This window comes from Astatotilapia calliptera, chromosome 15 (genome assembly GCF_964374335.1).
Source record: "Astatotilapia calliptera chromosome 15, fAstCal68.1, whole genome shotgun sequence".
Taxonomy (NCBI): Eukaryota; Metazoa; Chordata; class Actinopteri; order Cichliformes; family Cichlidae; genus Astatotilapia; species Astatotilapia calliptera.
The window spans coordinates 35,909,536-36,053,714 of NC_137436.1; the positions used below are offsets into that span (position 1 = coordinate 35,909,536).

Genomic DNA, 144,179 nt, shown 5'->3' on the forward strand with positions numbered 1-144,179 from the left:
ATATGTGAAGGCAAAAAGTTGACATAAATCTCTCTTTAAAATCGAATTGAAGACACTGTAGTACCTGTAACTGCTCCAAAGGTGCATGGGCAGTGTTAGTGTAAAGCTGTGCTCCAGGTGTCACGTTGATATTTGCCTTCACCTAATTCACAAAATGCTCCTGATGTAACGACAGTTGATGCATATTGAGCAAGGGTGTCAAATATGAGGCTCTGGGGACAGAATCAGGACTCCAATCCGGCCCAATGGATATCTTTGGAAAATATGAAGGAGGGTATACATTTTGGAAAAACTGTATTTTCATTTATAGTCTTTTATAATACGTACAATAAAAGTGATAGATGACATAAAAATTCCTGGTACTGCTAATTTCAAATTTCTTTTGTCCCTCAAAACCTTTAATTACAGGACAGTTTGGGAAATTCTACACATCTATTTACACATCTATTTGTTTTTTAATTATTATTATTTATTTATTTTTTTTTTACAATTTAAGCCCAAAGAGTCATGCTGACAGATTTATTTCATTAAATAGAGCAGCATTTCTTTATCATGAAGTAAAACTAAGACATGCTGTTGAAATCACAGAGATTAAACTTGCAGCTAAACTTATTTAGGGGGATGTTTACTGGTCTGGCCAGGCCATAAGTGCTATATGTGGCCCCCAATTTATAATGTGTTTCACATCCCTGACATAGAGAAATAAGCAATTAAAATGAACGAGCATTTCCTTAGACATTTTTTATAAACGTGCTGCTCTAAGCTATTCTTTTGTTTCAGCCCAACCTCCTCCCACCATCCATGCAGCCCCGAGTCACAGCGCCTCCCACATTAAATGAATTATTGTATGCTTCTATAGAATGACAGACAGATTACTTTCAAAATGCCAAATAAAAACAATTCAAGCATTGTTTTACCACTTAATCAGAGTGTCACAAAGCAGGGCGACACAAAACAGATGTGTTCACAAACGAGAAAGAGAAAAACAGTGCAGTTGTTTGCTCACGGTCTTACCTTTTGTAAATGATTTCTTGATATCAGTCACTCCCAGATATTTCCCCTGACAGACTGGATCCTTCAATTGATTTTGGGTTTATTGCTGAACAGTTAGCAGCCCAGCGGAAACATGAAACAGGTTTCTGTTAAATCAGTTCTCATATTGTTGACAAAATGTCTTTAAATGTGGATACATACTGTGGAAGTAGCCACGCCACCATCAGGTGCTGTACACCATCATTAGCCATAGTGCTAATAGTATTTGCTGTGATTAAGCTCCTCTTAGCACAGTTGCACTCATCTTGCTATTGTCGCTTCCTTTTTTTCTCCTTATCTGTGTCTTCCGTTACTTGAAAACCAGATTGCTGCCGTTCTGTCATCTTTCTGGCAGCTGGTAAACCCGCTATAAATAAAGCTCAAAAGTTCTCCACTGCTTTAACAGCTGTTTAGATTTTATTCCAATTTGATATACATTTACTGATACAAAAAGTCTGGCTCCCTCATCTTTTTAAATATAGCGTGCACTTTCAACCACTTAAGTTAAGATTCCCCCCACATGCAACATATATAAATGATCTTAAGTAATGTGAGCTCGGCTTAAGGTTAGAAATAATAGATCAAAGCAAGAAATTCGACTGCATCGATTTTGATTCGTGTGTTACTTGTGATGGTAATATCTGATGAGACGGATGCTGTGCTGTTGCATCAGAGGGGTAGTGATGAAAATAGATGGCAAACAGCGGAATGAGCAAAGAGGGATTCTAGCATGACTAAATCATAAAAAACACGAGGGCACAGACAGTTTCCAGAGCTGCTGCCGGAATGATCAGACTTCGAAAATAATCTCACTTATTAATGCATCTCTGAACAATCGCTCTACCTTGACATATGCAAACCTTCGGGGGCAGAGAGTTCTATAGCTCTCCACTGGGTGTTGCTCGTCAGTCTGAGTTTGAGAGCACTGAGACCCCCTCTTAGATGTATGGGGATTTCGTGTAGCTGTACCTACAGCATCTCCATTATGGACTTCTTTCCTGTAAAGCACGGGCAGTCTGCTGACAGCTACCTGCACATCAGGAACATTGTTCTACAAATGTTACACATGCAGGGAGTTCCTGTTTTTAATAAAGCTGAAATAGTACTTTCACACTTTGCACAAGGTGAGGAAACAAATCACAGGAATAATTAGTTTTCTCTGAATTTGGAAGGGAGAGCAGTGAACCAACAGAGCAGCTGACACTGACAGCAATTTAGTCCTAAGCATAAAAATATTTAAATAAATCAGCTAAAGCATTTATACTGCGCCGATGATGGCGATGTGGTGTGTACACTATTGAGGCAGGACGCATGTTTCTTAAAGCAGAGTACTACAAAGCTCCTTTTTCCCTGCTTGAACTTCAATAGAAGCTGTTTGCTCTCATCCATTGTTCCTCCTCTCCGCTTCTTGCTCCCTTGGCAGGAACAGGCATTTAGCCTCTGTGCCTCCTGTTTGCTGAGCCAGTGACAGTTTGCACCGCAGCACTGCTGTGGGAATAACTCCCTGCCTTCACCTTAACACCCTAGGGACCTTCCACTGCAGGGCACAGTCAGTTAAATCAAAGTGCAACAGGAAGATGCTGTACATACAGCGGATATACTGTGTTTTCAGTGGTTCGTGCAGACACATGTTACAAATGGACTGATGAATGGAATTTTTTCGTTCAGTGTAAGCCTTTGGCAGGAGAAAGCATTTAGCCACTTTTCCACTAGTACCTACTAGGCTTGGCTCGGTTTGACTCCAGCCGTTTTTCCATTTCGACTGAGTACCATCTCAGTGTGCGTGGAGTCGTCATAGCAACGTGTCCGAAAGTCCATGACGTCATTTGTATTCGACACAAATACAACACAACAATGGAGGACATCAAGGTGATGGTATACCTGCTGCTTGGTTTATGCATTTTTGTCAGACTCTGGGAGTATGGTGTTGGCTTTTGCACTGTCATTTCCCTTGTTGCTAGGTTGTAGGTGCTTGTGGAAAAGGACTATTTGTTGTAAAAAACCTGGAAAAAATAGCTGAGGGTCTCAGACTTGGAGACGTTGTGCTAACAGAAGTCTGCTAATATTATGCAATCCGAAGCAGTGTTGGCCTGTTGTGAGACTGCTAAACAGGCCAGCTTTGAAAAGAACGACTGTAGTGGAAAGTGTGTAGCCCAACTTGTTTTAGTAAAAAACAAAAGGGAAACCACTTGAGATGTAATTTACTTGTCAAGGAACTGGAACTGAGATACTGAAAGCAGAAGTGCACACACTCATTAAGGTTCATAAAGGTTGTTTTCTAACAGTGCTGATGACATTAGTGTGAGCACTTCAGGCTTAAGAGTCATGTGCTTGGCTGCCTTGAAGCTCAGCCACAAAAAAACTTTGTGTGTGTACGCGCGTTTGTGCGTGAGTGTCTGAGTAATTCTTTATGACCATGTCTGAGTAGGTGCTCAGATAAGTCAGGGGTATTTAACCAGTCAAGCTGCTGAAGGCAGAAGATGTAAAGATATGTTAAGAGGGAAGGTCTCCTCTCTCTTACAGGCAGGCAGGCAGGCAGGCACACACACACACACATTGAGTGTGCTTCCTCACTGTGTGCAATACTGTGCAGTGAGAAAGAGCAAAGAGGGAACACATAAGTGTATCTGGCAACAACACCCCTAAACATCTTGTTTATGCTGACCTCCTACAATTCATAATCTCGATAAAGAGATATAGGTGTACTCACATGATGATGACGACATCGCTGATTGTATGATTACAGGCACAGGACCGTTGGCCCGCACCACTAGAACGACCAATGGCAGGCTTCATCACAGGAAACAGAAACTACTCCAACAAACAAACAAATCTAAATACAATTTTTGGGAAAGTAGGTAGTTTACAGACCAGATTAAAGTGTGAGTGATATATTTATGTAGAAGTTAATAACAGGTGTAAAGGGAGGGGCAGGGCCGGCTGCATAGGAAAAGGATGGAAGAGAAGTTTTGTGGAAAGATCAGGACGAATGAAGTTCAATGAAAAAGCAGGAGTGAACAGAACAAAGAGAAGAACAAAGAAGGATGAAGAGGGGCAGTGACGATACTTTGATATTCGAGAACAATGCCTTGCTGTGTGCAAGTGTAAAATAAGCATGGGTGGGAACAATGTGGCTCTTTGATAGTCTACCTTTTACCAGTCTTTTATCCGACTTGGATAATTGCCTCAAGCATGAGAAACACAAATATACAACATTGTTAAGCATGCCAATATCATACACATCTGGAAGTACTAAAGAATACCATGGACGTGCAATTTAAACACACGCCACAGTGAGCTTTCCACATGGTAGTGCCCTCTAGTGGCTGTGCAGGATAGAGCTGTGGGTGGATGGATGGGTAGGCTAAAAAAAGGACTTCTGCAGCAAAGGCCACGGTTCAAAGTGATTTACCAACAGCCTTTGCATAGCCCTAAATATTTTTAGTGTCACCATGGTGACAGTGGGTCATCTATTTTAATCAAAACTAAAAAATTAGATGATTCCCTCTAAGCAAGCACTTAGATGCCATGGAAAAGACAAAGACCCCTTTTATGGTATAAGCCCTCTGACATAAGCAGGCTCAGGGCCGCCATTTGCGGTGACTTGTCTGATCATTTTTTTTCTTTACTAAGACTTGCAGGCACTCTTATTGATAGGTTTGTAGCTTGAACCTATTCGCTGGAACGTTGAAGACAATATAATTACACAGCAAGCAAGACACGAAGTAGGCAAAGTTCTTCATGTTCCTTGTGCACGGGAGAGAACCGGACAAATGCCGTTCCTTCGCTTGACCCCAGTTGCTCTCATCCGTTCTCCCGTAACACTGCTCTTTTATTGAGGTTACATGAATATGCATAGGTTCATTAACATATGACGTCTACATACACACAAAGAGTACCTTGCCTTTGTGTGTGTGTGTGTGTGTGTGTTCTTGAAGCTGCCTTTCCTACACATTTCTCTGCTATTATTTGATCATTTCTTAACTAATGTGCTATGAGTCCACTGGTCTTTGCATCACACTAAGTGAATTGGACAAGATGATAAACAGACTCACATGCTTAAGATGTCGTCTAATCTTCATGAGCTCTCTTGTGTTTGGAAGTGTTAGTAGGGTTAATGCATGTTCTGCTTGTGTGTGTGATTTTGTATATGTTTCTATTTTTGCAGTGTTTCAGACTCCTTCACAATTTTCCAACTTAAGCAGTCAGTTTTCTTTTCCCCAGGTTTGCTAACCCAAATTTTGATTTCCCACATTAAACACCAGCACTCCTCTGTGTTCTATTTACTCACTCTGTTGTCCTCTCCCACTTCAACAGTCCAATAGCCGGCAGTTCTCCTTCAGCTTTGTCCTGTGTTCCACTGTCTCTTCTTGCCATTTTCTCCAAAGGTGGCAAATGTCAAACTCCAACAGTCCCCTCAGTTCTTCTCAAAAGTTTTCTTCACATGCATAGTGAAGTTGCAGCTTGTTGTAAACACAGTGCCATTCATCCGATCAGTCAGGATGATGGGTTTGCTCTTCTTCTCCGATGCTGTTTGTCCACACTGCTGCTGCTTGCTGGGTCTCTTTGCTCAGGACTTTGCTGCTGTCTCTTTATCTGCCATGTTATTGCTCTTTGGAGCTGCATTCCTTGTCTTCAGGGAGGAGTGAGAGCTTGCTTGTGAGATTGAGAGACACATGGCACTGTAAATAAGTTAACCAGAAACTTGGCCTGAATGTTTCCAATGATGTTAAACTATAACTTTCTTCCGACATGTGGAAAATTGATTCAGGTCTGCTTTTCACCTGAAAGTGACAAACTAAGACATGTTCATTATTATCATCACTGCTTAATCAACACACATCTCTCTCTCTCTGTTTTTGTGAACAGTCCTTTCTTAAAAGCAGAAAATGAAATTGTAGTTGTTTTTGGCTGATCAACACAAAACCTTTTTCCTATTATTATTTTTTATCTACAATATAAATTCTCTTTTTCACTCTCCTTTTTTTTTCTCTTTACAATAGCTGGTGACCTGCAGAATCACCGCTCTCACAATCAGAGGCAATTACTTTTACACAGCGCACAAAAACACTGTGTCGTCAGACACATTCACACTCACTTTTTCATCTGCATAAATAAATCATATGGCTGATGATATGTGCCATGGTGATCCATAGGCATGATCACAAGTTTATTTAATTATTTTCAACCCAACAAAACAAATAAACAAAAACATGATGCTGATGCTATGAACACTCCACACACATGAGTCAAGATGCAGGAAAACTTCTCACACACTCCAGTTATCATAGTTATCATAGTTCTGTTTCCCTCTCTTTGAGGAGTTCTCAGACAGCTCTCGATCTGATAATGTGTAGCTTGCTCATCAGCTCAGAAGAGTGGTTGCATGCTTTGCCCACAGTGGCAAAGTCTTGCACTTTCATATTCAATTCAGCTTCTCCATCATGTACTTTTAGATGTTTCATACAGGGTTCAGCATATTAGTTGTTTTCACAGGTGTGCTCTATATCTCAACAATGGCTCATAATAAGACGAGTCTTTCACACAGGTCAAGTGCCTCTATGCACTTCATTAGTTTAAATATTTATCTATATCACTTCACCTCATATGTCATTGTACTAAATTTGAGCAACCCTAAGCAACCCAGTTGTGGGACACTAACCCAGTCGCGCGACAAAACCCAATGAAGGGACGCTTGGGACACAAACCCAGGGCGATTTCAAAACCGGACACTCACCGGACGCTTGGGCCCTTGGGCGATTTTACCAAAACCTCTTTTTCGGGACACTAACCCAGTTCTGCGGTTATAGAGTCGCTCTCTCAACTTACTCGGAGTTGCTTAGCGTGTAATATAGCCTCGAATCCCGCTGATCTTCATTCATCGAGGAGAAAAGACAGACAGTTAATCCACAGGAACTTCCTGGCTGACGTCAGTCTTTCAGTGTGTCTCTTCTCCCCTCGGTGAATGTCGATTCCAGGGCTCCGGCTCTCGAAGGACCAATTAATGATAGGTTTGTAGCTTGAACCTATTCGTTGGAACGTTGAGGACAATATAATTACACAGCAAGCAAGACCCGAAGTAGGCAAAGTTCTTCATGTTCCTCGTGCACGGGAGAGAACCGGACAAACGCCGTTCCTTCGCTTGACCCCAGTTGCTCTCGTCCGTTCTCCCGTAACACTGCTCTTTTATTGAGGTTACATGAATATGCATAGGTTCATTAACATATGACGTCTACATACACACAAAGAGTACCTTGCCTTTGTGTGTGTGTGTGTGTGTGTGTGTGTGTGTGTGTGTGTGTGTGTGTGTGTGATTTGTGTGAGGTCAAGATGTGACCCTGTGAAGACTCCCCAAAGCTAGTGCCAGGAGTCTAGTGGGTCCATCTGAACAAAAGGCTCTTATACTTAAAGAGATATACGTGTGTTTGCTATACCATATATCAACAAAGAGAAGATAGGACCTCTCTTATGCTCCTAGGATGTGGGTGTGCATTCCACTCTAGAATGCACACCAAGCCTTTGCAGCCTGCTAAAGATCACAGTCCTATCACTACACAATTGATTATACACCTCTAAGCATATATGGTTAAATATTTCTAAGCATAAATGACAATCAACAATACAAAACCTAACACTTACAATCTGCTACAACCAAACCTGTGAATCTTTTTCTGTCCACTAAAGACAGACATCTGTTAATTTTTTGCTATATTTAGAAGTAATCGGCTGATTTATAAATTTTCTTTATGACTTTATACTCCAAGACATCTGGTCTGGTTTGATTTAATTTAAGCATCATGCTTTTCAGATAAGGTAGGAACTTGTATTCTTTTTTTCTTCAGGGCCAAAAACAACCGTGATTTCAGTTGCAGGAACCTTTGGTACATTCACCCATTAACTTCTTCAGTGCAATTTTTGACTGAATGTAGGGCAACGCAGTCTTGAGGTGACAGCTCATACGCCAAAGCTCTTTAAAATGTTTGTTGACAACAAGCATATTCACATGAATGGGAGCACAGCTACAATGCAAAAATGAAGGTTGATCAATAGCATTGATACGAATGCTGGTATTGGTGTGTCAATTTCAATAGCAGTCTGATAGGATCCATTATTTAGCAGACAAGTCTGTACAAACCCAAGTACAAACACCACTCTGTCATGCAATCACACCTCGCTCCACCCTATTCTCCCTGTTCTGCTGTGTTTATGCTGCATTCCAGTAAGAAGTCGAAATTTCCAGGTTCCCAGTTGGACTTTTAATCTGGAATGCACCCTCAACTTGGTGTCTATGTGAGATGTTTAAACAACAGAAGTTGACTGAAAGTGCTTTAAAGACAGACACATTTACATCACATTCGAAAACACCGTTTCAAAATACATGGAAAGCTGAAAGATGTTTTTATTGTGATGTCAAGGCTGTGTGAAGGTAGGCAGGAATGGTGGACCCCAAAGCTGGACTCGCAGAGGCAGAGTGAACTCAAAACATGCGGCTTTATTGTGGGGTAGCAGACAGAACAGAAAACTAGCTTAACTGGGAAAGAAAAACAAACAGGCAGTCAAGTTGGCAAACAGAACACACAGTGAAGTATGAGCGACGACGCAACAACAAGCAGGGGCAGACGCAGACACTATATGCAAGAGGTGATCAGGACTGAGAGGAAACAGCTGGGAGACACGGCTGACGCTGATTACAGAGACGAGACTGGGAGAGCACAAAGCTGAACACATTGACATAAGGCACAGACCTACAAAGTAAAACAGGAAGTACACGACAGACACAGACTCATGAGCAGACAAAATAAAAACAGGAGCACCAATAGTCCAAAAAGTCAAAAAGTACAGGAGTTTGGACAAGAAAGTCCAGAAAGAAACCAGAACAGAGTGCAAAGCAAAAGATGGTGGAGTCCAGGAAAAACAATACACAAAATCAAAATCCCAGCGGGAGTCAGAACAAAACAGAAAGGCCGGGTCAAACATGCATCCAGAAACATGGAATCCAAAACAGTTCAGCGGGCTGACCCAGAGGCTGATGGTACCACTGTCCAACACAAAATAGTTCAGAAGGCCGACCGTGCGGGAGGCTACGGTGGCGCGGATAAGGCAAATCCGGAGGGTGGCCACACAGAAGGCAGTGGCGGCGTGAAAACAGTTCGTGGGGGCCGTGGCGGCGTGAAAACAGTTCATGGGGGCGACCGTTGAACCAGCGGCAGCAACGGGGCAGATCAGGAGGCCGACAGCAGAGCCAGCGGCGGCGTAGGTGACGCAGATCCGGAGGCCGACCGCGCGGAAGGCAGTGGTGGTGACGGCGTTCAGGAGGCCGTTCAGGAGGCCGTTCAGGAGGCCGCCCACAAAGGCGATGATGTCCAGCCAGCGGCCCGGAAAGTGGCCAGCAATGTCGAGGTAGTGAACATAGATGAGCCGGCCGGGCTAGATGTGGACGTGCCATCCGAACAGGTTGTGGACCAGACAGCAGCGTGGCAGCCACAGGACCAGATGAGGCAAGACCAGATGAGGCAAGACCAGCAGGTGGTGACAATGCAGGCGGTTGTGTAGGACCCATGGGTTGTGGCACTGCAAGCGATGGTGTGGAAGCTGCATGCGGTGGAGCAGGTAGTGGCACTGCAGGCGACGGTGTGGAAGCTGCGTGCGGTTGAGCGGGCGGTGGCATTGCAGGCAATGATGTGGAAGCTGTGGGCGATGGAGCAGGCGGTGGCACTGCAAGCGACGGTGGGGAAGCCGCAGGTGAAGACACAGGAGGTGGCTGAGTGGACTCAGGGCCGTCAGCGGACACAAGGTGCTGAAGCAATCCTCTGACCCTTCAGCAATGATGGGCGGCTAAAGTGGCTCCTCGGGCTCCTCAGCGATGACGGATGGCTGAAGTGGCTCCGCGGGCCCCTCAGCAATGATGGATGGCTGAAGCTGCTCCTCGGGCCCCTCAGCAATGACGGACGGCTGAAGCGGCTCCTCGGGCCCCTCAGTGGAGAGAGGAAACAACTGAAGTGGACCCTCCAGCGGAGACGGGCTGCTGAGCGGGCCCCTGGGACCCTCCAGCGGAGACGGATCAGAACCAGCAGGCGGGGAAACCTCTGGCAGAGACGAATCAGAAACAGCAGGCGTAGAAACCTCTGGAAGAGACAGAACAGACTCAGCAGGTTTGGAAACCTCTGGCAGAGACAGAACAGAACCAGCAGGCACGGAATCCTCTGGCAGTGGCAACGCTGGCTGGAACTGTGTAGGGCTCTGCTCGGGCAGCGACAACAGAGTGCAGTCCTCAGCTGGCTCTTCAGCCTCCAGGGGTCCAGAGTCAGCTGAGAGCTGAATCTTAGGCTCTGGGGAGGCAATGAAGGGAGTGGCTGACTCAAAAAGTGCCAGTTTTTTAGGGAACAAAACAGACTTAAAGAGTGTGTCCTTCTGCTTAACATGAGCAGGTGAAGAGGGTGGCTCAATTGATGGCTAACCAGATGACTGAGTTGGTGACCGAACAAGTGTCTGAGCTGCAGACTGCACTAAAGGCTGGGATACGGGATGAATGAGTGACTGAATAGCAGTCTGAGCGGCCGAGTGTAGTGATGGTTGTAGTGGAAATGAAGCACGTGGTAGAGTAAACGACTGAACTGATGAGTGGGCTAATGACTGAGCAGGAGCCTGGGCTAAGAGCGACTGAGCAGGTGACTGAGCTGACAGCAACACAGAAGGCTGAACTGGAAACTGAACCAATGGCCGGGCATCTGACTGAGCTGAAGGCTGTGTGAGTGATTGAGTAGGAGCCTGAGTGGCTGACTGAAGTGACGAGCAAAAAATACTAGCTCCCAAGCTTGAAGCACCACCTGGGCTTCGTGCAGCTCGTCCATTAAACCCATAAATCCCCTGAGTTGGCGAAAATGTGGATTCTTGTCGAGGATCAGCTGCACGCTGATCAGCACTCTCTCTGTTTCTCTCTCTCTTCTCGTCGAGGATTGCTTCAATAGCGTTTATTCCTATCGCCATTGCCTTGGTATCTTCTGTGTGGGCAATCTGTCTAACCAAGCTCATAATGTGGGTGAGATCGCTCTTCCAGGAGGAGCCCGCTGGGTCCAGGTTCTGGTCGCATCTTTCTGTCATGGCTGTGTGAAGGTAGGCAGGAATGCTGGACCCAAAGGCTTGACTCGAGGAGGCAGAGTGAAGTCAAAACATGCGGCTTTATTGTGGGGTAGCACAGCGGTCCCCAACCCCCGGGCCTCGGACCGGTACCGGTCCATGAGTCATTTGGTACCGGGCTGCGAGAGTTGAGGCTCAGGTGTGAAATGTATGGTTTTCAGGTTTTTATCGGTTTTCAGCGTTATTTTGTTATCGTTTTTATCGTTAACTCGGTTTTCCTGGGTCTTTTCACGTGTGTTATGATTAAATCTTCTTTTTTTCGGTACTGGTACTAGTTTTATTTCGTTGTATTTATCCGCGACACCTTAAAGGCCGGTCGTGAAAATATTGTCGGGCATAAACTGGTCCGTGGCGCAAAAAAGGTTGGGGACCGCTGGGGTAGCAGACAGAACAGAAAACTAGCTGTTTTTATTGTGATGTCAAGGCTGTGTGAAGGTAGGCAGGAATGGTGGACCCCAAAGCTGGACTCGCAGAGGCAGAGTGAACTCAAAACATGCGGCTTTATTGTGGGGTAGCAGACAGAACAGAAAACTAGCTTAACTGGGAAAGAAAAACAAACAGGCAGTCAAGTTGGCAAACAGAACACACAGTGAAGTATGAGCGACGACGCAACAACAAGCAGGGGCAGACGCAGACACTATATGCAAGAGGTGATCAGGACTGAGAGGAAACAGCTGGGAGACACGGCTGACACTGATTACACAGAGGAGACAGGGAGAGCACAAAGCTGAACGCACTGACATAAGGCACAGTAGTGATGTGTCAGTCGCGAACAAAACGGCTCTTAGAGCCGACTCTTTGAAGTGAACGACGCAAGCCGGCTCCTCATTGGGAGCCGTGGGGTTTTTTTGTCACGGCCAGGCGGATCAGCTGCACGCTGATCAGCACTCTCTCTGTTTCTCTCTCTCTTCTCTCTCACCGGGGCAGAACTCACTGTGGGTTCACGCCCTCGGCCCACGCCCTCGGGAGATGAGACACCTGGGTCTCATTAAGGGGAGCAGCATTTAAGCCAGGAGGTGACTGCTATTCGTCGCTGGATCGTTGTCTACCACGCAGCTTCCTGGATTTTCCCCCGTGTGATTCCCGTGTGGCAGTGTCGGAGTGTGAGCCTGTGATCGTGTGAGTGGATAATCTGAAGAACGCGTGCTTTCCCCTGGACTTCCCTGGAGACCCCTTTCCCCCCCCACTCAGCTGTATATAGCCCCCCCCCCCCACGCACATTCTTGTATATACACCTGGTGAATTGTAAATAAACCCTTCTTGTGAGCATCAGAACCGGAGTCCTGCGCTTGAATCCTCCTCCAGACATATCACAGAACCGATTTCCCTGACTCTTTCTGGCAATCATGTTGAAGCCGTACGTCTTTAAAGCCCCACTCACACCATTAGTCTTAGGCTATCCCTGGCTATGTCAACATAACCGTGTGATTGATTGGAGGAAAGAAAGTATTTCGGGGTGGGGGGAGGAGTGTCACATGTCCTATTTAAAAGCCGCCACCCCCGCCATGAGCCTACTAACCAATAAAACTATTTCAGAACCGCCTGATCTGTCCTCCATGCCATCTGTTTATCACGACCTGGCGCAAGTGTTTTGTAAAGATAAGGCACGCTCCCTCCCCCCTCACCGGCCGTACGATTGTGGGATTGACCTCCTCCCAGGCGCGCCACTCCCGACCAGTAGGTTGTACAGCCTGTCTCGACCGGAGCGGGAAAGCATGGAAAAATACATCAATGAGTCACTTGTCGCTGGTCTCATTCGCCCCTCGTCCTCACCTGTTGCCGCTGGTTTCTTTTTTGTCACCAAGAAAGATAAGAGTTTACGGCCCTGTATTGACTATCGCGGCCTCACCGCCTCTGGTGAAGATTAGGAAGGGAGACGGGTGGAAGACAGCTTTCAATACTCACCTGGGCCATTTCGAATATCTTGTAATGCCTTTCGGTATCACCAATGCTCCAGCTGTGTTGCAGGCTCTCGATTTCATCGACCATTTCATTTTCGTCTACTTGGATGACATCCTCATCTTCTCCCGCTCCGTCGCTAACCACCAACGCCATGTCAGGCAAGTCCTTCAGCGTCTCCTCGAAAATCGTCTCTTTGTTAAAGGGGAAAAGTGTGAGTTTCATGTCTCAACTGTTTCCTTCCTGGGCCACGTAATCGATCAGGGTAACCTCAAAACTGATCCCGCAAAAGTTCAAGCCGTTGTCGACTGGCCGACCCCTTCCAACCGTAGACAGCTTCAAAGCTTTCTGGGGTTCGCAAACTTTTATTGTCGCTTTGTTCGCGACTACAGTAAACTTGCCCTACCTCTGACCCGTCTTACTTCTCCCAAGGTTCCCTTCTGCTGGGATGAGCTGGCTCAACGAGCATTTGCCCATCTGAAGGACCGCTTTGCCTCGGCGCCCATTCTCGTCCAACCCGATCTCAACCTGCAGTTCATTGTGGAGGTGGACGCCTCGGACGCTGGAGTGGGGGCGGTGCTTTCCCAGCAGCAAGGAGGTAAGCTGCATCCCTGTGCCTACTTTTCACGCAGTCTCATCTCCGCAGAGAGCAACTATGATGTGGGAGATCGAGACCTACTAGCCATCAAGCTAGCCCTGGAGGAGTGGCGCCATTGGCTAGAGGGCGCTGCCCAGCCATTTGTGGTCTGGACCGATCACAAGAACCTGGAGTACATTCGATCGGCAAAACGCCTCAACGCCAGGCAAGCCAGGTGGGCCCCGTTTTTTACTAGATTCGAGTTCACGATCACTTACAGACCTGGTTCCCGTAATGTCAAGCCAGACTCCCTCTCACGCCAATTCGCCGCCTCCGAAGACGCAACTCGGGACTCTCCCATTCTACCGCCCACCTGTGTAATTGGGGCCTTGACCTGGGAGATCGAGTCGGCTATTCGAGAGGCTCAGCGGACAGAACCAGACCCCGGAACGGGACCTCCAGGGTTGCTCTTCGTCCCCTCCTCAGTAAGGTCACGAGTGTTACATTGGGCTCATACTGCCAGATTCACCTGCCACCCAGGGGTCCACCGCACTATTACCTTCCTTCAACGTTTTGCCTGGTGGCCTTCCCTTGCCAAAGACCTCCGCGAGTATATTTCTGCATGCTCGACCTGCGCTCAAAACAAGAGCGTCCATCAACCACCCTCTGGCCTCCTCCAACCTCTGCCGACTCCGAGTCGCCCTTGGTCGCATATTGCTGTTGACTTCATCACTAGTCTGCCCGTCTCGTCAGGTAACTCTGTCATTCTCACCATTGTGGACCGTTTCTCCAAAGCTGCTCATTTTGTCGCCCTCCCTAAGCTCCCCACTGCTCTAGAGACCACCCGGCTACTAACTAACCACGTTTTTCGCTTCCATGGAATCCCCACGGACATTGTGTCAGACAGAGGACCGCAGTTCACGTCACGTGTCTGGAAGGAGTTCTGCAGTGCCCTCGGAGCTCAGGTCAGTCTCTCCTCTGGTTTCCACTCACAGACCAATGGCCAAATGGAGCGTGCCAACCAGGAGCTCGAAGCAGCTCTCCGGTGCCTGGTATCCACTAACCAGTCAACTTGGAGCGAGCAACTGTCATGGATTGAGTACGCTCATAGCAGCCTTACCTCTACTGCCACCGGTGTGTCCCCTTTCGAGGCGTCCTTGGGCTATCAACCTCTCCACTCTTCCCAGCCGTCGAAGGTGAGCACTTTGTTCCCTCTGTCCAACAGCATCTTCGGAGGTGTCGGCGCGCCTGGAGAGCGACTCGGGCCTCCCTTCTCCGCACAGTGGAACGCAATAAGCGCCTGGCGGATCGCCACCGGACCCCTGCTCCCACCTACACACCTGGACAAAAGGTTTGGCTGTCTACCAGATTCGTCCCACTCAGGTCTGAATCCAAGAAACTGTCTCCCACTTTCATTGGTCCCTTTGAAGTCGACTCTGTGATTAACCCTGTCTCTGTCCGTCTTAAACTGCCCCGGAATATGAAAATCCATAACACCTTCCACGTGTCGCAAGTCAAGCCGTGCCTCTCTAGTCCTCCGCTTTTCACAGCGCTTAATAAATAAAGTTTACTTACTTACTTACTAGTTTACTTCATAACTTCCCTTCAACTCATTCATGTTAACTAAAAGGTAAACCTGTTTCTCCATCACAGCTCTGATGATCCAGTAAGGACATCTCCTGGTTTCATCTTCATGTTTCCCTCTCACCACATAACCAAACCGATATCATGACCAGCAGGTTTACAGCTGTGGCTCCAGCAAACATCAGCTGATACTAGAAATTAATATTAAATAAATTCTAACAACAGCTGATCAAGCTTAAACGTGCTGCTGTTGTTTACCGCAACATCCGCTGGTTTCTTCTTTCTGGCGCAAAGTGGGCGATAAATAAACAAGAGAGAAAAGCCGATCAGCTGATCATTGATCAGTTTCATGATTGAAGTAGAAACAGGAGAGGGAGGGTGAGAGGATGAGAGAAGAAGATGCAGCTGTGCAGCAAAGACAGAATAACTCCAGCTTTGTGTCTTTTTCATTGTAGCTGAAGTCCGGGACAAACTGTTCCTTTTCACCTCAATACGAAACACGTAATATTTTCTCTGAATACGAGACGATTCCGTTTTTTACGGGACGGTTGGCAACTCTAATAATTAACCTTATGAACAAAATAAAGTTCAACATCAGTAACATAGCACCCACCCAGCTGTATACACTGTGAACCCGGATAAGTTCAATACACTTAAATCGTTTGAGGAAACCGATTCCCTTCAAATGATTTGAGTAATCAACCCAAAACAAAAAATTAACTGATTTAGTCAAGTAAACTTAAAAGTAAAATTGTCACAATTTACTATATTGAGTCATCGCTACCTAAAGTGTTTAAGTATTCAATATTTCAAAAATAATTTGTTTAAGTACAGTTAACTTAATACTAATAGAAAAAACTAAATTGTTTAAGTGGTGCTAATATTACAAAACTCACTTTTTTGCGTAGTGTTTAATTAAAAGCGTATTTTAATTAAATGTATTATTATTACTAAAACTTAATATGTCAAGGCAAACACACTCAAAACCAAAGACCACTAAAGTGTTTTTTGTTTTTTTACTTTATTTATAACAAAACAAGACTTTTGTTTTCCTTTGAACAGTATTCCAATTTTTACACATGGCGCTTCTAAGAAGACATTTCTTTCAGAAACAAACACAATATTTCAGTTGTTCCTAGCCACTTTTGACAAGAATTTATTTGTGGTCTCTGAGGTAGTTTTTTTTGAATAGTAAGTTTTTTGTTTGCACAATTGGACTTCCAATAAAACATTTTCTTTAAAACAAATCTTTTAAACAGATAAAACTATGTATCACAAGTAAAGAACTTTGGTGCGACACTCTGGGTAACAAGTTGTAACAGTAAAAATTATTTTCACAAATATTTCAACTTGGAAAAATAAAAACTATGGAATAAGGAATGGCCCCAGCGAGACAATGAAATTAAAGGAATAGTTCACTGATTTTACATAATAAGATATGTAAAATCAGCTTTGATGAGTTGATGTGTACCAGTCTTGTCTTTGTGCGTGCCCTCAGTCATGCAAATGGAGCAAAGCCTCTCCCATATAAAATAAATAAATGGTAAATGGCCTGTATTTGTATAGCGCTTTTCTAGTCCCTAAGGACCCCAAAGCGCTTTACACAACCTGTCATCCACCCATTCACACACACATTCACACACTGGTGATGGCAAGCTACATTGTAGCCACAGCCGCCCTGGGACGCACTGACAGAGGCGAGGCTGCCGGACACTGGCGCCACCGGACCCTCTGACCACCACCAGTAGGCAACGGGTGAAGTGTCTTGCCCAAAGACACAACGACCGAGACTGTCCAAGCCGGGGCTCGAACCGGCAACCTTCCGATTACAAGGCGAACTCCCAACTCTTGAGCCACGATATATTCCAACTACCTCCACTTTTTGCTCCTTTTAGAAGCTACCGAGCTCCTCCACGTCTTCCCTATTTATGTAAAATTACATGAAAAGTGACACTCTCCAAGTTTAGTTTAACTAAATTTAACGTGTGGATTTTCTAAGCCGATAATAAGGGACTCTATATTACAAGGTGTAATAACACTGTAGGAGCACTTCTTCATCCCCCCAGTAACTCAGTCTATGCTCCAGAGTGCACTAGGGTTACTGCGCGCTTGTAATATAGTGCCCCTTTTTATCGGCTTAAAAAATCTATACGTTAAATTTAGTGAAACTAAACTTAGATAGTGTAACTTTTCATGTAATTTTACATAAATAGGGAAAACGTGGAGGAGCTCGGTAGCTTCTAAAAGGAGCAAAAAGTGGAGGTAGTTGGAATATATGGGAGAGCCTTTCTCTCGCACAAAGACAAGACAGGTATGCATCAACTCTTCAAAGCTAAGGTAAGAACATATCTCAGTATGTAAAATCAGTGAACTACTCCTTTAAGCCCTGGTTTTGCCATCCACTAAAAACAAAAAAAGACAATTACAAACACAATAATGACTTCCTGAACTTGGGAAAAAGCTGCTCAATGAAGAGTGAACATTCAATGTATCTATGCACACATTGAAAGCTCATTTTTTAGCCTTTGGAGTTTTGGAGGAGGATCGTTTCGTCCCAGATTCAGCATAATCTGCTGGATAAACAGGAATGTATTCTTCATGCACTTTGGGTACTCCAAGTGGAGTGCATAAGTCAGTCCAAACAGGAGACACATTGCCAAAGGAAGACTGCAGATGGAATCCATTACCACATTGCCCTCTAGAAGGATCCCCAGCTGGGAGGGGTTCAGTTCTTGCTCTGGACTTCCGTTTTCACCATTGAAGATGATTCCTATTGGGATTTCAAGGTCACCATCAGCAGCATTCTACAGAGGGGGGGAAAAACTGTGAGTTAACCTGTTGGTGGAGAGTAACACAAGTATAAAAGGTCAAAGTATTGTATTTCTATAAATGCTGTTTATTATTATTATTGTCACATCCAAACCTCAGTAAAGTGTTAAGTCCAGAGAGAGGAAAAAACACGAGTTTTTCTGAAACACGAGTCCCGTTTGCAGAGTTCAGTACGATGTACCGCACGGAGCAGCGAGGGCCGAGGACGAGACGCTGCTCAGCTCTGTATGGTGCTGCAGCGGCGCACATGTTAATAAAGTAAACTTTACGAGAGGCCGTACAGGTGCAGAGGAGCGGTGTTCAGCCCCTCGAGCCTCAGCGAGGGGCTGAGCGTCAGAGCGCGGCTGTGCAGAGAATAATGACAGGTTTATTTGTCCGTGTGAACGGCTGGAGGTGCCCGGCCGTGCTCTGGTCCTCCTCCTCTGACCGGGGCCGGAGTCCGGACCCGGGCTAACCCTGAACACGGTTTGGATGTGCTCACATCACACAATGGATGGGTTTGGATGGACGAGGAAGATGCTAGAACCATTACGCATGAGCAGGGGTTAAGGCTGTGAGGGTTACAGCCTTAAAACATTTATAATAAATACTTTTCACTACTTTGCGGATTTCACTTATTGCGGGTTGTTTTTGGGACGTAACCCCCGCGGTAAACGAGGGTTCACTGTAGATTGAATTAGCGTGCACATTTGCGTAATGTAACATGCAACTATTTTTGCTTAAAGTTGAAATACAAAGATTTAACTCACCAGTTTGCGTGGAGGTTTGAGGAAAAGTACTCCCTATCGACTTTAGACTGAAACAAACATGTCCAATCCCAGGCAAAACCACCAAAAACGACTTGTCTTAATTTTGCCTGACAAACAAGTCCAGACGTCTCTTCGGTTCCAGTGCTGGGAAAAATATGGGAGGGGCAACAAAAACTTAAAAATAGTGAAAGTGCTTTCAACTAAACATGATCAGTAAACATCAAATTTACTTTTATTATTTGAGTGTTGAGTTTAAAACTTATTCTCTTATAAAAAATTGAACTTAAACTATTTATTAGAATAAACTTAAAATAGAAAGGACCATGTTAAATGTATTCGTTTTAGTGCATCACATGCAAAACAATATAGGTTAAGTGCAAAAAGCTTCCACCAATGAGTTCTGTCTGACACAGTTAAATGATTTTAGTTTTACAAAGAAAATTAATTACTGTCAGCGATCATAGCTAAACCATTTGAATGCAAATAACTTTTGGGATTACAGTGTAGAAACTCCGTCATGCTAGCTAGCACGCAGTACGAAAAAGTCAGCACAACGAAAATAAACTCCACCTAAACTTGGTTCATATCTGACCCAGATGGACTGCAGGTTATAACTTCTTACCTGAAGTTCAGTTCACCTGACACTCTCGGACCAGCGGCCGCTTCGGGTCTCTCCTCTTGCCTCCCTTTTCCTTCATCCACCTGCTGGCTTCCACCACTTGCTAATGTTATTGAATCTGTGGAAGCTCCGCGATAGCCACCACACGAAGTAACGAATAACGGGCATATCTAAATCCCAGTAACGAGTAACGCGTTCCCGGTTTTGGCATAATAACTAGTTACCGTGCTCGTTACCACAATAATAACGTAGTTACTGTAACGCGTTACTTAATAACGCGTTAGTCCCAACACTGAACAATACACATACGCTTTCAATTGTGTAATTTAAGTGATCTAGGTAGCTCTGTTTTGGAAGTTCAGTTAACGCTAGAAATGTGCTTTGGAATTTGTACGTGCTTTTTGGAGTTTGTACGTGCTTTGTCTCTAGGGGCCACCGTATATATTTATATATAAACACATATAAATAAAACCACGTTTTTTTAACATTAGTAATTCCTTTTGTGCATAATTTTATATTGTTGTTAATAATAAATTAATTAAAGCAACAAAACAACCTGAAGAGCCAGTTGGGAGCCGAAAGAGCCGGCTCTTTTTAGTGAGCCGAGCCAAAAGAGCCGGGTTCTCTAAAAAGAGCCGGAAATCCCATCACTAAGGCACAGACCTACAAAGTAAAACAGGAAGTACACACAGAGATCCAGACGAGACACAGAACTTATCAGATACAGACTCATGAGCAGACATAATAACATCATGGACATGGACAGAGGGAACACAGAGAAGTGGGACCAGGGCAGGCACAAAACAGAAACCTAACAAATGGCAAATCTTAACGGAATATATAATCAGAATAAACAACAACATAAAATATTATAAAGAAATACAAAACACTGAGTCGTCACACTCAGGACCACGACATGTGGTCACTAATTTTTGTGTACAATACAAATCACAGTGATTTAGTTGTCATTAAAATGTCTTCATTTAAAACCAATGATTAATCATAGATCACGACACACTTCTTTCCCACACATAAGTGAACAGTAATAAGGGAACAGCAATGGTATTGTTATTGGTATCTTAATACTGGCCCTGCATTTACTCGGTGTTGGATTGATACGAAAAATTCCAGCATTGCACACCATTTTCAAAATGTTAGTGGAAAACATGCTGTACGACCTGAGCCATAGGTTCCTCTGATAAAAAAGGAATTCTCTATACATATTGAATCAATTGGATTTGATGGTCCAGGTCCCACTCTTATATCTAAAATTCCAAACTAAAATCTATACTGGACAACGCTTCCATGTAATCATATTTGAGTTATCTTAATGCAAGTCTATGAAAATGAAAATAGAAGATGGGAAGTGACAGCTCCCATAACTGCATGTCCCAATATTTCAGGGCACATCTTTTATTTCTAATTGAATTTAAAAAATCATGTTGGACACTGACCATCCGTTTTCACTGGTGTTGTTTAAATTAAATTGTGGCACTGATCTGCATGGAAAACACGACATTGTATGCTCCACAAACTACAACTCAACCTGAGTGTGTGTGTGCGTCAGTGTATACCCATACGTGCTGTTTGAACACGGATGGACAAGTCCCTCTGCCTGTGTGTCAGACTGAACAGACCACCATGTGCTCTCTGTTATAAAAGCAGGAGCTGTCACAAGGATCATGCAGTATTAAGTACACTCACTCCTCTCACTTCTCTAGTTTCCTTTTACACTTTTCTTCTTCGCTCCTTCATTTTATCTATCACCTCTTGTTGTTTCCTCACCCTAATACTGTATGCCGTTCTGTGTTTGTCTCTCCAGTCACTTTCTTCTCCGTCCTTTTAGCATGGGTCAAAAAGTATCATCAAATACTCACTTACTTGTTGGATAGTTAAAGTAGCTAGTTATTTTTAACTACTCTTTGCTACTCAGTTTCCTTCAGTGATATGAAAGTTGTCCCAATATGCTGTCTTATTAGGACTAGCTACACACTGACAAAATAGCTTTGCACAGATTTTTCTCAGCTTGTGCAACAGTGACACTACAGTACCAGCAGATATCAATTAGATGTGATGCTGGACAATATACAAATACACATAGAAACAGATACCTGCATATACATGCAGACATACATATGGTCAAGTAAAGTAAATAACATCCCATTAAATAACCGCTCAACCATCAGGTCCGAAATGGAGTAGGAATAATTACAGTGGGGCAAAAAAGTATTTAGTCAGCCACCGATTGTGCAAGTTCCCCCACTTAAAATGATGACAGAGGTCAGTAATTTGCACCAGAGGTACACTTCAACTGTGAGAGACAGAATGTGAAAAAAAAATCCATGAATTCACATGGTAGGATTTGTAAAGAATTTATTCGTAAATTAGGGTGGAAAATAAGTATTTGGTCACCTCAAACATGGAAAATCTCTGGCTCTCACAGACCTGTAACGTCTTCTGTAAGAAGCTTTTCTGTCCCCCACTCGTTACCTGTATGAATGGCACCTGTTTGAACTCATCATCTGTATAAAAGACACCTGTCCACAGCCTCAAACAGTCAGACTCCAAACTCCGCCATGGCCAAGACCAAAGAGCTTTCGAAGGACACCAGGAAAAGTATTGTAGACCTGCACCAGACTGGGAAGAGTGAATCTACAATAGGCAAGCAGCTTGGTGTGAAAAAATCAACTGTGGGAGCAATCATCAGAAAATGGAAGACATACAAGACCACTGATAATCTCCCTCGATCTGGGGCTCCACACAAGATCTCATCCCGTGGGGTCAAAATGATCATGAGAACGGTGAGCAAAGATCCCAGAACCACACGGGGGGACCTGGTGAATGACCTGCAGAGAGCTGGGACCAAAGTAACAAAGGTCACCATCAGTAACACACTACAACGGCAGGGAATCAAATCCCGCAGTGCCAGACGTGTTCCGCTGCTGAAGCCAGTGCATGTCCAGGCCCGTCTGAAGTTTGCCAGAGAGCACATGGATGATACAGCAGAGGATTGGGAGAATGTCATGTGGTCAGATGAAACCAAAGTAGAACTTTTTGGTATAAACTCAACTCGTCATGTTTGGAGGACGAAGAATACTGAGTTGCATCCCAAGAACACCATACCTACTGTGAAGCATGGGGTATGGGGGTGGAAACATCATGCTATGTTTCCACCCCCCCTTGGCTGTTTTTCTGCCAAGGGGACAGGACGACTGATCCGTGTTAAGGACAGAATGAATGGGGCCATGTATCGTGAGATTTTGAGCCAAAACCTCCTTCCATCAGTGAGAACTTTGAAGATGAAACGAGGCTGGGTCTTCCAACATGACAATGATCCAAAACACACCGCCCTGGCAACAAAGGAGTGGCTCCATAAGAAGCATTTGAAAGTCCTGGAGTGGCCTAGCCAGTCTCCAGACCTCAACCCCATAGAAAATCTGTGGCGGGAGTTGAAAGTCCGTGTTGCTCGGCGACAGCCCCAAAACATCACTGCTCTCGAGAAGATCTGCATGGAGGAATGGGCCAAAATACCAGCTACTGTGTGTGCAAACCTGGTAAAGACCTATAGTAAACGTTTGACCTCTGTTATTGCCAACAAAGGTTATGTTACAAAGTATTGAGTTGTATTTTTGTTATTGACCAAATACTTATTTTCCACCCTGATTTACGAATAAATTCTTTACAAATCCTACCATGTGGATTCATGGATTTTTTTTTCACATTCTGTCTCTCACAGTTGAAGTGTACCTCTGGTGCAAATTACTGACCTCTGTCATCATTTTAGGTGGGGGAACTTGCACAATCGGTGGCTGACCCTACCACATGCTCATGGGTGTTGTAAAGAGATTTATAGACTATAAATTTGGGTTCACAGCGGTTCAGCCTGTTTAAAATCTGGAGGTCATCAAAATCTGGTGGCCTGATGACTGAGCTCCAGGACTCTCGTCTGCTGAGATCTTCAAATCTGAAAAACACAGTCCCATCCATCCATTTTCTTCCGCTTATCCGGGGCCGGGCTGCGGGGGCAGCAGCCTAAGCAGAGAAGCCCAGACCTCCCTCTCCCCAGCCACCTCCTCCAGCTTATCCAGGGGAACACCAAGGCGTTCCCAGGCCAGCCGAGAGATATAATTTCTCCAGCGTGTCCCGAGTCTGCCCCGGGGCCTCTTCCCGGTGGGACATGCCCGGAAAACCTCACCCAGGAGGCACCCATGGGGCATCCTTGTCAGATGCCCGAACCACCTCAACTGGCTCCTTTCGATGTGGAGGTGCCCCTCCCGAATGGCCAAACTTCTCACCCTATCTCTAAGGGAGAGGCCAGCCACCCTTCGGAGAAAACCCATATCCACTGCTTGTATTCGCAATCTCGTTCTTTTGGACACTACCCGCAGCTTGTGATGGAACAAGACCCTGAGATACTTAAACTCCTCCTGTCACGGTTCTGGGTCATTCTGATCCAGCATTTTCAGTTTCTTATGTTTTTGGTATTCTTCTGTATTATTATTCATGATCTGATTTTTGAGTTATCCTGTGTTGATTATTATTATTCTATGTTCCAGCTTATTCTGGTTTAGGGTTTAGTTCTTAGGTTTTGTTCTTATGCCCTCATGTTTAGTTTAGGTTTACTTCTGTGCTTAGTCTTTTCTGCCCGTGTGTTCCTTCTGTTTAAGTCCGCGCTTCTTAGTCTTTGAGAATAGTTTCCTGTTTTATTTTGAAGGGTTACGTCTTATGTCAGTGTGTCTAACTTCACTCCCCCTGTCTCGTTTGACCTATCTCTCCCAGCTGTGCTTCCCTCCTGTTTTCCATTCCCTGATTACTCCCCTGTGTATATAAACCCTGTGTTTGCCTTTGCTCTCTGTCGCGTTGTACCCTCAGATTGTGCCTGTGTGTTTTGGTTCTCAGTATTCATTGTTCACTTCCTGTTTTGTTTTCGTGCCAGCAATAAAGCTGAGGTTTTTGAGTTGCATTCTGTTTCCAAGTCCTGCATTTGGATCCTCATCTCCGCCTGCCCGCATACAGAGCCCTGACACCTCCACTTGGGGCAGGGTCTCGTCCCTGACCCGGAGTGGACACTCCACCCTTTTCCGGCTGAGGATCATGGCCTCAGATTTGGAGGTGCTGTTTCTCATTCCCACCGCTTCACACTCGGCTGCCAACCGTTCCAAGGCGAGCTGGAGGCCATCACCTGATGAAGCCCACAGGACCACATCATCTGCGAAAAGCAGAGATGATATCCTGAGACCACCAAAGTGAAAGCCTTCCGCCACTTGGCTATGCCTAGAAATTCTATCCATAAAAATTATGAACAGAATCGCTGACAAAGGGCAGCCCTGGTGGACCCCATCACCCACCAGGAACGAGATAAGGACTGAATGGCCTGTAGCAATGGGCCAGACACCCCATACTCCCGGAACACCCCCCAAGGGACCCCCCGAGGAACACGGTCGAATGCCTTCTCCAAGTCCACAAAACAGACTAGTAGACTGGTTGGGCAAACTCCCACGCGCCCTCGAGTATCCTCGAGAGGATAAAGAGCTGCTCCAGTGTTCCACGACCAGGGCGAAAACTGCATTGTTCCTCCTGTATCCGAGGTTCGACTAACGGACGAACTCTCCTCTCCAGCACCCTGGCATAGACTTTCCCAGGGGGGCTAAGGAGTGCGATTCCCCTGTAGTTGGAATACACCCTCCAGTCCCCTTTCTTAAAGATGGAGACCACCACCCCTGTCTGCCAGTCCATGGGTACTGCCCCTGATCCCCACCCAACATTGCAGAGATGTGTCAACCAAGACAGCCCTACAACATCCAGAGCCTTCAGGAACTTGGGGCGGACCTCGTCCACACCAGGGCCTCTGCCACCAAGAAGTTATTTAACTGCCTCAGTTACCACGCCCCCAGAGATTGGGAGAGTCATCTCCTTTGTCCCCAGACTCTGCTTCTGCCACGGAAGACGTGCCAGTGGGATTGAGGTCCTCGAAGTATTCCTTCCACCGCCTGACAATTTTCTCAGTCGAAGTTAGCAGCACTCCACCCGCACTATACACAGTGCAGGTAGAACACCGCTTTCCCCACCTGAGTCGCCTGACGGTTTGCCAGAATCTCTTAGAGGCAGTCCGAAAGTCTTTTTCCATGGCCTCTCTGAACTCCTCCCACACCCGAGTTTTTGCTTCTGCCACCGCCGCATTCCACTTGGCCTGTAGGTACCTATCACCTCACCTCAGGTGTCCACCATTTGGTTCGGGGTTACCACCACGACAGGCACCAACTACCTTGCGGCCGCAGCTCCGTGCAGTGGCTTCGGCAATGGAGGTGCTGAACATGGTCCAGTTGGACTCAATGTCCCCAGTCTCCCTCGGAATGCTGTTGAAGCGCTGCGGAGGTGTGCGTTGAAGATCTCGTGAACCGGGGCCTCTGCTAGACGTTCCCAGCACACCTTCACTGTACGTTTGGGTGCGCCAGGTCTGTCCAGTGTCCTCCCTCACCACCTAATCCAACTCACCACCAGGTAGTGATCAGTTGACAGCTCAGCCCCTCTCTTTACCCGAGTGTTCAAAACATATGGCCTCAGGTTTGGTGATACGATTACAAAATCGATCATCGACGTGTGGCCTAGAGTGTCCTGGTGCCACGTGCACTTATGGACACTCTTATGTTCGAACATGGTGTTTATTATGGCCAATCTGTGGTTTGCACAGAAGTCCAATAACAAAACACCGCTCGGGTTCAGATCCGTGAGGCCGTTCCTCCCAATCACGCCCTTCCCAGACCGGGAAGGGCGTGAGACCCACCCAGTGAGACCCACTGTTGTTGCCCACGTGAGCAATGAAGTCTCCCAGTAGGACAACAAAGTCCCCAGGAGGAGCACCCTCCAGTGCCCCACTCAGGGACTCCAAAAAGGCTGGGTACTCTGAACTGCCGCTTGGCGCATAAGCACAGACAACAGTCAGGACCCGTTCCCTGACCCGAAGGCGAAGGGAACAAACCCTCTCGTTCACTGGGAGAAACCCCAACATACCAGCAGCAAGCTGAGGGGATACTAAGATACTCGCCACATCCCGACACCTCTCACCAGGGGCAACTCCAGACTGAGACAGAGTCCAGCCCCTTTCCAGGAGACTGGTTCTGGAGCTCAGGCCATGCGTTGAGGTGAGCCCGACTATATCTAGCCGGTACCTGTCATCCTCGCGCACTAGCTTAGGCTCTTTCCCCACCAGAGAGGTGACATTCCATGTCCTAATTGCCAGTCTTGGTTCACGGGGATCGGTCTGCCAGGGCCTTCGCTCATGGCCGCTGCCCGACTCACATTGCACCCGACCCCTGCGGTGCCTCCTGCAGGTGGTGGGCCTGCAGGAAGATGGGCTCATGTCCCTTTTTCGGGCTGTGCCCGGCTGGGCCCCATGGACTAAGGCCCAGCCACCAGAAGCTTGCCCTTGGGCACCTTCCCCCAGGCCTGGCTCCAGGGCAGGGCCCCGGTAACCCTATCCCGGGCAGAGTGAACTGTTCCCTCGATGGTCTTTTCTGGTCCTTCACCCAGGACTAATTTGCCATGGGAAACCCTACCAGGGGCAAAAGCCCCCAGACAACATAGCCCCTGGGATCCCTGGGGCACACAAAACCCTCCACCACGATAAGGTAGCAATTCGCAGAGGAGTGAAAAACACAGTGAGCTCTGCAAGCCTACCAGTGCTTAAGATCCAACATGAAACAAGGCAGCTATGGCATTAAATAAAGACTTTGCTCAAGGCTAGCTGCTTTCTGCTTCTTTTACCCACTACTCCAACCTAACAGGCCCCACAGCAGTCTCTCCCTGAACACAGTGATTAAATGAATGCCGGCCCTCCCATATAATTCCTAGTAAAAAAGAAAACAAGCTGACCACCAAAATTCCCAAACTTTAGGGGGTATTAGTGTGATTACTGACAGTGATGCAGTAAGTGAATTGTTACAGCTTCTGCTTGTAATTACCGGAAAAGTAATCACATTACATTAACATGCTATTTTTTACCACTCAGTACTATTGTTTCTCAATTTCCCCAATTCTCTCTCTCACACAGCTTCTGCCTCTCTATTGTCTATCTTCTACATTTGTTCTCTCTCATTCTCCTCCCACTCTCCACTCCTGTCTCAGTCCCTTTCTCAGCTCATCGTCACGATCTGTCTCTCGTTTTCACTCTCACCCCTTCACTCCATCTGCCGTCCCCCTCTCCTTCCCTCCCTCTCTCTTCTCTCTCTCGGTCTTCACCTCTTTTTAACTCTTCCTCTCCACTCTCTTCTCACAGACAGTCCTCATTAACAGCAGCAGCAGCCTCTTTTTGCTCCCTGTTTGCAGCCAATGGGCCATTAGTCTGTTGTGTGCAGGGCAATAAATCGCATCAGGCAGGAACCGTAGTGCCTCGACTTCCTCTCGATGCTGGCCAGTCAGGACAATTTGCAATAGTTTGATGAGCAGTGTGGATTTGGGAAGCCCAGTCATGATGCTCAATCCAGTATGGATAAATGTAGTGGCCTATCCTCAGCAATGCAATAGCATTTTAAGAGGAACCCTGTCTGTGAACACCGCTCTCAGGTATGTAATGATGCAGAAACAGAGAAGATGCCTCGGTTATTAGAAAATTAGCTGCCGAAATGCACTGCAGTCTGACGTCAAATGGATCGCTCCAACTCATTCTGGCGCTGCACACCCATAAAACACCACGCAAACGGCACTCTGCCAGCCGTGGTGGTAAAAGCATAACAACCTTAATTCAGCAGTACCCAGTCTACACTCTGAGTATGTGTGACAAACTAAAACTTAATTTTAGCAGCGTGGGTGTTGACATGTGTTTTCCTCTTGGGGCCTGCCGTAGACTGCACAGCACAGAAACTGCATAACACTACCGTACAACCTGTATAGTGGAAGCTGAGTCGTGTGCATGCAAGTTTCCAAAAAAATACATTTCTGGCAAAGACCGCTGCCCACGAATACACTGTGTGCTTACAAGATATTTCATAAAAAAGCAAAAAAAAATTCAAACATGTTTCCCTTTCATTCGGGGCTGCCAGTGTGTGAAGTTATGTAGCTTTAATGATCCCTGTGGGGAAACCGCTGTTGCAGCAGCGAGTAGTAACAAGAAAGAACAGCAAAGAAGAGAACGGATGTTAACGGAGAACGGAGAAAACGGATGTTATGAACACAGCACTTTTGACATTTTCAACACTCACGCACATAAAGTTGAAGATATGTAAATGAAAATCCTTAAAACTGGGTTAGAGTATTCACAGGAAGCGCAGACAGCATTATACCAAAACAAAGATGATATAGGGACGCTGTCTTATTGGACACACGGACAATTATAAAATACTGAAAATATTAATAGTCGGCAATTTACGAGAGTATAAGGACGGAAAATCGCAGCATATGTTAAAGACTGAAACATGTAGCATGTTATTAAGTCATGTGCCAAAAGAAACCAACCTTATGTGATTCATTTATACTGCTGATGATGAATTTAATATTGAAAAAGACAGTTTACATGCAGACATGCACCGGTACACCTCAGGGGAGATAATTAGAAGTCTTCAGCTGCATGAGTTGGAGCATTATAAAAATTCAGCACCCTGAATGCACACAAAATACTGAAACATTATAGAAAAGGTGAAAGACTGACACACTAATTCATGTATTGATGCACTAGTTTGGTTTGAACCATTATACTGATTTATTTAATGTTTAGTGGCCAACCATCTCCAGTCCTAGTGTATTAGAATATCAGCATAATGAATGTACAATGATCCTGTTTGTTAATCTAGAAGCTGATAAAATGTCTGGAATACAAGGCAGATTTTTTTAAGGATGAGGATAAACATGCAAGTATTTTGCTTCCCTGATCATATTGCTTTATGGATTGGGTAAAACAGCAACTGAATGTAGAGACCTTGCTACAGCTCTTGCTTCATTTCCATTCAGACTGTGAATGTTGAATGATGGCATAATTATGACACCGCACTGCAAATTGTGGGCAATGATTAATTAATGGAGTGTGTACAGTATGTGTATATAAATGTGTATAAATACGATTACTGTGTCTGCATGTGGTAGAAATCCCACATGTTTGATTAGTATGCTGGGAAATTATGATGGGTTTTAGTGAATATAATGTCTACATTTGAATTTTATGTGTCAGTTAGGATATATTCTTAGGTATATGAACGTGATAGTGCTACAAAGCTGCATGCTGTAGGCTAAATTAGGCAAATCTCACCTTCAAGGTCAGCCTCTTTTGCACCTCTAGAGTCGCTGCTAGTTTTTAGATCTTTAATAGGAGGAGGTTAACACGTGAGGAGCGGATCGAATTTGTGTTGATATCTGGTGAACGCAGTAACTGGGTCATTGCAGCAGATTTCAATGCAAGACACCCTACGAGACCACCCATCTCCCATGCTACAGCTAGCAAACTGCTTGTTAAGTTTCATGAAACTGGTTCAGTGTTGGATTTGCCAAAATGTGGATGCAAGAAAACTGTCACTAATGAAGAAACATCAGTGGCTGTCCTAGCTTCATTCAGCAAGAGCCCACAGCGTAGCACTCGCCGCATGTCACTGGAGAGTGGCATTAGTTGAACATCCCTTCAGCGGATATTAGCTACTCACAAATGGCACACTTGCAAACTCCAGCTACTGCAGCATCTCAACAAGGATGACCCAGATAGGTGCACAGAATTTGCAGAATGGGCAAAACAAAAATTGGAACCCTCAGTTCACGCAGAAGATTTTGTTCAGTGATGAGGCAAACTTTTATGTGAATGGTGAAGTTAACAAACAAAACCACCGCTATTGGTCTGACACTAACCCACATTGGATCGATTGGTCGTCGTGCGCCAGTTGAATGGCCCCCAAGGTCTCCCGATCTGACCCCCTTAGACTTTTATCTTTGGGGTCATCTGAAGGCAATTGTCTATGGTGTGAAGATACGAGATGTGCAGCACCTGAAACTACCTGAAACACACCATTGTTTTTCTTGTGACATTACCAATAAGTCTGATGTGTCACATGGCCCTCTTCCTATTGAAAAACCAAAAGTTGTATCCAAGATGGCCAACTTCTAAATGGCCACCATGGTCACCACCCATCTTGAGGAGTTTGCTCCCTCATATATACTAATGTGCCACAAACAGGACTTTAATATCACCAACCATTCCCATGTTATTACGGTGTATCCATATAAATGGCCCACCCTGAAGTTTTTTGCACCAACAAGGTTATTCCCAGCTGAAAACTTGACATAGTGTGCATAATATCCTTTAACAAAACTGAGAAAACTGGACAAAATAAGCACAAGAAAAGATGTGACAGCCCCCCAAAAGTATCTACAACAGATGAACATTATCTGAAATTCATGATCTGACATTTGACCTGAGATTTGCAGATTGCACCCTTCAGTTGATCCATCTGTTTGCTGAAGCCTTACCAGAAATGGAAGGGTAGGAGGGTGGCAGTCAAAAAGCTTCTTAAGGAATGGAAACAAGGAAAAAGGCAAATTACACAAGAAGTGGGCTGAAAATAAGAAGTGGTAGCAAAAGGTCTTCATTTGAATATGTCATCAATATGCATGGAGGAAGTAAGAAAAAAGACAACACTGCGTGCCCACAGCCATCTGTAAGACACGGTGGGGGCTCTGTCATGGTTCATGCTGCATTTCAGCCTGTGGTGTTTGGGATCTTGTCAAAATCGATGGAAATATGAACACAGAAATGTACCATCACCCTATGGTCTCACTTGTCAGCATGACAATAATCCCAAACACACTGACAATGCATCAAAAGCAGACCTGGATAGATAAATAAAGTTGCGTATGGAAAGATATTCATATACGCTTCTGCAGGACAACTAATTTTTACTGAACAATTATTCTTATCATTGAGGAATAATAATAATAATAATTTTTCTTGGTAGCGGTCTGCAGTTTAATGTACTGTTGTCTAACTCTGTTCCTCACCCACGCTACACAAAGCTCAGATAATGAGAACTTGTAGCAGCTTAGAAGCTAAACGGTGAATCATTTCCCAACAAAATGGCATCTTACCTCCTTAATTGAATTTATTTCCCATTGATATGGGATGTCACACAAGGACATAACCTTGGCTGTGTAAAGTAATGGGAAATTGGCTAGGTTGAGAAGGACAGTTTTAACTGAACTGCATGACATAGAGGGCAGCTGAGTTCAGATGCTGGAAATCTGGCAGTTCTGTGTAATATACACAAACATCATATACCGTTCAGAACCACAAGAGACTAGATCTTCTACATTTGATCTTTAATATGTGGCGTCACTTGTTATTTTCTTCAGTATACACAGTCCTGGAAGCAATATTTCACTGTAAAAGGTGGGTAGACACAGGGAGTGAGATCTAAAGAATTTGAGATTCGGAGGTCTTGTATTTTGCTCCCTGTGCCTTGTAAAAGGTTATGTGCTACCCAGTAAGCCATTGTTACAAAAATCCAAGCTTTTGTGTAAAGCCATCATACTGTTTACAAGTAGGTGTATGTACAAAGAATGGAGCAGGGGGAACGGAAATGTCAGAGAAATGTCAAATGCCCGCTGGCTCTGTCCGCTGTATTTCTCCAGCTGAAATGCTCTCTCCAGGGAAGAGGGTCCTGGGCAGGGTGGCTGCAGTGGTCCAAGGTCAGGCTTGGTGGTTACTTTAAACAGAACCAGTACAAACATGGAACAAATTATTCAAAAAATAGATGAATAAGTAAATAAAAGACTGAATAAAGACATTAACTACACAACTAACTGTTATGTAGGATAAATAATGTAAAGATTGGTAGCAAAGGGGACAATAACTGATGAAAGACGAATGACTCACAGACTAAAACCTCTGAAGAGCGACACATGAATGCGTAGATACGTGCATGGATGCAAACTATGTTGTGTGGGGCCAGTGTTAGAAAAAATGGACAATTGAAGAATGAATAGCTGGGGATGGTAGACTGATGGAGGAATCAGTGGATGAAAGAATTGTTGGAAATGAACAGGAATGTGTGTGTGTGTGTGTGTGAGAGAGGCAATTATAACTAATGAGAAACTGATTCATATTTCACATTGTAGAAGTGACTAACTGATGGATAGCAGGATTATTTTAAATTCATGTAAAAACCTTAAAACTGAGAATGTGTCGTCAGGATGAGCCTGAATAAAATGATCATTAGTTCAGGAAAGGATGGACAAATGGAAGGACAGCTGGAGATGAACCAGTGAATACACAAAATGATGACATTTTTGTTCATACACTCATACTGTATGTGCACACTCTCGCACACACACACAAAATATCACACCCCTCTCGTTGCCCCCTCCCTTCTCACTGAGAAATTGCCTGTCTTCACTCTTTTGATTTGCTTGTTTGTGGGGTGCTAATTTATGGCTTAATCAATTATCCATTAAAGCCTCTTTCACATAAAGACTAGTGATGGTAGTTGCCAGTAATACCGTTGTGCTTAATATGCATTAGCGTGTCTATCAACCCCCACTTTCCCCTTTATCGTTAATGGGCCGAGGCACCATTCCAGCTTTTAAAATGTGTCATGCATCTGTGAATTTTTCTCCCCTTCTTTTTCCTTAATGCCTTTACTAAAACACAATAAACACTAAACGCTGTGTAGGAGATCTCCATTGTAGTGACATTTATTGCTGCAGTATCACAACCCCTTAAAATGCCACAAACAAATTCAGTGACTTCTACACAGGATTCTTTTCCATGTTGCTGGGTAACATGCTAGCTGGTGGTCTCTGCCTTTAGCTCAAAATGTCAAAACATTTGCAAGTGAATAAAACAACCACAAGGCCAGCTATGAGAAAGCTGTTCCGCCTCAAATATACCCTGTGGAGTATTCCAGTAAACAGTTATATAATGTTTACGTTCACTGTTTAGTACTGTGTAAAGCACCTTCAACACTTTTTAAAATTGCCTTCAAACTTGCAGCCGATTTCCTACACAAATGAACACATAAGCACAAAAATAAACACAACAAAGACCACTTTGTGATTTGACATCACTACCCGAGCTCCAAAAATCAGATCCAGTTCATGTTTAGGTGACTAAGTACAGCCCAAAGTACTGGTCTGAGCAGCTACTGCAGACTTTCATATCTAAATCTGCTTTGCTAAAAAACTGTTAAACTATTTATTTTGTTATTTATTGTATTATTAGCCATATAGCTGGGATAGGCTCCAGCCTAGTGGAGATATTCAACTGGATAAACACTGAAGACAATGGATGGGTGAAAGGAGTTTTCCACTAAATGTAATTATATGAATTAGAGTGAGAAAAACTCAGAAATACCTCAGAGATGACTAGGACTATTCGAAAAAAGTTTAAAGTATTTACTGGGCTCTCTTTATATTTATTCATGTGCACGAATAAAGGTATTTTTTGAATGTAGTGTTTGTAATTATGAGTATGTGTGTGTGTGTCTTTAAAAAACTACGCGTTGAAAAGGTGATGTTGCAGCAATAATGCACAGTGAGGTTTCTTGAAACACGATACTTTAAGAAGAAAGTGTTTTTTTAAGCAGCGCAAATTTTGTTAACGTTTCAGAAGAAAAAGACAGTATGTTTGCAAACTCTACACCCAGTTATTTTTTCTGTCTGATCTCTACTATGAATCACATTTTTTCACTACATTTTGTAATCAATGAAAATGAAAACAGAAAAACAAAGCAAAATAAACAAAACAAACAAAAATAATAAACATCCATTCACAAGAGTTATAAGCCTAGGCTGTCTGAAATCCACAGAGGTACAGAAATCTTAGTTACACAAATGTAAGATGCAAATGCATATGAAATGCAGAAATACAACAAGTAGCTGTTTTGTAAATTTTAAACCCAACAGAGAATACTTCTCAGTTACTGAAGTCCTGATTCTTGCAGTAAAGGCTTGGCTGGCTGTCTCAAGGGAGGAAAAAACATTTGTTGATGTCCACGTATTCTAGACGTATTCTAGATTCTAGACTTATTCTAGTATTCTAGGCAGTCGTTAACTGACTTTATCTAAGTATTAAAAACAATCCTTATACTTCAAACTATGTTAGTTCATCTAATCAAGCTTTAGCATGTGTAAAAGGACCACTTTCAATAAAAAGGTCTGTAATTGCTAAACAGTTTATGTAATATATTAGTTAAACTCCTTGAATTAAATCAGACAGTCACATCTTGATTATCTGATTGAAAATCTACTGTGGTGACACACAGAGGCAAAATTACAAAAAATATGTAAAGACCAGTGCTGGGTCCAGTGAGTAACTAAGAAACATACTGCTGCTAATTTCAAGAAAAGTAATGTGTGATACTTATTTGAGCAACAGCCCCAACACTGTTAAACACCCAGCTGTATATTTCCTGCTAAGATTTAGTCAACTGTAACAACACTGACTGCTACAGAACAAGGAAGATACACTGTTAAAGCAACCGGGACATGTTTCACAGCACATATTTAAAATATTTTATAATAGCCAGCGTAATAATTTGAGCTTAATTAAATCAACCAGCTCAATTTTACTTAGGGAAGACAAAAGAAAAAACCCAAATCTGTCTACAACAACTCAATATATATTAAAAGTGTAAAATTAATGTTGAAATTAACAGTAAAAGCATTCGTTTAGAACACTACTACTTCAACTGTCATTTGACATTTTGCTCATGTCAGATCTGCTGTGGTGGCACACACAGCCGAAGTGTAAAAACTGCTCTGAATGCTTGTAGCTTCCTGGTAAGATATAATAAAACTAGTCCTGAGGGCCAAAACTGACATCCGCTGTTGTATAACATGCTATCTAAATGCATTTTAAAGAATGCACCGATGTGCTGGGTATTGTGAGCTTTGATTTTCCCTGTGACAATGTGCTTAATGTGTTTTACATTCAGATTAATTAATTGCAAACTGAATGGAGCGTCAGTGAGGCGCTGACACATCAGCCTGTACTTATAAAAGAAGCATTTTGAAAGAGTAAATGAGTAAAATGTCTGAAAAAAGGACGTTTACAGGAATATATGAATATATGCTTCTCTGTGTGCACAGCAGCCATCAACAAGGTGAGTATTTCAGCACAAAGCTGCCATCAATATTTACACTGGTGGGAATGGACTAATGACTAAAATGCGCCCATTGTTAACTGCAGTGTACATAAAGAAGCATTAAATCATGCATTTTCAAGTGCAAATATCCTCTATAATATCCATGAGTCTGCACCTTTTTCATATTTATTAAGTTTAGAATTGAGAGTGCCAGGCTTTTGTGTAACATGTTAATGAGAAAATATTAGCTGTGACTCACAGCAAGTCTGTCAGTTAGCATACGACTGCATTAGCCGAAGAGCTGCTGGATTTTTAAACGCTGTTTTCTGTGGTTAAACACAGAGTTGCATCATTTTTGAAGGAAGAGCTTCAGTAACGCGAGTAAACTAGAGTATTTATTACAAATGCTTACTTAAGGGATGTTTTTTTTTAGACCCGACAGCTTTTTCTAAGACTTGAGATCTGATGGGGTTTTTTTTTCTGAGACCTGACGGCTTGAGGATGTTCTAAAATATACATCTAGCAGATTTTTAAAATATTTTTCCTATTTTCTTCAGCAAACAGTAAAATAAAACAGAATTTTTTTTTTTTGAATGGTGATGTCGGTTGGCATGCCAGCCTGGTGCTGGTTACACACCTTGGGCCAAAGTGACACAAAATTAAATATTTGAAATCACCATGAAATTTGGTTCAGGAACTCACAGATGTTAAGGATTATGCACAGACGTTTTTGAGTAAAAGGTAATGTCAATTACATTCCAATGAAGAAATAACCATGGAGGAAGAGAGGAGAATTTCGTCCAAATGACGAAAAAGCATAAAAACCTGTACTGTTTTTTCATAGAAATAAATGCAAAACTGACCCAAATATAACAAGATCCAATCAAAACAAATAACAGTGGGCGTAACATAACAAGAGAGCAACACATGTCACCAAGAGTTTCAGTTCAATCAGGTACTTGTCTGTTTCCACTCCTGGGAACCAAGTTCAGAACTAGGAACCAGAGTGAACTTATGAAGACTTCTATTGCATATTCAAACATTTAACAGCATGGACTCAGACATGATGAACTCACACAAGCACCCTCTAGAAATAATATTACTGGTAGGAGGTCAATAACCTTTTACCCCAAACCTCTCAGCCCCCATCCACTTGTCATATTTGTTACAGATGACCTAATATTCACAGGATTACCACTCACAACTTAAAAAATATCTGGCAGACAGAGGAGGTGTAAGGACAGTGGGCACAGTGTGTGAAAGGGCTGGCAGGAAGCAAAGCACAGAAAACATGACATGACAGCATTCCCAAAACTCCAAAGGAGATGCTAATTTGAAGAGGCAGTACAGTAACCTTTGACTCTACAGCTTCCTTCAGATAGATGTAATCGTATGCACAGCATTAGTGTTGTATTATTACTGTGTACTGGAGAGTTTTATAAAAAGAGAAACCAATTACAAAAACAGTGTGAACACTTTAATACATAAATTCAAACATACACAATGTCAGAAAGAGTGTGGAGCACAGAGGTGAGGACCCAAATGCAGTATGCTGGAGGCTGAATGGCTTAAATAAAAAGCAAAAATCCAGAATCGAAAAAGTTCAAATGAGGAAAATAAATCCACAAGGAGTCGAGAGAAATCAGGACAGAACAAAGGATTAATCAGCACGACAGAACCTACGCAAACAACTCAACAAAGAGGGAAGCAAGACACAAGAAAAATCTATTGAAGTAAATTAGGAAATGAAAAAATAACCAATAGTGAAACAAGGAGACAGTAAGACACAAAAACAAATAATAAACATGAAATCCAGTGGGGGAAACAGTGGGACAACATTATAAAAATTTTGCGAAAACAAGGGGGCAGGAAAATAGGAAAACAGTGAAGAGATTAATCATAACAAAATCAAAACAGAAACCAAGAACACAATAAAAAATGAAAGTAAAAATAGTAATAAAGTTAAAAAAAAATAAGCAGAAACTAAATCACTGAATCAAAAAAAAAAAAAAAATAGAAACATTACACTGAGCCTTACACTCCCAGTCTCACTTATTGCATGTCTTTGTTCACTGTTCTGTCCAGAGGATTTGAAAAATATATAAGTAAGCTCTTTGGAAATGGATACATAAAATACCATGGTAATATACCACCAGTGTAAAAATGGGTCTGAAAGTTCAACAGAATTTAAATTAGACCATTAAAGGCACCAAGCACCAAGAAAATGTTAACACACCACTGTGGATGTGAAAGACTATGGAACTCAAGTCGTTTCTATGTGTTACTAAACTACTGACAGCTACTGCCAGTGAGTGACTATATAACCTTAAACAGTGCTAAAAACTAATTGGAATATTGTGTTATAAATTTCTCTCCTTCAAGCAGTGCAGCTGTTGGCTGTATGACATTCATGCTAACATTGTTCAATACTACCTACCTCTATAAACCTGTATCCTCCACTCAATACACTCTGCTGAGCTGATGCTGATTCCAGCTTCTATCCAGATTAATTGCCCTTGACACTTCCTGTACACGCTGAACTGCAGCCAAGGATACCAACGGGACCACTTGGGAACTTCTAGGTTTTCCTGATTTATTCATGTACCAGAGTCATGCATATTAGCTTTGCTTGCTTTCCAGTTAGCTAGGTCTTCTTAGCTTGGTGGCTATATGTTTAGTTCTGTTCATTTCAGGTTTATTTATAGCACCAAACCACAATAACAGTCACCTCGATGAGCATTATACCATAAGGTATGAAATCTCAATAATCAAGCAACCTTGTAGGAACACTGGTAGAATCACTGCCGCACTGCAGCAGGTAACAAAACCTTTAATACCTGTTAAGTCAATTTGTAGTTTGCCCCCTTGTAATTTCATATGCAGTCTACTGTCATGATACAACATCCATATGAGTTAGCATATTTGTATTTACATACTGTTAAAGCAGTTTATTGAAAACACTTGATTTCCAATATTTATATGTCTCATGTAGTCTATAGCTCAATGCTTTGCGAAAATACTGGCATATTCTATACATTAGTGCAACCTGCACTTTAGCCTGAAATACTTAAATGTACATAGATTTAAAGGTCCAGACAAACTGAACACACTTGTACCCAGTGTCCCACCTCTAAGGAACACCACACACTCAAACACCCAAGCATCAGCACTCTATGCAATATGATAACCTTAGCATCTTCTATCTATCATTCTAGGTGAGACAGAGAGGCTGCTGTCTTCTCCCCAGAGCCAGTAGTGTCACCAGCTATTAAGATCCAGCGATGGTTTAAGAAAGAACAGGAAAAGATAAGTGAAGTGGTTTTATGAGAGAATCTTTTGATGGATGGGTGGGTTACTACTACTATGGGGAGCCCCCAGATCCACACATTTTCAGCACTTTTCATGGATGATAAGGCTCGGGAGATAAATAAAAGAAGGGTTGGCCAGGCCCTGTACCTGTTTAATACTGCTGATGTGGTGCTGGCTGTTGCAGACAGGGGAATGACCACTGTAACCATAGATGTGAACTAGTGTGGGATGATGGGCATGGAAACATAAACTGTTATTTATCCAGGTGCAGCATTATGTCGAGGGGCAGTGAGTCCCAGCCATGTGTCGCCGAGGCCCAGGAGCCAGCAGATTTTCACCGGCAATAAATACTGTAGCCGGGATCGCTCCGTGGATTACATCAACCATGCATCAAGCCAAGAACCCTGGAAATGTATCTTTATTTCTTCTTATTTCTTATTCTGCAAGAAATAATATGTGGTCCTTATTTATTTGTTTGGTTTTGTGGCTCTTTGTTAACAATATTTAGCAAAACTACAAGCATAGAGCATAGGCACAAGATTAGCCATTAAATTATGAATACACAACACTTCAAAACTGGAAAGGACTGCATTAGGCCTTGGCAGACGGTAACTCTCTGAGTGGCCTTGTCATTTGTCTGTATGTGATTTTTTTGGGGGGGACACTAAACAAGACTAAAGCAAGAATTTATTAAAAGGTAAGTAAAAATATAGACCCTGGTTCTTTGAAGACCCCCTTGCTTAAAGCATTTGCTACTGCTCCTACTCAAGAACATACTGCTATCAGCTCATCCTTATGGTGCTCTTTGCTGCTAGGAAAAATGGACCTTCTTACACAAAGCAGATTCAACAAACTCTGTCTTTAAACTCAAAGTTTAAGTGTTTGCAAGTGGAAAACACTCCACTCCAGAAAGCCTGATAACAGTTAGTTCAGTCAGTTCTTAGTATGTTCACCCAGAGTTAAGCATGTGCGTGAGCAACGACAGATCACCATCATCAGTGGAGCTCACATACCTTGATTCACCATGGCAACGAGCAAAGAGCAGAGCCTCCGTTTTAATCCAGTGGACCAAGGAATATGACTGGGGCATGACTTTTGTTATAAGAGCAGGAGGAGAGAACAGCATAATGCTTATCAGCGTCGTCCATTCAATCAACCTGAATTTTCATTAACAGATAAAAGATGGATCTAACAAATTTTACATTTGATCTTTTATTATTCAGCTGTAACTTGACAGTCGACAGCAACTGAGATAAATAGTTTACTTATAAACCTTTCAGTGGAAACAGTGTTGCGGGTTCAGACATTTTACAGTGCTCCGCATTATTTAATGACTGTATTTCAACATGTCAGCATACGGAATACAATAAGACTGTCTGAAGTCTGCATTCAAAATTTCTCTTTAAAATGCATTAAGTCTAGTTTTAAAATCATTAAGTCATTTCAGCCTCATCTTCACAGAAATATTCACGTGATCTCCATCGAAGATGTCATCTCTGAGAGGCATATTTCCATCAGTGCAGCTGATTACAACAGCGGATATCACATCATTGATCAGTGTGTATTGTGCATTTGAATTTCATATGGATCAGCTTTATTTAAACTGTGGTTAGTACGGTAATGTAGAATAAGTGTTGTAGTGCAGGAGAGCCGACCGACAACCTGACACTGATACTGATGACTGATTATCAAGGCTTTCATGTTAAGTATGACAAACTGTCATCTAACTAGCGTTTATGAAAATAGAAAGTTGGGCAAATTAAAGTCCTCTGCTGTGCGCTTTGACATCAAGTGTATGAATGAGGTAATAAAACCGAGTGTCGGCTGTAGCAGGAGGGAGGAGTCAGAAAACCTGCCAACAAGCAGTTTCAGAGGATCTGTTGCCACGGTAACTGACTTAGAGTTTAAGTGAGCTCTCTTTCTGACAGAGCAAGACTTGAGTGTCGCTCAAATATATGTACTACTACGAGTACTATTGTGTGTCGACTGGATTGCAATTGGATTTTCAAAGTACCTACAGTATGCTAACACTATTTCTGGCAACATGTAGAAAGCAATTCTTGGCTTCTGGTGGCTCTTCACACATCTTCTTCGCCCCAGTTGGTTGCTGACTGCTCAGCTGGCAGCAGGTGCACTGCCACACTCAAAATGTATTTAGAAATTTTCCATTGCTTTCCATTACTATTTCAAAAAAAGCAATATGATTACAGTAATTTATTAATTCCCTCAACACTCGTTAATTGTAAGTGTTTTAACTTGTTGATGAAATTAATTTGTACTAATTTGTATATTAATTTTAGTGTAGCCTAAAATTAAAATGACCCACCCTATTGGATTATATTTTCATTATGGTCTTTTCTAACATTTTCATTACATCCGCAATGAAACAGAAAAGGACTGAAGCATGCGCACCTCTTAAATTACAGCCTATATCTGTTTTAGAAGAACAGCTTTCAAAGAATTTGGCCATCATATGTGCACTTAGTCCCTGAGCCAAAATCCCACTGACTCCAGACTGCTCTAAACACTTGATTTCCAACAGTTTTTTCTGCTCTTGGCGCTGCATGATGTCAGCCATACTGATACTGAATATGGTCATCTTAGGCATACAGTTCTGGCTGTGAGCTCAAAAGCACCACCCACATACTTTTTAATCCCGCTGTTTAAATCTAATGCCAATCAGAAAAAAGCCAAACTTGACTTAAAGGAAGGAAATGAAACAGCTCATTTTAGAGCATAAACTAAGAGGTTACACAAGGCCCAGCATAAAATAAAGATTATTTTGACATGTGGCTTGTGAAAAGCTACTCAAATAGAGTCTAACAATAAAAATGTAGCTGGGAGTGAATATAATAGGTTTCCTTTAAATAAATTCATGTTATCCAATTTATGTGTGTCCTTGTGTGTTTGCAAGTGTCCCTGCAGGGTACGAGTGTTAAACAGTGGGGGTGAATGCTGCTGAGGCCTTCACACAACAGGGCAAAATGGCTCCTATTATCCTCACTGTGACTTCCCTGATACTGTGTGTATGTACTTCACTGCTGGATGCATACTCCAAGAAATCCTCTTTACAATGAAGACAGAGTCCCACCAAGCCACAGCAAGGTCCAGTGATCACCTTGAATGATATAAGACGAGCTCATTCCTGTTGTTTCGGAGGCAGAAACCAGCACCACTTCCTATTTTCCCATTTTTATTTCCTATGAACCAACTCCTTTGAGAAACGTCATAATTACAGAAAAAACTGCACAGTTTGCTTTACTGCTAGTGTGTATTATGTGTGTATATGTACACTCATGTAAATATATGTGCCACTTTGTTAGGTCCACTTGTTCAGTTTCTGGTTTACAAAAATATCTACTTGGACAGTTACATGGCAGCATCTCAGTGTATGTACAAATGCAAACATGGTCATGATCACCTGCTGAAGTTCAAAATGAGCATCAGAATGGGAATAGAGATGATTATTGAATATCCAATAACCTAAACTGCTGATCTTGTGTGATTTCTCTAGAGTTTTCAGTGAATTGTCTGTAAAAGAGAAAATATCGAGTTGTCTTTGGCATAAACAACATGAAAGCATGGCTCAATCCCTTCCCCTATATCAAGGTTTCAGCCTGCCTCCGGTGGTGTAAATATCTGGGTGATATTTCCTCTGCACAATTTGGGCCCGCAGTACCAAGTGAGCGTCATTTAAACACCACTGTGTACCTGAGTGTTGTTGCTGACCATCTCCATCCCTCCTGGCTGCTCCCAGGAGGATAATGCTCCATGTCACAAAGCTCACATCATCTCAAACTGGTGTCTTAAACATGAAATTGAGTTCACTATAGTGAAATGGCCCCCATAGTCACTGGATCTTTTGGGATGTAATGGAATAAAGGACGGCAGCACAGTGGCATGGTGGTTAGCACTGTTGCCGCACAGCAAGAAGGTCCTGAGTTCAATTCCACCATCAGGCCGGGGTCTTTCTGTGTGGAGTTTGCATGTTCTCCCCGTGTTTGCGTGGGTTCCCTCCGGGTACTCCAGCTTCCTCCCACAGTCCAAAGACATGCAACTTGTGGGGATAGGTTAATTGGATAATCCAAATTGCCACTAGGTGTGAGTGAAAGTGAGTGCGAATGGTTGTCTGTCTCTGTGTGTTGGCCCTGCGACAGACTGGCGACCTGTCCAGGGTGTACCCCGCCTCTCGCCCTATGACAGCTGGGATAGGCTCCAGCGCCCCCCGCGACCCTGAAAAGGAGAAGCGGATGGATGGATGGATGGAATAAAGGAGTCACATCATGTAACTACAGAAGACAAATCTGCAGGAACTGTGTGATGCTGTCATGTCAGCATGGACCAAAATATGGAAACTAATGTGATGCTGGAAAGTGAAGAGTGCTTCCTTTGTTGAGTCTGTTTGTTGAATGCCATGAAGAATTAAAGGACTTCTGAAGGCAAAAGTGGGATCCTAAGGAAGCTTGTTAAGTTCAGAGGGTCTGTTACCATGGTAACTGACATGGTAGCAGTTTAAGTTAGCTCTCTCTGGTGGAGCAAAACCAGAGTGTCCCTTATATAGAAACCTCAGTGAAGGTATGTTACTTCATTTTTGTACTATGAATGCTACAGCTAAGCTAGCAGTGCTACAGCTGCTGTTTATGAACGACCAGACTGCTAAATCATTTCAGAGTGGTTTTACAGATGATGAAATCCTTGTGTTACTAGCTGAATCACATGGTGTTATAACAGCACAATAGCAATTTGTGTATGTTTACAACACACTGGTAGCTCAGTGATGCTTTTTACTAGCTGACATTGAGTGTGCCATTGACTGAGGCATCTGTTTCCACATAACAAGGAATTTATGTCATTCCCAGTGCTTGGTGATTGGCAGCACTAACTCGAAATTTCAACTTAATAACTCAAAATTTCAACAAAATTAACTCGAAATTTCAAATTATTGGTGTTAGAATTGAGCTTCCATAGGATACAGCCCGGCACTACCAGGGGGTACATAATACAGTGGTTAATGAGTATAAGCTAGTGCTAAACTTCCAGAAAGATGTGACATATGAAATGTTAAAGGTCTCTTTTTTAAATGTCATTCCTTAATGCTGAAAAAGGCAATACTGACCTACTGACTTTCTTCTTTAAATGAATGAGAAGATTATATAAACCCGAGATACTTCTGCAAGGAAAAGTTGTTACAATTAAAAACCGTCTCTGACAGATCCTGTCTGTAAAATCCTTACATATTGGATTCCAGATGAACAGAAATCATAATCAATATATTCATTCTCTCATTTCACTAAATGTCTCTCTCCGACTTATGCTTTGGTTACAGGTTATTATTCTGTATTTTTGTATTATTGCCAAGCTTCAAGAAGGAGAGTCTTTCTTAATATGAAGTGGCTGAGGTCGGACAGTGGGGACTGGGATGGATGAGAGTGACTCAGAAAATGTGGTTGAGTCATTTGATTTTATTACAAACATTTTCTCTATTATGTTCTAGCCAGCTAACATATTGTAGCTTTCATTGCCTCATACTCAGCAATTGCCAGGTGGGACGTTATATGTACAAGTTTTACCTTTTACTAATATTATACTCGTTTGAACAGGCAGATCCTGAGTTCAATTCCACCATCAGGCCAGGGTCTTTCTGGTTCAAGGTTCAAGGTTCTTTATTTGTCCCATGCATAGTTATACAAGTATAACACACAGTGAAAGGTAACCTGGCACCCTCGAATTGTGGAAAAATGGGGGGGGGGGGGGGGGGGGGGTAGAGGAAGAACATTATACATATAATATATACATTAGGTGAATGTGCAGTGGTAGCATGTATGCAGCAAGCAGGTGAATTCTGTACATAAAGTGAATTAAATAAGAATAGACAATCTGACTATTTTACAGAATAGACAATATAAACATATTTAAAATTAAAGGAATTTGAAATGTACATTGTGCCGATGGGTTTAGAGTGTCTGGAAGAGTCCTGTCTCAGTCAATTATAGATGATGTGATGCTGTGAGAGGGCGGGTGTGTGTGCGTTTAGGGCACGGATGGCTTGGGGATAGAAGCTCCTCTTGAGTCTCTCTGTCCTTGCCCGGATGATGCGGAACCTGCTACCAGATTGCAGAAGTTGGAACAGTTTGTTGCCAGGATGGGACGGGTCCTTCAGTATCTGCGCTGCTCTAGTCCGGCATCTCCTGGTGTAGGTGTCCTGAAGCGGGGGGAGAGCAATCCTGCAGCAGCGTTCTGCTGTACGGATCACTCTCTGGAGAGCTTTTTGGTCCTTAACACAGCTGTTCCCAAACCACGATGTGATGTTCTGTGTGAGGATGCTCTCCACAGCGTCTGTATAGAAAATCCTGAGGATCTTTGGAGAGAGCCTGAACTTCCTCAGTTGTCGTAGGTGGTACAGGCGCTGCCTAGCCTTTTTGATCTGGACCTGAATGTGGGCAGACCATGTGAGGTTTGAAGAGATGTGGACACCAAGATACTTGAAGGACTACACCCTCTCCACTGGAGCTCCATTGATGATAATGGGCTTGTAGTCTCCTTCTGAAGTCCACCACAAGCTCCTTGGTCTTGCCAACGTTCAGCTGGAGGTGGTTGTCCTGGCACCATGATGCCAGATTCTTCACTTCGTCCAGGTAGGCCGAACTCATTGTTGTTGGAGATGGCACTGTGTCGTCAGCAAACTTCACAATAATGTTGGAGCCGTGGGTGTCCACACAGTCTGAAGTGTAGAGGGAGTAGAGCAGTGGCGAGAGGACACATCCCTGAGGTGCTCCTGTGTTGATGGTGATGCTGTTAGAGATGCATCTACCCACCCTCACCACCTGAGTTTTGCCAGTGAGGAAGTCTAACACCCATGCAGACGGCTGTTGAGTCCCAGATCCCTGAGCTTTGTGAACAGTCTGCTGGGTGGAGTTTCCGTGCTCTCCCCGTGTTTGTGTGGGTTCTCCCTGGGTACTCTGGCTTCCTTCCACCGTCCAAAGACATGCATTTACTGGGGATAGGCTGATTGGATTTGCCCATAGGTGTGAATGTGGCAGAGCGTGAATGGTTGTCTCTGTCTTTATGTTAGCCCTGCGACAGACTGGTGATCTGTCCAGGGTGTCCCGTGCCTCTAGCCCTAAGGCTACGCCCATACTAATGCGTTTTCGTTTGAAAATGTATCGTTTTGAAAACGCTCTTGAAAACGCATACATTTGAAAATGGTGCTTTCATGTCGCAGTGTGGACAGCAAAAACCGAGACTGTTTAAAAACAATGACACATTTTAGTCATGTGATGCAGTCACTTAAACTAAGATAGCGGAGGGCATTATACAGCAGTTGTTTTGTTTGCTCTCTATTTTGACAGTTCTATTAAAAATTAAAAATTAATATTAATTTGTACATGCTACAGATAGCTTTTCTTCAAATTCTTAAACTCTCACTCGCTTTTGCAACTTTGTACTTTTGTGTTATTCGCAGCAACAACTCCATCTCATTGTTAGTCCATTTAAAAAACTCAGTGCTTTTCCTCAACATTTTGCCGCAACCTTTCAAAGAGCCGGAAAGTAAATAAACGTCTTCTTCCATTTCACGCATGTGCAGTGCGGAAACGTAAGCATTTTTGGCCGTTTCAATGTAGACGCACAACTCTGTGAAAATGACTGAAAACGCTAGTGTGGACGCAGTGCGTTTTCAGATGAAAACGCCGTTTTCAAATCTTTCCGGGCTAGTGTGGACATAGTCTAAGATAGTTGGGATAAGCTCCAGCCCCCCCGCGACCCTGAAAATGATAAGAGGTAGCGAATGGATACTCATTTGAACACTTATACTTTCACTAGAAATGACGAAAAATTATGTTAATGCCTTCACCAGGACAATATACAGGAATATGACATGGAGGAGATGTGCACCTACATGTGACAACAGAAAGAGGAAAAAAAAATGGGAACAAAGGGGGGGGTTAAAAGATCAAGACAGAAAGACTGCCAGGCAAAGATAAAGCTAGTCCTCCTCCCTGACACATAGTGAGAAGTTATTACTCAGTAGGGTCAGATGCAATCTTTTAATGCCGCTCCCTCTGTGTACGCCACAGGTGGACGCGTAAACACTGACTCTCACACACGCGTAAACACACTGAAAAGAAGGACAAGAAAGGTTACAGGTACAAGACTTCACACGGAACAATACTCAGTCCCTCGGGTCTTTGGTCGGTGACCCTGAAAACAGCTACTATGTATGCGACACACACACACACACACACACACACACACACACACACACACACACACACACACACACACACACACACACACACACACACACACACAGACGCGCCTGTCATCACAAACCCCAATAATAAGAGGTCAGTGAAAAAAATCACTCAGCTGTGATCAGATGCTCTTCCACAGAACAAAAACCTCTCACCAGTAATTTTTTATTAATGTTTTTAAAAGTCCAAGTACGCCAATAACACACAGTGTGGCTTTTAAAAAGTCGATAGAGCTCCTATCCTCCCTTTCCCGTGTGTGTATTCTAGTCAGAGACGTTTCTGCGTTGCCATGGGAACTATGTGGGCATCTATATCACACAAAATAATAGGAACAAAAATAACGACATGACAGAGAAAGGTGTTTATAGAGAGACAGGTGTGTGTATGTGTCAGATATAGTGCGCGTGAGTTGGGGGAGGGAGCAAAAGTCTCGAGAAGAAAATCAACCTGCTGAAGTGGCTCGTAGTATATGTGCAAACACTGAGGTGGGCTGACTCACCACATGCTGCCCTGCAATTGTTAGGTTTTGTGCAAACCTTACATTATTAGTTTGGATGTGTGTAGTTATTCTGGCACTTCAAGTAAAACTATCTGTGGTGACGTTGTTGGGCTGTTCTGTTATATGCTAGTGTCTGCATGGGCAAATTGTTATTAGCTTCTGTTTCGCCTAATAGACAGCAATACGTCACACAGTAATTCAGTTACATGAGCTAGTCTGATGCGGTTCACTGAAATAAATGTATAGATACCTTTGATCAATTTGAAATTGTTCCAAGTAAATTCCAAGAGTTTATGCTTGAAAACAATGCTAGATAAGGTTTGATATTTTACTGAAAGATGAAACGAAATGCTGTTAAATGAATAGTATCTGCACGACTATGCAAAAGGCAAACAATATGATACTTATAAATCACAAAACATTAAAGGAGAGTTTTGATTTTGCAAAGAGATCAAAAAAAGAAAATTACAAAATTACGACACTGATGCAGCCATATAATTCTATTTCTCTTCTCCCAGTGGGAATTTTCACTGTCAGTGACGAAGATGGAACAAGTTAGGAATGAGTATATATTAGAAGGACAGTTCAGGCTGAGAAGTTTGGTGAATAAGTCAGAGAGGAAAGGCTGTGAAGGTTTGGACATGTGCTGAGGAGGCATATACTGAGTAAAGGATGATGAATATGGAGGGAAAAAAAGGAAGAGCACAAGGATGTGGAAAAAGGACATTCAGAAATGATCAAATTTATCATTACAGCCCGTTCACCACATCAGTTTATCCCCGATTTACATATTTTCCATTGTCATACTTAAAAATAAAGAGTGAAAATAATCAAATCTAAATGTTACAGACAAACATGCCGTGAGTTTTGGAATATTTTAGCTGCAAGGAAGTAGGGAGTAGGAGTATACCACAACACCCATAACATATGTGGTAAGTTTCTGATTCACCAGATAAGGCAAAAAAACCCAAAACATTAGACGTTCATAAACAAAGCAATTAACTGTCAAATACGTTGTAACCACACAGAGTGTTCATGCACTTAAGCAGGAGACCAGGTTTAGCTTTGAGGGTTTAAAGTCAAAACAAACTGGGTTGGTGTAACCCAGTGGTGGATGCCAGGAATATGGTGAGATGGAGGCAGATTTGCTGTGGTGACCCCTAAAGGGAGCAGCTGAAAGAAGAAGCAGAAGTAGGAAAGGGGTGAAATCGCAGAATACACTGCAAGTACTAGATCAGTGAGAATATTAAGAACATGACAGGTGCAAGTCTTATAATCCAAAAGTGTTAAAAGTATTAAATCATGAATGCATACTCTGGCCAGCTCTTGATGAGCTTAAGGAAAGAGCATTAATATAAAAGGTTATAATAATAGCACCCTTGTGGTCTGTGTGTGCAGGGTGGCCTGAAGCAGACCTTCATTCTCAGCTTGAATGATTTCCCTAATGGAAACGCAGCTCCGAACTCAGTGACACAAGTCAATACATGATAGGTGCTCAGCAACACTACAGTGGTCTGTGTGTGCAGCTTTGAATTGCAGAAGAATAAATGTTTTTTATGAGTGCTGCCTAATACTGGTCGAGGAGTGGGCCATTTCTCTGCCTTGTAAAAGCTCTGAATGCAGGCTTCTCTTACTATTGATGTGTCACCCATGTGTCTTTGAAGTGCTTTATTGATTACAGTTATCACCCACCTAATGGTTTGGGATTCCTGAATCCACCATTAGGTCAGAGGAACAAAAGGTAAAAGTGTGGACACTGCCACTGATTTTTGAAGACATATGAGAGATTGTGTGCATAAAGGTTAACAGATTGAAAGGACAGCAAAAAGGGATCTAAGAGGCAAACCTCAGTGAGGAGGTTTCTCCCGCATAGAGAGAAAGTTTACAGCTCCCATTGATACGATCGGATATCCCTCTTGGACAACGAATGTCGTTATCGTGATTTAAACAGGCCTGCATGTAAAGATCCAGAGTGATTAAATCTGGTCAGCAGGTTGTTTTCTGCTGAACGGGGTGATGCTGGCTGGCTGACAGGTCATTTTTTCTCACACAACCATTCTGGGCTATCCTTTGCATTATTAAGTCAGGGAAAAATGGCTCTCCCTTTTTTTGTGAAACCTGACTTATAAGAATAAGTGTTTGATGCTAATGCTTGATTAACACATCTCATGTCATATTTTGGATCTGTTTCAATCTGTTTTAATCTGTCATCTTAAAAAAATAATCATTTAAAAAACCCTTTGTTTATTTTATTAAAAAGTACATAAAGATAAAATAGAATGATAATAAATAAAATGTAATACAATAACAATAATAAAAAAAATAATATGGATTTTTTTCTACATTTGCAAATTTCATTCATCAATATTTTAAACTGTATACTAATTTCGATTGATCGGCTATATATGAAATCAGACAGTTTCACACAGTTTTCATAACTTTCATATTGTGGCATAAAACGTTTTCTTTATATTGTCACCAATACTCTGTAGTATCAAGGTAATTCACAAAAGCCCAGAACATTTTTTTTTAACTTTAATTCACATTTTCATAATCATGACTGTAATATTTAGGACACAGAATTTGCCCCTGCAGTGCGACAGATAAAGCTTTTGCCTTTGATTAAATTTATTCTAAAGACAATGAACTTTGGTTAATTAATTTGCTCTTTTTGAGGTTTTGAGTGAACTGGAAATGAACCTCTTAGTTTCTAAGGGAATTTACAGCAGAAAAAAAACATTCACAGAGAGGTCTTACATTTTCAAACCAGGGTGTCTTGTCTAAGTTGCTGCTATCTCTGAGATACTTAGAAGGTATCTGAGACTGGTCACAGCATTCACAGTCAAGATCTAAGGTGGACATCGGTACCCTTGAGAATGAATTTGTAACGCACTAAAGTCCCCCATAAAACTAAACAAGAAGCTAGGTAAACACAAAGTTGACAGTACTGTGTGTTCACACAACCGGCACCCCTCCGGAGTTCCTGTCCTTTTCACATAGATGTATTTACCAGTGCACCAAGGGCCCAACACCAAAGCAGAACACCATCAAAGTGATGTGAATGAGTTGCATTTTGAAATCCAAGATGAGAGATTTTTTATTGATGGATTTATTGACTGAGCTCTAATTCTGATTAGTACATCAGTAATTATTTCCTATAGAAATGTTCTTGAGTGTGCTGTAGAGTAAAAATAGATGACTAGAAGTAAATTTACTGCATTAGAGTAAAGAAGTATGAACAGTAAAGTCGATTACAGATCAAAGGAAGACACTGACTGTTTAATAGTCACGCTTACATTAACAACTTTGATCATAATGAAATATAAGGACTTTAAAACCTTGAACTAATGTAGATGTAGCTTAGAAAGGTGGAGCAAGTGAATAATGAGATGTGTTTCATGTGTGTTGTAAACTCAATGTATTCCACATTCCAGGCTTGAGTGTAATATTTCACCAGCTTGCTGCTTGTCACATCTCTCACCTAGACTTGAAACGATATCATGACTTCCTTTTAGTTGCTTGTGACACATTATAAATTGAAGAGAAACATGTTGCGTTGAAAGGCCTCTACCTTGTCGGACTGGTTTTCTACTTTATCTGAACAGCAGATGCTGGGCTGGGGCTGCTGTGTGGCATCACTGTGACAGGCAGCCTTGCCAATGAGCTAGTGCCATCCAGACTCATTATTTCCCACCTCAACCTACTTTACTGCCTTAACAAATATATGTGTCTTGCACTGTCCATTTCTAAAGGAGGCCCTGAGTTGTCTAACCTGTTGGCCAATATGCATACAGACCAGTTGCAAAACCCTGTCTTTCTGATGGATTGGCTGGTGTTCTTGTGTCTTGGATGATAATTATCAACCAAGCATGCCAAAGTTACCACAGTATCTGCAGAGATACTAAAATCAGAAGTTCATTATGGAATTTTCTCATATTTTGTCAATCATATCAGACAAAACTTGAGGATAACCACAGCCATCTTTTAAAAAAAAGTACATTTTTAAAAGTACAAGCGAGACAGGATGTGATTAGTTAAATAAACCTCTGCCAGATTTCTTTGTAATGTGTGCATTTCATGACATTCCTGCAAAGTTGATGTATTTGCAAATGTCACGATGTTGTGATATTAGCTTTGTGCCACACTTATGGCCCTGTCAGTGATGTTGTTTCCATGGTAACAGACTTGATTTTCTCTTGATAAAGATAACTAAGAAGAACAGGGCATTTGAAACATGAGATTTACTTTCTGTTTTACAATTTACAGTCTCATTTGTTCAAAATGTCAAAATGTACCTGCATTTACCAAACAGACTGTTTAAATGTTTTAAAGCTGTGCACGTTGGTGAATGTGTTTTTTTGGTAGCTCGATATACTGCAACTGGTAGTCGCACACAGGAACTACCAGCTGTTTGACAACCAATAAGGCAAGATTTAACTGAAGATAAAATGGCAAATTTATAATTGATTTACTTAGGAAATTAGTACTTGTATGTGTTATATGTGGAGGAAAAGTGTTTGCTTACACTGTGCTCACACACTGTCCGCGTGCACAGCAGTCTCCCAGTTGCACGAAAAATACTTTTGATTAAGGAAAAGGCAACATTTTTTCTGACAGCAAAACCTCAAACATCAACTGTATCCCTGTGGAAGAGCTTCACTCTCAGTGCTTCACACAAAAACTTTGCCTCATTTTCTGCACACTCTCAGTTTTACTGCCACTTCTTCTTCTTCTTCTTCTTCTTTTTTTAAAAGTACAATCCGATCGGATGAACTCTCCTCCTCTCCTCTTTTCTTCTGCTTTCTTCTGAGGTGAAGGTTGATAGTTACTTTCTATTTTTAGCTTGAGCTGCATTGCTTTTAAATTTTTGATTCTTTCACTCAGATGCATTTTTTTTTTTGCTCATGCACAATGATTCTTTAGCTTTTTCATGTTCACTGGCATCCCTCAGGGGATGAATATACGACAGTTGGAATAGTTTGGCAGAAGTTTTCTTAACTACAGCTAACTGTGTTCTGAAAGTTACAGCAAAGGATCAGAACTCAGAGCTGGGATATCTCACGAGGGTGTCTGTCACATATGCAAGGATTGGTGTTACACACTTGCTGAGTCGCTCAGTGTGCCTGAGTGCCATGTGCTGTGTGTTATGCTTGAGAGGGTTTTGAGAACATGCCCAGATGGTGCCGTCTTCCATTTGCTTCTAAAAGCAACTAGTGGCTTCATGATGGCTTCAAGCAACGAAGTACTGACCACATTTGCTTTTAACGAAAACCCGAGATTGACAGCTGAGTAGACGTCGGTTATGGAGACTGTCTCGTATTTTTCCTGCTACGGATAGTATACAACAAGCAACTTACTTTCAGTTTAAAAAACAAAGAAATTAATAACAATTAAACTAATTCCAAGTCAAAAATATTTATCTTTAATATTTAGTAATATTTAATATGTCCCCTTCAGGATTCTGAAGGTTAGGGGTGAGTCAGCTGCATTTGATCAATCGGATAAATGGTGTGAAAGACAATGGACTCATCAAAGTTTGATTTTCAAAAGCAAACTTTGGGGAAGTGTGCCGAAGACAATGGATGATTGTGAAAGGTTGAAGTAAAGGTGTATATTCATTTTCACACATTTGTTACAACCTCTGCATTTTTTCAGTTCAATCTCTATTAAGGAAAAAGAGGAGAAAAAAAAATAAAACCCTCTCTGTAACATGACCCTCAGAGCACTGAGTACATCAACAAGTGGCTACTGAGAGAGGAAGAAGACACTTATGGATCCCTCCTTCTGGCAACAGCTTCATTAATCACACTGCCCAATCGATGGCTGCACAGGAAACGGGCTGCTCAGTGCTTCCCACCAACAAACAACACAATAGATTTTTCCCTATTCCATCTCTCACTCGTTGTATCTTTGACCCATCTTTGTCTTTTTGTGTTTCCTTTCTGTTCATCTCCAACTGTGAGTGCCCTGATGTTTCAGATGAAATATTTAAGATGATAATACTGACTGTGCTCTTTATTCCAGAGTGGAAAGTTGTACTTCACAGTATGTAGTGCACATTAGAGTATTAACTGAGGAGCAAGTCTTTTCCTGATCTTTTACTGCATGCCACCACCGCTGTCAGCACCTTTGTTGAAGATGCTTTGAATCCAGGACACTGTGCTTAAAAATAGAGAAAGATACAGTATCACAAGCATCGTAATTAAACTTGTGGATGCTTGTCAACAAAAATTACGCCCATGTACTCATGAATTCAATGCCGTGGTCTCATGGTTTTAGTTTCATAACCCTCATAAATGTGCCATTGTGCCATAACACTGATAATAGTGCCTCTTGTCTGCTGATTCTATCTTATCCCTTCCTGGTGTTGTGGATTGTCTCTTTCCTTCAACTCAGATAAATGTTCTGGGTCCTAGAGCTGCCCGTTGAGCCATGAAGTATGCCTGATTAATTGAAAAACCTAAAGAGATAAAGACCATACGGCTGCTAAACCAATGATCGCAAAAGGTAATGCAGAGATACATGCAGCAGTGCTGAGGTAAAAATGGGGGTGACACAACATGTGTCACCCGCAAAGTGAAGGTGAAGGCTGAATATTTCAGGAGTGTCCAAATAATTCTACACTACAACATATCACTGACTATAATACTGGACATAGCACACCAATAGTAACTGATAGGATTGGCCATGGGTGTTAGAGACAGACTCAAAGCGAGGAGGAAACAAAGACAAATCTTAGAAAAGCTACTGTTTCTCTCTGAAGTACTGTACATTTGGACAAAAATGAGCAAAACATATGTGCAATAAGACAGTACAATGTTAACAGATAATGATGTTGGTATTCAGTTTCACACAAGCAAGCAGAGAAGACTCACTCAAAAGTACCAGAAAAACAGAAGATATGTACACAGTAATGAGTGTGTCCTTCCATTGTGCCACTAACAAACACTGACATGATGGCTGCACAATTCTCTGTCAGCACTTTGCCTTCAAGTTTTCAGTGGTATTTAGGCACATCGGGCAGCCAGAGAAAATATTCTTTACTTCAAGATACTCCAGCAGATCTGAGACCCATATGGTCAGACATCGTCTTGTTAGAGAAAAACGCCTTATCTCATCAGGTAACCGAAAGTATGTTTGACAATGCTCCCCTTGTCTGCAGTTGTCTTCTAGGTACTAGGGCTTCCTCCTAGAGTCTGTCATGCATGCTAGGTGAATTAGTAACTCTAAACTGGCCAGATGCATATGAATGTGAAAGGCTGCCTGTCCCTTTGGTATAGTCTTGTTATAGATTAGTCACTCTGCTTCTTGCCCTTTGACGGCTGGGACAGCTTCAGTCAAGCTAACACCCTGAATAAGCAGCAGAAAAGGTATGGATGGATAGTTGGATGGATTTTGAAGATCAGTGAATAATATCATAATACATCATAATCAAATACATGGAGAAATGTTTGTACATTCTTGTTTTGGTGTGACATAGGTCCACCACCCGCAGGAGGCGCCGTAGGGGTCAGGTGCATTGTATGCTGGGCGGCGGCCAGAAGTGGAGGCCCTGGCGGACTAATCCTCGTCTACCAAGACTGGCAATTGGGACATGGAACGTCTTACCCTTAGAGGTAGGGCGCGAAGTTCAGCTCTCAGAGTAGAGCCGCTGCTCCTCCACATTAAAAGGAGCTAGTGGAGATGGTTCGAGCATCTTACAAGGATACCTCCTGGGCACCTCCTGGGTGAGGTGTTCCAGGCATGTATCATCGGGAGGAGGCCCCAGAGCAGACCTAGGACACGCTGGAAAGTTTTATCTCTCAGCTGGCCTGGGAACACCCTGGTGTGCTGGAAGAGGTGGTTGGGGAGAAGGAGGTCTGGGCTTCCCTGCTTAGACCCGCTGCCCCCGCGACCCGACCCCAGAAAAGCGGAAGAAGATGGATGGATGGCTGGATGGACAGAGTAATATTATTTCTGATTTTGTCTTATACATCATATCATGAGTCAATATTATTTAAAGTAGTTTCCTTAATTACTCAGTGTAATTTTGGTGGCCACACTACTTGTTTCATTTGAATATTTCACTTCGTCTTTCTTCTACTTGGTATTTGTGTTCTTAGTTTTTATTATACTGTCACAAAATAATGAAAGATTGTGCAGCAAATAAAGTGGATTTGTTCTGTTTAATTAATTATATTTATCTTAATAAACTAGATCTATGTACCCCTAAACATTAAAGCAATACTTAAAATTTTATAATGTTTAAATATTAATATATGTAATAAAACTGTCTACTTTGCTTTGCTGTTTAAAAGACAGCCTGGAGGTGACTCTACTGAAATTAATTTTTAGGCAAAAGATTCATAATCTTATTATAAAGGTCAAAAATGACCTTCCAATGGTCTTGCTATCGTGCTACCTTTACGTAATTTAATCTCCCTCAGAAGCTCTGCAAACCCCTGCAGATGTGAAAAGAATGAGCTAATAATGTGAAGATACTGAAACAATTCAAAGACACATGGGAAAGGTTTGATCAAAATAAAAAAAGTGGGCTGGAATGGAAATATGTTCAAAGCAGCAACCTCCTGCTGAGACACCTGCGTGCTGACAATGATCTGGGCAATCTGCAGTTTAAAACATTAGCTGGATCTTTTGGATGAAAGATGGAGGATTTGACAAGCCTTTTATCTTCCCTGGTTTAGAGTTTCTACCAAAGCAATGTAACAGCTCATCTGTGACACGGATTTTAAGATGGGACAAAGGCAAAATCACCAGGGTGTCCACTTGTGATCTGGCATCCACTTCCCTTCCCTCATCTCCCTTTACTTTACTACTCTCATTAGTCTGCAACCCAGGAGGATTCTTTAAGGTAACACACATGCAGATACATGCTCTTGTCATGGCTGCTTCCTGTTGTTTATAGACGATTAAAAAAAAAATCCATCCTCTATGTGGTATACCTGGAGCTACGGCCACATGAGGCACAGTGTGGCTTACATGCAAACTCAGAAAAGCTGGAATATTTCAAATGGGTTATGTCGAAGAAAAGCTGAAAGGTTTTAAACAAAGACTTTTTCCCATGCCCCAAAGTGATACTTGAAACTTCTCTGAGGAGAATGTGCCCCTTCTACTTATATTCAAACACAACAAAACACCGGGGGACCAGAGTTAAGAAGCTGTGTACAGAGCAGGGGTTTGACAGCAGGAACTGTCAGATGGCATCTTTATTATGTTACATGAGGAGTCCTGGAGGACTGCACAAGCATCTGTTTCCCATCTTTGCTGCCACTATAAGCATCCAGAAATCAACCAACTTTACCCTTTTGACAGAATATGACATAGTTTACGGAAGAAATTGTGCATTGCAGGAAAATACATTGGAATTGTATTGCCTTGGATATTTTATTGAACCCCGCCTCTCGCCCTATGACAGCTGGGATTGGCTCCAGCACCCCCCGCGACCCTGAAAAGGATAAGCGGTAGCGAATGGATGGATGGATATTATTGAATCATAGTTGCACCTCAAATCCAAGCTCCAGGCTTGAAGGCACAAAGAGGTGGTTATACAACAACATATATTCCCACGCAAAGCACATATGGTATCAAAGCTAACTGTTTGTAATGACTAAATCCTGGTCATTACACATGGGGAGGTTAAAATTAACCAGCTTACACAGTTAGATTTTTGCACTTGACTGCACTTTGGTTAAATGTTGGAAAACTGACTTGGCAACCTGGCTGACCATTTAGCATGCATGGCGTGTTGTGTTAACAATAATGCAGTAATGTGAATCAACCATTTTCTGTGTGACTTTATCAGTCTGTCACATCGTGGTGGAGGAATTTCAACCCACTCTTCAGCTCACTCAGGTTTGAAGGGATTCATTTAAGCTTAAGGTCCCACCACAGCATTCCAATCAGCTTGAGGTCTGGACTTTGACTGGGTCATTGCAACACCTCGGTTATTTTCCTTTTCAGACATTTAGTTGTAGATTTGCTGGTGTGCTTGGGATCATTGTCATGTTTCATCACCCAACTTTGGCCAAGCTTTTGGTGTTGGACAGATATCCTTATAGTTGGCTTTTTGTGCAAAATCATGTCCACCGCCTGCACCATACTGCACAGTTGTTTTGAGCTGTCCATTATGGCCAAGCATCTCTACTGTCTATCGAAAAGAAATTGTTTGTTTTGATGCAACCTTTTCAGCTTCTTAGTTCTTACCAATCATTTCAAAATCCATATTTGTTTGGTCTTTTTCTAATTACTGTCATGAACATTTAACATGTTAATTCATGCATTTCAAATTGTCAAATGCAGTTTTGCCGGTGCCTTATTCCATTTGTCATAGAAAAGTGGAGTACACCATGGACAGGTCATCAAAAATGCTAGAGAGTCAAATGGAGAAAGTATGTCTTTGTAGAGAATGAAATTACATTTTTAAGGTTTGCAAAAAAAGCTTCTCTAAGAATAGCCTCAAAATTCAAGTTTAACACAGATAAGATGTGGGATTTCAGGTTTCAAATGGATAGAAATAGTATCCATACATGCTACTCATAAAAGGCACCTGTGCTTGGGCTCCTGTTTTCCCTGCAGCTGGCTGAAGATCAGGGCAGAAAATGGAGCAGGGGGCCACTGGGGGTCTGGCGTGGATACAATGTATATCTAGACAAGCAACTTTTTTTTTTCTCTTTAAATTTAACTCATTTTAAAACATTAACAAAAATTCCTCATTAAATAAATAAATAGATTGATTGATTGATTGAATCTTTATTTTGAACATGTTGAAAAAGTACAACAAAATAGAATTAAAAGAGACAAATGAACAAAGCAAAACAAAAGGAAAACGATAGATAAAACAAATATTTAAAAAGACAAATGATGACAAAATCCGGTGAGGTTTGCTGCTAGTAATAATGATATATATTCTATCCAGCACCGAAATATGCATAAATTGTGGATGCTCAGATAAACAACTATGCCAGTCAGCTAGGCATCACCTTAAGCTTGATTTTGAAAAACTGAACTGAACCTCTCTGTGAAGCACTTTCTGTGCAGCTATCTGACACATAATATTGCTTCCTGCACGGTTAACTGTAACAACAGCCTGTCCAATAAACCCCTTCTCCATCTGTCCGTGCAATGCACTCATTGACTGTATAAAAAATATAGACTTCACCACAGTGAGGCTGAAGTATCATCCTCAGGTCACAAAGTGAATATTTTGGCTTTCACCACCTTGGTGCTTTGAAACCTGACATGATGACTGAACTGTAAGAAAAGTCAGATTCAGGTACAATGTAGCACACACTGCTGTTCATAAATTCAGCATTCACAGTTAACCAAACAATTGTCTCACTAGTATTATCAAATATTTTCATTCATTCCAATCACAAATTATGTATTATTGTGTTGAAAAACAAAATAATAATATTTTTAAATGCCTTTAATAATAACCCTTTTAGTGACTGAGATATAACGCGTGTGGCATAAACACATATAAAACCCCAAACTCATAATCACCGTGAACAAGATTACACAAAAAAGTTAAATGAGACCCACACACATGCATACTTTTATTGCTTAACTCCCTCCCAAATATTCTTATTATTTAAGCTAAATTCCAGATAGAGATAAAGTAAAGCGTCATACCTTAGTTTAGATCGGTACCTTTTGTACAAAACGAAATTCCTTTTGCTCTTTGTAAGAAATTGTCAAGGTAGCTGCGTCTGAAACTCAATTTCTTTATATTTTCTGGGTGTTGTGACTTGCCTGCTCTACAGGGGAGAAAAAAACGTTATAGATTTTTCTCATGTTGTGCTTATGGACAAATAGTGACAACATCAAAACAAACAAATACAACTTGGAGCCACTTACTGCCAGACAAGTATTTCAGAATTGATTTGGTGTTCTGTGCACTGTAGAAGACTCTAACTCAACAAAATACATTTTTGTTTTTCAGTTTCATGAAGTTCAACAAAAATAAACTGCACTGCCAGTTCTTCTGTTTTGTTGTTTAAAGCTATGTATGTGTATTGAGTATACATTGTTGATGTGCAACTGACTGACTGAGAAATATGGAATTTTGTGACCCATTTAAGGCTCTAGTAACAAATTATTCACCAGGAATAGCAAAATATAGACTATGGATGGTAGATTGCACTGCTCTGCTGTCATGAGCAAATCAATAAATGATTCACCAATAAAAAAAAAAAACAATCTTTCTAAAATGTTTAATGAATAAATATTAGGTTATGATTATATTGGAAAAAAAGGCAATGCATTAGAAATGACAATTCCTCTACTACATTTGAGTGCAACACTACAATCATATTAAAAAAATATTTCCAGGCTTTGGGTGTCCTTTTTTATGACTTTTCTTATTATTGGACTGATTAATATTTAACTATCTATGATAGAAGTAAAACTTTTTTTTTACTAACAGCAAAATATATTTGCAATCATTCAATTTAACCCTGACACTGACCATATAAAATATTTTACAAAATATTAGCGCTGTCAGCGTTAAACACATTAATGCCTCATCACGATTAACACAATTAAAATTTTTTAATGCAATTCTTAATAATTGTTATACTGTCTTTTATAAGTTTCACCAACCAATTCCAGTTTAGTCAATATTTGCATGATGGAGTCCAGAATCCAGAAAAACCTCTTCTTGTTTTCGTGGGAACTCTTTTTGGTTTATGTGGTTCTGTTTCTGAAAAACTGACAGACTGCTTGAGCACCAGCGGTTTTCAGAATTGTATCTTTTTCTAGAGTCTAAAACATCTGAACGACGTCTCTTATTTAAAGAATAAACTTTTGTCTTCTGGCTGGTTAGAGCTTGGACAAGGAAAAATACTTTGGATTTTTAGCAAGTGGGTTGAGGCAGATGAGGTGACTACTTGAAACTTCCTCATCACCCTTAACATATCTTTGGGTCATTCAGAACACATAGCATTCATGTGCTTTACTTTATGGATGACTTAAATAGTAATTCCTCAACATTTGGAGAGCTGTTACTATTAAAACCCTGCAATACTATTGAAAATATGGTTTTACACTAAACGTGTAACTAAATGCGTGATCTTGCTGTATCAGTGTGCCAGATAATCAGATTTCTGTCTAAATGTGCCTGGCTTTGGGCACTGTAAATGGAAGTTACAACAGTCTCTATAATTTTGATCCAACACACCCTGATTGGGAAAAAGAATTGTTGTATTCTGTTGAAGTTACCACAGCAGGGGGAAGATCAGACAGCTTAAATGTTGACTTTCAGTTAATCATGGCTGATGAAATAGGTATTCTTAGTCTTATAGCTCTCTGCATCTAGCTCATCAAAATGGAAATGGCTGATTGAAGTGCAGCAAGCATACATTTCTCCTCTGCTTATGTTTATAGCCAGGTGCCTTTTATTGTATTCTACAAGCATTTCAGCAAATTGTACGCTTTTCTACTGGCCCAAAATCTGTTTATGTCTCTTCCAGTCTCCCATACTTTCACCCCACTAGTTTGTATATATTGCATCATTACAGAACAAGGTTGATCATATTCAAAGATTTCTGTTCCTGCTCCCACTTCATTATTTCTTGGTTTAAGCTCAAATATCTCTGTTAACTGTCTGTAATCTTATAGTATAGGACCACATAAACTTTTAAGTAAATTTCTTGACGTGAGTAAGTGAGTGCTGTAGCTCCATGTTTAAAAAAAGGAATCCAGCATTTCAAATTATTAGACTACGATGATTAAATTACTCTTTAAAAAATATAAATCTCTCAATACATGCAACAGAGATGACTGCAGCATGTCATTTATCTTGTCTTCCTTCTCTCACCCCAACCGGTCACAGCAGATGGCCCCGCCCCTCCCTGAGCCTGGTTCTGCCGGAGGTTTCTTCCTGTTAAAAGGGAGTTTTTCCTTCCCACTGTCGCCAAAGTGCTTGGTCATAGAGGGTCATATGATTGTTGGGTTTTTCTCTGTATGTGTTCTTGTAGGGTGTACCTTACAATATTAAGTGCCTTGAGAAGACTGTTGTGATTTGGCGCTGTATAAATAAAATTGAATTAAACTGAACTGAAATGAATTGAACTGCAGCCTTGAAAGGACTTGAAAGTTGATTCAAGAATTCAGAAGATCTTCACAAGGACTGGACTAAGACTTGTGTTAGTACACCAAGCACCATTGGGAAAGGAGCTACAACTGTCACATTCCTACTATCAAGCCATTCTTGAACCAGAGACAACATTAGCTGCATCGAGAGCAAGAGCTGAATTGTTGGTCAGTGGTACAAATTCACAAATTCTTTTCAGGTGAAAGTACGTTTTTTATTTAATTTGGAAATCAAGGACCTAAAGTTTGGGGGAAGATGGGAGAGCCACATGATCCAAGGTCTTTTGAAGTCCAGTGTGAAGCATTCGGGAGTCTGTCATAATCTGGAGTACCATGTCATCTGCTGGTGTTGGTAATGTGTTTTAATCAGGAAATATTCAGATAATTTAGCACTTTGCTCACTGTAAATGTAAAATATGTGGAAGTTTATCTTTTTAAGTGAACAGAGAATAATAATGAGTTCCCCATAGTAGCATCGGTAGATAATTATAATAGTAGCATCAATATATGTAATATATATAATATATATAATAGTTTTTTTTTATTAGATGCATTCATACTGCTACTACTATGGCACATATATTGATGCTACTATTATAATTATCTACCGATGCTACTATGGGGAACTCATTATTATTCTCTGTTCACTGGTTGTTGTTTATCATTCCACAGTTTAGGAGGTCAATGTTTATTTGCAGTGGTGTCTTTGGTACGCTTAAACTAATCCTAGTGGGATTCATGCCTCATGAGAGCTGTATAAGTTAAACTGATAATAAATCCTTAGCAACTAAAAAGTTGCTCTGATGGCCTGTTGCTAAGCTTCTCCAAGGCTTGATATTGCTTTCTCTATAAATAGGTTGATGTCTGCTGAGGTCAAACTGCTTCATTCAGCTCACTGAATACAAAGTCAGAAGCCCATTTATTGCCAGTAAAGCAGTAAATTTACAAGATTTACATTTCAGTCATTTAGCTGGCAGTTTTTTTCCACAGTGACTAAATGAGCCAACCAGGATTTACTTTCGGAACGATAAATGGATAGATTTCACAAAGACTTTGTTTGCATTTGTCTAACCTCTTTTTCCCCCTCAAAGTAAACACAAACAAAACTTATTTGATCTATCAATAATGTTCATCTATTCCAAAATCATACTCCACTGTCATGGTCCCAGGGTTTTCAGGACTGTTTGTTGTGGTCTCTTCTTTGCTCCTCATCGCCAGGGCAGAGTCTGGCCCTGGTCCTCGCCTCATTGTTCATCTGTCAGCCTTCTCACCTGTCACCTGACATGGATGATTACTCACCTGCCATCCATCATCATTGACTGATCCCACGCTACTTAAGGCCTCAGTGTAGTCTGATTCCTTGCTGGATTCTTGTGCTACTTCCGTCAGTGTAACCCATCTTTCCTAATGATTTCCTTGTGTTCTCCTAGTGCTCTTTGCTAACTTCAGCCTCTCTTTGTGTATAGATTCCCTGGACCTCGGGCTGTTTTTCTTCACCGTGGACCCTGAGTGGATGAGCGTGAGTGAGAGTGAGTTTGAACTGGATTATTGTGAGGATTGTCGTGAGTCACTGAGTGTGTGAAGAGGAGTTTGGACCTTCCCCTGGCTGCCCTGGACCCCGTTTCCTCTCCCCCAGCACTGTATATGTGTATATATCACCTGGTGACACCTGTTTAAACAAACCACCTTTTGACTTTTCATTCAGAGCGAGTCCTGTGCTTGACTCCTGCACTTGTAATTGTGACCCTCCAGTAATCCTCTGTTCTGATATACTTACTCTGAAGGCCTGATGTGCAAATATTGTAGCTTGGTAGGATGTGACAATTAAAAAAAAAAAAAAAAAAACAGATATAGTACCTTATTTTGGGTAAAACTCAGCTTAAATCACTGAAGTTTATCAATTCCGTTAGTGTGAAGATGCCAATTTAGTTGGATGGTCTTCACAGTGATATTATGGGCAACTGTGTTTCTTTCACCAGTCAGTTATGTTACCAGGCTTCTCCGTCATCTTGAGCTGTGAGTCCTTCATCTATAAATAGGCTTATTTACTCCAGGGTCAGGAAACTATCTTCTCTTTTGCTTTCCAAGCAGCAGTTTATTTTATAATTGGATTTCTCTCTCTTTTTTTCTTTTCACATGAAATCAGCTTTATTTCACTCTGTGTGTACCCTTGCAGCATCACACCAGTAACCCTTACAGCAGTTTTGATTGGCTCTTTATAAAATCAGACAACCATCTGGTAGCTTCCTAATGGACTTTACTATAGCTTTGTGTTGCTTTTCCATTTGCACAATAGTGAGTGACTTCATGTTAACATATATATATAGATACAATCCATGCGAACACACACTGATGTTAACATGCTTGATTAAAAATACACGGATTACATTTAGCTCCAATATATACTTTTTATACGTGCATTTTTTATAAGATATACAAGAAATATATATGTAAATATGTAACTATGTATATGTATGTATAACGTGGGCTGCTTCACTATGTCATCTATGTAAAACTGTATCGCACAGATATTGAATTACAGCATTAGCTGATCCAAATGATTGATCGGGGTGACCTGTTACAAGTGCAGACAGTCCTGTCCTTCAGAGGCTTTAGCCAAGGAAAAGGACATACCTTTTCACTATTCCAACTCCAAGGGTCTGAGGTGGAGCCCAGAAATAATCATCTCTGTGCCTTTTGTGCACTCAGCAAAACAAGATGGGGAGTTCATTTGCCGTGAAAATTTATATCTCCCTTTTCCTTGGCTTCTGGTGTTCTCCCTCCCCTTGCCACACACAGTGTGGGTATTCTTCTTTCTTTGGGCAGCAGCCGCCATCCCTGACACACCACATGTTTTATTGCCCACTAAAGCATAATGCTCCACTCCTTTTTGATATTGAATTATTTATTTATTTTTATGTGCCGCCTGTAAGCCCCCATGAACGATTGGCCGCCTCGGGCCTGCTGCGACATGATCTCGGGGGGTATTAAATATATTGCCGGCATTTGTTTCCCACCTCTAAGTGGATCGGATGATACTGCAGACAAATACTCATCCTCCAAAGTAGAAGAGCCTCGACAATAGAACAAGTGTGTGCTCTGCTCTATAATCCTTATTGCATCCCGTTGTCTGGTGAGGGTAAAATAGAAGGTTGTTATGATCAGACTTGGATTGTTTTGTGTTTGCACATTGTGGATTTTGTGTTAGACCTGTGACTTTCCTCTGCATCCAAGTGTTTGTGATTCTGCTTGTGCGCATGGTTATTATTCTAGAATAAATTTGACATTTTCACATTAGGTTTTACAACCCCAATTCCAAAAAAACAAAACAAAACTGTGACACTGTGTAAAATGTAAATAAAATCAGAATGCAATGATCTGCAAATCTCATAAACCCATATTACATTCACAGTGGGACACAGAAAACATATTAAATGTTTAAAATGGAACAGTTTACTATTTCATGAAAAATACTGTCTTATTTTGAATTTCATGGCAGCAAAATAGCTCAAAAAAGTTAGCAGGAGGCAACAAAATGCTGGGAAAGTCAGCAGTACTGGAAAGAAAAAGCAGGGGGATTATTTGGCAGGATAATTGGCAACAGGTCAGTAACATCACTGGATATACAGAGAACATCTCAGAGCAGCAGAGATTCTTAGAAGTAAAAAGAAAAACCGTGTCTACAAATTCTGGAGCAATTGCAGAAAAATCTTTTGAATAAGAGAGAAAACAAAACAGACTATGAATATCTCGCCATCTACAATACATAATGTCAAAGATTAAAGGAATCTGCAGAAATCTCTATGCGCAAGGGACAAGGCCAAAAGTAGTGGACACCCATGATTTGCCCTCAGGCAGCAATGCATTAAAAAGAGGGATCATTCTGGAAGTGAACATAGTGCGGTTCACAAATGCTAGTTGAAGCGCTGTCGTGCAAAGAACAAGCCAGTCATTTAAAATGTACTGAAGCAAAGTGCACGTGAGGCGAATCATAATCATATATCTACTTTCGAAAACATGGACGCCGCATCCTCCAGACTAAAGAGGAGTGGGACCATCCAGCTTGTTATTAGCACTCAGTTCAAAATCTTGCATCTCTGCAGTTATGTGTGTGCATTAGTGCATATGGAACTGGCAGCTTGCACATTTGAAAAGGGAGCAGCAGTGCTGAAAGGTGTATACAGGTTTTAGAGCAACATATGCTCCCGTCCAGATGACGGCTTTTTCAGTGTTTAATAACTGAAAACATTTTGGAGCGTTGTGAAATGGAGAATATGACAAATAAGAGCAGCTAGAATGCCATATCACACAAAAATGGGATAACATTCCTCATCCCAAAGTCCTGCCACCGATCTCATTGGTTCTCAGGCATCTAAGGGCTATCATTAAAAGAAAAGATGAGGGTAAACAGCGGTAAACAACATGGTCTTGTTCCAATTTGTTTGAGATGTATTACTCCCATCAAAATCAAAATAAGCCAATATTGTTTCTTAAAATTTTACATGTTGGCAGTTTAAACATTCAGTGTGTTTTCTGTGTTCGAGTTTATTTGCAAATCATTGCATTTTATTTTGATCTACACTTTACTCTGATTAAATTATTAGTTTTATGTGGAAGGCTGTGATATGTGAACCTAAACAGGTTTAGTTTGTGACCCTTTACTAAAGATTACCACCAGTTAGAGCAATACATAGATACAACTACCAGGACTTAATCACCAAGTCTTTGGTTGAGAAAATTGCAAGATTAAAATGGAAATCATAACTGACAAAACCCCGTAGCTCTGTAGAACAGAAATACTGGATGACTGCAGTGTCTCTCTCTCATTCACTTCATCTCCACATCTCTGACTTTCTTACTACTAATTCTGCTTCGTCTTACTCTCTCATTCGCTCCTTGAAGCTACAACAAAAGAGAAAAATTGAGAGCGTTATCACCGTTTTTGCATAACCAGCCCATCAGTCTCATACAGAATCATGTTTATTCATTTAGCCCTCAGGGGAAAGAGGGTAAAAGGGAGATGATTAAATTCTAATTTGACCTCTATCATAATTTAGCTGAGCCTATTATGATGTCAATCATTTGAACTCGGCACTGCAGTGACAAGAGACTGACTGTATGGCAAAGGGGATTATAGATAGTTTGAGGACCACACAGTCATTGTATCAAATTGGTTTTATCTAGCCGCTTGTAATTTTGTCCCCCCTGAGAGAACAGAACTTGCTTGGAAGTTGAAGTTCATAGTATGAAGTGAAAATAGTGAAGCACAATTACTGAAAGTCTGCTTTTTTTAAACATGTAAAATTGTGTTACATGTATTTAATTATTTGTTTACAATGACGGTGAATTGCAAATGTGAAAATTGACATTTTCTTTGAAAAGGTGTTTTCTAGTTCTGTGTTCTCTGTTATATCCTCCTGAGAACCAGCCTGTTCATCTATGTCCTCTGCAATGGACATTTGTTTTTGGTCTATATCTTTTGAGTAATTTGAGCTACCCTACTACCCTGGGCTTTCCATTGATATCTCATGTATTTGGGTGGCCTCTATAAGCTCTAAAGAGGAAGGAAATCACAAAAAACGTTCAATGGGTAGATTTCTTTCCTCGCTTCTCAGGAGGATATTGTTCATACTAATATCATATCGTACACATTTTGTTTTGTGCCATTTCTGTAACTGATGTCATAATATTCCTGTCGCATTTGCTGAAAAAACATGTAGCAAAGACATTACTGTAGGAAAATGTAAATTAATGTGACAAATAAACAAGACGAAAAGCTACCTTTCTTCAGGCCATAAACATGCATGTAGGAGAATTTACCTACAATATCTTGAGTGGGTCAAATTTCACTAGATGCTGAGATCTTTACTAAACTATTTGCTACTATGTACTCTGTACCTTTTAAACTTTCAGTCACTCAAAGGGTCATAAAAGTGTGGAACGTAACTGTACATTTGGAAAATTTCAGTAAATGGTAATCTTTACTGTCATTCGTAGAGCTGCACTTCTTTTTACTTTATATTCATGCTAAGTAGTTGGCACAGAGGTGTCCAAAGTTTTGCTTTTTTGCATTGAAGAGCCGATGAATACCGATATTTAAACTCTGTTTATTTATCTTTAGATGTCAGCAGTCTTTGTTGGATACCATTTTGCCAGCTTCTGTTGCATACCTACTCATCTGTACGTCATTTGCTTTTGCTCATTGATGGCTCAGGACCCTGCTTGTTGCTAACGTGGTTATGGCTCACTGACAGGAAAAATCACTCTGCGTATTTGTGTTGAACAACGGGATGCTGTTTTTTTTTCTGTATTGAGTGGTATAATATTGCCTGTGTCTGCTTGTCATGCTGCTTCCCCTTGCAGAGAATTAACTGTGTGCCTGAGTGGTTGTGTGAATGTTTGATTGTACTTAAACAAACAATACCGAGAGCATGTATTTTTTCTTAATGCATACCTTACATATTACATACCCTATGTAGGTCTGGTCTGGTCTGATGTGTGTGTGTTTCCCCCCAAGCTGTATGTATGTATGTCTTATTTTCATGAGTTTAAAAGCTATTTGACTCAGCAGGAAAAATCAGAAGGTGCGGGAGGCCAGCTTATTTCTCCTGGAACTACTGGATCACACTATTGAAAATTGTATTTCAAAACTTCTGCTTTTTCTTGGTGTTATTTTTTGTTTTTCTTTTGTGACTATTTTTCAGATCTTTGTGCTTTATGGGATTATTTTCCCCCTTCTTCCTTATTTGATAATATGAAGTGTTAGTTTAAAGACAGCCAGGTAACCTGACCAAAGGGTAGAGAAGGGAGAGCCTGAAAACCTGGGGCAAGCCTTGACTATTACCCTGGTAAAGGTGATGTGGCATGGATAAAAATCCCTCTGAGACAGTAAAGGCTCTGAACATTATGTTGTAGCTGACATTATGCTGGCATCAACAAGGGGGACCAGAGGGTGTTTTACAATTAATAGAGTGTTGCTCTACTCATTTTACGTTGCTTTTAGGCCTCAGTCACCCAGGCCTAGAGATTGTTCAGCAACCTCCACTTACTAGGTAATATACATTTTTCCCTCTCAACCAGCGGTTGCCAGGTAGTTCCTGACCACTATGGTCTGACTGCAGTCTCAGGTGGAGGTAGTGTGATCTAAATCAGTAGCAAATATGACTAAACATGCCCTTATGGATAAAACATTTTCAAGATGAAATTCATGATTGATTAGTTTAAGGCGGGCAGACAGTAAAATGCACATTAAATAAAATACATAAAAAGTGGAAAAGCAGCGTTTACTACTAGGTTTGACAATACAGTGCTAAAGGTATACTCTTTTTCATTTTCCTTTTACAACTCACAGTACGGTCTCCAAGGAGACCAGAGTCCATGCCCTGTGCTGAGCCATTATTTTCTTAGAGTTTCTATTTAAACTTTTCATTTCACTCACTGTTAGGTTTAGGAAAAGATCATAGTTTGGATGAAATTTGTCAGTCAAGCTTTTCTTTTTCTCTTTTTCTTTTTCTCCCCCCGTGTGAGAAACAGCACTGACACAACATCCTGTGGTGCACTGGTGAATCACCTATATGTAGAGGTTTTGGAAGCAAGAACAGCCCTTTATTGTGAGGCCACAGGAGTGAGGGACTTTGAGACCAATTGCAAAACCTTTTGTTGTAATGTGCTTGCCAAGTCTAAATATCATACTTTCATGTTTTATCCTATTATTAAATCAAGTTAATGAATGCATTTAATAATGTTTTATTGTAATTATAACTACTTATGAAAAATAATTAATTAAAAAAGTAATACTGCTGCAGACAATTTTTAATAAGGTTGCTAATTTGAGTCCATTTTTAATTTATTTATTGTTACACAAGTTTTCTTTTCATTTATTTGTGTGTGTTGTCAACAGTGACCATGAAGCTTACTATTTCAGAAGCAGGGGCCCGTTCTTCGTACGTCGCTTACTACATCCAAGATCAAATGACACATCCAAGATCAAATCATCGCGCTAACCGTGAGCTCGCTAATCCGGTTCCCCGAACACACTTGCTGTTGACGATTACTACAGCTGGACGCAGGAATGTGACATCACTGGGCATCGTAAAAGGGGCTACGCATCGATAGTAGAAACATTGATCGGCAACCCGCTGATTGGTCGGCGAAAATGTCGAAGGGGCGTGCTCGGTATTTTCCGGCAGCAGAGCAAGAACTCTTGAGTGAGGGATTTCAGGAGTTTCAGAGTTTAATTAAAACGCAAGAGAACACTGCAAAGGCTGCAAAAGCAAGGAGAGAGGGCTGGCAGAAAGTTGCTGACAAATCAAACTCGTAGGTAATTTAATAATAATAATAATAATGGATTGGATTTATATAGCGCTTTCCAAGGCACCCAAAGCGCTTTACGATACCACTATTCATTCACTCCCACATTCACACACTGGTGGAGGCAGCTACGGTTGTAGCCAGGCTGCCATATCGCGCCATCGGCCCCTCTGGCCAACACCAGTAGGCGGTAGGGTAGATCTATCATATGACACTATATTGTCCAATATCATATGGCATTATATTATATTATAATATGTTATATTATATCCCCTTTCACATTAGAGCCACAACAGGACCCACAAGAACATGGGAACAAGTAAAAGTGGAATACAGGAGTATTCTACAGAATGGTAATATTTATCTCTTAGATTGCTTTGCGTCTCTTGGCAAGGTAATACTGGCCTGTAATACTCTGTTAGTTTGTTCATAACAGCAACCAAGAAAAGGGCAGAGGAAAAAAAGACAGGTGGTGGTCCTGCACCCCCTCGTCAACAAGTTGGTTAAGTAAATAATACCCTCACGGGAAAATCGATATCTCTCTATGAGCACACTGTCGCGCTGAGCTAAAGGATCCTGTCTATCCCACAATATACGCTGAATTCTGAGGACTCTCCTTATCAATCTTGCACCTTCCGCAATGGGCTGCTCGCGTATACGGACAGGACATGGCTGCGACAGACTTCCCAAATCCACCTTCGCTTTTATAGCCGTGGTCTCTCATCTTGATTACACGAAGTAATTTACAATTACTACTCTGAAATATGAATTACATCTGTAATAATCACATACATGTAATAGAATGTTAATAGTACATTTCCCTTTTTTAGGAAATGACCTGTATGTATCTGTGTGAAATCAATAAATGGATCAGGTGCTGCATTGTCTTTAGTTACATTGATAATATTTATTTATGGTGAAACAGTGGTGGAATATCGCTGTTGCTTTCGTATAAATGAAGCGGACATACCTGCGTGGCCGCGATCTAATCCTGTTTACATAAAGTGAACCTGCTCCCGAGCAGGTTTACGCTTACGGCTCTGTTGCTATGACAGCAAGTCCCGGATGAGCTTCGGGGAACCGACTGATCCAGGATCACGCGAAATCGTCAACAATCTAATCCGGCTAACCTACTTAGCGAGGTACGAAGAACGGGCCCCAGGTCCTTTGACAGAGAAAACAACAACAACACATGAATTCTCAATGATCCAGGGAAGATCTGTGGGGGTACATCCACAGAGACATTAAATTAAAACACTGACAAATGCAGTAAGGGGAAAAAAACAACAGAAAGATGAAATGAGGAATCTTTGAGATTTGACTTGCGCTTATGTTTTCCAACTTAAGCCACATAAAAAGTCACCAAAACTATTCTCCCCACTGATCACTCAGATCCTCAGCAGCAGAGTTAAGCTGACCCTTCTCTCCAGTATCCCACAAGGTCTCATTAATCAGCATCCACTAAGACCACAAAGACTGTGTGGTTAGACTCATCTCACTTTATGGACTCTTGGATGGTCAGACGAGTTAAGACGAATGCTGTGGACCACTTACTGTATAGCGGGTAAGCAGAGAGGATGATCAGGGGACCACAGCGTAGCACAGCTCAATGATTGAGTGCTTACCCATATCTCCACCTCATTACCCTGTTATTCCAATTTGTAGATACATTTCTCAGAAAAGTGTTGTCTTGAATCATAAGAGAATGGCTTTTTTTCTCTCCTGGTAATGTGGAAGGAATAATAATTTTAAAGAGAAGCTTTCTCAGATGCTGCAAAACATAAAACTAACAAAAATAAAAACAACCCCAAACAAAACTACAGTATATCTAGAGAGAAGGTGAAATGTTTTAACTTTAACATCTTGGAGTCAACAATCAGTCTGAGCTAGAATCTAAATGTTGGAGTCACTAAACTTCAAAGCATTTTTTGTGATATTTGCAGCCTTTAGTTAAAACACTTGAGTTTTGGATAGCAGTAAATAACTGCAAAGAAACATTTTACAAGTAAAACTTTGTACAGTTGTGAATGTGGGAGCAAAATGACAACTCACAAATCTGCAACATTAACTAAAAGCTTTATTGGACACCGTTCTAGCCACTGCTGGCGTGTAATTGTGCCCCCAAAAATGATGAACTGCACACAAAGAGGCTTATGTTCTACAAGCCAATCACATGAACCCAACAGCTTCCTGTTCTGTATATTATTATTTTTAAGGAAAAACAAGATTGTGGAATCCATAGTGTACTTTGCTGATGGTAATCAGGAGTAATATTAATCCAGAGAAGCCAGCACTGTGGGCTGCAGATACTTGCCTTGCACATTGCCTTATATTTCATTTGTTGTTTTCTGCCCCACAGTTTTCACCACCGATATGCATTCCTCCTTTAAGTGAAATCACTATTATTTCTGTGAAATCACTATTATTTCTGAATAAACTATCAGGGATGGAGGTAAGCAGGTCTCTGATTAGATTACGTTCCTTGTCTTTTAAGGCTAGGGGGATTTATACCTCATCGTTATTAAGGAGAAAGCATTTAATCAATAATTGTTGGGTGGGTGAATTTATGGCAGGCACAGTCAGTTAAAAATCTTTTTGGGGCAATGTTATTAACTGTGATGAGGCTCGTGGCTGCCGAGGGCTTGGCTACGAGCCGGCCATGTGAAGACAGGCGGTGGCAAAGCAATCACTCTGTCTGCCTGGGTGGATGGAGGCTTACAATCTCTGCCAGTTGCTGACAAGAAAGACAGAAGATGCTGCCGCCACCTTTAATCTCAAACAAAATTCAAGCAGGGAAGAAGCCTCTGTGTTTTATGAAAAGACAAACATGCAATATCTGCTCGAACACACACAAACACACACGTGCTTCCTCTTACATGTCTCACTCCTTGTTGCCTCACTCAGGAGCAAAAAGCTGTGATACTGCCAAATGCAAGCTGTGTACTTGTCCCTAAAATGATCACAGGCAGCCAGAAACTCCCTTAAGAAACAAGTTAGTAAAATTCAAAGAGAACAAGTTCACTCATCAGAGCCAACTCCCTATCCGCTACCTTGTGCGTATTTTCCTCGGCTGCACAGCTTGCTTGTTTGATGTTTATTTTTTATTTCTAACATACAATTATGTTTGAGCATACTCAAGGGCCCCCTTACTTCCCCTCCTCTACCCCTGTAAAATGTTATTTGATTGATTTTCAGCAATTTCGTCTTGTAAATCCACTATCTCTATCATGCTTGGCTTACTTTGTTGATGTGTACCCTTGCTGTCGACACTGTCTCAGCTAAGAGATGGATGAATGAAGCAGGAGCTGAGGGGAGAGAGAAAGAAAAATGAAAAGTTGGATAGGGAAGGGAGGAAAGCCAGTCCTGTAAGAGGCTTAAGAGCCTCCTGGAAGTTGCCGTTTGGCTTGGGACCAAACGCTGTTGTGCAATTGAGTTGCTCCTTTATCTGTTTTTTGCTTTGTGATTCCAGGCAGAAGTCTGACCGCAGCTGCTCTGCCTAGTTGACTTAGCACGTACACACAAACACAGGCTTAAGAACCTCTCACACACGAGTGACTCCATCTTTAATTTCTCAGTTTGAACTTTTTAGTTGCTGTTTGGAGGTAACAACGGCAGTGGGGTGCATCAATCCAACTGGATTTGTTCATTTCAAAAGTTTGCGGATGCTTTTTGTACATCACAAACCAGTTTTCTACAACTTTTCCTTGTTTATTAGCTCACTGTTTCACTAAAGCAATGCGTATACAGGTTTGATATGTGCAAATAGAAATTTATTTAAAAAAATATTCAAGTAAAGAAACAATCATATCATATGTATTTTATATACATTTTTGAGGGGATTTAAAATATCAGTAAAGACACGTTCTAGTTCAGATAAAAACAGTATACTGTCATGTAGGTTGTGACAGAGAGACACTAAATAAAAGTTTTGAAAAACCACCAAAAGAACAAAGTCTATAAAAATAAAAACTAAATGAAGCACAAGGAAAGCATATGGGGAAACACTAAAACAGAGCAGGAACTGAGGAAGCAGAAACAGGACTCTACTGCTAGATAAAGACAAGACTACTATGGTATGTCACTGTACCTTCACTGTGATTGAAAAAACATCATGAAAAAGGGCCAATTTGCCAGGAGAATCTGACTGCATTTACACTGGTCTCCTTAATTAAATGAGTGTGGATGCCGTGGATGTGGCTCTGCTGTGGTGAAACTATAGAGTTCCAGGATGGACTACTTTGCTGTACATGGTCTTATCAGGTTGTTTCATACAGGTCACACTGGCTGCTTTGTTGGGTCTACCTGTTCAGAGGCACCTTAACACAAATATCTAAACAGTCATTTCAACCACATGGCAGCTACTCAGCGTGTAAAGAATGGGAGGGAGGTGATTTAAGTGACTTTGAGTATGACATGGTTATTGATGCTAGACAGGGTGGCCTCTGTACTTCAGGAACTATTGATCTATTGTAATTTTTTCCAAAATGTACCTCTAGGGTACAGAATGATCCTAAAAAGTGAAAATGTCCAGTGAGTACCAGTTCCAGTTGTTTTGAGCTGAAAGGAAAGCCCCGGTAACTAAACTAGCCACTGATAAAAAAAACAAAAAACTAAAAAAAACACCAAACCGAGAATGAAGAGCATCTGAACACACAGCCTTGAAACAACTGGGATACAGCAGCAGAAGACCACACTGGGTGCCACTCATGTCAGCTAAGAAGAGGAAACAGTTTCTACAAATTGGACAAAAGAAGACTGGAAAAATGTTGGCCTGGTCTGATGTGTCTCGATTTCTGCTGTTAGATTTGGGCGGTAGGATTATAGTTTGTCATAAACAACATGAATGCATTGTGAAAGACTATGTTTGACAGATAATCACAAAGGAGCGAAGACAAAACTGGGAATAAAAACAAAAATAAGACTCAAACTAAAACAGGACCTAACCACGCAACAACTAGTTAACACTAACAAACTGTCAGAGCCATGACACATGAGCCAGATATCACCAACTATGGTGCATGAAATATCAATATAAAGCAGTATATTTTATAATAAATTATTATAAGAAAAAAAACTGCCATTGTCATCACTGAAAAGCCTAAAAGCCTGTCTGTTTTATTGCTGGGTGAATGGGTTTGCTGTTAGATATTCAAAATTATTTCTTATACACAAAAGAACTGATGACAAAAAGCATTAAATCGAACACTGGAAATGTTGCCACGACTTTCAGAACAGCACTGAGGGGAATCTGCTTCTTGTGAAACTACTCAGGATTTCAATCTTTTACACTGAGATCTTAGTATCGTTACTTTTTAACCTAAAATTGTGTCATAATGCAGTAACAAGAAATGAAATGTAAAGAGCATCAACAGTAATATATTTTTTTTAAATGCTCAAGATCACTCCTCAGTAACACAGTTGGCAGGCGAAGTGTCTTTCCAGAATGAGATAAAATAGCCATCTACTGTAACAGGTGCTGGAAGGATCTGAAATGACGACACTGCATTCAGCACAAGGCTTTTTTTGGGTTGAGTCATCCATTTGTTATTTCAGTCAATGACAGTGGAGCGAACTGTTTTTTCTTTTTAGAGATGAGAAAATAATCAACGTTTTTATATTCTTACAGGACTTGTATTTTGAATATTTTGTCACAAAAGATAAACACTCATTAACACACATTCAAGCACACACACAGAGACAACATTTAACTGTCAATATTCCTGCGTCTGTACCTGAGTGCTAAACAAATCAGCTTTCAGGTAAAACCATTTTATAGTAATTAAACTTTCAATATTGTAACCACAGGTGAGGTGATGCAATTTGGCTAAAAAAAAGTGTGAACATCAATGCTTTTAAATGTAACATCGAAAATAATAGGAAACAGAAAATAATAGACAGGCGGTTTTTTGATCCCCCCAAAAAGATTAAAGGGAATAGAAAATCTGACTAAAAGTGACTGAAATTTGAATATTTTTTAATGTCTTATGAAAAAGAACAGGTGGGCAGTTTTGTATTTGGCTCACTCCAGACTGCAGATGTACCAAGCAGATGTGCCACTGTCTGCCAAAAATTCAAAGTCAGTGTGTTTTCTGGTCACATGTGCTTAAATAAGTTGCTGACATCCACCAAGCCAAATTATGCAGCGAATACTCTTAATGCTTTTTTTTTAAGTCTCGCCGAGTGCTTGTGTTTAAACGGCAACTCCAGAATGACTTCAGCCGTGTTGTTAAATCGTCACTCAAAAGAAATTTGCCACTATGCCTGTGTTCCCTCAGGTCAAACGTCAGTACGCACACAGCAAGCTTCCCCACCACACTACACTTATTTTCTCTCACAACTCCATCAAACATTTGTGTTTAATCAACCAGTGCAGAACAAAGACGCTTTAGCTTAAGTTCAAAGCTCTGCTTCTTCTTCAGATCCTTACTGATAAAACTAGCTCCAGTTTTCATGGTGTCAGCCTCTGTTTATATAGTTTTTCTCGATAAATGTCAACCCATGACCTTTTTTGAAGTAATTTAGTCTCTACAAAAGGCCAATGCAGCTCCTGCCTGTGTGTGGTTATGTTCACTTGTGTGGTGGTCTTTTACTGCTATAATCCTTTACATTTCCACTCCTCACGGGAGCGTGCACGGATGCGTCGACAAACGCGCAATACATCAAGACAATAAACTAAAAGCGAGATACAAATGTTAACATGTTAATTAATAATCTTGTACAAGAAACACTTTCTCTGCTTCATTAAAAGTCACTGCAGCTTAAACCTTTAAAAAAGAAATCAGCTGTAGGTGAGCGTGTCACGAAAATGTCAGAGTAGATCAGTCAAGATGAGCATCCACGTGTTTGCATTTGGAGTTGGGATTTGAAAAAAAAAATGAATAGGTACAATACAGATATTCAATATACCACTCACTGTGTCTTTTTCACTTTTGCCTATTCTTAATCACACAGCTCTTCATGGTGAGGACGTTAAATAACCCTTCATGCAGACCACCTACAGAGCAATCAGAGTGCAGGTAATATGGGTTAAGCTTATGGACATACACCAACAGTGGCCGGATTGTGCTGTGTGTGTGTGTGTGTGTGTTTTAATACCCCCCCCTCATTACTTTGTAGACAGGAAGATGGACTGCACCACTTTATATTTATTGCCTTCACTGCATTGTGTAACAGCGGGATGATCTAACAAAATGCTTTAGCATACCTGTACAGTAATATAAACCATTTATATTTTGTAGATATTACTTTTTTAAGTTAATTTTCTTCTCCCTACATCCACAGACTGCTGGATGCTGAAAGGCCTGTGCAGGGGCAACTTAACAAAGCTTCTGTGACAATACTGCTCATTTTACCACATGCAACACTAAACCCGCTTTGCTTACAATAATTTACAATTATTTCTACAGTGTTTTTCCATGTTGTGATTAAAATAACATGTTGAAAATCATTTTTAAAACTGGTAATATTTTTTAATTGAAACTGGGCTTTAAAATCAGTAAGGCAACAAATGATCAGTGCACGAATCAGAAAGGATGCAACAGCCTGGATGAACTGCTGACAAATCATCTATAAGTAAAGAATATCACAGCAGGCTGTAGACGGGGCACGTGTTCAAGTGCGCTTTTCACATCATATCTCATTTTAAAGCCTGCTTCTCTGATAGCTAGGCTAACACACGGCATCGTAGTACAGCACATCCTCCATGTGATCCTGTAGAAGCATAGTGGGAGGCCCAGTGGAGAGTTACATGGTTGGTTTGGCTCTCGATGTCGCCACCTGTTCAGGCAGCCAAGCGTTCAGTCAAATGAGGCTCCGAGTGAGCTGAGCATTGGGAATGAGCAGCAGTTGACTGAAGCACCCTTCACGCTAAAAATCACACAGGTGAGAGGTACTCAAACACATACTCACTTGTGTAGACACTTGTGGACAAATGGGCTTATGCAGTAAAGCATTATTGCCTCTTCACCAGTGGATGTGTGGTTCTTTTCTAATTGATGGAAAAGAGCCCTTTTAGTTCAATTATCTTCTCTACCCACAATACGTGTGGGGACTATTTGGTGATTTTGCACATTACATTAGAATACACTGATGCTGATGAACACACTGTGCACATGTGTATTCATCATTTTACCAAATGTCACTGGAAGATCATAAACGCTAAACTCGACTGCTAACCACGGACATATGCGTGTTCCTTTACTTCTCTTTTTTGTTTTGTTTTGGTGGGGGGGTGCAGGGTGCTCAATGACATTGCACTGCAACTTCAGCAGTGCCCTATTTCAGAAAAAAGGCCTTTACATACCAGACAAGTAAAGTTTTTTGCTTATATTTCATGCATTTAAACAGTTTTTGGACTCACCTGTGACACCATTCGCATCCAACTACGTGATTTAGCGGCATCAGCTTTTTCCAATCAAGCTTAATTTTTCAGATTTTTTAGCAAGCGAATAAACAGATCTCAAAATTTCTCTGCCTCCCCAGATGTGGTCCCAATTCTGCCAACATGAGCCACTGCACCACTGACATCCTGAAATACATACAGAAGTGGTCATGATGCAACTTCGACTCCTGGTTGAAACCATGAATTTCTCCCTGCTGCTACCTTCTTTTGAGAATTGGATGAATCCATAATCTCTGTTTCTTCCTTTTCTTGTTTAGAAACATCAGGACCAGCTCATCATTGCTTAATGCCGACTTCGCTATTTTATTGAGTTATTTGAGGATGAATTTTTCGGGCTTTCGGTGTGTATGTTACAAGAGATGTTTGCAATTGTAAAATTAGTTTTGCAGTGCACTCAGGAAAGGTCTTTAAACAAAGAGTCCCAGTGTTAGACAGATGTAGCCTACAGAGTTTATCCTGAGGTAATAATGAATCTGCAATGTCTGCGATTGTTGTCTCGGTCCTTCCATCGATGAAAGTGATCATGCTAAATGCGTAAAATGATTAACCAACATATAATTTTTCATATGTAAATTTGTGCAAATGAATGTGTTCTAACATGAACTGCTTCAGGTACAGCAGGAGGATGGAGTCAAAAAGAAACTCCAAGTCTGTTTCCCAGGTTGCTTATTCAGACTTTAACTCAGCTCTTTTTGAGGAACATAAAACCCTGAGCTCCTCTAGTCGCAGGGTTAAGAGTTTTCACTAGACTTGGGTGCTGCTCCGGAAAGCAGGTTTTGTGAAAACTGTGTTTTGCAATACAATGAAATATTGCTAAGAGCACACTGAATGATAAATTAAATACAGTAACAGACTTAACAAGACTGTATTCTTTTCATATCTTTATCTGTTCCTCTGGCAATGTCTCTGAAGTAGGCGGCACTCAGTCGGTCACTTTTGTGCAGTAGAAGAGAGAAAAGACATGTCAAATGCCCTCTTTTATGGGAGCCCACACAGAACCTGGAGCAGAAAGCCTGGGTTAACAGAATGCTGTTAACCACCGTAGTGGTACTTGATATCTCTGACTGGAATTTTAGCTTTTATCAAGCCAGCAAACACAAAGAAAGCCTGGCTATGTTGAACTTTTTGTAGTACCTCTCTCATTTCTAGAAAAGGGCCCAGGAGAGGAGACAACTTGAAATTATGTCATACAAAAAGCATTTGGGAGTGTTAGTTTTAAAATGTGTAAATTGAAAATGAACATGAATGAATGCTAAGACTAAACGCTTACCCACTATCTTTCACAAGCTGCAAGACATGATTTAGTCCAACATTATGAGATCAATAATCATAAAACTTGAACCAATGATCACAGGTAGAATTCAACCCTGAAAGCCAAATATAAAGAGTGGTCAAAGTATTATGAATACTTTTTGACATGCAAATACAAAAACTGAGGGGGGGGGGACCTCGTATCTGTAACTCAAATGACCAGAGTGTGCACTTTTCTCTTTTCAGACCTGCCAGTAATAACTGTACTGCAAGGACTTTTAGTGCAAAGAACCACAAATTTTGCCAAGCATCCCGTTTCACTGCCTTCTTTTATTAGTTACTGTTTCTTTTCTCCAGCTTACATTGTAGAACTCCTTTGTGATGTTTCTAAGGATTCAGTATATGTACAATTCAAATGATTTAATGATCGGCACACTGTGATAAACTGGATCTGACCTCATATCACCTGTACTCTGGCGACCTTCTCATTGACGGTGGTTCTCCTCGGATTGCAATTGGAATTGCACTTTATGGCCCCTCGGCTCCGCCGCCACCTCCGGGGGACCCCATTAAATCAGGAAGCTCAGAGGTCAAAAGGTCATTGTTGTCTTTCTGATGCTCATAGTGATTGCTGACATCAATGGTAAGGGACTCCCCAAACACCTTTTGTCCCCTTAGTTCATTAAAAATGACACTGTGCCTTTTCATCTCTTCTAAGTGAAGGGAAATTGATGTGTTGGCCTGTTTAATATGTTTTAGTTAATGTGATTTGAAAGGGAAAGTGAGCTCGAGAAAGATAAATGAAAAGCCTTCAGTCGCAAATGAGTTAAACACCATTTGAAAAATGTAACAGCTGCTTTCAAAATGACTTTGAAATGAAGGCAAACCTTGATGATTATTTATTCCATCAAGGCCTCATTTTCTAAAATAGAAACATGTACAGTGAAATATTCAAGAGTCGATATAATGAAGCAATATTTCATTAAATTTTGCTGCGATATGTAATATAAAACTAGATAATTTGCTATTTGGGTTTTGCTTGGCTTGATGCTGGAGTGATGTGTCTTAACTTTAATGCAACCTTAAAAAAATATTCTCTTGTTGAATACTAAGTTACAGAAAATGTGCCAAATGTCCAGAAAATGAGGAGAAGCAAATGAGGAAGGCAGCCAAGGAGATGGGATGATTTTAATAAAAATTTAGAGAGGCGGCACACCTGCTTTTTCCAAGAAGAGCTGTGATGGTCTTAAGAAAAGATAAAACAGCAAAGCCAGTCAACATACTTTTAAACACAGACCAAACGCTGTCAAGACAATAGCCCGCTAGCACCAGTATCTCCCCTAGGGTTATGTATTTGTGATAGAATAGAATAGAATAGAATAGAATAGCCTTTATTGTCATTGTACAGAGTACAACGAAATTGGAGTGCCACTCCCTTGGTGCAAGTTTCAATAATAAATATAAATGTAAAATATAAAAAGTACAACAAAACAATCGTAAGTACTCAAACAATAGTATGTACAATATATACAGGATAGCAGCATAATATAATGACAGTGACGGTATGGAATAGGTTCAATTGTTTTTGTGCTTATTTACTACGGTGATAGCTCTGGGAAAGAAGCTATCCCTGAATCTGTTTGTCCTGGTTTTATGTGACCTGTACCGTCGGCCTGACGGTAATAGTTCAAACAGTTGGTTGCTGGGGTGAGAGTAGTCCTTGATGATATTGCCAGCTCTGTTGAGGTACCGAGAGTTTGCAGTGACCTCCAGGCTGGGCAGAGAGCAGCCAGTGATCTTCTGGGCTGTGTTGATGACCCTCTGCAGTACTTTCCTGTCTGCAGCTGAGCACCCTGCATACCATGTTGTTATGCCGTACGTTAGGATGCTCTCTATGGTGGCTCTGTAAAATGTCACCAGCAGCCTCTCCTCCAGGTTGTTCCTCCTGAGCACTCTCAGAAAGTGGAGACGCTGCTGGGCCTTTTTAACCACCGCTGTAGTATTTGCAGTCCAGGAGAGGTCATCAGATATCTGCACGCCCAGAAACCTCATGGAGTGTACCCTCTCCACACAGCTCCCGTGAATGTAAAGTGGGGCCGGGTCTGCTCTGCCCTTCCTGAAGTCCAAGATAAGTTCTTTAGTTTTCGTGGTGTTCAGTTGGAGGTTGTTAACTGAACACCACTCAGTCAGTCTGTTGACCTCATCTCTGTAGTCCGACTCCTCCCCCCTTGAGATGAGTCCAACCACTGTGGTGTCATCCGCGAACTTTATGATGGTGTTTGAGAGATGGGTAGGGGAGCAGTCGGATGTGTAGAGCGTAAACAGGAGGGGACTCAAAACACATCCTTGTGGAGACCCGGTGCTGAGTGTGATGGTGCTGGACCGGTGGGGGCCGAGTCTGACAGACTGTGGTCTATTTGTCAGGAAGTCCTTGATCCAGAGGCAGATGGGGGTGGAGAGTCCCAGGTGAGACAGTTTCTGGACCAGGATCTCCGGGATGATATGATTGAATGCTGAGCTGAAGTCCAGAAAGAGCATTCTCACATAGCTTCCTCGGTGCTCCAGGTGACTCAGCGCAGTGTGGAGCGCTATGGTGATAGCGTCCTCGGTGGAACGATTTGTCCTGTAGGCAAATTGGTGGGGGTCCAGAGTGGGAGGCAGACCGGCCCTGATGTGCTGACAGACCAGTCTCTCAAAGCACTTCATCACTACAGGCGTAAGTGCAACAGGCCTGTAGTCATTTGGGCTGGCCACAGCTGTCTTCTTGGCGATGGGGATGATGGTGGAGGTTTTGAGGCAGGGCGGGACGGTGTTTGATGACAAGGAAAGGTTGAAGATTTTAGTGAAGACTCCGGTCAGTTCGTCAGCACATGCTCTGAGAACCTTTCCATGTATTCCATCAGGACCTGCCGCCTTCCTGGGATTCACTGACCTTAGAACACACCTCACTTGATGCTCCCTAAGTGTTAGTGTGCCAGTGCTGGGGGCGGGTGGAAGTGGTGTGGCAGCTGAGGGCTTGGTCGTCTCAAAGCGGGCGAAGAAACGGTTTAGATCCTCAGCCAGTGAGGCATCAGTCCTAGATGTTGCCTGGTTATTGCTTCTGTAGTTGGTAATGTGATTGATCCCCTGCCACATTTTTCTGGGGTCGTTGTCAGCAAAGTGATCTTCAATCCTCCTCCTATAGGCAGCCTTAGCTTTCCTGATGCCTCTACTCAGGTCTGCCCTGGCCGCCCTATATGCAGCCCTGTCCCCTGACTTGAAGGCAGTGTTGCGGCTTTTTAGGAGGGATTGCTGAGTGGAGTCAGCTGCTCACAAACCACTGCCTCTATAGAAGACAGGGAGGCACCTGAGACAGGAAGGAGGGAAACATACACTCACCCAGCAACCTACAGTTCTGCTGTAGGGTAGTCATGCATTTTGGCTAAAACCTCTATAGCTGGTAGTTACACATGTTCATATGAAGAACAGAGAAAAAGCACCATGATAGGCATGAGCAGCAATACCCACCGTGGCTGAGCAAAGACTTTCCTTTTTTCAGCATGGGATGGCATAAAATCCCTATGCTGGAGATGGACGGGTGACAGATGGCTCCGGGAACAACAAAACCATGTTTAAAAGAGATCTTTTCTTGAGATCAACTATTTTATAATCATCCAGTACAGTTTAAGTTTGGTGCTATTACTTAAAGGTCTTGTATATATTACAAAAAGTTTAACACTTAAGCTTTCAAATACAGTGGAAGAAAAAAAAGATAGGTGGAGGAGAGAGCAAAGATTGCTCTAACAGGAAAATTTTGCTGTCAGCCATCAGTAGAGGGCACTGTGAGCTTTTTGGTCAGTATGCTCCACACACCCCGCCTTCGCCAGCCCACTCCTGCAAGTGGACCAGCCCACTGCCTGGCAAACTGTCTGCTGGTGTAGAAGATTTAAACAAAGAGGGTTAATATCAATCAGCGTGTGTGTAAACACACTCATAGCTCACCTGAGTAATGAAGTGGTGATGAGTCAGCCTTTTTCCTGTATGGGGATGTAAGTGTGTAAGAGAGTGGGCAGGGGAGGAATCTAAGAGACGAGGGTAGCCTACGATAAAAGTGTAGGCATGCTGTGTGTAGTACAAAGAAGTGACCTCACGCACAGTTGCTGGATTTAAGTGTTTATGCAGTTTTTAAAGTAAAATGGATTAATAAACAGATAAATTAATCACTGTTTCTCATAAAATAAATGAGTGGATATAAAAGCAATAAAGAGTAACCCTCCCGTGCCATTTTTGAACCTTGAATAGAGAGAAAAAAAGACTTGCATTACAAATTAGAAAAGCTGAAATTGTTAGGTATATATTTTTATAACCGGCTATCTCGTGCTCACTTTTATTACAGGATTTTAGAGGCTAAGAATTTATTTGACATGCATTGGTAGAGGAGCTTTCAACATTTTAGACACTATTTATATTTTATAATGAGGCAACACTAAAAAAATGTAGTGATTACACAATATTTGTGCCCATGAATTTGAACTGTGGTCAATTAATGATTAAATGGTGGTTTTGCTCATGCGGACAAGCTTTTCTGAATAAAAATGACTCATTTTCAGTGGATAGAAATGTCATAGGCAGACATGGTGAAATATAGAAGGAAATGTGTGATGTTCAGGGCCACACAGGGCCTGTCAGACAATAACTTTCACTTTCAAACACCTAAACAACAAACATTTGAGGTGCTGAGGAGAAAAAAGAAAAGAAAAAAGGAGAAAATATCTGCATTTGTCTGACTCACAAATAAGTGAAACCATAGCAGCCAAGACAGAACTGGCAGTGATCATTGAATTTAATCATTTTGCTCTCCTTCTACCTGCTGTCTCTTTGGCATAAATGGGGAACAGATTATCGGTTTTGTAAAAATGAACAAAAGGTTTTGACATAGAACAAAAGAAAAAGTCTGATTTATTTGATACAGAATCAATGAATCTGTCAGTTAGCACATTCTCAACTAAACTGCTTTTTCTTCAGAATGTTTTTTAAGATCATTTCATGATGGAAATAAAACACCTTAAACTTAATGAAAATGGCCCATTAGCAACAGCAGACTTGAGCTATGAGCTCGTGATACAACCACACACGTCATGCTCCTGTAGCAGCCATTAGTCATTAGAACTCCAATTTGATGTTATTTAAGAGTTTGTTTGTGAAACACTGTGCTACCCACAAGCTTTAGTGAGTTTTCGTCAATTAGGGATAATGCTGTTGCCATAGAAACACTCAAGTTGGCATCTACAACGTTAAAAGGTGGCATCAGTGAGCGAACAGCTTTTACAGGAGACTAAACTTCACTGTGGCTTGAAGAAGAAGAGGTAGAAGCTGATTAATGTGAGCAATAGATGTGATTAATAGTTTATTCTAACTCACATTTATAATTTCATTTTAGAACCGAGGATTATGAACGTGAGCACATCTCAGCTCTGTCACTGGAATTTGAATTCATCTCTTTAAATATGTGATCCTTCAGGGGGGTAGAGTTTCAGCTGGAACAGATTACCCACAGCACAGCATATATCTGTACTCTGTAAATTCAGCTTGTCAGCAGCAAGATCATCCCACTGAATATTAGTCTTATCTTATTACATTAGGTAAATGGCACAAACATTTTAGCTCGAAAAGCCCACCATAAAGACGTCAAGCACTATGAATCAAAGTCATACCAGCTCTGAGACAACATTTGTAGGGCAATAAAACATAAAAAATGAGCGAAAGAGAGATACAGATATCAGATTTCTACACAAAGACAGAAGTGTATTTTGCAATTTAGCACATAATTGCACTGCTGATTAGGAAAATGCACATTAGATGCACGCATCCAGCACACACGCCACCGGCGTATCTGACTTCTGGCTTGTGTGGGTAGGCGGATTTGCTGGGCATCCTGTTCATCTCACTGTACATTCAATTACAGTCGCCCACAAATTACTTCAAGAATACAAGCCAGCATGAGCCGCCTGCCGCCTCCGCATGTGAATGCACTCCTCCTCCTCCTCGTGCCCCCATCTCGCTTTCTTTCCTTTCCTCTTCTCTTTCTCTTTTGGCATTTCCGCAGACAAATGCCGGACTGTTAGTAGTCTGAGAGTAACTAGCTTTTTGGTTTCCACAGCAATACTTTTTGATCTCTCCAACAGAGTCATGGTGGAAATACATAAGCAGAGAAAATACCCTAAAACAAGCGGCCTCATGTCTTTAAACACCCACTGCTGACGCGTGCTGATGAATCCTGGTTTTTCTTTTTTCCATCTGTGGGCTGTACACTTTGTACAATGCTCACATGTGTGATGCAAACACACATGCATGCATTCATTTTCAACCTAGAAGAATGCACGTAAACACAAGCTCCGCGGCAAATATTACACACACCTCCTCTGCTGGTCTGTCAAACACACACAAGTGCACACACACTCACGGAATCTCTCGCTTTCTCTCCCCAACGCACAACAAGGTTGTACTCAGCGTGTGTTCTCTCCATCTTTCTTGTTCCTTCTGTCTCTCTCCAGGGTACACATGATAGCGACTGATGTAGGCAGCAATTTATATCGCTGAAGGAGGCTATGAGAAATACCGATGATATCCCACAAAGGGGGTTTCAAGAGTGGAGGAACGACGTCAATGAAGAAGAGTTGGGTAGAATGAGGTGAGGGGGTGGGGGTCCTGAGAGCTTGATATAAGACTGTAGTGTCATTCCAGTGGTGACTCAAGAGACATCTGCAATCCACTTTAGAGCACTTTGCCCTATTTTCTTCCTCTTTGCTTTTTACAGCCTTCTGGTGAAAGGGCTCAGCCAGGCACTGCATTATATTGTACCCAAAGCTAAATTTAACCATACAAATCTGACATTTTTTGTGTGTTGCCAAGAATTTATTCTCTATAAAAGAGTCAGCGAGTTGACAAGACAAAGAAATTTGTACTTAATTGTGGCATTTTAAAAGGTAATAAAAAGAAACGGAACTAATGAGCGACAACCTCTGACGGCCCACTGCAGTCTAAGGCTAAGAAGAGACGGCTTGATGGGCTTAAATGTTGAAGCAGTTAAGTAATGGTGAACAAGCATTGTCTTAGTCTCCTCCTGCCTATAATATATCTATTCCCCTGCACTCTGCTGTGGTCAGTCATTAGCACTGTCCCAGCCATTGATGAAACATTCCAGCAATCAGTGTTCTCACTGGCTTTACTTCCCCTTTGATTATTAAAAAATAAGACAACTGGATAAGTGCTTTCGATCTATAGAGTCAACTGTAGTGCAAAATTCACAATCACTGTAGACAGATTGTCCCAGAGTCCACAGTCACCTTAGAGTCTCACTGCAGACTCCCAGTAGGATTGTAGACTGCCAGTCATTTGTCAATGTGGCCACCACAATAACATAGTTAGTTTAAAGGAGAAGCAGCTGGTAGCCTGGCAATATTCCCATACAATTGGATTTCATTAAAGCAAAGTTTAAAGTAAAAGATCATCTTTGACAAATTTTTCTGTGGATCTTAATATTTCTTCAATCTTTTAATATATTGCATAAAAAAGTTGTTCAGTAACTCTTTTCTTTAATGTCAGGTGTGTTTCCAGAACCACTAAAAAACTGCTTTAATTAAACCTATATTGAAAAAGGACAATCTTGACAAGACACAAATGAACAACTACAGGCCAATCTCAAATCTCCCATTTTTAAGTAAGAACATTGAAAAAGCAGTTTCTCAGCAGCTCAATTACTTCTTAAAACAGAATAACTGTTATGATGCCTTCCAGTCAGGTTTTAGACAGAGCCACAGCACTGAAACCGCTCTGACCAAAGTGTTTAATGACATATGTCTGCATACAGACAGTGGAACAATGTCAGTCTTAGTTTTACTGGATCTCAGTGCAGCATTTGATACAGTTGACCACAACATATTACTCAAACGACTGGAGAACTGGACAGGTCTTTCAGGAACTGTACTAAACTGGTTCAAAACATACTTAGAAAACAGGAAATACTTTGTATCAATAGGTAACTTCACATTTGAGCAGACAAGTATCACATGTGGAGTTCCCCAAGGTTCCATCTTGGGACCCCTTCTGTTTAACATTTACATGCTCCCACTGGCACAGATTATAAAGAACAACAAAATAAACTATCATAGCTATGCAGATGACACACAAATATATATCACAATATCACCAGGAGACCGAGGCCCTGTACAGGCTCTTGGTAAATTTTGAGGAAATTAATGACTGGTTGTGCCACAATTTTCTCCAGCTAAACAAAAACAAAACTGAAGTAATAGTCTTTGGAGCTAAAGAAAAACGATTACAGGTCACCAGAGAACTTCAAGCTATACACCTAAAAACCACAAACCAGGCGTTTTGGGTGTAGTGATGGATGCAGACCTAAACTTAGAAAAAAGAAAAAAGAAAAAAAATATATATATATATAGTAAATGCCCAGTTTGTTCATTATCAGTGACTTCCATCTCTCTGACTACATTATTCATTAATTTAATCTTACATCCCTTACTGGTCTATGCTGACATCACAGCATCAAACATTAGTTGTAGATTTGTCCGCAATATCCACAATATAAAACTCCTGTCCCAAAATGTCCATTGCATTTTACTCATTTTAAAAATACACAAAGAAAACAACTGAAAGCATATAAAGTAAACTTTACTCTTATTCTATCATCATCAATGCAATTAATGGAGATTATTTTTCTTTTCTAGAAGCCATTTTGGCACAAAAATAAAAAGAGGGTCTCGCCAGAACCAAAGGAAAATAATTTTTTAAAAATCGAATTCAATTTATTTTAGCAAAAAAGACATTTTTGTTCATGTAATGTTGATAAATACGGGGAAAATACATAGATTTCTGTCAAATAATGTCTCATTTCTTTTACTGTATGTGGACTTATAACGTCTACTATCATGTTTCCTTGCTAAGGCACCTTATGAACCAGGGAATACCTGATTTTCCTAAATATGCACAACCAGATACAATGACTTTAATTACACTTTCCTGACTACACACAGGTATACATGCATATATCATATAGTGATGTGAAGAAATTGCAGGAATTATGTGGTGTTCACTTAAAAATTGAGCCGGGTTGTGTTGTTAAAGTAGCATTCTTGTGTGGCTTCAAGAGGTATCATAATAGATGACTGATTCAAACATGAAGTGGGAAAACATCACACATACAGATGAATCCAGAAGATGTAAACAGCCTCTGAACCCTTTGTGAGGTCTTGAACATCTTAGTCCATGCATAGCGTCTGATGCCTCAGATGGGATGAAAATAGCTGAAAACACCACCTGACAAGTACCAAGACAAAACATCTTATGAGAAACTGAAGTTTCCTACATTGTCGACTTTTGACCAATCGCATTTAAGATAAATGATACTGCAGCTTACCACCCTCTCTGAGTTACATATCCAACAGTATGTCTTAAATAATATTGGATATCGCCATGCATGCTAAGTTATTACGGTAAATATAATACATTATTAGCCACCTGTAGCCGTGTGAAGCTTACTAAGAGGGCGCCTGTATTCACAGTGTACCATTCTTATTCACCGATACAAAAATAATATAAGACAAAATGTAATACTTAACAACAACAGGGCAGACATCCTGACAGCAAAAATGTGTGAAACACTGACAAACAACTATTCAAAATTGTACCACCAAACAGCATGGTGGATAACACGAACTAGGCAGGTAGCTTAAGACTCTGGTGACTTTCAAGGAGATTAAAGAGAGATGGAAGAAAAAAAATACCAAAGATTTACCAAATTAACATGTGATGAAGAGAGGAGCTGTCTGTTTCTCATTTTTGACTGTGCTCATTCAGGATCAGTCTGTGTTCCACAGCAACAGCAGCCCAGGTGAAGGAAGGATAAGGTGTTACTCAAGGCTAACAGATGTTTTTTTATTTGGGGAAACAATCATTTGTGTTGCAAAGTTTGGACGAGAAAAGTCCAAACAGAGGTTTCAATGCCAAACTTAATAGCTCTGCTGTGAAAACATGCTAATGAGCCATATGTTGACTTTGTTTAAAAAGCATGGGCAACAAAACGTAGAATTACATCTAACATCAAAGCTGAACAGGCAGTCTGTTTATGACTGATTTTAGGGCCTCGTGCCAAATATCAGATTTGCTAAAAGAGCTTAAGAGTAGATTAATTTTTTTTAGTTCTATGGTTTTATTCTATTCTGCATTTTACTGTTTTTTCTTCTTTTGTGACACAATTTTTTCAATCTTCATATAGATCAATGAAGTATTTAATGCCTGTACACTTGTGCAAACATCTAAAGGCATGTGGTGTCAATACTACTACTACAAAAAAACAATAATAACTGTGAGAAATACTATGAAACTATTAAAAAAACCCAGTTATACCAATGGATGAAAAATAGGGGTAACTTCTGCATCTTAAATGTGAAGACAGCACTAAGTTTCTGTAAATGCAAAAGATTTTGGTTTGTATAAAAATGTATAATAAACATTTTTCTCACAGTTTTCCTTCACAGCATGTCTTTTGTCCTGTCTTCCTCCCTTCACCCCAACCGGTCGTGACAGATGGCTGCCCCTCTCTGAACTATATAAATAAAACTGAATAGAAAAGTTTAATTGAATTGATTTTATGAGCTAAGTTGTGGTGAATATTAGAGTCGGAAAGCAGGAGTATCCAGGTTATTTTTTATATCCTGTTGTTATTGTTTGAATACTCTGCAGGTTGTGTTTAGCTGCACATGCTTTGAACATGGTAGCAACCAGTGTTGCAGAAATTACCAGGACTAAACTCTTTAACAATATAACTTTAATAAATTTAATATTTTGACAAGTTTTTTGCCTTTTATTGTTGATAATGGAATAATTGAAGTAAGAAACTAGTCTGATTGATGTAAATGTCATCAAGTAAGTCATGAATGTGAAACTGAAAACATTTTGGCTTCTACAACAGTGCAGTGATAGAGAAGTACAGAAAAAACTGTGTTCAAGTATACTTTATTTTTACAATGCGAACCACAGCCATTAGCGAAGGTAAATCTGTTCTTGGAAAAATGCTACAGTACCCTCTTGTTTGCAATCAATACGCAATTACCACTCAATCAGAGGTGATATCTTTCTTATGTCCATTATTATTGTTTTTTGGTTATGTTCTGATTGACCTGTGGCCCCACAGGTCAATGGAGAATGTCAAGACTCTTATAGACAAATTCACAGTGGACTTGAAAGGCAGTGGTAGATTTTAGGGACCTAGTAGGTAATCTTCTCTGTCTCTTTTTCCAGTGGAAGTCTTGATGGATATATTTTTTTTTCTTTTAGATCTGTTGCTTTAGATTCAAGGAATTAACTTCTGACATGCACCGATATCAGTTGGTTCATAATGCTACCACAAGACTACTTACTGGAAGACAACTAGAAGACAAACCCAGTATTTCCCCTCTACTCGACTGTCTCACTGTCAGTGAAATTGATTTTAAGATAATTGGCTTAGGATCCTTTCATGGCTGGCACCAGGTCTATACGTCTCTGAACTCATATCCACTTAGAGCTGCACTGGCGGACCAATGTGCTCTTCATTCACCTCTCTTTTATATATATATATATATATATATATATATACACACACACACACACACACACACACACACACACACACACACACACCTATATATATATATAATATCAGATTTAATGCATATCTCTGTACACTGTATCAGGCTTAATATGATTTCCTTGTGCTTTTAATTAGTGTCATGATTTTCACTAGAAACTCAGTTTGCCTTTAAGGGAATATCTGAGCACAGGCTTCAACAACAAGGGAGATTTTTCATGCAAATGTGTGTCTTTTCAGTCTTGTTGTCCATGACTATGAAGACTGAGAAACTTTTCTGATGATCATTTCTTTTGCCAGTGTGGAATAAAGTTGACCTGTTGGATATAGGGGTCCTAGTGATCGATTGATACGTTTCATGTTTGGGTGGATCTGCATTTCCTAATCCCTCTCTGGATAGTGCAGTGGTAAGTTATCCAATATTCCCATATGGCTTCAGCTCTTTAATGATTGCTTCCAGTAGGGAAGAACCCCCACCTCCCTTTATTCACTTTCTCTCTGATTGGCTCCTGATCTAAAAAAAGGTCCTCTCACTTTACTCCATCGATCTAAATACTCTGGGGAGGATGAGCTGTATACCAGATAGCAGAGATCAGGTTGTGGATTGTGTCTGCCTGTCAACACGTAAAATTACCACTGAGGCCAAACTAGCAACATTTGAGCTATTCAATATGTCAGATGCAGTTAAAGGGAGTGGGCGGGATTATCAATGAGAGGGTGAGTAACCACAGAGGCGTCCCATGTTGGGGAGACACAAACAGGAAGTAGAGCAATTTGATTTACATATTGATAGTTTTCGAAATGAGAAAGTGGGGATGGAAACTTATGCTGGGCATCATGTTGAGCTAAGGCTTGTTGGCAACTTCAGTGAAAGGCAGGAGTGGAGAATAAAAACAACAACAATTGTTATTTTTATTTTATATTGCACCAGCAGTCTTCTTACTAGCCAAGGCATTCACAATGTTCCACATCTCCTCTGTGAATAACTGACTGGAAAGAAAAAGGCTCTTCCTTGATCATGTCATTTGACACAGGAATAATGACACATTGTTACAGGTGCAGCAGCATTACCATTTCTCTGATGTTAGGTGACTTAGTCTGTGGTCTGAAACAAAGCAAGGGCAGAGTCAAACAAATGTAACCAGGAGCTAATATGAAGTGGGGCTGACAGGAGAAAAATTATGAAACAAGATTACATTATTCTAATGTGGGCAGACAAAAGGGTGAGGGACAAGAATAAATGGAAATTCAGCTGAGTCAGAGGAAAGCAGATAAATGCCAATGAACCAACGCAAAGACTTTTACTTTAATGAGATATGGGAAGTGGTGATAGGGTGAAATGAGAGATCAGTGTGATCAAGAAATAAATGATTACACACCATCTCAAAAATTATAAAGTACCACATTTAAAAAAGAAAAGTTTTGCAGCAGTCCCCATGGTTCAGATGTTAAATGAAACACAGAACACCAAAGAAGATCAATTATTGGAATGAAAGGTTTTAAAAGTCAAATAGATGTAAAAACGTGTGAATTGTAGATGAAAAGCTAACATACTTAGTTTCCTCCATTAAAAACTGCAGTCATAGTGTACCCTGTCTTCACAGCATTGCACTTTTACTTCTATTTCACTCAAAATAAAAAAAAATGAATTTATTTCTTGTGGGCCCGGTAAATCCTACTGGCGTTATTTTGAAGCAATTTCTTCTTTTCACAAACAAACCTTTGTATTAAGACTCGGGTGTAACGCGCGTCTGCATCACCTTTTTTTTCACTCAGTTAAATATGTATTCACAGTGTTCGCTTCAAAGAAGAAACATAAAGTGTAAAGGGCCCATTAGTGATTAGGCTGGTGCCTCAATGCTGCCCATGCATCAACAAATATTTACCTAGTTTCTATTTTTTTCACACTTTTCTTCCCTCAAACTCAACTGAAAAAAAAGAAAAGAAAATGATACATACGTCATAGGCTTTTTGAGTTTGATTGCTTTTTAAATGTTGTTTTGAACTACCTATCTACCTAAGCACAAAACTATATGAAGTACTGATCTTCATAAGAGCGATACCAGTTGAGGCACCGTTTGAGCGGATCTGTTTTATCTTAAATAATGTATAAATAATGTATTATCCCTTACTAACATAGCAAAGTTGTATCAGTGTGGTGACTTTTGATAAATGTCCATGTCACATGAAGTGAAAGTGGCTCCTTGTGCTGCATTGTGTAGAAAAACACAGGCCGATATATGTACGTGGCTGCCTCACTAGACCAAGAGTCCAAGCCCCCGGATCCTTCTGTGTCTGACCCTCACAAGTCAGCGTAAGCCCTCTCATCTGGGATTATTCATGTTTTCCACATACAGGGTTGAAGCTTTAATCAAATGCCTGCCGCCCTTCATGGTGCTGACCTCTCTCACGCACAGCTTTCACAGCAGAGACGGCAGGTCAATCGCTTCTGCCACCGCTGTTTCCGCTGAGGAGCATTTCCACCGCATGGGATGGCCATTAAAGCGATTTAAATCAGTACTGGCAGAGAGGATCGGGCTTGCAGCTCTCCTTGGTAACTGACAATGTAATGATTAATGTGAGAGGGTTGTGGCTGTCTTAGTGTTGGGACAAACACAAGTGACTGGAAGGTCTAAAGGTTGGTTCAACAATTCAACTAGGGAAAATTGGGAGGAGAAGATATCAGTAACAGTCACACAGTCAATTCTGTCTTGACCAAAAAATAAAAACACAAAAATAAATAATGGAGATGCCCTAAAGCAGAGCATCTGCTTCACTAGTGCTGTTTAGTGGCCAGCAGTAGAGGACTGCACCAGCGAGCAATATTGTGTTATTGAGAGAATGAAACCGCTAGAATGTGCTTGATAATGTTTTTGAACATTTAGAAAATTGATAAGAGCAAACATGCTTTTGCTGTGTAAAGATATAGTACTGTAATGGGTACTGCTTTCCCTTGCTGAGACTGAAGTCCCACTCCCACTGTATGTGCTGCAATCCAAGTTCCACTGCTGTATGACTCGGTAGCTGGTTCAACCCGATGTGCATGTAAATCCCTTCCTTTGAAATGATTTGCCCTCCCTGCATTTATAAAGAGAAATTGACCTCCCAGCATTGTGAAAGCAAAATGACGGCGTGCAGCCTGGAGCATTCAGCTGGAGGCGACCCATCACATGTTCCTTCAAAGCAGTCACTTTCTTTGACTGAAAAGACCTCTGACAAAGGGAAAAAAACAACACACGGCTGTTTTGAGACGGAAAGTTCTGCAAACTGCTCAGTAACTTCAAGTTGACATGAGTTTTAGTTTTGCCTTCATTTATTTGGGTCTGAGATCCCAGTGAAGTTATGTTTCAATAAATTGCTGGTCCCATTTATCTTTTTTCTACTAACATATAAATAAGTAGGCGTGGTCCAGTATTGTATATCTAATGAGTATTTTTGACCTTGATTTCTTGCATATAACTCATTAATATGTTTTTGTTGTGCATCACCAATATTTGCTAGCTTGCAAGTAGAAACAAAGCTCCACTAAAGTAAAAAAGCCAACTGATTCAACATGACATTGACAACATGACTAATATTTATGTCTTATTATTATTGATGTGTAGCTGGGTTTTCATATACTTTAAATCCAGAGTCTTAAAAAATCCTTTTTAAAAACGACATGTCCTGCTAATAATCTTATTCTAATCATCCATATTTCTCCATTCTACATTTGTCTTAGGCACGAGCATTTAGAGTTTAAAACAAAAGATGACATACACTGGCCTTGTTAAGTTTGAAATGAAACTAGAAACTTTTCAGTTCTAAGATGGGCCTTTTATATATTCATTCAGTTCTTTTGTGGCATCCCTAAGTATGGCATCAGAAGTGCCTCACTCATCTCAGAGGTATTTTTATAGGATGACTGGCTGTGAAACAGCAGCGTCATTTCATTTCACGACTGAATAGATGCTGATACTGACTTTTAAGCTGCCACAATATAGTCTTGTAGATCCAGATAAGAGTTTGCCACATGATGCAGTGCAGTTCTATACCACACTGATGCTTGCTAATCCCACCTGTCACTGTTGAGGTTCCTTTTATTATCACACCTTCCAGCTCCTCTTTTCTCAACTGCTGAAGTGAAGGATCTAAATCTTGTTCATGTCTTTTCACACCCAATTAACTCATGGAGGTAGAATGTGCCCTTTTGACCACACTATGCTACCCTGAGAAACTTCCTTTCTGCAGCATGACGAGAATAGAACTGTTGCCAACTGCAGTTACCCTGGCAATCTTTGCCAACACACAGTAAACACTGACACTACTGCATCTGTGCATAATATAATCAGTTACAATGCATTTATCTCATTTGTTTTAACATTTTCATAAATCAAAGCACAATAATGAAAATGTGAAATAAGTCATCACATTATTGTAAATATTCACGGAATGTCCAAACATGTAAATAATTAGATTTTAATTATGCTGAAGTTATATGAAATCTAACACACTGCATTTGCCATATTTTTGTTCTTTGCTTACACTTTGCTGCAAACATACAGGAAACCATGGGTTTGATTTGTGCCTTCAAATCCCATAATTGTAAACATAACATGCACTCGTTAACACAGATGGTACATCTGTGTATAATTTATCACTGACAAGGCAAGCACGGTCTGTTTCCATCATCTATTCTTCCATTACATGTTTACATTTAAACCAAAACGAATGTTGTTCACAATTATTTCCATATTGATTGAACATTAATACACGGCACATAATTGACTCAGAGCAAATAGTGGATTTACTTTTGTGGAGTTGTCCAACAATATGTCCCCAAACACGCACACATGCACACTCCCCCTCCTGTGTCACTTTTTATCATTAGACTACTTACAGTGGGATATTTCAGATGAATGGGGCTGAATTCTTAGATCTGTGTAGCTTATCTCCTCTTAATTAATATTGACATGGCTGACTGACTGTATTATACCTGCAGTATTTAGTATGTGCTGCATGGTTGATCCTCCAGGATCATGGATCATTGTACCAGCTGAATATGGTTTACTCAATAAAACTACAATGAGAAAACAGAACCATCTGTATTCTACTTGTGCCTCGCATACACTAACATTCAGATGTTCTCAGAATGGGAAAGCAATGCCTTTACCGATTGCTTTTATTGCTTTTTGTTTAGCTGTCATGTGTGTGGACAGTCGATACTGAGATTCACTTGCTGTTTCCGTAGCATTTGGAGTTTTTACAGGGTGGGGTTGCTAGCCCCACGCCCAACCCTCCTCCTTTCTCATCCGGGCTTGGGACCGGCAATGGCAGAGTTAACCGGCAATGGCAGAGTTGGACCGGCAATGGCATTCCTGTCATGATCAACCAACAACGTGCTGAAGAGGTGGAGAATTTTACATATCTTGGCAGCATCATCTCGAATGACGGGGTTTCTGATCGGGATGTCGAAGCCAGAGTAGGGAAGGCAGTTGGTGTCCTGCGACGTCTCCAACCTATTTGGAACTCGACCTCCCTGAATGTAAGGGTTAAGATCAGACTACTGAACTCTATCGTCTTCCCTACTGCACTTTACGCTAGTGAAACCTGGCGCTCAACAAGTGCAATTATTCAACACCTGAACGTGCTTCAACAACGTGGCTTGCGGCGAATCCTGAGAATTTCCTACCGGGACCGAATAACAAACGAGGAGGTCCTGTGAAGAGCAGGCACCCGCCCATTAGCCGATGTTGTTGCAGAAAGGCGCTTCCGCTTTGCGGGCCATATTTTACGCCTACCCCCTCATCGCCCAGCTAAGATTGCCATGACATGGCGTCCACGCACTGGCAAGCGAAAGCAAGGCCGACCAAAGACCACATGGCGTCGAACATTTATGGACGATCTGAGAACTGTCGACATTGCCTGGGATGAAGCTGAAACAGTCGCTGCTGACCGACATCGATGGAGATCACTAGCTGCCCGATGCGCCGCCCGGCGTAGGAGGAACTAAGTCTAAGTAAGTAAGTGTGTGGACAATCATGTGTGGACAATCAAGGCAGATTAACTAAAGCTGGTTTTAGTTTTATTACTAAGACAGACTAAATCATGGTATGTCTGATGACAAGCCACACATGGTAAGACCACACCACTAGTTTGCTTCACCTTAGTTTACTTTGCACTCACTACTTGAAATATCTTTTACTTATTGTCCAATATATTATTTCTTTATTAATTTTTTTTTTACATCACACCTTCCAATGTCTATATGTGTGCACACATATCAACACTGCAAGGTCAAAGTTTTGTTTTATGTTGTAACAATGCATCTTTCTTTGAGTTACCTGGGGGTTTGGCTTCTCCTTCCTGGTTGGCAAAAGGTGTGGCAAAGCTGAAGTACTGCTGACAGCTTCATTGGAGTAAACCACATGCTGGTCTGTGGGGTGTTTGGGAGTTTGTTTAATTGTTTTGTGTTAGTTGGTTATATGGCAACCGTTTTGTTTTCCCCTTGAGTGTCATATGGTTTAGGTAAGCCGGTATTTAAATTTCCTCATCAGAATCAGTAAGACTTTATTTATGCCCAAGGGGCAATCATGTATCATTTCAGCAGGTCAGTTTGGCTTATGTCTGTTTGAGGTGCTGTTAGTTGTTATTTTGAGTTTAGTTTATTGAGATGACCTCTTTTATTGGTCTGCATGTTTAAATTTTTGGCTTTGTTAGTTATCTTTCATATTTTGGGATCAATAAAACACCATTTTTGAATTAAACACCGGTGTCCTCTATGCCTTACTACTTGGTCCCTGACGTGGTATATTGATAGTTTGTCAAAAAGTTTTTCAGAGAATTCAAAAAGTAAATTATATAAATGTAAACAAAGGACATAAATAAAATACAGGTGAAATGGTAAGTTATACTGTAAATTCTGATTATACCACTTACCCCCTTTTCACATTATTCTTTTAATATTTTTTTTTATTTGTCCTTTAATTTATTTCAGTGTTTCATCATTTTTAAAAAAAACAAAAACATAGTAGGCCCCACAACACAAATAGCTGTAGTACTCTCCTCTTTTGTTGAATCATTTTACAGTCTATGCGGTATCTACATTAGATCACAAACTAATAAATACTTGGCTCTTCAAAATGTTTTAAAAGGGTGCAATCAATGTGGGATTTAAACACAAACATAGGAATTAATCTGTGGTCTAACTCCACCCATCTGATTGAAAAAATACGTGAAAGTTGAGACTAAATCTATATGTCGAGTCTTTACCTATTTTCCATGGTATCTTCACAAATAAAAGCTAAGATATAATCAGTGAATCGAAGGATCAATTCCTCACATTTTGCAGTGAAGCAATAACAAAACAGAACTCATGAATTTCATTGATGTTGGAACCAAAGAATGATCTTAATTTAGCTACAGCTGAATTGTTTGCCAAGGTGTAACTAAATCGACTGACACTAATACCAGATAGATGTGTAACAGAAAATTTTCCAGCCTGAAAATTTAAATCCATTGATACAACAGCACTAGGTAATGAGAGAATTAAATGAGCAGGAACAGAGCGGCCTCTCAGAGCAGTACTCCTGATGACAGTGACCATTCAACTTCATTAGGCGGTATCGACATATTTATTCCAAACTTAATCTCCGAGCAGCAGCGGTGCCACTTGGCCTTTTAGACGGTGTCAATGGGATTCCATGCCTGGTCACCTCAACCAACAGCACGGCAAACCACAAAGAACTAACACGCAGATGTACCTCAGTCAATGGTTTTTGAAGTGTACTTTCTCTCTATTGGTCATGACAACCTGTTCAGAAGAAAATAAATAGTCCTTCTTTCATGAAGAATAAACACGCAGAGCTCAGCTTTGGAGCAGCAGAGCAGGTTTTTATTCTGGCACAGAGAGCCGGGGTGCCAGATTTCATTAGCGATTGACTGTAATCCTAATTGCACATGTTGTAGTTAGCATGTCTTTAATGCTGAACCCATACTTTATGGTTTGATGAAAATAAATTGCCAATATGTTGCTATGAAATGAAGGCAAAATTCTTGCTCAACAGAAAATGTGGACAACTAGCTGATTACTTGTAAATAAAGACTGGCTTTTTTTGTGGTTTTTTTTTTTTTTGTGAGTCCAAAGTCAAAATGACAACACTATACAGCAGGGATGTCAAAAGCTACAGCCCGCTTAGAACTTGAGTGGGCTGGTTAAGTGAAACGCCACTTTCTGTGGGTGTAAAGACTACAATACACATAAAACTACACATTTTGATATATCTTAATATAAGTTAACGAAGTGCAATTTCAACATCACATCTCACATCTCACATTGTGTAAAAGGTTCTGGTAGCTCACTCCCCAGAGTTTCCCATATTTATAAAATACAGGACACTCTTTAGCAAGTTTCTATAGTAGACGGTGAAAAAAAGCACAGGAAAAACTGTAAAAACTATACAAATACAATTAAGCCTAAAAATGTATGCACTCTATCAGATTTTCCAAAGCTGTTTAGCAAGTCGGATGGGATTCTTTGCCGGGGTAATTCTGGGCTCCAGGCATTATGTTTAACATGTCTGCAATAGAGTATATAAGATGAATGTACACTATATTATGGAGGTTTTCATTTTAAAAAAGAAAGAAAAAAAGACATTTATATCTAATTGAAGCGCACTTTTTCAATGAGCTCAATCCATAAAAATTGCTTACGAATCTAAAATAACTCCTGAAAAGATTCTGAAAACGGTGACCATGTTGTGGCCTTTGAGAAATCACTGCGCTGTGAGGTAATTGCCCAACTGTGCCAATTTACCACCTCCAGACTAGAAACCTCAGACTTTATGGCAGGATGATCAAAGCTGCCACACTCTCCAGTGTTTCCTCCACATACAGCTTTTCCAGAGAGAATTGTTTTTTGTCTTTCATCTTTCAATTCAAATTTCCTTCCTTTCTCTTCTTTCGACTGTCTGCTCGTCTTCTCTTGGATCAAACACAAATAAGAAGATACATATAACATTGTACGGTACACTGGAGGAGCCTTCATTGCATAAATAATGATGTTACTATGGCAATAATACCGTATCATCTGCAACATCTGTATCTACAACAGAATGTAAGTGTTAGAGTTTGTATTGTTGATTGTCATTTATGCTTAGAAATATTTAACCATAGATGCTTAGAGGTGTATAATCAATTGTGTAGTGATAAGTTGTGTGATCTTTAACAGGCTACAGAGGCTTGGTGTGTATTCCACACTAGAATGCACACCTACATCCTGGGAGCACGGGAAGAGGTCGCATCTTGTCTTAATTGTCTTATGGTAGGATTAACGTAGCTACGTCTGTTCTAGTCTAAGTGCTTTTCTGTTTAGATGAACTGCTGGACTTCCTCACCGGGGGGGGGTCTAGTCTACCCTCTTCCTGACCAAGGATGTTTGACCCTTTGATCAGCAACACACACACACACACAGGCAAGGTACTCTTTGTTTGTATGTAGACGTCGTATGTTAATGAACCTATGCATATTCATGTAACCTCAATAAAAGGACAGTGTTACGGGAGGACGGACGAGAGCAACTGGGGTCAAGCGAAGGGACGGCGCTCTGTCCGGTCTCTCCTGTGCACGAGTAACATGAAGAACTTTGCCTATTTGTGTCTTGCTTAGCAGTGTAATTATATTGTCTTCAACGTTCCAGCGGATGGGTTCAAGCTACGAACCTATCAGTAAGCGCTTTAGTTATTTATCTATTTATTTTCAGAGAGACAGGCTTATATTTATTACACAGATGTGATATTATCTACAGCTACTTACAGTATCAATGATATTCATTTAGACTCTTTTTCTCTACAGTATCAATGATATTCATTTAGACTCTTTTTCTCCAATTGATCTTTCTGAGTTAACTTCAGTAATGACTTCCTTCAAACCATCAACATGTCTTTTAGACCCCATTCCTACAAACTGCTCAAAGAAGTCCTGCCATTAATTAATGCTTCAATCTTAAATATGATCAACCTATCTCTAATAATCGGTTATGTACCACAGGCCTTCAAGCTGGCAGTAGTTAAACCTTTACTTAAAAAGCCATCCCTAGACCCAACTGTCTTAGCTAATTATAGGCTCTATAATTAGATCTATAGGATCTCCAACCTTCCTTTCATTTCAAAAATCCTTGAAAGAGTAGTTGTCAAACAGTTAACAGATCATCTGCAGAGGAATGGCTTATTTGAAGAGTTTCAGTCAGGTTTCAGAGCTCATCACAGCACAGAAACAGCTTTAGTGAAGGTTACAAATTATCTTCTTATGGCCTCTGACAGTGGACTCATCTCTGTGCTTGTCCTGCTAGTGCAATGTCCTTAGTGTAGCGTTCGATACTGTTGACCATAATATCCTATTAGAGCGATTAGAACCTGCTTTAGGTATTACAGGTACTGCGCTGCAGTGGTTTGTATCATATCTATCTAATAGACTCCAATTTTTGCATGTAAATGGAGAGTCCTCTTCACACACTAAGGTCAATTATGGTGTTCCACAGGGTTCAGTGCTAGGACCAATTCTGTTTACATTATACATGCTTCCCCTAGGCAGTATCATCAGAAGGCATAGTATACATTTTCACTGCTATGCAGATGACACCCAGCTCTATCTGTCCATGAAGCCAGATAACACACACTAATTAGTTAAACTGCAGGAATGTCTTAAAGACATAAAGACCTGGATGTCCGCTAACTTTCTGCTTCTTAATTCAGATAAAACTGAGGTTATTTTACTCGGCCCTGAAAATCTTAGAAATATGGTATCTAACCAGATTCTTACTCTGGATGGCATTACCTTGGCCTCCAGTAACACTGTGAGGAACCTTGGAGTCATTTTTGACCAAGACCTGTTCTTCAATGCACATATAAAACAAATATGTAAGACTGCGTTCTTCCATTTGTGCAACATCTCTAAAATTAGAAATATCCTGTCCCAGAGTGATGCTGAAAAACTAGTTCACGCATGTATTACTTCCAGGCTGGACTAATGTTAGGTTTTGTATTGTTGATTGTCATTTATGCTTAGAAATATTTAACCATATATGCTTAGAGGTGTATAATCAATTGTGTAGTGATAGGATGTGTGATCTTTAGCAGGCTGCAAAGGCTTGGTGTGTATTCCACACTGGAATGCACACCTACATCCTGGGAGCATGGGGAGAGGTCGTACCTTGTCTTATTGTTTTATGGTAGGATAAACGTGGCTATATCTGTTTTAGGCTAAGTGCCTTTTGTTTAGATGAACTGTTGGACTTCCAGACCAGCAGGTTTAGGGAAGTCATTTATGGGGTCACACTCTGACCACACACACACACACACACACACACACACACACACACACACACACACACACACACACACTTACACAACGCACAGGCTAGGTACTCTTTGTGTGTATGTAGACGTTGTATGTTAATGAACCTATGCATATTCATGTAACCTCAATAACAGAACAGTGTTACGGGGGAGCGGACGAGAGCAACTGGGGTCAAGCGAAGGAACGGCGTTTGTCCGGTTCTCTCCTGTGCACGAGAAACATGAAGAACTTTGCCTACTTTGTGTCTTGCTTGCTGTGTAATTATATTGTCTTCAACGTTCCAGCGAATAGGTTCAAGCTACAAACCTATCATTAATTGGTCCTTCGAGAGCCGGAGCCCTGGAGTCGACATTCACCGAGGGGAGAAGAGACACGCTGAAAGACTGACGTCAGCCAGGAAGTTCCTGTAGTAAAATCCCGAGACATGAGAATTTGTCATCGGGCCAGTGGATTAGCTGTCTGTTTTCTCTCCTTGATGAATGACGATCGGCGGGATCCGAGGCTATACTACACGCTAAGCAACACCGAGTAAGTTTAGAGTCCAACTCTATAACTGTACGTCTTCGCCGCTCAGTGGGGCGTTGTCCGTGCCCGCTTAGTGGGGCTAAAATTCGCCGTCTTAGTGGGGCGATGTACAAAGCCGCTCAGTGGGGTTTTTTTTGTACAGAAGCATTAAGTCGCAGAGTTGCGCAGTTCGAACTTTTTTGGTTCGCCGTCTTAGTGGAACGAAATGTAGACCGCTTTGTGGGATCCGCCGCTTTGTGGGGTTTTGAGAAGTTCCGCGGGGTCCAGATTGTGCTGGACAATAGGCCTATTTTGTGTTGTTGTTTTTGTGTTTGAGTGTGTTTGTATGAGTGGGTGTGGAGCAGAACACGTGGTCTGTGACACCGTCTGTTGTTGTTATCTGTTGTTATCATGGGTTCCTAAGCAACCAAGAGTGAGTCAGAGGGTGACAGACGTTTATGCTGGACTTTGCTCCTGGCAGCGCAAAGTATTTAAATAAAAGAGAGCGACGGCTCCTTAGCTGCGCGGGTTCACGCGAGCATGGTCGCGCGGGTTTCATGCGGACCTGAGCCGTGCGGTTAATCGCAGGCTTATAAATGGAAGAGATTCAAATGTTAGAAGTTTTCAGGAAACACACCAGCCTTGAAGAGCGTGTGGAGAGGGCCAGTCCACATCAGCAGCACTTAAGATATGCTCTGGTGAATGGCTTTCTCCCACCCCTTGCTGACATAAAATGTTTATTCTTTAGCTTGCCCTGATCGACAACAGCCTGTGTGCCAGACCATAGATTTAATTGAGGTGGATAATTGTTAAAAGTAATCTGCATTAAGCTTAGGGTTGCTCAAATTCAGTACAATGACATATGAGCTGAAGTAAAATAGGTTAATATTTTAACTAATGACGTCCATAGAGGCACTTGACCGGTTTGAAAGACTGTCGTCTTATTATGAGCCATTGTTGAGATATAGAGCACACCTGTGAAAACAACTAATATGCTGAACCCTGTATGAAACATCTAAAAGTACATGATGGAGAAGATGAATTGAATATGAAAGTGCAAGTCTTTGCCACTGTGGGCAAAGCACGCAACCACTGTGTGAGGTTGCGTTGCGGTCTCTTCTGAGCTGATGAGCAAGCTACACATTATCAGATCGAGAGCTGTCTAAGAACTCCTCAAAGAGAGGGAAACAGAACTATGATAACTGCGATAACTGGAGTGTGCAGAGTTTCCGTGAGCAGTTTTTCTGCATCTTGACTCATGTGTGTAGGGTGTTCATAGCATCAGCATCATGTTTTTGTTTATTTGTTTTGTTGGGTTGAAAATAATTAAATAAACTTGTGATCATGCCTATGGATCACTATGGCACATATCATCAGCCATATGATTTATTTATGCAGATGAAAAAGTGAGTGTGAATGTGTCTGACATCAGTGTTTTTGTGCGCTGTGTAAAAGTAATTGCCTCTGATTGCGAGAGCGGTGATTCTGCAGGTCACCAGCTATTGTAAAGAAAAAAAAAGCAATAAAAGAGTGAGAAAGAGACAAAATTTACATTGTAGATGAAAAATAATCATAGGAAAAAGGTTTTGTGTTGATCAGCCAAGAACAACTACAATCTCATTTTCTGCTTTTAAGAAAGGACTGTGCACACAAACAGAGAGAGATGTGTGTTGATTAAGCAGTGATAATAATAATGAACATGTCGTAGTTTGTCACTTTCAGGTGAAAAGCAGACCTGAATCAATTTTCCACATGTCGGAAGAAAGTTATAGTTTAACATCATTGGAAACATGCAGGCCAAGTTTCTGGCTAACTTATTTACAGCACCATGTGTCTCTCAACCTCACAAGCAAGCTCTCACTCCTCCCTGAAGACAAGGAATGCAGCTCCAAAGAGCAATAACATGGCAGATAAAGAGACAGCAGCAACGTTCTGAGCAAAGAGTCCCAGCAAGCAGCAGCAGTGTGGACAAACAGCATCAGAGAAGAAGAGCAAACCCATCATCCTGCCTGATTGGATGAATGGCACTGTGTTTCCAACAAGCTGCAACTTCACTGTGCATGTGACAAGAACGTTTGAGGAGAACTGAGGAGACTGTTGGAGTTTGACATTTGCCACCTTTGGAGTAAAATGGCAAGAAGAGACAGTGGAACACAGGACAAAGCTAAAGGAGAACTGCCTGCTATTGGACTGTTGAAGTGGGAGAGGACAACAGAGTGAGAGGACAACAGAGTGAGAGGAGTGGTGAGAACACATAGGAATTTTGTTATTTAATGTGGGAAATCAAAATTTGGGTTAGCAAACCAGGGGAAAAGAAAACTGACTGTTTAAGTTGGAAAATTGAGAAGGAGTCTGAAACACTGCAAAAAAGAAACATATACAAAATCACACACACAAGCAGAACATGCATTAACCCTACTAACACTTCCAAACACAAGAGAGCTTATGAAGATTAGACAACATCTTAAGCATGTGAGTCTGTTTATCATCTTGTCCAAGTCACTCAGTGTGATGCAAAGACCAGTGGACTCATAGCACATTAGTTAAGAAATGATCAAATAATAGCAGAGAAGTGTGTAAGAAAGGCAACTTTAAGAACATGCTCTGCTGGAGATGCAGCTCCACAGACATTGATTAAACCTGCCTAATAACACAAACACACATGCAATGAAAATCAGCTTGTTATCTCTCATCAGTGTTAAAATAGTGTCAATTTAGCAGACACTTGTTATCAAATGCTGAATTTATCCAGTGCTGACAATTGACTCTCTAGGTTGCAGGACAACAGTTTAACTTTTGTGGGAAAAAAGATTCTGGTTTGACCAACCAGTGATCAGACAATAAATTTAGTTGTTGATATAGTAAATTGGGAGATGCTTGCTGCTTGATTGATGCAGCACAAGTGATTTACTGTATGAGGGAAATTCTATTTTTGTGATAACATTTTGAACATGCATTTCTGTTGTCCTGTCATCTTAGTGGGTTAATAGCTGATATGCAAATTGGTTGATCGTTCTTAGATTAATGAAAGGTGACTGAATTCTAGCACGAGTGAATGGGATGTTTGGAGTTTGTTGTGTGTTGAGTGGAGACTCTAAAACACTGAGTTTCCTGTTTTGATGTGCGAGTGAATCCTGTACCTAGATACACAACTCTGAATACGTCAGAACAAACTTCTTTTGTGAAGTGCATGACAACATGTTACACGTTTTATGATGAAGGGAAAAAGGAAAACTGAATAAAATGGGTGTGTGGCCTAAATGAGTGAAAAGCACAGACCTGGGGATTAAACTCATAGCTAATAAGACATTAGGCTTATGTTGTGTGTTGTGCAGCTGATGGTTGGTTTGGAGTGAATCTAGCTGATGATTTTTCTTTTGTTGTGAAGTTGAGCCTGCCAATTAGTATGATGGTATGATAAACCATGCTAATGGTATGATTTATCCTCCTGATATGAGGAGCTTGTGTCATGACTTAACAAGGCCTTTTTATTTTGATACTTTCACAGTGCACTGAAAGTTTTGTTCGATAATCTCGTTTGAGCAGATCTGCACGATTAGAACAGAAAGCGCTGTACGACACGTCGTCGAGCAAATTGTTACAAGTGAGTTTCTCCACATTAAAATGGGCTCAGGAGAAAGCCACTTATTTGGGACAATTAGAAAGTACGTTCCTGTCCAAAAGGATTCAGCGAGGTAATCCGATCTAAAGTTTTTCTTTTTCTTTTTGAAATGACGTCATTTTGCTGAGAGTGGAAACTAAATGCGACGATCGATTCCACTATCAGCAAAGAAAGAAAGAAAGAAAGAATGTATGAATGAATGAGTGAAAGAAAAAAACTGATTGGTAAAAGCTGACAAAAGCTGACAAGACTTTTCTGATGTAACACTACTGTGCGAAGTTAACCCCCACCTGACAAAGGTGCAGATGAATTTATGTGTTTCTTTTTACAGGAGCAGAAAGATGACAGCAACATTCGAGGTTGCATGACGATTTAACCTGTTAAATGCCACTTTCTGTGTCTGTGCATCTACCAGGGGTGTTATTCACTACCTTGTGTTGCTCACAGAGGAAACTGTGAGAAAGTGTGTATACATCTGCGCAGCGCTAACATTTGCATTTTCTTTTCTACAGCATTACAGTTCTTCATGTGATTTATAACAGGACAACTAGTTATTGTTTTTCTACTACAGGATTTCTGGGTTTGTGTGTGAAGAAACTGTGTTTACAGGTTATGAGTTGGTGATGCTGTTACACTGTGTTTTTGGGAAAATGTGAAGGTTACTTTGACAATGTGAATAACGTGAGAAATTTCCTGTGTTGAAAACTAGTGTCACTTCTTTCCGCAGCTATGGATGGTTGACTTTATGGTGTTTTTATGGCACCCCTGGAGCCTGTCGACCTGTGTCTGACCACCGTCTGACCACGGTCAATGTGTATTTGCTAATGTTTGTTTTTCTAAGAGTGCATGTAGAGGATTCAGCAGAAGCGGACAAGTGACATGAGAAAAACAAATAAGAGATGCAGTGTTTATGGAATAGTTTAATATGGTGCTCATTAGCTGGCCACTTTTGAGCCCATAGTAATATATGAGTGGAGTGACTTTGCTTAAGGGAAGTCACCGATTGCATTAATGTTGGCTGAGTACATGGGATGATCCATGTCTGAGGCAAATTATGGTAATAATTGTAGTTTACTGATTTGAGAAAACCTGCACATGACACTTGTCTTGCTGATGTTGAATGCTTATTACTCTTATGATACAATTGTTTACAAGTGTGAAGTTTGATTTCACTTCCAGATCTTGTTTTCCAGGCCATGATGGTGTGTATGCAGGCTCCTGGCAGAGCCAGGTGTTAAGCAAACTTAATATGCAAAACACACTAACATCTTTTATTGCAAGGTTACGGAGCTACTCCGGAGGAGACACCCTGATGTTGCCTGGGGCATGATCTCGCTAACCTTTTTCTTTAAGACACGAATCCAGGTTTGATGAGTTGACTCATGGGAGTGTCCATGCGTCAAGAGGAGGGGTCCAGGATTAACATTAAATAATGTTTTTTATGATTGCTGCAGTGATTTGTGTGATTAACAGTTCATTTACAGGTATTAAACCTATGCAAGTGGTGCATCCATGTTCAGATGAGGCTTTGATGGCCTATAAGTAAAGTTCACTGAACTAAAGAATGTGGTTTGATGATTGTTGACATGCTCTCCAAATAGAAGTTTTTCCTCTTAGCAAGGAAATACAGGTGCAGCAGTCAGAGTATTGCTGAAAGGGATCTCCTGAGAAATCTTAAGAGGCCCAGTGAGAAGCAAGAACCATTCCAGGCATAGCTGACAGCCCAGGCAGTGGTTGAGGTCAAAGGTCGAGCTGTTTGGGGCCCATCATGAGATCAGACTTTGGAGCCACAGCAAGGACCATGAAGCTGCGTTGGAATGAGAGCTGTGCCAAGGGGGCTTTCCAGAGGCCAACAGAGGAGATTGTGGACAACAGACGGGCACCTGAACGATGAGGGGAGCGTGCCAAGCTCCATCGACAACGCAGAGGGAGTCTAAGGATGACATCATGATTCTGTGAAAAGCACAGGAACCAGAAGCTATGGTGGTGATGACAGCAGTTTCCTATGAACATCACCTAATGCTGTGCCACTGCACTGTGCATACGATGACACTCTGAAGGCTGCTGGGATCATAACAGCAGTAAGATAACTGAACCCAGCACCCTTTTCACAGAGGGGTTTTTCTGCAGAGCGTAGACAATGGAGGAGTCATAAGTATCCCCCTCGCAGGACGAAGGCCTGAAGTGAGGTAATGGGGGTTGGTAGATGCCATAAAACTAGAGTGCTGAAGAGGTCTGCAGCTTTCACGATAGCTGAGACCCATGTTGACAAACAACAAAACCAACTGGTATGTTTGAATGTCTATTCTACATACATTTGGACTCTGGTCCTATGGACAGTGATGGAAACAACTGGAAGAGACATTCATGACGCCCTGCAGAACTTAAACAGGACAGTGCAAATCACATGTCTCTCTGCAGAGAGACATGTGATTTGCACACCTGGAGGAAGCACCACCAAGCTGAGATGTTTTTGAAAATGTTACTTTCTTATTTTAACTATTAAATTAACAATTCATTTGTTGGCTCGTAGGATGCAGTTTGCCACTGGATGAGATCAATGAGGAATGGGATAACTGCTAATACATTTGTCAAACTGTGTAAGTTTACAGTAATTTAGGGTGATTGACATATGCTGTGTATAAAAATGTTTGCATTGAAACTGTCAGACATGAGGTGATCATAACTGGGAACTTTTCTAGCATAAAGGTCAAAAAGGGGGGAATGTTAGGTTTTGTATTGTTGATTGTCATTTATGCTTAGAAATATTTAACCATATATGCTTAGAGGTGTATAATCAATTGTGTAGTGATAGGATGTGTGATCTTTAGCAGGCTGCAAAGGCTTGGTGTGTATTCCACACTGGAATGCACACCTACATCCTGGGAGCATGGGGAGAGGTCGTACCTTGTCTTATTGTTTTATGGTAGGATAAACGTGGCTATATCTGTTTTAGGCTAAGTGCCTTTTGTTTAGATGAACTGTTGGACTTCCAGACCAGCAGGTTTAGGGAAGTCATTTATGGGGTCACACTCTGACCACACACACACACACACACACACACACACACACACACACACACACACACACACACACACACACACACACACACACACACACACTTACACAACGCACAGGCAAGGTACTCTTTGTGTGTATGTAGACGTTGTATGTTAATGAACCTATGCATATTCATGTAACCTCAATAAAAGAGCAGTGTTACGGGGGAGCGGACGAGAGCAACTGGGGTCAAGCGAAGGAACGGCGTTTGTCCGGTTCTCTCCCATGCACGAGAAACATGAAGAACTTTGCCTACTTTGTGTCTTGCTTGCTGTGTAATTATATTGTCTTCAACGTTCCAGCGAATAGGTTCAAGCTACAAACCTATCAACTACTGTAATTCATTATTATCAGGAAGTTTTAAAAACTCCCTGACAAGCCTTCAGTTAATCCAAAATGCTGCAGCAAGAGTACTGACAGGCAATGTTCCCTCTAATTTTTCATGTGTCTGAGCGAACACACAAACTCCCTGAGCGGTCCCTTGGACCACTGTGAGCAACAGCAGATGTGTGCACTGTGGTCACGCCAGCATTGAATCCATCCAAGTTACACGGTTTATTAAAATAATCAAATTACAGCATTTACATTTATGTTAGACCACTTTTAATTAACTGCTTTAGCCCACTTACAATGAAAATTAAAAAAAAAATCTTGTTCATGACCTGTGTAGTATGTTAACACTGTTGGAAGTAAAAATAACTTGAACTCCAATTTTGAAAACATAACTTTATTTTGTTATTAATTTATTTATTTTTTGCGCTGACTTGTATTATGAGTCTGTGGTCTGGGAGAGAGTCCTGTAACTCTCTGTCTGCAAAATACAGTATATAATGACCAATGTTGGGCAATTAATTATATAGTTACTTCTTCAAAAAAGTAAATTAGTTATGCAAACAACAAAGTTCTTTGCAGCTGAAATGTTTATTTTTTTTAAATAAACATTTCAAACTATTTACAGAACAATCAGGTGTTCTGCATCAAATCTGATCCCAAAAATAATTTCTGGCCACTATGGGATAAAGGAGAACAACAACCTGATACCTGCAGGCCTGGAGATGTATCACTCCTGTAACACCTGTAACATTCAGCAGTCACATCATTGTTCTGACACACAACAAAACTATTGATTACACTACACACTAACTACACAAGATTTGCACTAAATGTCGCAAATCTCTCACATCTCAAAACACCGCCGTCACTCCTAAAACTTCCTTCCTTCCTTCCCCCCTTCCTAAACAACTAAATGCCTTGTTGCCATATCATTTTTTGATTGGTCGACATGGTACATTTTTCCACCAATAGGAAAGTGTGGGTTTGTTTTGGTTTTGTTTTTGCTCACCGGTGGAGAGTGCTTTTGAGCGTTTTCCTTATAAAACGCAGTTGTTACCGTTTCTTCCCACAGTAAATATAAACAGCGATAGTATTCAGGGAGAAAAACAAACATTGCATATATTTTTATCATAACCCTGGCCTACCAACACAATTTAAAAACTGGTATAAAGTCCACACTTTTTCCGTCAATTGTTCCGTCTGTCCTGCTCACATTTCCAATGGTTGTACACGTCATTAACGTGACTTCACTCCACATCAGCCACGCAGCTGTGCTAGCTAAAACACCGGTGTCGGCACATAAGGACGCTGTCATAGCCTTTCAACCACGTTGATTAGCTGCGTATATACGAATGTGAATCGCATTATTGGCTGGACTATGAGATAAGGTAGCATCATTCTAATCCCATACAGGAGCCGCCAGTCACTCACTGACTAACACTGCAAAACAGAATTGTTAAAGTATTAATTTTAATTTCAACTCTGGTTAGATTTTTTTTGTGCGCAACGCAGATTTTCTGTGCGCAGAGACTGTGCCAGCAGTGCGCAATTGTGCACGCACGCAGCTTAGAGGGAACATTGCTGACAGGGACTAGAAAGAGAGAGCATATTTCTCCTATTTTGGCTTCCCTTCATTGGCTTCCTGTTAAATCCAGAATTGAATTCAAAATCCTGCTCCTCACATACAAGGTCTTAAATAATCAGGCCCCATCTTATCTTAATGACCTTGTAGTACCATATCACCCTATTAGAGCACTTCGCTCTCGCTCTGCAGGCCTACTTGTTGTTCCTAGAGTATTTAAAAATAGAATGGGAGGGAGAGCCTTCAGTTTTCAGGCCCCTCTTCTGTGGAACCAGCTAGTTTGGATTCGGGAGACAGACACTATCTCTACTTTTAAGATTAGGCTTCAAACTTTCCTTTTTTTGCTAAAGCATATAGTTAGGGCTAAATCAGGTGACCCTGAATCCTCCCTTAGTTATGCTGCAAAACTCAATGCACCAGGGGATTCCCATGATGCATTGAGTTTTTCCTTTCCAATCACCTTTCTCACTCACTATGTGTTTAGAGACATTGAAACATATCTGTTATTAATCTCTTTCTCTCTTCCACAGCATGTCTTTCATCCTGTTTTCTTTCTGACACCCCAACCGGTCGCAGCAGATGGCTCCGCCCCTCCCTGAGCCTGGTTCTGCCAGAGGTTTCTTCCTGTTAAAAGGGAGTTTTTCCTTCCCACTGTCGCCAAAGTGCTTGCTGATCAGAATCAGAATCTGAATCGTGTTTATTGGCCAAGTATATGTGCAGACACATACAAGGAATTTGGTTCCCGTAGACGGTGGCTCTCAAGCACAGCAATGTAAATCACACACACACACACACACACACACACACACACACACACACACACACACACACACACACACACACACACACACACACACACACACATACATATGTGTCTATATATACATTACACATGCATACACATACATACACAAAGTTGTGTAAACCAACTATAAATAACTAATCTAAACTTATATACATAAAATACAGAAATGAATGAGGTGGAATAAATACTACAGAATGTACACAAGGGGCAGTTGCAGTCTGGCAGTGGGAGCAGTGTGACATGTCAACTGTTTAGAAGGGAGATGGCGAGGGGAAAGAAACTGTTCCTATGTCGGGTTGTCCTGGTCTGCAGGCTTCTGTTCCATCTGCCAAAGGGCAGCAGTTAGAGAAAGTCTGTGTCCAGGGTGTGAGGGGTCTGTGATGATTTTCAGTTTCCTGGTTCTTGAGAGGTACAGATCCTGGATGGAGGGCAGGGGGCGGCGATGATCCTTTCTGCTGCCCGTACAGTCCGCTACAGTCTGCTCCTGTCCTGTTTAGTGGCTGCACCATACCAGACTGTGATGGAGGGACAGGACAGACTCAATGACCGCAGTGTAGAACTGGATTAGCAGCTCCTGTGGAAGACTGGGTCTTTTTGAAGATGGAGGAGCTGTTGGTCTCCCACTTCAGGTCCTGGGAGATGGTGGTAATGGTAAATGTATAGCGCTTTACTTAGTCCATAAGCGCTATAGGACCCCAAAGCGCTTTACACTTTTTGATTCAGTCTTTCACCCATTCACACACACATTCACACACTGGCAATGGCAAGCTACGTTCTAGCCACAGGGGCGCACTGACAGACGAGGCTGCCGGACACTGGCGCCACCGGGCCCTCTGACCACCACCAGTAGGCAAACATGGGGTTAGTATCTTGTCCAAGGATATTTGGCATGCAGCCAGGAGGCAGCCTGGGATCGAACCACCGACCTTCTGATTAGTGGCTGACCTGCTGTGCCACCTGAGCTACAGCCACCCCAAGAACTTGAAGATCTTCACAGTCGACACAGGGCTGTCTGATATTGTAAGGGGGGGCAGAGTTGAGGGATGTCTCCTGAAGTCCACTGTCATCTCTACAGTTTTAAGAGTGTTCAGCTCCAGATTGTGCTGACTGCACCAGAGTACCAGCCGCTCAACTTCCTGCCGGTATGCAGACTCATCACCATCCTGAATGAGGCCAATGACGGTGGTGTCATCTGCAAACTTTAGGAGTTTAACAGCCGAGTTCTTGGAGGTGCAGTCATTAGTGTAGAGGGAGAACAGTAGTGGTGAGAGGACACATCCTTGAGGGGCACCAATACTGAGGGACCGAGTTTCAGAGGTGATCTCCCCCAGCCTCACTTGTTGCTTTCTGTCTGTCAGGAAGCTGGTGATCCATTGACATGTAGCTGGTGACACGCTGAGCTGGGAGAGTTTGGAAGAGAGAAATTCAGGCACGATGGTGTTAAAAGCTGAACTAAAGTCCACAAACAGGACCCTGCCATAAGTTCCCGAGCGGTCAAGGTGTTGCAGGATGTAATGCAGTCCCATGTTTACTGCATCATCCACCGACCTGTTTGCCCGGTAGGCAAACTGCAGAGGGTCCAGCTGGTGGCCTGTAATGTCCTTCAGATGGGCTAACACCAGTCGTTCGAAGGATTTCATGACCACAGACGTCAGGGCGACAGGTCTGTAGTCATTCAGTCCTGTGATGGTGGGTTTCTTGGGAACAGGGATGATGGTGGAGCGTTTGAAGCAGGAGGGAACTTCACACAGCTCCAGGGATCTGTTGAAGATGCGAGTAAAGATGTGAGCCAGCTGTTCAGCACAAGTTTTGAGGCAGGAGGGTGATGGTGGTGGTGGTGGTCATTGGGTCTGGATTGGGGAGGGTGGGGGTGGTCGTTGAGACTGGATTGGGGAGGGTGAGGTTGAAGGGGGGAGAGGTGGAAGGTGTATTGGGGTCAATGTCTGAAGCAATGTCTCTGGGGAGGGGAGGGTGAGGCGTGGGAGTCTGTCCGTCTTAAACCTGCAGTAGAATGTGTTTAACTCATTGGCCAGGTCTTTGTTTGCTTCAACAGTGGGTGGGGGGCGTCTGTAGCTGGTGATTTCCTGCAGGCCGCTCCACACTGACGCAGGGTCGTTGGCTGAGAGCCGTTCTTCCAGCTTCTGGGATTAGATCCTTTTGTCTGCTTTGATCTCCTTGGTCAGTGTGTTCCTGGCTTGCTTGTACAGGGCCCTGTCACCACTTCTGTAGGCGTCCTCCTTGGCCTTATGAAGATGTTGGAGTTTAGGAGTGAACCATGGTTTATTGTTGTATGTGCAAAAGGTCTTTGTTGGCACACACATGTCTTCACAAAAACTGATGTATGATGTCACAGTGTCCGTGAGCTCATCCAGATTCTCAGATGCAGCTTCAAAAACAGTCCAATCAGTGCAGTCGAAACAGTCCTGCAGTTCCTGCTTTGCTGCGTTAGTCCACTTCTTCACAGTTTTGACTACAGGCTTGGCACGTTTGAGTTTTTGCCTATAAACTGGAATAAGATGGACCAGGCAGTGATCCCATTTTTCTAAAGAGAACATTTTGACTCATTAGTTTTTTGTGAAGTACAGCTTTGAAACAAATTCATTTGGAGTCATTCTGCCAAACTTTGTTGCACAACTTAATTAGTCATCAGAAAAAAAAGAAAAAAACAGTTGTTAGCCTTAAGCTATCTTTGCTTCACCTGTTTTCCTACTACTGCTAGTGGAGGAGCTGACTGAGACCCTCCTGCAGTATATGTCCCAATGGAAAAGAGTACTGTTTGAAGCAGCTCATTTAGAAAAGACAACAAAATGAGAATCTTTTGAAACAGCCGTCACAGCTCCTCTGCCTGCCGTAAGTTACTTTAGCGCACCTCTGTTTTCTTTTTTTCATCCGCCATCTGTTTTTACAGTTACAGATAGTAACTGTCAAGCAATGGATCTCTCCTAGCTGTTCAGTAGGATTACCCAAATGCCATTATGTGGTGTGATTAAAGAAAACTGTGGGTATTAGTATTAGGGATATTTTGTGCTTCATAATTATTGGGTGCCATGATGGTGACCGGAGTAGTTGTGGATTAGTAGATGCTGTCTTATGTGAATATATATCACTCATATGATTAGAACTGTGATTTAAGTGTTGCTCAATTAATGTGGGCTAGGCATTTTAAAATGTTGTTGTTTGCAATTTGGCCATAGATAAGTTTGGTTTTTGGAGCTAAAATGGATGAAAGGGTGAAGTGCTATGGTAGCAAGTTTCCTTAGTGAGCTACATTTATAAACTCTTTAGGATCAATGCACAGGCACACGTTTCAGTAATTAAATGCCAAGTAACAGACTAAAAATACTAAAATTTGACTCTCCAAAACCAGGTCTGTACCACACTGGCAATTAAAAATACTCCAACAAGCACCAAAAGTATACCCACAGTGAAGATGTCCAGTTTAATAATTACAAATAGTACCAGCACCAGTAGACTATGATCGTCTCCAGAGGTACATCCCCGACTTTAGGTTGGCTGTGGGACCCAAAGGCAGTACTTGGGGGTGAGGGTACTTTATTGCAAAATAAAACAGAAAGTAACAAACACTTTGACCAAGACTAAGATATGTGAACTTGACACAGGGATAGGCGATAAACAAACATGGAGATATGACTGACTGTGGAGACAGAAAGGGATCACAAAAGATAACTAAAAATTATGTAACCTAATGAGGAACACAGATTGGAAACTGAGAGAGGCTAAGGAAACAATATGCTAAAAGGACTATTTACAGAACATAAACCACATTTTAAAAATCCAAAAGGACAATTACTGAGGTCACAGAAAACTCAAAACATCTGAAAACTAAAAACGATGGGTCAAAGACTGAAGACTAGTCTTATAAAATAAAGTTCTTATGAGGGGGAGAAATATCCAAACCAAATAATCATTTCTGTTTGTAGCCTGCCTCAAATGGCACCTTGACGAACTGCAGTTCCATGTTGGCTTCATTTTGCAACTCTGGGTATTGCTCCATTGTAATATTCATATATATGAAAATAGAACCAGTATACCATCCAGCACTACATATATGCAGAGGATTCAGAGCAGATGCTTGATCAACACATTTCCAACATAATCAATGAAACTGGCCACACCAGGGATGAAAGCAGAGTGTAAGCGATGCATATGAATTGCTGCTATGATTAGCTCTGCAAATGTAAAAATAGACCTGTGCTTATCTTAACACTGTTTGCTGAAAAACAGCAAATTCAGAAATAATGTGCTTCCATGATGACGTGTCTGAGTATTATCCAGTAATTTTAAGAATGAATGTTGTAGCTCCTCTGCCGTAGCACTCAGATTTGTACATAAACATGGCACACACTTGTCAAAGAACTTAGCAAATAAAGGTCCCTATTCAAGTGCAACACACAGCCTTGTTTGTCAGTAATGCTGAGTTGTGCTAATCCTACCCTTTTACTTGGTACTTGGCAAATGAATTTGTATTTGTAGTAAATGCAGTATGATGCAATGTATGGACCACATGTAATAAATAACCTTCAGCCTTTCAATGTCTTACTCTGCCATTAGGTTGGAAATGCTGGCATCATACTTAAGGGATTTTTACATAATGTGTTTTGGTATTGTGTTTTATCTAATATTTACACATGAAGAAATTTATAGATGATGTATAACAACATAATTTCAGTTGGGTGGCTCAAATTCCGAGTTGATTAATAATGAAAGACCTCAGTCCACATGTTTGAATATACCAGGTGATCAAATAACCTTTCAAGTACTTCTAGACAGTATTTAGTACAGCATCTCTTCTAAGGTATCTCAGTAGAAGTGCCTTTGCAGCTGGTGTTGGATCTCCTCCAGTGAAAAAAGCTGATCTTCTACTTGATTTTCATTTCATTTCATTTTTGGGAAGTGGACAAAGTTTCAGGAAGGAAAATCCGTCGAGCAGGATGAGTACTTTTTTAGCACAGCCAAAAAAAAAAAGGATTTTCAATGTGCTTTGAGCCTGTGCATCATGGCACTCTGGCAGGCAGCAGACTTCGACTCACTTGCTCTGAATGTTTTCTCCCCCAATCTCTCAGGACTTTAGAGTAGACATTCTCCCCTTATTCAGACCTACTGTATCCATGTTGCACAACCCATACTCATATTCACATTCATTTCAAGTCAGTTTGGAACCAAATTTCCTTCCTGCACAAGTCTGGGGTCCATGATGAAATTGCAGAGCTCACAGCACAAGCAATCAGAAAGCATCTTCCAGGGAGTGGTCTGGAAACAGCAGCTGTGCTTCTAGAGAACACGCTCCATACTGTTTTTGATCATACCTCATATGTTCATGGACAATACACTGGAAGGAAAAAAAAATGTGTGTCACATGCTTCCTTTTTCTTAGCCCTCCTCTCTCTGACATCTTTTCTCCCTAAAAGACTGAAAGACCCACCAAGCAGGGTAAAGAGCTATTATCACCACCCTTTCTTCATCTTAACTACGATGCTTAGGCAAGCATCAACATTAATCAGAGAGAGAAGGAGGGTGGGAGACGACAAAGCAACAAAGAAATCAGACCTGAGAATACACAGGAAAGGCCACCAAGTGGACTACAAATCACCCTCTTATCTCTGAGATGAAAGACTTGTTTTCCCTCAGCCAGTAAACACAATTATGCATCTGAACATACTCTCAGAAGATCATTCAACAACAAATCTTCACCATCTCTAATTACTGTATGTGCAATATAAGCAGATAAAACCAATGCCCAAGCAGTTTGTTAATCAACTACATTCATAGTAAACACAGACAAAATATGACTCACCTTTTCTAACAAGTGGCAACCAACATGCTAGAATTTGCTGATGCATAGATACAGATAGATACAGATGACAGCATACGATCAGTCACGTGGTGGAATGATATTGTCACCGCAGCTGAATTTAACATGAGTTCAAAACACAGTTTTCTAAGTACCCAAAAAGGTGATTCTGTTAAGCCTAAACAATATGGAAAAGAAGTAGAAAAAATATGTTTCTTAGGTTTGTTTCTTGGTCTAATGAGGAAATAAGTCTTATAAGATGTGCACTCCACAATGCATAAAGCATTTGTCTGCCATTGGCACTCAAACTGTTGGGGTATATGCATTCTCGCTACTACTGTGCTCACAAACTGACACAGTAAAGACATCATTTCTTGGAAAACAAAATTTGTAGTTAGTAATTACTTGTTATTTCATTTTGCAACTAAGCCCAGCATTATCGAGTGTGTGATTAAACACTTAAATCCTTCATACAAATCTCTCGTGCTGTCTCATATATTTAAGTAAAAAGCCAGACACTCTGGTTAATAAAGCAGGCAGCCCTCCAATTTCAAGAGATTTACTAAGAGCTGTGTGAGTAACTTTGCACTGCTCCCCAGAAGCCCCAAACTTAGCTGCGCTGTTCAACTGTTCAAAAAAAGTAGGTCACTCCTTAACATACAAATATCCGTAACAACTGTCAGGATATGGCAAGGCATTCTAATATTTATTAGCTGAGTTTCTACTATCTAGAATTAACTTTACAGATACATTATAAATTAAATGTCTCTTGAACTGGAATTATAGAGATTCCACACAAAACCTTAAACAGCCGTAACTTCAGCTGCCACTTGCCATAATTCAGTAAGAGATACCTGCAATGTGAAGTGTAAACATATGCAGATGAATTGCAGATACCTGTTATGAGAAGCTTCATGCATAAAAATAGCAGATGTGACATCATTTGTTGCTCAGTAAATGTTAGTCTTCATATGTAATGGGAGTTGTGGATGAAAAAATTAAATTTCCATTGTGGATATGCAAAATATTTTATGTGAGCATTCAAAAGAGGAATCAAATTAAGGACACAGGATGCTGCAATTAAAAAAGAAAAATATGAATTTAGAAGATCACAAGATCAAGTTAAAACACTGACAGTGTTTTAAGGGGTACTTTTGCAAATTCAACGATTGATGTGTTTTCTTCTAATCTTTCCAAAAAAGCCACTTTGTTCTTCATTTGTACATTCACTCTGCCGCCTCTCTCAGGCAAATGCAAATGTGTTAGGTTTGGGCTTCGAATTATCACTAAACACCCGTCCCATCTCAGCTTCTTCAGCTGGGTGACACCCTCCATGACACTCCTATCCAGCATGGACTAAGCTCACCATTTGAGCTTCCATTAACATTGCAGTGTGAAGAAACCGGGGGCCGACTAAAAATCACGGGCATCTAATTCATCCTCTCTACATGTGCCATTGAAAAACCAAGCCTCTGGAGAGAGCAGACGGCTTCTTCTTCACAGTGTAATCTCTCTCATATGCGATAGCAGGCAAGCTACCCACTTCTCCAACTGCACATCCCCTCGGGTGAACAAACCGAAATGTAGGAGGTGTGCTTGACTCGCAGCGTGCGCTTTAAAGAAAAATGCTTCTTGTTAGTAAAGTGGTCAATGAACTGACAGAGGAAGGGTAGAGGTGAAAAAACTGGCTCTCGTACACTTCTAAAATAACGCTCTGGTTCAGTGACAAATGGGCATTAAACAAAAGCTCCATAAATTCTTACACAAGGCAAGCGCTACTAAGATCGTACAATCGTTCTTAGTCTTGGTCTTTCTTGTGCACTTACTTTTCTTGACATATTTCTGTAATTAACAAACAGTGACATATCTGTCTTTCTTTGTGCAACAGGCATCTGTGGAGAGCCATGATGATTATTCATAAGGATGTGCATGAGAGTATAGGTGTAGAAGAGTTATGTGAATGTGGGAATGTGAGTCATTCAGTGTAAGTACTGAAAGTAATGGCTAAAGGACAGTAGAGTTTAAAATTAGAACAAGTAGAGATACGTCTGGACCTCTAAATGACCTCTAGACAATAATGCATATATGTACCGCTTGTTCTTTGCAGTTTTCTATTTGATGAAAGGTTTGATCACAGTTAAAGCTTACTGTGTCTCTTAGGGTTAGCGTCTGGCTGCAATCCCTGACTTTCAAGTAGGAATGTTAATGGTTAGCTGTACTTTACATGACTTTTTCTTTGCCTCATTTCATTTAAGTGATACGGTTCTTCTATACACTTAGCCATTCCTGGTTTTCCTGTTCTGGGTCTTTTGAGATTTAATGAGGTTTGCTGCATGAGGCAGCTTCACTGAGCCTTCAGTTTGGTTAACTTTATCCACTATTCAGTGATATATGGAATAGGTTACTGCTTGAAATCAATGAGTGAGTCTTAGCTAGTGTTCCCTACAGTTATTGATAGTTTCAGAACAGAAGTGGAGATCTGTGCTTCAGTCATCAGTGTCATATGTATATATATATATATATATGTATGTATATATATATATATATATATATATATATATATATATATATATATATATATATATATATATATATATATATATATATATATATATACATACAGTGGGGCAAAAAAGTATTTAGTCAGCCACCGATTGTGCAAGTTCCCCCACCTAAAATGATGACAGAGGTCAGTAATTTGCACCAGAGGTACACTTCAACTGTGAGAGACAGAATGTGAAAAAAAAAATCCATGAATCCACATGGTGGGATTTGTAAAGAATTTATTCATAAATCAGGGTGGAAAATAAGTATTTGGTCAATAACAAAAATGCAACTCAATACTTTGTAACATAACCTTTGTTGGCAATAACAGAGGTCAAACGTTTACTATAGGTCTTTACCAGGTTTGCACACACAGTAGCTGGTATTTTGGCCCATTCCTCCATGCAGATCTTCTCGAGAGCAGTGATGTTTTGGGGCTGTCGCCGAGCAACACGGACTTTCAACTCCCGCCACAGGTTTTCTATGGGGTTGAGGTCTGGAGACTGGCTAGGCCACTCCAGGACTTTCAAATGCTTCTTACGGAGCCACTCCTTTGTTGCCCGGGCGGTGTGTTTTGGATCATTGTCATGTTGGAAGACCCAACCTCGTTTCATCTTCAAAGTTCTCACTGATGGAAGGAGGTTTTGGCTCGAAATCTCACGATACATGGCCCCATTCATTCTGTCCTTAACACGGATCAGTCGTCCTGTCCCCTTGGCAGAAAAGCAGCCCCATAGCATGATGTTTCCACCCCCATGCTTCACAGTAGGTATGGTGTTCTTGGGATGCAACTCAGTATTCTTCTTCCTCCAAACACGACGAGTTGAGTTTATACCAAAAAGTTCTACTTTGGTTTCATCTGACCACATGACATTCTCCCAATCCTCTGCTGTATCATCCATGTGCTCTCTGGCAAACTTCAGACGGGCCTGGACATGCACTGGCTTCAGCAGCGGAACACGTCTGGCACTGCGGGATTTGATTCCCTGCCGTTGTAGTGTGTTACTGATGGTGACCTTTGTTACTTTGGTCCCAGCTCTCTGCAGGTCATTCACCAGGTCCCCCCGTGTGGTTCTGGGATCTTTGCTCACCGTTCTCATGATCATTTTGACCCCACGGGATGAGATCTTGCGTGGAGCCCCAGATCGAGGGAGATTATCAGTGGTCTTGTATGTCTTCCATTTTCTGATGATTGCTCCCACAGTTGATTTTTTCACACCAAGCTGCTTGCCTATTGTAGAGTCACTCTTCCCAGTCTGGTGCAGGTCTACAATACTTTTCCTGGTGTCCTTCGAAAGCTCTTTGGTCTTGGCCATGGCGGAGTTTGGAGTCTGACTGTTTGAGGCTGTGGACAGGTGTCTTTTATACAGATGATGAGTTCAAACAGGTGCCATTCATACAGGTAACGAGTGGGGGACAGAAAAGCTTCTTACAGAAGACGTTACAGGTCTGTGAGAGCCAGAGATTTTCCTTGTTTGAGGTGACCAAATACTTATTTTCCACCCTGATTTACGAATAAATTCTTCACAAATCCTACCATGTGAATTCATGGATTTTTTTTCCACATTCTGTCTCTCACAGTTGAAGTGTACCTCTGGTGCAAATTACTGACCTCTGTCATCATTTTAAGTGGGGGAACTTGCACAATCGGTGGCTGACTAAATACTTTTTTGCCCCACTGTATATATGTATATATATATATATATATATATATATATATATATATATATATATGTATATATATATATATATACATATATATATATATATATATATAGGGTGGGGCCCTTTATATGGATACACCGTAGTAAAATGGGAATGGTTAGTGACATTAAAGTCCTGTTTGTGGCACATTAGTATATGGTGGGGTGCCCTCGGCCTCGGCCCTCGGCCTCTTGGCCTGGGGCTCGGTCACTCTGGCACAGCTGGCTGCCGGCGGAGCTCACGGGGGCGTCACTGCAGCCCCCCACGGCTTCTGCTACGCGGCTGCTGAGTGAGCCCTCATCTGGGACTCTCCTCAGCTCTTTCTGGGATAGTGGCGCGGCTGCCCCCTCTGTTGGTCTTCCTTGGTCTCTTGTGTTCTGAGGACCTGTTGATGTCTGGAGTTTTGATCTCCTCCATACCTGCTTCATGCCCTGGTGGACGGGGCTGTGGCTCCCCACACCCTCTAGCAGATCATTACATGAAGGAACCTTTTAAAAACAAGCACGTTCATGCTTGTACACATGGGTGCTCACACACACAAATGACACCCTTTTTGGCTCCTACCCCAAAGCACACTGTGCGCTGTCGATCTTGCATGCTGCACAATAATGTTTAATATTTAGTATTTACTGTTATATTCCCATATATCATCGTGATTGTCACGGTCCCGGGCCATGTTGGCCCAGTATTCTTAGTTCTCATGTATCTTTGTATTCAGTTCCCTGTTTAGGCTCTGTTTCCTGAGTTGCCCTGTTGTGTTGTTTCCTGAGTGCTTTCCCTTTATGACTCTCACCCCCTGTGTGCCCCTCTGTGTATTCATGAGCCCTCGTCCCCTTTCGTGTTTATTCCGTGTCTCCCCTGCCCGTTATGTTGGTGTTCTACTCATGCTCTCTCTCCTCCTGTCTGAACCTCTGTACTTCCTGTTTCGCCTCGCCCGTCTCCCCGCCAGTGTTGTGTTCACTCCTGCCATGTCTCGTGATTATTATCAGTGTCACCTGTGTTCCCCATGTGCTCCCACTCCGCTCGTTAACCCTTGATGTATTTATGTCTGCGTCTCCCTCAGTGCTGTGTCGCGTTCTCCCTCATGTTGTGTGGATCTTCCTGTGTCTACCTGCGAGTGTTAGTTTACTTTTCCCAGTTTAGTTTTGTATTTCCTGTGTTCTGCCGTGCCAGCATTAAAGCTGTGTTTCTCGAGTTCATCCCCGTGTCTGTGAGTTTTGCATTTGGGTCCTCCTCCTGCTTGCCACACAGCGATCCATGACAGTGATGTTGTTTATTCTATTGCTCTCGTTTTCTTCTGCTTTCTTTCTCAACAGGTGATCCAGGTGATTGATATATGTATTTTTTTTTGTCTGCTTATTTTGTTGGTTTTTGTTTTTTGCCCTTTATCCCCGTCCCTCTTCTCTGCTGTTTTTCCCCCTCTTTCTTTCTCCCTTTTCTTTTCCTCATTCAAGTCTGTCCCGTATCTAACAAGTGAAAATAAAAAATAAAATAAACAATAAAAGGTGAATCAGATAGACCATTACGGCAAGGCTGGGATGGTCCATTTGGTAAAGTAAATCCGTTGGGCATCTTTCTTCGCCTTTAGACAATAATTCTAATGGCAAAAGAGCCAAACGAGGACAGGCAAAAAAAAAAAAAAAAAAAAGTGAGTGAGTGAGTATATGTGAGGGGGCAACCTTCTCAAGATGGGTGGTGACCATGGTGGCCATTTAGAAGTCGGCCATCTTGGATATAAAGAATAAAGTTATTTTGAAACCAAGCACACCATTGTTTTTCTTGTGACATTACAAATAGGTTTGATGTGTCACATGGCCCTCTTCCTATTGAAAAACCAAAAGTTGTATCCAAGATGGCCGACTTCTAAATGGCCTCCATGGTCACCACCCATCATGAGGAGTTTGCCCCCTCACATATACTAATGTGCCACAAACACGACTTTAATATCTCCAACCATTCCCATTTTATTACGGTGTATCCATATAAATGGCCCACCCTATACAGTGGGGCAAAAAAGTATTTAGTCAGCCACCGATTGTGCAAGTTCCCCCACTTAAAATGATGACAGAGGTCAGTAATTTGCACCAGAGGTACACTTCAACTGTGAGAGACAGAATGTGAAAAAAAAAAAATCCATGAATCCACATGGTAGGATTTGTAAAGAATTTATTCGTAAATCAGGGTGGAAAAGAAGTATTTGGTCAATAACAAAAATACAACTCAATACTTTGTAACATAACCTTTGTTGGCAATAACAGAGGTCAAACGTTTACTATAGGTCTTTACCAGGTTTGCACACACAGTAGCTGGTATTTTGGCCCATTCCTCCATGCAGATCTTCTCGAGTGCAGTGATGTTTTGGGGCTGTCGCCGAGCAACACGGACTTTCAACTCCCGCCACAGATTTTCTATGGGGTTGAGGTCTGGAGATTGGCTAGGCCACTCCAGGACTTTCAAATGCTTCTTACGGAGCCACTCCTTTGTTGCCCGGGCGGTGTGTTTTGGATCATTGTCATGTTGGAAGACCCAGCCTCGTTTCATCTTCAAAGTTCTCACTGATGGAAGGAGGTTTTGGCTCAAAATCTCACGATACATGGCCCCATTCATTCTGTCCTTAACACGGATCAGTCGTCCTGTCCCCTTGGCAGAAAAACAGCCCCATAGCATGATGTTTCCACCCCCATGCTTCACAGTAGGTATGGTGTTCTTGGGATGCAACTCAGTATTCTTCTTCCTCCAAACACGACGAGTTGAGTTTATACCAAAAAGTTCTACTTTGGTTTCATCTGACCACATGACATTCTCCCAATCCTCTGCTGTATCATCCATGTGCTCTCTGGCAAACTTCAGACGGGCCTGGACATGCACTGGCTTCAGCAGCGGTACACATCTGGCACTGCGGGATTTGATTCCCTGCCGTTGTAGTGTGTTACTGATGGTGACCTTTGTTACTTTGGTCCCAGCTCTCTGCAGGTCATTCACCAGGTCCCCCCGTGTGGTTCTGGGATCTTTGCTCACCGTTCTCATGATCATTTTGACCCCATGGGATGAGATCTTGCTTGGAGCCCCAGATCGAGGGAGATTATCAGTGGTCTTGTATGTCTTCCATTTTCTGATGATTGCTCCCACAGTTGATTTTTTCACACCAAGCTGCTTGCCTATTGTAGATTCACTCTTCCCAGTCTGGTGCAGGTCTACAATACTTTTCCTGGTGTCCTTCGAAAGCTCTTTGGTCTTGGCCATGGCGGAGTTTGGAGTCTGACTGTTTGAGGCTGTGGACAGGTGTCTTTTATACAGATGATGAGTTCAAACAGGTGCCATTCATACAGGTAACGAGTGGGGGACAGAAAAGCTTCTTACAGAAGACGTTACAGGTCTGTGAGAGCCAGAGATTTTCCTTGTTTGAGGTGACCAAATACTTATTTTCCACCCTGATTTACGAATAAATTCTTTACAAATCCTAACATGTGAATTCATGGATTTTTTTTTCACATTCTGTCTCTCACAGTTGAAGTGTACCTCTGGTGCAAATTACTGACCTCTGTCATCATTTTAAGTGGGGGAACTTGCACAATCGGTGGCTGACTAAATACTTTTTTGCCCCACTGTATACATAAAAAACACCCAGCACGCCCCTGCGGGCGGTTTATCCTTCAAGCTCGGGTCCTCTACCAGAGGCCTGGGAGCTTGAGGGTCCTGCGCAGTATCTTAGCTCTTAGCTGTTCCCAGGACTGCGCTCTTCTGGACAGAGATCTCCGATGTTATTCCCGGGACCTGCTGGAGCCACTCGCCTAGCTTGGGAGTCACCGCACATAGTGCTCCGATTACCACGGGGACCACTGTTACCTTCACCCTCCACATCCTCTCGAGCTCTTCTCTGAGCCCTTGGTATTTCTGCAGCTTCTCGTGTTCCTTCTTCCTGATATTGCTGTCATTCAGAACCGCTACATCGATCACTGCAGCCGGCTATACTGTATATATATATATATATATATATATATATATATATATATATATATATATATATATATATATATATATATATAAATAAAAAAACACCCAGCACGCCCCTGCGGGTGGTTTATCCTTCAAGCTCGGGTCCTCTACCAGAGGCCTGGGAGCTTGAGGGTCCTGCGCAGTATCTTAGCTGTTCCGCGGACTGCGCTCTTCTGGACAGAGATCTCCGATGTTATTCCCGGGATCTGCTGGAGCCACTCGCCTAGCTTGGGAGTCACCGCACCTAGTGCTCCGATTACCACGGGGACCACCGTTACCTTCACCCTCCACATCCTCTCGAGCTCTTCTCTGAGCCCTTGGTATTTCTCCAGCTTCTCGTGTTCCTTCTTCCTGATATTGCTGTCATTCGGAACCGCTACATCGATCACTACGGCCGTCTTCTTCTGTTTGTCTACCACCACTATGTCCGGTTGGTTAGCCACCACCATTTTGTCCGTCTGTATCTGGAAGTCCCACAGGATCTTAGCTCGGTCATTCTCCACCACCCTTGGGGGAATCTCCCATTTTGACCTCAGGACTTCCAGGTTATACTCGGCACAGATGTTCCTGTACACTATGCCGGCCACTTGGTTATGGCGTTCCATGTATGCCTTGCCTGCTAGCATCTTGCACCCTGCTGTTATGTGCTGGATTGTCTCTGGGGCATCTTTACACAGCCTGCACCTGGGGTCTTGCCTGGTGTGATAGACCCCAGCCTCTATGGATCTTGTGCTCAGAGCTTGTTCTTGTGCTGCCATGATTAGTGCCTCTGTGCTGTCTTTCAGTCCAGCTTTGTCCAGCCACTGGTAGGATTTCTGGATATCAGCCACCTCCTCTATCTGCCGGTGGTACATACCGTGCAGGGGCCTGTCCTTCCATGATGGTTCCTCGTCTCCCTCCTCTTTCTTGGGTTTCTGCTGCCTGAGGTATTTACTGAGCACTCGGTCAGTTGGGGCCATCTTCCCAATGTATTCTTGGATGTTCCTTGTCTCATCCTGGACTGTGGTGCTGACACTCACCAGTCCCCGGCCCCCTTCCTTCCGCTTAGCGTACAGCCTCAGGGTGCTGGACTTGGGGTGAAACCCTCCATGCATGGTAAGGAGCTTTCTTGTCTTTATGTCAGTGGCTTCTATCTCCTCCTTTGGCCAGCCTATTACCCCAGCAGGGTACCTGATCACGGGCAGGGCGTACGTGTTGATGGCTCAGATCTTGTTCTTACCATTCAGCTGACTCCTCAGGACTTGCCTGACCCTCTGCAGGTACTTGGTGGTTGCAGCCTTTCTAGCGGCCTCTTCATGGTTCCCATTTGCCTGCGGGATCCCCAGGTACTTGTAACTGTCCTCTATGTCTGCAATGATGCCTTCTGGTAGTTCAATCCCCTCAGTTCTGACTACCTTCCCTCTCTTTGATACCATCCGACTACACTTCTCCAGTCCGAACGACATTCCAATGTCATTGCTGTATAGCCTGGTAGTGTGGATCAGTGAATCGATGTCTCGTTCACTCTTGGCATACAGCTTGATGTCATCCATGTACAGGAGGTGGCTGACAACTGCTCAGTTCCGTAGTCGGTATCCGTAGCCAGTCTTGTTAATGATCTCACTGTGTCTGGGGGTGGGCGTCCGGGTACACACCGGCTCACTCCTTGGCGGCCGCTTGTCGGGGCCTGGGGCCTGGGGCTCGCTCGGGCCCCTTTGGAGGTGGGGTGCCCCCGGCCTCTCGGCCTAGGGCTCGGTCACTCAGGCGCAGCTGGGGGCCTGCGGAGCTCACGGGCGCGTCACTGCAACTCCCCCTGACTTCTGCTCCGCGGCTGCTGGGCGAGCCCTCATCTGGGACTCTCCTCAGCTCTTACTGGGACAGTGGCGCGGCTGCCCCTCTGTTGGTCTTCCATGGTCTCTTGTGTTCTGGGGGCCTCTGGATGTCTGGAGTTTTGATCTCCTCCATACCCGCTTCACACCCTGGAGGAAGGGGCTGTGGCCCCCCCACACTCCCTAGCAGATCATTACATGGAGAAACCTTTGGAATGCAAGCATGCTGATCCACACAGGTATGCACACATGGGTATTCACAGACGCGGACTAAAGCTTTCTTGGCTGCTGCCTCAAAGCACACTGTGCGCTGTCTATCTTGCGTGCTGCACAATATCGTTTATTACTTAGTAAATACTGATATCTATGACTAGCTAGTTTATTGTGATGGTGCTTTGTTTTCTCTATTATTATGTTGCTCTTTGTTGTTTGCTGTCTCCTCTGTTTGTTTTTGTTTGTTTGTTTGTTTGTTTGTTTTTTCTCCATACAGGTGACCCAGGAGTTTTTTTTTTTTTTTTGTCTCTCTTCCCCCCCCTTCTCACCGTCTCTTCTCCCCTTTGGTTTTCTTTCTTTCTTTCTCTCCCCCTCTCTCTCTCATTCATTCCCCCTGTCCTATTTATTAAAAAAAAAAAAAAATGACAAAGGATGAACTGAAGCTCTGCCATCACGTAATGTCGCATACTGCTGTTTCTGATGTCATTTAGAAAAAAAAAAAAAAAAAAAAAAAATGATCTCACTGAGGGGGTTCAGGCCTATGCAGAACAGCAGTGGGGACAGAGCATCTCCTTGGTAGATCCCGCACTTGATGGTGACTTGTGCTATGGGCTTGGAGTTGGCCTCTAGTGTTGTATGCCACATCCCCATTGAGTTCCTGATGAAGGCTCTTAGGGTCCCATTGATCTTGTACAATTCTAGGCATTCCAGTATCCAGCTGTGGGGCATTGAGTCATAGTAACCGCGGCGGAAGGGGCTACATGAATAGGATGAGGGACCTATGGATTCTACGATACCCAACATCCACAATGACGGCGAAACAAGTAGTAGCTCAGTGTTCCAACATTCGAAAAGATTACGTGAAGTTCCCTCAGAAGGTCTGCTAGATGATGTTAATGCAGCACTACGGGCAATACCTACAACCACGATTACCGACACTAACAAGCTGATCTACAATACGGCAACAGTGATCAGTGAGATGCTTGGCTACAAGTTGAACAGCGACAAGGGGCAGTACCCTCCATGGAGAAGGAGGCTAGAGGGTAAGATCAAAGTAGCACGGAGGGAGGTTAGCCAACTAACGGAGTTGCAGAAAGGTGCGACAAATAAGGTGCCTAAGAAATACAGCAAGCTGTCCATACCTGAGGCCTTGGAAACTGCCAAGCAAAGACTCACAGCCTTGGCCAGCCGCTTGAGGAGGTACACCAGAGAGATAGAACCAGCAAAGGTGTACTCTCAGTGGCAAGGGAACAATAAGAGAACAGCACCACCAAGGCTGGAGACGGAGCAATACTGGAAGAGCATATGGGAGAAGGATGCAACCCATAACGGCAATGCTCAGTGGCTAGAGGATCTGAGGGCTGACCACAGCGACCTCCCTGAACAGGGTCCAGTAACCATCACAGTGGCAGATATCCAAGAAAGGGTCTCCAGTATGAAGAGTTGGACAGCACCAGGGCCCGACATGGTTCACGCCTACTGGCTGAAGAAGCTGACTGCACTCCACGAGCGTCTGGCAGCACAAATGAACGAGCTGCTAGTTAACGAGAGACACCCGGAATGGCTAACTGAAGGCCGGACGGTCCTGATCCCCAAGGACCCCAAGAAGGGACCGGTCCCCTCCAACTACCGACCAATAACCTGCCTCAGTACTACATGGAAGCTCCTGTCAGGCATCATATCGGCTAAGATGAACAGGCACATGGGTCAATACATGAGCGGGACACAGAAAGGAATTGGCAAGAATACCAGAGGCGCAAAACACCAGCTACTGGTAGACAGAACAATCAGCCGAGACTGCAAGACCAGACTGACCAACCTGTGCACTGCCTGGATTGATTACAAGAAGGCCTATGACTCAATGCCCCACAGCTGGATACTGGAATGCCTAGAATTGTACAAGATCAATGGGACCCTAAGAGCCTTCATCAGGAACTCAATGGGGATGTGGCGTACAACACTAGAGGCCAACTCCAAGCCCATAGCACAAGTCACCATCAAGTGCGGGATCTACCAAGGAGATGCTCTGTCCCCACTGCTGTTCTGCATAGGCCTGAACCCCCTCAGTGAGATCATTAACAAGACTGGCTACGGATACCGACTACAGAACGGAGCAGTTGTCAGCCACCTCCTGTACATGGATGACATCAAGCTGTATGCCAAGAGTGAACGAGACATCGATTCACTGATCCACACTACCAGGCTATACAGCAATGACATTGGAATGTCGTTCGGACTGGAGAAGTGTAGTCGGATGGTAAAAAAGAGAGGGAAGGTAGTCAGAACTGAGGGGATTGAACTACCAGAAGGCAACATTGCAGACATAGAGGACAGTTACAAGTACTTGGGGATCCCACAGGCGAATGGGAACCATGAAGAGGCCGCTAGAAAGGCTGCAACCACCAAGTACCTGCAGAGGGTCAGGCAAGTCCTGAGGAGTCAGCTGAATGGTAAGAACAAGATCCGGGCCATCAACACGTACGCCCTGCCCGTTATCAGTTACCCTGCTGGGGTAATAGGCTGGCCAAAGGAGGAGATAGAAGCCACTGACATAAAGACAAGAAAGCTCCTTACCATGCATGGAGGGTTTCACCCCAAATCCAGCACCCTGAGGCTGTACGGTAAGCGGAAGGAAGGGGGCCGGGGACTGGTGAGTGTCAGCACCACAGTCCAGGATGAGACAAGGAACATCCAAGAATACATTGGGAAGATGGCCCCAACTGACCGAGTGCTCAGTGAATACCTCAGGCAGCAGAAACCCAAGAAAGAGGAGGGAGACGAGGAACCATCATGGAAGGACAGGCCCCTGCACGGTATGTACCACCGGCAGATAGAGGAGGTGGCTGATATCCAGAAATCCTACCAGTGGCTGGACAAAGCTGGACTGAAAGACAGCACAGAGGCACTAATCATGGCAGCACAAGAACAAGCTCTGAGCACAAGATCCATAGAGGCTGGGGTCTATCACACCAGGCAAGACCCCAGGTGCAGGCTGTGTAAAGATGCCCCAGAGACAATCCAGCACATAACAGCAGGGTGCAAGATGCTAGCAGGCAAGGCATACATGGAACGCCATAACCAAGTGGCCGGCATAGTGTACAGGAACATCTGTGCCGAGTATAACCTGGAAGTCCCGAGGTCAAAATGGGAGATGCCCCCAAGGGTGGTGGAGAATGACCGAGCTAAGATCCTGTGGGACTTCCAGATAGAGACGGACAAAATGGTGGTGGCTAACCAACCGGACATAGTGGTGGTAGACAAACAGAAGAAGATGGCCGTAGTGATCGATGTAGCGGTTCCGAATGACAGTAATATCAGGAAGAAGGAACACGAGAAGCTGGAGAAATACCAAGGGCTCAGAGAAGAGCTCGAGAGGATGTGGAGGGTGAAGGTAACGGTGGTCCCCGTGGTAATCGGAGCACTAGGTGCGGTGACTCCCAAGCGAGGCGAGTGGCTCCAGCAGATCCCAGGAACAACATCGGAGATCTCTGTCCAGAAGAGCACAGTCCTGGGAACAGCTAAGATACTGCGCAGGACCCTCAAGCTCCCAGGCCTCTGGTAGAGGACCCGAGCTTGAAGGATAAACCGCCCGCAGGGGCGTGCTGGGTGTTTATATATGATAGATTGATTGATATGCATGAATCTGATAATTTGCATGGAGCAAAGGGCACAAGAACATTTGGTTCCCTGTGGGAGTCTATCCACCTGCACTCGAAAAAATGAAATTGGGTGGTTGTTAAATTTACAAAATTCAAACTTGTAATGTGAACAAAATAATTTCATGTTTCTGTGGTGAATGTAATTAAATCATGTAGGATCTGCATGAAATCCAGCAACTTAATTTATTCTTGTTGAGATGATATGATACAATCTAGTAAGAGTGGTTAGTTGCCTGGATTCACGAAATTCACAAGATCACACAAGATTTCAAACCACAGGAAAGGTTAGAAGAGACAGACAACCATGCACACACTACGTATATGCCTCAGCTATTTATTGTGGTTTTTAAAATTCTATATAAAGCCTTGTAATCATAGTTTCCCTATTTTTTTGAAGTCTAGATTGACAGCTCGGTGGCACAGTTAGCACTGTTGCCTCGTAGCAAGAAGGTCTTGGGTTCAAATCTGCAATGTGGCCAAGTTTGCAGTGGGTTCTCTCTGTGTAGCGGCGGCACTCCGTCCCTATTTCACTCTTCTGTACCGCCGTTAGGAGTCAGTCCGGCAACATGCATTGAAACGCGAGCAAGTCCAAGTATCCTTCTTGCAAACAATATGTTTATTGACACTTTTAGTTTACATGGCAAGACTCGGTCAAAAAACTGTGTCGCTTCCAGCTTATCCAACTCCTCAACTACGTAACTACAGTGCGCCGGAAGCTCAAAATACTAAAAAGCGCTTTAGAATGTTGCACTTCTCTATTCTATACATTTAACAAACAGTATTTTAAAATCAACTAGAATTATATTCTTAACATCAAACATATATATTTCTCCTCTAATCATTTTACCAGTACCAATAAAATTAACCTTTAATTGGCTCTTACATCATCCGGCCCCTAATTGGTTAGGCGAGAGAACTAAACAATTACTAACTTACACATCAATCATTAAGAGCCAACCTAATCGTAATGTCCATGAACAAACATTCCTTCTCTTCATCGCTCAGATGAAGCCTCCTCCAGAAGACACAACTTGTTAACAGGTCTTTCCAGGATGTTGCTTTTAGTTTTTACTTTCAATCTTCGGACTGTTCCACTTGAGTCTGGCAACGTCTCAACCACTCTCCCCATGAGCCAGGAGTTGCGTGGAGAAGAACTGTCCACCAGCAGCACAAGATCTCCGACCACGAAGTTTCTCCTTAGTTTCAGCCACTTCTGGCGCTCTTGCAGAAGTGGAAGATATTCACGAGTCCATCTGGTCCAAAACAAATCTGCTAGATATTGAACCTGTCTCCATCTTTTTCTGGTGTATGCATCATTTTTGTTGAAGACACCTGGAGGCATGAGGGGCTGTGACTTAAGCAGCAACAGATGGCTCGGCGTTAAAGCTTCAACGTCATTTATGTCATCTGAGACGCTTGTGAGAGGTCTGCCATTAATGATGCTTTCAATCTCACACATTATTGTATGAAGACAATCTTCATTTGGCACTTGTTCCTTCAAGAGAGCGCTGAGAATCTGACGCACTGTTCGAATTTGTCTCTCCCAAACTCCACCTTGATGTGAAGCAGCCGGGCTGTTAAAAATCCACTTTATACCTTTTGGTTGTAGGACTCTTTCTATTTTGTCGTTATCCAGTCTTTGAATGGCTTCCCTCAACTCCCTTTCCGCTGCCACAAAGTTTGTGCCATTATCTGACCTCATGATGGTAACTTGACCTCTTCTGCAGATGAAACGTCGAATCGCGTTGATACAGGAGTCTGTGTCAAGACTGTCTGCAACTTCAATATGCACAGCTCTGAGAATGAGGCAGGTAAACATGACACCATATCTTTTGACAGTACCCCGGCCCCGCTTGACATCAAATGGGCCAAAGTAGTCGACACCAGTGTTTGTAAACGGAGCTTTGTCTGGTAGAAGACGGTCTTCAGGTAAGTCTGCCATCTTCTGCTCACCAACCCTTCCAGAAATCCTACGGCAAGTTTGACATTTGTTGATTATCTTTCTAATTGCCGAATTGGCTTGAGGAATCCAATATCTGCATCGCAATTGCGCCAGCACATAATTGCGACCGCAGTGACCAGTTCGTTGATGGATGTCTCTCAAAATGATTTCAGAGATTTTGCTGTGTTTAGAAAGAATTGCTGGTTGTTTAGCATTTTCTGGCAAGCCTGATTTATTGAGTCTGCCGCCAACTCTCAGCATCCCATCCCGAAGAACTGGGTCTAATTTGAACAGCTGGCTGCTACAACTGAGCTGTCCTCCCTCCTGTAGGATTTTGATCTGGCTGAAACGAACGATTAGTGATTCGGCAGCCTCAAGATCCTCCAAAGCAAGCGCTTTCTTTCCCATTGCAGATTTAAATGTCCTCATGTGCACTTGCAACTTTAACTTTTGCTTTTCAGAATCATTTTCATTTTTCTGTACTATTTTTGAGTACTGTTTTCTTTCTTCTTTTAACATCCACAGCACCTTGCTTAGCTTCATTATCCAGGCTACTGCTCTTTTCAGTTTATTCCAGTCTGAATAGTAGTCTATCACACGTTTCATTGGTTCCATGCCTTCCTCAACTGTCAGTATATTAACCGTTGCTGAAGTCTTGACTTCTGGATCATTTTGAAGGTTTTCCTTCTTTCTCACTGGCTGTTCTGGCCATTCGTTTTCATCTAGAAGATAGTTCGGCCCGTGAATCCATGAACCTCCTTCCAACAGATCTTTTGCCTTTAAGCCTCTGCTTGCTTGATCTGCAGGATTTTCTGCCGATGTCACATACTTCCATTGCGATGGCTTGGTTGCTTCTCGAATCAGTGAAACTCTATTTGCAACAAATGTTTTGAAGCGAGATGTTTCGCTATCAATGTATCTAAGCACAGTTGTGCTGTCCGTCCAAAAGACTGATTGTTGCAGAGGAACTTGAAGTTCTTGTCGCAGTAATCTGTCCATCCTCACTGAAATCACTGCTGCAGTCAGCTCAAGCCTAGGAATTGTGACTTGCTTGAGCGGAGAAACTCTGGATTTCCCAATGAGAAAGGCACAATGTCTCTTGCCTTGTCTATTTTCCATCAACAGGTAAGAGACAGTTCCATATGCGTAATCTGAAGCATCGGAAAAATGGTGCAACTGTGCAACAACAGTGCATCCGAAACCTGTAGGCTTTAGGCATCTACTCACATGGAAGTTGGAGAGGAGTACAATGTCTTCTTTCCATTTTTTCCAAATTTTTGCATGCTTTTCATTGATCTCTTTGTCCCAACCATGCTGCTCTTTACAGAGATCTTTCAACAAAAGCTTTGCAGGCAAGATGACTGGTGCTAGAAAGCCAAGAGGGTCATAAATTGAATTAATGACTGACAAAATGCCTCTTCGTGTCATTGGCTTGTCTTGCAACCTTATAGTGTAAGTGAAGTTATCTGTTTCTGTGTTCCACTGTACACCTAGAGTTCTCTCAACTGGCAAAGTGTCATGCCTAAGATCCAGATCTTTCACCTCGTTGGCTCTGTGTTCTTCAGGAATTGACATCAACACTTTCCTACTGTTACTTGTCCATTTTGTTAATGTAAACCCTCCACTGGTACACAGAGCACAAAGATCACTGACTAATTTCACTGCAGCCTCTTCTGTAGCTACACTTTTAAGACAGTCATCTACGTAGAAGTTGCACAGGACTGTCTGAACAGCTTCTGGCGATGCTTCTTCCTTGTGATCTTCTGCCGTTCTTCTTAGCGCATATGCCTCATATGCGCTAAGAAGAACGGCAGAAGATCACAAGGAAGAAGCACTTGGTGAGGAAGTAGCTCCAAAGAGGTGCACCATCATCCTATATTTCTTCATGGGCTCATCCAGCTTGCCATCTGGCCACCAGAGAAAACGAAGAAGATCAGCATCTCTTTCTGGTACGTTGACTTGGTAAAACATTGATTCAATGTCTGCCATCAGCGCTACTGGCTCTTCACGGAATCTTAAAAGAACACCCACCAGTGTGTTAGTCAGATCCGGTCCCTGCAGTAACTCCTTGTTTAGAGACATATCCTGGTATGAAGCCGTACAGTCAAACACGACCCGTAACTTTCTCTTCTTCGGGTGATACACCCCATGGTGTGGTATATAGAACACTCTGTTGTCGTCACGGCTCAACTGGTGGTCTGGCACTGGAACTGCATAGCCCTCGGTGATGATGTTTTCCATGAAGCACTTATAATCTTCAAAAAACTGAGGATTCTTCTTAAACTTTCTGAACAAACATGCTATCCGCTGCTCCGCAACACAATGGTTGTTTGGCATTTGAAGATTCTCATTCTTAAGTGGCAATCCAATGTTATAGTGTCCATTTTCGAAGGTCGTTGTCTTTTCTACCGCTCGTAGAAACTGTTTGTCTTCTTGTGACATTTCCTCTTTGTCATCATAATTACGTTCTGAAAAATCGATGTTATACTGTTGGACCAGTAGCTTCTCAACTTCCACTAAGGAGATTCGGCTCACTGAGAAATGCGGTTCTTTGTTTTCTGAGTCATTTAGTTCTTTTCTTATGGGTCCATTCACAACCCAACCAATGGTGGTCTTCACTGCATAAGGACCTCCATTTTGTCCATTAATGACACGCCATGGCTCCATTGCTTTTGCACAGTTGGCTCCTATAAGCAGGTCTACATTAGCCTCTATCTCTGGTAGCCTCACTTCATGTAGATAAGGCCACTTCTGGATGTCTGACTGCTTGGGTATGTTTCCACTACTCACAGGTATACTAGTGTGAGTGAACACCTTGGGTAAGTCAACGAACTTGGAATCTTCCAACCCACACACTTCCAGGTCTGATATAACAAAACTGTTCATGAGTTTCTGTTCTCCTGGTTTTTCTTGACTCATGGTACTTAGAAGTATCCGTGTAGGCTTTCCTTTAACCCTTTAGAGCCGATCGGAGCGGGAACGCTCTGTTATGCGTAACTATTTTTAAATCCCGGTAGCACTGCAACCACGTAAGCTAGCGCAAAAATTTTTTTTGCATATGAAACCGGAGGAGTTGTACTTACATATTGTGCCATCAGCTTGTCCTAGGTCACGGTTTCCTTCCACGTAAAGCTTTGCAAAAACTGCATAAAAAGCGCTTGCAGGAACAAAAACATAATATTCCAGAAACACGCTTTGCTGGTCCGATCAGCTGTTCAAAACACTTCCTACGTTGGAATAGACGTCAGCGTGAACTTTTGCATTTCCGCCATTACCTGGCCGAAACCGGAAGTGACGTCATTTTCGCGGAAATGTAGTCTTTTTTGCGATCAGGGCCTCAGGGCTTATACTGCTCTTTTTAAAAGTTATCTTTGACTTTATGACTTTCTGTGTCGTTTCTGGGATGCTTAGGACTCATATTGCACTGCTGGAAATAGTTTATTTTGATGCATATGCTGCTTTTTTGCAAATTTGCAGTATAATATTTATTTTTGTTTTTCCTGCAAATTGGTGTATTTCAAAAATAAAACTATGAAGACACTCAAAATAAATTTCCTGTGGTGGGAAACTATTTTGTGCAACTTTTTTGTATTTACAGTTTTGAGGGATAAGCCTCTTAAATTTCTCTAACTACAAATATATGTTAAAAAATCAAAAACAATTTTCAATTTTTTTGTAGTTTATTGCACTTTTTTGCAATTTATGTAATTACTATGCACTTAATGAATACATATTATTAAAATCTGGGCTATAATGGTTGTATTGATGTATAGCAACTTGAAATGCTCCCAAAAATGGCTCCACAGCATGTAAAAATATAATATAAGCTCTGGCGGACTTGGTTCTATGGTAGGTCTTAAAGGGTTAACATTCAGTTTCCTTTGTAGATCTTCCGTGCAGAATGTTGCCGTGCTTCCCGGGTCCAAAAAGGCATATGTCTCTATATATTTATCACTCATTTTAGATTTGATCCTGACTGGTACTATAGAGAGCACACACTCCTCTTCTCCGGCCCCTGTAAGCCCACAAGTCTCTTGACTGACAGGAACTTGAGCACAAGGTGCCTCATTACCATCAGTAACATCCTCCCTTTCTGTTTCCACAGAACTTTCTTTTTTCCCCATGTGCAGAATGTCTGGGTGCTTTAGTGAACACTCTTTACATTCCATTCTGCGCTTGCAGAACTTGCTGAGATGCCCAGAAACCAAACATCCAAAACAGAGTCCCTTTGACTTCAAGAAATCCACACGTTCTTTGTGTGGTTGATTCTTAATCTTTCCACAAGAAGCAAGAGTGTGAGGCTGCTGACAATACAAACATGGCTTCTCAAAGGCACTTGCTGTCTTGATTGAATTTTCAGTTTTAACGTTTGTTTTTTGCAGTCTTTTGTTCTCGGCGGAAATGTTGGTGGCAAAACTGCTTCCTCGAAACTCCTTCTTTGCTGGATATTTTTCCTTTTGGTCAGTCTTTCCACTTGTCGCTGCACGGTTGTCTGGGATATTACCAAAGAGTGGATCCATAGCTATTTTAGCCTGGCGGTCTATAAAGTTCACCAAATCTGCAAATCTTGCTCTTTTGCCCCTCTTTTCTTGGAGTTCAAATGCTTCTACGCGCCAACGTTCTCTGGTTTTGTAGGGCAGCTTGGATATCACTGTGCGTAGATTGGTTGGATTATCCATCTCTTCCAAAAATTCAACATCCTCCATGGTGTTGCGACAGCCAGTCAGGAACATAGCATAGGCATTTAATGCCTTTGCATCGTCATTTTTCACTTGCGGCCATTTGAGTGCTTTCTCAATGAATGCGCTTGCGATCCTTAGCTCATCTCCATAGTGCTTATGTAGCAACCGTCTGGCCTCACGGTAACCTTTGCTAGGAGTCATGTGTACACAACTGCGAATTAGCTCCTGTGGTTCGCCAGCAGTGAACTGTTCCAAAAAATACAGCTTATCTTGCTCGTTATCAGTCTTTTGCTCTACTGCATGTTCGAAGGCTCTTATGAAGGCCTTATACTGTAGTGCATCACCTTTAAAAACCGGAATGTCCTTTGATGGCAACTGAGCCAACTGCTGCTGTTTCACTAGTAACTCAGTGATTACATTCTGTTTCTGCATGACTGACAATAGATCATCACTTCTGTCAACGTGAGCATTAAGCCCATGAGTGGAGACTGGATGAGACAGTTGTGGTACCTGTGAGTTTTGCACTTGTGAATTAGCGTGACTACTCACATCAGCTTGTTGTGGGAGCATTATGCCAACTCTTTCCTTTTTAACTTCTCGACCTTGCGATCTTTGTATTGACACATAACTGCTCAGACCATCTTCAGATCTTTCATATTCTTTGAGCACCTTTAATTTTGCTTGACTTTCCGCTAGTGCAGTCTCCAACTCTAACTCTTCCTTTTCCGCTTTGACTCTTGCTGTTTCCAGCTCAAGATGTTGCCTAATCCTGGCCAACTCCAACTCAAGTTCTTGCCTTTTCTTCAATGCTGCGGCTCGTTCCAGCAAGGCTGCGTGTTCTGCCTCCTGTTTAGCACGAGTGGAGGAAACTCTAGATGTTGTAGATGCTCGGCTGACTTGAGACCCACGCGAGCTATGAACTGCATCCTTTCTAGCTCCAACCTGTGATGCGCTGTCATCTGGGTTAACAGCTTCTTCCAAGTCATCTGTAATGTGCTCCTGCTGCTCAGCTTCATTTGGAATCATATGCTTATGATCCTCTGCGATCCATTTCTTTGTTGTTTGCATAAACTCTCTTATAGATGCCATTTTGGGCTCAAACCAATTGTCCTGGTCAAATAATTTTTCTTCTTCAGACAAAAGGCTCATAACCTGGTTATTGTGACTGTGAAACTCATTCAGAGCCAATGCAAAGTCACTTTCCATTATTTCTTTCACATTTTGAAGGTTCTGAGCATCACTCATCATTATCTTTATCTCCTTTATTTTGCCTGTGATTGTTCCTAATGTTCGTCTTCTTAAGGCAATCCATCTGTGTAATTTTTCTTCCAAAGCTTTCTCTGTTAACTTGCATGTTCTTCCCACCTCTCTTTCCTCCGCCATCTTATAAGTTGCAGGGGTTTATTGGCTCAATTAGCATGCACTATTTGTCTTCTGCTTAGAATCTTTAATAGACATAGTGTAAACCATCTTCATAACATGCCAAAAACTCCGCATAGACCGCATCAAATCTTGTTTTACAACATGCAGTCCCACAGACAAAGAAAGAAAAAAGAGATCGGGTTTGACGATAGCACGCAGTTAAGTTTCACTTTCGTTTTCCACCAGACTTAACAAGCCTCCAAAAAACGTCTTTTTCTTCTTACTGCACGAAGTACTAAGAGAGTTTGTTACCTCCTTCTACAGAATAATCCAAAGAATTATCCGGTTCGTTGCCAGCATCCTTAAGCAGTGCCTCTTACTTTCCGTTAGGTTGCTCCCTTCCGTCCGAGCGCCGTGCAGCCGATCCTCCACATGTCGGTGAAGCTCAGTTTTTTGACTTATGTCAAATGCAGATTCACTGAGCGCTCAACACAGACAGCATCGTCAGAAGGAAAGTTGATAAAATAAATTACAAATTTTGTATTGTTCTTTTTTTTTCTCCCCTTTGGTTTTCTTTCTTTCTCTCCCCCTCTTTCTTTCATTCTTTCCCCCGTCCTATCCCACAGTCATGTCTATCCCGTTTGTAACTGAAAATAAAATAAATTCATAATTATAATAAAGGTCAATCAAATGGACCAATATGATGATCCACTTAAAATAAATCCTCTTGGCATCTTTCTTGGCCTCAAGACAACAATTATGATGGCTATAGATCCAAACGGGCCACAAAAAAAACAAAAAAAACAAACAAAAAAAACAAAAAAAAAAATTGAAAAAAATTGTATTGTTCGATACATATGCGTACCGAACCGAAAGCACTGTATCGAACGGTTCAATATCGATACGAATATCGTTGCACCCCTAATATATATATATATATATATATATATATATATATATATATATATATATATATATATATATATATATATATATATATATGATAGATTGATTGATATGCATGAATCTGATAATTTGCATGGAGCAAAGGGCACAAGAACATTTGGTTCCCTGTGGGAGTCTATCCACCTGCACTCGAAAAAATGAAATTGGGTGGTTGTTAAATTTACAAAACTCAAACTTGTAATGTGAACAAAATAATTTCATGTTTCTGTGGTGAATGTAATTAAATCATGTAGGATCTGCATGAAATCCAGCAACTTAATTTATTCTTGTTGAGATGATATGATACAATCTAGTAAGAGTGGTTAGTTGCCTGGATTCACGAAATTCACAAGATCACACAAGATTTCAAACCACAGGAAAGGTTAGAAGAGACAGACAACCATGCACACACTACGTATATGCCTCAGCTATTTATTGTGGTTTTTAAAATTCTATATAAAGCCTTGTAATCATAGTTTCCCTATTTTTTTGAAATCTAGATTGACAGCTCGGTGGCACAGTTAGCACTGTTGCCTCGTAGCAAGAAGGTCTTGGGTTCAAATCTGCAATGTGGCCAAGTTTGCAGTGGGTTCTCTCTGTGTAGCGGCGGCACTCCGTCCCTATTTCACTCTTCTGTACCGCCGTTAGGAGTCAGTCCGGCAACATGCATTGAAACGCGAGCAAGTCCAAGTATCCTTCTTGCAAACAATATGTTTATTGACACTTTTAGTTTACATGGCAAGACTCGGTCAAAAAACTGTGTCGCTTCCAGCTTATCCAACTCCTCAACTACGTAACTACAGTGCGCCGGAAGCTCAAAATACTAAAAAGCGCTTTAGAATGTTGCACTTCTCTATTCTATACATTTAACAAACAGTATTTTAAAATCAACTAGAATTATATTCTTAACATCAAACATATATATTTCTCCTCTAATCATTTTACCAGTACCAATAAAATTAACCTTTAATTGGCTCTTACAATCTGGGTACTCTCGTTTCCTGCCACAGTTAAAGTCATGCAGTAATTGGTGTTTCTAAAATATCTGTGAACATGAGGGCAAATGGTTGTCTGTCTCTCTGTGATAAACTGGTGACCTGTCCAGTATTCTGACTCCCACCCTATCACATCTGGGATAGGTCCCAGCCTCACTGCAACCCTGGTAAAGATAAGAGGATGGATGGAGTGCAAGTTATTATAAATCCATTAACATTTTATGTTAACTAGACTCTAGACTTTGTTGAACACTCCAAAAAAACAACTCTTTAAATTAACTTAAAATTAATGGATTAATAAATGGATTTCTATTACGAATAAGCATGTTTTGTTGCACTAACGTAATTTGCATGGGTTGGATCAAATCAATTAAATTAAGTTGGGCTCAACTGTAGTAAAACAGTTGATTCATCATTAATTAATCAAGTTAGTCCAACTCAAGTATATTAAGTTGGAATAACAGAATTGCATAATGCTAAAATAAAGCAATTTAATTACATGGAATTTCTTTCCATGATTTTTTTTATGTTCATTCAAAGAGTTATTTTTTTGAGTGTCCTTCTCTAATATTACTCAATATGTTACTTGCTCTCTTGTAATTTGGCAATGAGACAAATACATCTTTTTTGTTAAGCAGATGTCTTCAGCTGACTAACGAGCACTATGATGTGACACTCTGTATGTGTATTAAAATATTAAAAATAAAATAAATGTGCACTTTAATTTAAAGCATTGTGCAATGTAATGAGTGAAAACACTTAAATCATTAGAGAACCAAACCAATAAAAGTATGAGTATCACACTTTCCACACTGTGCAGCAGATGTTCAGTGCACAGCAGCACACTTTACAGGGGATAATTGAAGTAGGTAAAGTTTTTATAACAATAATAATGCAGAGAGCTTTCAGCTGATTCAATACATCTGTTGGTAGCTAGATAGAGGTAGGTGTAGGTGACAAACAAAGGAGGCCACACATAGTCTTCAATGATGGGAAGTATTTTATGAATATAAACCAAACATTTTACTTATTTAACCTTTTTTTATGGGGTACCCTTAAATGAACATTTGTTTTTCAAGAAAAGAAGGCACAATATTATAAAGTCACATCTTGACAATAAATATCAGATCAAAACTCATAAAACAAAGCAAAACAAGTCATAGTCAACATTATATGAATACAAGGTCTGGCTTATGGATAACAGTTGCACTCTTTACTTACAGAAGTCTCTCAGAGAGCTCTGAACTCTCAAAGGAAGACACAAGCATACATCTTTAGTGTGCTCTGAAGGTTATTCTATGACCAAGGTGCAAAATAATAAAATTTTATTCTATTGAGTTCTGAAAAATCCTGAGTACTCTACAGAGAGGGCTGCAAAACATAGGTGCTTTTTGAAGGATATAAGAGTTTACATAAATAAAAGGGAGTCTCTCTAGTACGGCTCGGTAACCGCATCCCTTTTTACTCCCTGTGAATTTAGACACCACTTTTTATTTAGTCATTCGTTATTATTTATCTCTGCATCTCCTCCACAATGTGTGTGGCTTTTTTGTCCTGTTTCCCTCACCCCCACCAAGTCATGGCATCCCCTCCCTGGGCCTTGCTCTGGCAGAGGTTTCTTCCTTTCAAAATGAAGTTTTTCCTTCTCACTCTTGCCAAGTGTAGGGTCTTTACCTGACAATATAAGGTACCTTGAAGTGACTGTTGCTATATAAATAAAACTGAACTGAATTACGTAAACATAAACCAGTGCCATTGTCTCCTTAGGCCTAATAAAGGCCAAGAAACCAGATTATATGCACAGTTATGTGTACTGGACAAGCTGAATTCATACAATTTCAAAATGAATGAACAAGTGTCTGAGTGAATGCATGAATGTTAAGTGCAAAAAAACCCCTAAAACAAAACAAAGTGCACTCCGCCCCCCACTTCCAAAAGACAGTGAAAGAAACAAGCAAACAAAAAGTCCAGAAACAAGCAGGACTGTCAATCAGCCAGTTGAGGAAAGACCAAGAAATTATTTTGCAGAGGTGTTTCATAGTCTCCAGAGCCCAGCT

The 144,179-nt window shown here is 41.6% G+C and overlaps 1 long non-coding RNA gene across 1 annotated transcript; it reads left to right on the top strand.

Moving 5' to 3' along the window:
- Positions 1–69,549: 69,549 nt before the first annotated feature.
- LOC145420649 (uncharacterized) lies at positions 69,550–71,097 on the top strand. The gene is made up of 2 exons (XR_013901966.1): positions 69,550–70,932; positions 70,964–71,097. It is a non-coding gene; the product is annotated as an uncharacterized LOC145420649 (long non-coding RNA).
- Positions 71,098–144,179: the final 73,082 nt, after the last annotated feature.